Here is a 144,179-nt window from a genome sequence, read left to right on the forward strand (position 1 = left end):
AAAAATGTTCCTTAAATTTGGTTGCCAAAGAGGTTCCAGGCTTAGCACTTCTTTCTAAAATTTCACAGACATTTCCTGATTCACCTGCAGAGGTGGAAGAAAAACCTTCTTCTTTCCCTTCTTCATTTTGCTTGAATCTCTTATTTTCATGATGATCTTCAGCTGGGGATGCATTATCTCTTTTTCTTTTCATCTCATTTTCATTTTTATTTTTGAGTTCTTTTAGAAAATCTCTTAAATAGAGATAGATTTCTTTGGGATTACTTTCGATCTTTGCACGAGTAATTTGTAGACTGTTATAAAATTCTGAGGACTGTAAGTATTTTGCACTGCATTTACGATGTCTTTTCTCGATTAATTTGATGAGGGATGGCTCTTTCTTTATGTAACTTTTGCATGTCTTCAGAAACTGAAAAGAAAGTAGTAATTATATAATAATAATAATAATAACTAGAGCAAAGCTCGTTGCAAAGCAACGAGTAGGTCTTCCGTCCTGTTTTGACCGGAAGTGACGTCAACAAAAAGAAAGCAATGAGCTAAGTTGTCTCCAGTGACTTTATAATTTCAATTTTGAGTCAAAACCTTCAAAATAAGCTTTTTTGGCTACTTCTGGTTTGACAAAAAGTGATGTGAATTGACAAACAAGAGGCCCAGGGGCCACAGCGCTCACCTAAGCACATCGGGCTTGAATTTACTCCCCCCTTCCAGGCGTTCATCATTTGAACAAACTAGAATCTACACCACCTGAGGATGATTCCATATAAATACCCCGGGTATCACTAATCATAGCTTTGAAGTACTTGAAAAGAAGATTTTTAAAGGTTTCCCTATATATCCCTATGTAAAACTTGGGTCGGCCATTTTGGCCCCACCCTATCCATAGGGCCGGGGGTCATGATTTGAAAAACTTGAATCTACAATACCTGAGGATGATTCCACATGAGTTTCATCTTTCCTGGCCCAGTGGTTCTGGAGAAGAAGATTTTTAAAGATTTGAAGGAGAAGATTTTTAAAGATTTTTCCTATATATTCCTATGTAAAACTTGGGTCGGCCATTTTGGCCCCACCCTTGCCCCGGGGGTCATGATTTGAACAAACTTGAATCTACACTACCTGAGGATGATTCCTTATGAGTTTCATCTTTCCTGGCCTAGTGGTTCTGGAGGAGAAGATTTTTAAAGATTTTTCCTATATATTCCTATGTAAAACTTGGGTCGGCCATTTTGGCCCCATCCTTGCCCCGGGGGTCATGATTTGAACAAACTTGAATCTACACTACCTGAGGATGATTCAACATGAGTTTCATCTTTCCTGGCCTAGTGGTTCTGGAGAAGAAGATGTTTAAAAGATATTTCCTATATATTCCTATGTAAAAATTGGGTCGGCCATTTTGGCCCCACCCTTGCCCCGGGGGTCATGATTTGAACAAACTTGAATCTACACTACCTGAGGATGATTCCACATGAGTTTCATCTTTCCTGGCCCAGTGGTTCTTGAGAAGAAGATTTTTAAAAAATGCCATTTATTTTTAATAAATTCATGATTATCTCCCCTTGGAAAAGGACTTGGCCCTTTATTTGAACAAATTTAAATCCCCTTCACCCAAGGATACTCTGTACAAAGTTTGGTTGAAATTGGCCCAGTGGTTCTTGAGAAGAAGATGAAAATGTGAAAAGTTTACAACGACGACGACGACGACAACGACGACAACGACGACTACAACGACAGACAACGGACAAATTGTGATCAGAAAAGCTCACTTGAGCCTTTGGCTCAGGTGAGCTAAAAAGGGTACGCTGCATTTTCAATGCTTATACGATGTATATATCTTTCCAAAATAAGTGGGGGGCTTAGCCCCCCATCCCCTCCCCTGGCCCTTCACCCAGTCTCGGTGTCTATGCTATACTCAAAGCATTCATATAATAATGTATTTACCTTACTGGTAGACGTTGAAAACTTTCAATAATAAATGAGTTTATTAAAACAGATGAAAACTATAAATTTTTAAGTACAGTAAAACATATGAGAGAGTAAGAATTTTCATAGTTTTGAACAATCAAATTGGTCCCTTTTTATTATGATAAATGCTAAGTTGCTTGAAGCTGTCCTCTGTTAGTGCCCCCTATACACCTTTACATCTACTTATCAAAGACTAGAGTTAAAAAAAAATTCTTTTCTCTTTATATTAACATTTTTTGTTTCACCATCTGATTTGTTTCAGTGACCTTTAAACATGTATTTTAAATTCAAGCAGTAACCTATAGTAATTTTGTTTTATTTTTATTTTACCTTTGAATCTGAATTTCCTCTCCACTAGTCGTCCTGTGTCGGTGCTACTCTCATTGATCTCACAGAGTTTGTTCCACACCTTGACAAACTTTATGTGGTATTTTCTCGTCATAATGTATGCTGAATTTTCATCATCTAGATCAACCTCCAGTTCCTTATAGTACTCAATCTTGTCGTGGATGACCTGTAATAGTTTAACAATATCATCCTGTCCTAGTGTGCAAATTTCAAACATTGTTTACATAAATCAATGTGCAATCTATAAAAGTATTTTTAACTACAATGTAACTCATACTGGTAAATTAAAAGTGTGACACACTGAGAAGATTTATATATATCTGTATATTTGTTCTTACATTCAAAAAACTAATCTTTTTAAATCAGTCAAAAGATTACCTTCAGCAGTTTTTCTAGTCTTTCTATCTGCCTCTTTGAACCCTTTTTCTCCTTTTTAGCCCCTACTTTTACACTAGTTGATGGTTCATCATCAGTACTTTTTATGTCTGGTTTTGTTCTTTCTTCCTTAGTTTCCTCACTGGAATTGGATTTCTCTGATTTCTTCTGAGAAATGTTTTTTTCTCTATATATTTCATATAATCGATTTTGCTTTCCTCCTGTGTGACATCATCTTTTTCATTCTTTTTCTCTTTCCCTTGCAATGGATGTATATTCTCTTCAACATCCATTGCTTCCGTATTTTGAGATTCCACAGCGCTACCACCTTCCACCTTTGAGCTACTGTCAGGTGAGTAAACTGCATGCTTTGGTGACTTTAGAAAACTTTCCATCTTGTTGACAGTAGTTTTCAGCTTTTGGAAAACAACTTTATATTGACTTGGCATTATCATGGTTATTGGAACTTTACTTTGATTTTTTTCTGTTGGTTCTGTGGTAGTGGAATCAGGATATTTATCCATTGCTGATTCAGACTTGTCATCTTCTTCTTTATCAATAGAAGATGACTCATTTGACTTTTTAGACACCTTCTCATCTCCCCAATTTGAACTTTCCTCAGAAACTTTCTCTAGGTTAAAGTGTCTTTTATTTGCCAAAGTGCGTTCACTGTTTTCAACATATACTTTTTTTACATTGTCTAATATAATGTCAGGTTCATCCAAAACAATGGAATCACAAGCAGAGTCTTTATTGGTCCCTGAGATATTGTAATTGACCAATGAGCTTCCTGTACTGCTATTTGAGTAATCCTCATTTAGCACCACCTCAAAATCTTCCACCTGTTCTAGTAACACAGTGTGTTTATTGTGAATCTTATCCTCAGCATTTTCCTTATCTTGTGACACCCTCTCCTTGTTAGAAATCTCATCCTCAACATCTTCTTCTTCTTCATTAGGCACCTTTTTGAGATGTTTTTTTTCAACAGCTCCTTTCGTATCTTTCGACACTGTCACAATTTTTGGATCTTCTTCACTGAAACTTTCCAGGGATTCTATTTGAATTTCAGAGTCAGACTCACAAGTTTCTCCTCCCTCAATACCTGTGTTACCTTGATATCTATCACATTTATAAAAATGTTCCTTAAATTTGGTTGCCAAAGAGGTTCCAGGCTTAGCACTTCTTTCTGAAACTTCACAGACATTTCCTGATTCACCTGCAGAGGTGGAAGAAAAACCTTCTTCTTTCCCTTCTTCATTTTGCTTGAATCTCTTATTTTCATGATGATCTTCAGCTGGGGATGCATTATCTCTTTTTCTTTTCATCTCATTTTCATTTTTATTTTTGAGTTCTTTTAGAAAATCTCTTAAATAGAGATAGATTTCTTTGGGATTACTTTCGATCTTTGCACGAGTAATTTGTAGACTGTTATAAAATTCTGAGGACTGTAAGTATTTTGCACTGCATTTACGATGTCTTTTCTCGATTAATTTGATGAGGGATGGCTCTTTCTTTATGTAACTTTTGCATGTCTTCAGAAACTGAAAAGAAAGTAGTAATTATATAATAATAATAATAATAACTAGAGCAAAGCTCGTTGCAAAGCAACGAGTAGGTCTTCCGTCCTGTTTTGACCGGAAGTGACGTCAACAAAAAGAAAGCAATGAGCTAAGTTGTCTCCAGTGACTTTATAATTTCAATTTTGAGTCAAAACCTTCAAAATAAGCTTTTTTGGCTACTTCTGGTTTGACAAAAAGTGATGTGAATTGACAAACAAGAGGCCCAGGGGCCACAGCGCTCACCTAAGCACATCGGGCTTGAATTTACTCCCCCCTTCCAGGCGTTCATCATTTGAACAAACTAGAATCTACACCACCTGAGGATGATTCCATATAAATACCCCGGGTATCACTAATCATAGCTTTGAAGTACTTGAAAAGAAGATTTTTAAAGGTTTCCCTATATATCCCTATGTAAAACTTGGGTCGGCCATTTTGGCCCCACCCTATCCATAGGGCCGGGGGTCATGATTTGAAAAACTTGAATCTACAATACCTGAGGATGATTCCACATGAGTTTCATCTTTCCTGGCCCAGTGGTTCTGGAGAAGAAGATTTTTAAAGATTTTTCCTATGTATTCCTATGTAAAACTTGGGTCGGCCATTTTGGCCCCATCCTTGCCCCGGGGGTCATGATTTGAAGAAACTTGAATCTACACTACCTGAGGATGATTCCACATAAGTTTCATCTTTCCTGGCCCAGTGGTTCTGGAGAAGAAGATTTTTAAAGAATTTTCCTATATATTCCTATGTAAAACTTGGGTCGGCCATTTTGGCCCCACCCTTGCCCCGGGGGTAATGATTTGAAGAAACTTGAATCTACACTACCTGAGGATGATTCCACATGAATTTCATCTATCAATGAAAGTTTCATTTATATGATTTTGACATGTTTCTTCATTAATTAAAACATTTTTTGCTTGCTTAAAACAAAATGCGACCAGGCAATGCACATTCAACCGGCAAGGTATGAAATGGCGACATCGCATTTTACACGATTCCGGGCTTCCTTTTGTGTAAATACTCGAAGAAAAAATATCAAAAAATATAACAGATTATGTTTTTTTGTGTGGCAAAATATGTTAACATAAAGGGTCCAGGAATAATTTTAATATCAGTAACCATAGCTTTGAAATGTATTGGCGACATCGCGTTTTTTCAATTGTACGAATTATACGGGAATGACTGATTATTGTCTTTCATAATAAAGTAATGTGGTACTTTCTCTATGCAAATAAAAATATAACTATACAAAAGATTCATACCTCTGCTTCAAATTCAAACAAGAGGCCCAGGGGCCATATCGCTCACCTGAGTGTAAGACCTTTACTTGCAAGAATTATGCATGTAGATGTTGAGTATGAATTTCTTTTTATTCATTTTCTGTAATTGGGCTTGATCTGAGCATAAAATTGTTTAGAATGGCTTTCTTTTCAACCAGTGCTTAATTAATGCTTACAGTGTACCTCATTATCAATTTAGTCATAAAGAGGTCAATCTCAGTATTTCTGCGGAATATAGCACTTGTACTGTCAACTCTGAAGTGTACTATGCTTTTATTGAACAATAACATTTCTCTCCTTTTTGGGGGGTGTAACATTAGCTATGATAGTTACTGTGGAATCACAAATTTTCATGGGGGGTTAATTTTCGTTGTTTTCGTGGTATGACAAGACCCACGAATTCATGTCTACAACGAAATGTAAAATTTCACACACATAAGTACTTATTGATTCTTGATCCACGAAATCAAATCCCCACGAACCAAGAAATTTTCCTCAAACCACGAAAATTTGACCCCACGAAAATATGTGATTTTACAGTATAATAAAAACAGAAAATGCGAATAAGATTTTACTTTTATTTCTTTACAAAATTCAACAGATTTGGTGAAAATTTATCATACAATTAGTAGAGAATATAATGAAAACTAAGAAGCGTTAATAACAATCAACTATCTAAATTTCATATGATTTCAACAGACATATATAATCACAGTATCAAATATGCAATATTGCAACAATTTTGTGACAGAAATGCAAAACTTCCTGACAATAACATTACATGTAAACATAGATGCTTTTTAAACAGTTCAAAATTTGTTTAGAGGAAAGTTAAATACATCAAGGTAATCGTTTGAAAGATACAAAATATACTGTATTTATTTTTAAGTTCACTTAATAGTAAATCTTTCCTATACATAACGAAAGCGAAAATTGGAAAGATTCCAACTGAAAGTGAATAATTATATGAATAATTATATGACACTGACTTTGAACATCAACTATTATTTTTAAAGAATTTTTAATAAGTAACATTTACCGGTAATTGGAGTACCTGCAGGAATCAGATAACCTAAACTTGATGGTAATATTCCAAAATGGAGTGATTAAGATTTTTGCAATCAATAATTTTGATTTTAAAGCCCAGTCATGAGAAATTATAGTGATCCACCTTTTTTTCCGTCTTTTAAAGGAAAAATTGTAATGTTATAAAGAGGTAGGTTTACCTCCCTTTACGGGCTGGCCATTGACCCCCTCTTTTCATACTTACCTGGGTATAAGTCGATTCTCATGAAATTATAATATAATGGTGGTCACATATTAAATATCTCAATGCTGGAGAAAATTAAATATCAATTAGTATGGAGTTAACTGAAATCAGCAATATACTAGTAGCTTAGAATGAGTTGTCAGTTTCTGTCTGATTATGCAGGTTGCTTTCCTATTCTACACAGGTATAAGCTAAAGCTAGTAAAAGTAAATGTTTAAAGCTGAATGACTTGAAATACAAAAATACAATAAACTTAACATTTTAAGACAAAAAAAATCCAAAAAGATAAAAATTCAAGACAAATTATTTCAACACAAAGTTTCATATATACAATGAACATACATGTAAATGATGTTAAAAGAAAATATTTGCTCTGGGAAAAATATTAATTCATATACACTGTAAAAATTTATACTCTCATGTACTCCAGTATTGTTCAGCAGGGACTAAATGACACAAGACATAGTAACATTTTTAAACTTACAATATTTCTATACAGCAAAATTTTATATGAACAGATGCCGGTAATATTCGATGAATTTACTTCATAAAATTATAGAATACAGTGTTGAACATATATCAAAGATACCAATTACTTGATGCAAGTGCAACTCTAATCATTATTAAGCAGAACTCATTATTTTCTTTAAAGTAAACTTTGTAAACAATTCATGTAATCTCAAAATATTTCATGTATACCGGTATTCAAAATACAAGTTCATGATATTCATATGTATAATCATTAAAGAAAAGAATCTAAACAGTAAGGGTAAAACTATTATCTCACAAACATCAATACAGTATATTCATAATTTCTAAATATTAATTAACACATAATATATACAATGATCATCATTTTTTTTTTACATGAATGATTGTTATTGATGGTACATAAATTTCCCTTAACATGCAACATTCAATTATTTGTACATTTATTGTCTGTTAAAAATTAACCCACAATAAAAATTCATAATGAAGGATTCCTGTTTAGTACAATCATTTTAGTACAGTTATTTGCAAATTTTTAAGGCTATTCAATGCATACATATAAAAAATAGTTTAAAGTTACTAAAAACAAACAAGATTTTACATCAAGTAATTGGTGTCTATAAGATACTGTATACAGGGAAATATTCGCCCCATTTCATTTTTCCCACTGTCATCCATCTGAGGTAAGACAAATTTAAAACAGGGTAAATTAAAAGAACACGTAGTATGATTTCTTCAATAATACTGTGAGTGGGGATAATTTAAACGCTGAAAAAATTGTGTGAAAGGCTGAAAATAACACAGCCAGGGCGAATATAACCCTGTATACAGCAATCAATGTACCAAATGTCACTAAGTGACACTGGCACATCGATAGGTGGGAGAGGGGACAAGATGACGTATCTCCCCCAAATAAATACTCTTGCGTCCCTTATATCAGATTTATAAAGAATATGTACAGTAAATCATTTTATGGTCCGACCAATATGCCTCAATCACATCAGTTTCACAATGAGGGAAGTTTGTGAAAATCAAATCAAGTTGTGAACCTGAATCATGAGTTACCTTTTTGATCAATTGTGTGCATTTTAAATTCAACTTCATAAAGTTCAGAAATTCTTTGTGACCTGTAAACAAATCAAAATTGAAATCTCCAAGAATTATCAATTTTTTCTCTGTGTCTACAAAAGGTTTCAAGTGCAACATAACTTCACGTTCAAATTCTTTAAAAGAACATGCTGGGAACTTGTATAAAACAACTATCTGCACTTCTCCAAGGTCTCTGAAATTTATTAAAGCTATGATGAATTCAAGCAAAGTGTTACTGAATTTTGAGATACATGTCATCAAATGGTCTTGTTTAACATATAATGCTGTTCCATGATGAGGCCGATTGCTGTCACTTCTCTTTTCATGATTAAACAAAGTCAAGTAACCTTCCATCATAAAATTCTGTTCATCATTGATGGTTAGTCTTGTTTCTGAAAAACCAATAACATCTGATGCTACAACATTGGGTTCATTTTTAATTTCATCAAAATGTTTGTGAAGAGATCTTGCATTATTAAACATAATTTTTAGTTTGTTCTGCTCTGTTTTGTACGATGGAAGATAACACAGCTTTAGAGGTGCTTCCTTCCTCATTCTTTCCATTTCTTCTACAACTTTATCATCAACAGTTAATGCTTGCTCATTGAAATTCAGAATATGCAATTTGTCAACAGATCTAACTCTACTAAGAGCTACATAATGAATGTGGGGTGTTTTCCTTATCCTTGACTGAGATAAATCTACTACAATTTCATCAACAGTGCAGCCCTGAGCCTTATGAATTGTCTTACCTGCAGCTGGTCTTAAAGGAAACTGTATTCTTTGATATGTAGTTGAATTGAAAACAAAAGATCGCTGACAGTCAAATATCGGTGTCCAATCATCCATAACACCATCATGGAAAAGATGTCTGTATTTCTGTCGAGCAATTCTCCCTACTGCAGAATCCAAAAACTTCACCCATACTATACTTGGCCTTGATACACCAGGTAATCTGTTTTCAACAAGAAATACAGTACATGATGAACCATTTGTCAAGCCATCAGTAACATCAATATTAACTGTAATGTCATATATCATTCCAATGGCTAGAGTTAGTTTTGTCATGAGATTTGCAGTTTTGCTAACATCATCTTGATTTTGCAATGATCTGAGTAGTCGGTCTTTCACAGACTTACTGTGGTCTTGGAGGACACTGTCAACAGCTTTTACAATAACTTTTTCACCAGGAAGTTGCTCTATAAGTTTATTGTTATATTCATCTACTTTTGCATTCATTGTGAAAAGATGGGGAGCATTGTGTGGATAATTTGGACTATTTTCAGCAATGATGCACCTGTGAATTATATCCAAGTCCTCAGAAGTCATCTCATTGTGACGAAGACGGTTCAAAAGCTGTGCAAATTCTAAATCATCCTTTTGTCGCATTACTTCATCTAACTCGAATAAGGTGAAGTTTTCTTTCCAAAGATTACATGCAAGTGCTTGGGCATTTTGTTTTAAATCTTGAAAAATCCAGCCATCCATAATTGGTTTCAGTTGAAAGAAATCTCCAACAGCAATAATACTGATGCCTCCAAACGGCCTCTTCAAACCAGTAAGAAGCTGAAGTCTGCCATTGATAAATTCCAACTTTGCATTGCCAACCATTGAAATTTCATCTATGATGACAACTGACAAATTTCTGTATTTAGTTCTAAATGTGTTGAGTTCATCACAATGCATATTTTGCTGCCTTTGGTTAATTTTCTGGTGAAATGCAGAAGCAATTGTCTGACCACCAATGTTAAACGCAGCTTTACCAGTGTATGCACAAAGAAGAATTCGTATATCGTCTGGATTTTCACCCTCCTTAGCACATAAATACCGATGTAAAGCTTGATAAAGCGCTTTAATTAACACTGACTTCCCAACTCCTGCACCTCCTGAAAGATATGCATGAATAGGTTCCTGTTTAGACTTGATCCATTGCATAACATGATTGAAGAATTCGCGTTGCTTCAAATTTAAACTGGCTACAAGCTTTAAATACTCATCATCAGGTAATCTAACAGAACTCTGTTCATTTAATTGTCTTGTTGATGGAATTCCAACTTCATTTCCTATATCATACTCTCTCTGTTCAATTGGCCTTTCTGGATTAAAGTGAACGAATGTTTCAGAATCAACATTTCCTTCATATTCATCATCTGCGTCAGTTTGTTGAGCACCAGGAGCTAATTCATCATATGCTTCTGTCAAATCATCCTGCGCCATCTGTTCTGCCTGCTCAAGCACATCAGCATTGTGTTCATACTGTTTGATTTTCTGAGCCAAGAAAAATTTTTTCTGGTTAAATGACTGCTCAAAGCTCTGCTGTCCACACAGAAGATCAGAACATTCATTTCGCCATGGAGTGAACAGCATTAGTTTTTCTCTATAGTAATTTTCTGGGTTTGTCTTTAAGCTATAACGCACATATCTTATAACTCTTGGTGTTTTTCTGCGCTTGATTTTAATTCCATTTCTCAACACAACTAATGTGCTGTCTTCTTTAAATTCACCCTCAGTATCACTTCCACTATCTTCATTTTCTGACTGGTGCGTCTCATCATCATTTGTTTCCATTTCAGACAGCTCACTTATACTTTCCTTTGGGAAAACTACATCTAACTGTGACACATAGTCAGCTAAACACCAGTTTTCAAGTTGTTTTGGACGTTTTGCATATCTTTTGACTATGTTACTGCATTCTATGTCTGTGGAATTAGCATTCAACTTTTCAAGTTCTGAATCAGGTTTGACAAGTATTACACGGTCATCAACTGGAGATGTGTTTATGAACATTACATCTCTTGATGCTTTTGTAAGGGGCATTTGCAAAACTAGATATGCAGCTTCTTGTGCTCCAACTTCAACACTGTTAAGAAATTGATTTCCAATGTGTCTAACTTGTCTCTTAATGTCAAGATTGCCCTCTCTTGCTTCCTTAGCAGCTCTACTCAGCAGCTCACTCATTCCTCTTTGGGATTTACTTATGTATGAGACAATGTACATTGCACAAGCATATGGATCCAAAACATACTGAATATCAATGTTTGCTGCCCAAGCATGAAGAAGAGTACTGTTGTAAGCATTCACTCTCAAGTCACAGGGTTTACGTTTTAAAAATACCTTGGGTGTTCTCAAAGAACTTCTGATGCATTTTATATAATCATCTTCAGAAAGTTGTAGTACATTCTGCAAAAAGTCTTGGAAAGTGCAGCTTATGTCACATCCATTTTTAAAGTCATTCACTTTGTCTTGCATAGTCTTGTGCATTTTCTTGTATTTATCAATGTCACTGTCCAAAGGTTCTAATATCATAGTAGCTTGGAGTGGTGGAAGTGGAAATCCAAATCTACAAACAGCCTTTCCTTTTTTCTTGCATGTTTGTGAGTGTTTATGAACCTGCAATTCTGTCAAATTGTCTTCTGTATTCCTTTCACACTTCAAGTAGCTGTCAACAAATGCAGCAATTTCCTTGTTATCATTTTCTAAGTATTTTGGAGCATTTTCAATCCAAACAATCATGTGAACATGTGGTGATCCCCTCTGTTGAAATTCAACTCTATAGAAAAAGTCCTGTATCTTACCAATAGGATGATGATCACTCTTAAGCACAGTATTCAAAAAAGTCCGAAAACGATGATCAAAATACCTTGTGCATGTAATCGGATCTTTCTGAATTAACTTTGACTTTTCAGTCCATGTCATGCTCTCAATTTCAGAATCTGTGTACTGTTTGTCATCGTTTAAAACTCCTAATGCTCTGATCAGATCATTCCAACGTGTATCTGCAGCAGAAAAGGACATAAACCAAGTTGGTAGACCAAGCTGTCGTATCATTGCAAAAACGTCTTTCTTTCTTGTTTCAAGATAAGGAGGAGAATTTCTCAACTGTTTGAAAACATAAAATCCCTCATTGTGTCTAACAATGTCATTGATTTGATCAGGATTTCTTATTTCATTTGCAGTAAAGGTTTTCCCCTTTGTTTTGCACTTTCTAAGGGCTAAATTGCATTTGTCTGTTACCTGTTTTAGTTGAATCTTTTTCAATTTGAAAAACAAATTTGGTACCGACTGTGCAGCACGTCTATCAACACTTCGTAATTCCCACTTGGCAATATCAGCATATGAAACAGGTATTTGACGCTGATCGTTTTCTACCCTTCCTTTGCCACAAAATATTGTAGGAAATGACAAATACTCAGCCATTTGATCTTGATACAAACTAATTGGTCGCTGTCCCTCTCCTGGAGCAAATGTGAAGATCTGATTCATGTCATACGAGTCACTGTCTAGTAAAGTATCACGATTTCCATCCTTACCACTATCAACTTCACAGAATTCATCAGAGTCTGATTCATCTGATTGGTCATGCATTGCTGAATCTTGATTGGTGTGACCCTCTATAAACTCTCTCATTAATTCGCTTGCGGAATTGGTGACCTCAAGGAACCAGTTGTCATCTATGTTTATGTTTGAATTCTGATAATATTCACTGTTTTTCATTAACCAATGTAAAGCAATCAGAACCTTTGTAGGTCGGATATTTTCATGACAATAAGAGTGCTGAAAAGATAGTTTCCTTTTTAACTTCACAGGTATTGTAATATTTTCATCAAGTCTCCTGGGAAGACTGTTGATTGTTGGTTGAATGTCAACTGGCACGTTTACAACATTTCCTTTTACTGAATACTGCCCTCCTCTTGGTAATTCTCTTATCTGCATGAAGGGAATTCTTAAGGATACGAGTCTTTCTTCCAATGGTAACAGATTTAATTCACTTGGTTTTTGAAGCCATGTCATTCCATTTGCAATAGAGAGTTTTGGCGTTCGACTTTCTTTTAAACTTGAATTGCATGTGTTGCATATCCATTCCTGCCCATTTACAGACTTTGTATTAGTAAAATACTTCCTTTTGATTTCAGCATGCAACAAAACATTATCTACATTTGAAACACTTTCGTGAAACCATGTCTGTTGGCAACATGTGCATACAAACACAGGACCCAATCTTACATTGTTGTGAAAATTGTCAACACACTCAATTGCATCAACTCCAAATTTACTTTTTCTGTATCTTTGTTTTTCAGTTTCAATATAGTCCGAATTCCCCCGTGAGTGTGCTTTTGATTGTTTTGCAGCAATATTTTCTGATGATCTATACTCTTCATTTTTTCTCTTTTCTTTCATCTTCAATCTTTCTTTTTCTAACTGGTTAGAATTTTGTCTCATTTCTTTTTTCTTCTTTAAATCTCTTGTTTGCTCATCATGCCTATACTCTGCATCTTGTCTCTTGTTTCTTTTACTGTCCCTTTCCCTGTCTTTAAACTCTGGATCTTTTCTCTTGTTTTTCTTACTGTCCCTTTCCCTGTCTTTAAACTCTGGATCCTGTCTCTTGTTTCTCTTACTGTCCCTTTCCCTGTCTTTAAACTCTGGATCTTTTCTCTTGTTTTTCTTACTGTCCCTTTCCCAGTCTTTAAACTCTGGATCTTGTCTTTTGTTCCTCATACTGTCCCTTTCCTTTTCTTTGAACTCTGGTTCCTGTCTCTTGTTCCTCATACTGTCCCTTTCCTTCTCTTTAAACTCTGGATCCTGTCTCTTGTTTCTCTTACTGTTCCTTTCCCTGTCTTTAAACTCTGGATCTTGTCTCTTGTTTCTCATACTGTCCCTTTCCTTTTCTATGAACTCTGGTTCCTGTCTCTTGTTTCTCATACTGTCCCTTTCCTTCTCTTTAAACTCTGGATCCTGTCTCTTGTTTCTCTTACTGTTCCTTTCCCTGTCTTTAAACTCTGGATCTTGTCTCTTGTTTCTCATACTGTCCCTTTCCTTTTCTATGAACTCTGGATCTTGTCTCTTGTTTCTCATACTGTCCCTTTCCTTTTCTATGAACTCTGGATCCTGTCTTTTGTTTCTCATACTGTCCCTTTCCTTCTCTTTAAACTCTGGATCTTGTCTCTTGTTTCTCTTACTGTCCCTCTCTTTTCCTTTAAACTCTGCATCTTGTCGTTTGTTTCTTTTACGGTCTCTTTCATTGTCTTTAAACTCTGGATCCTGTCTCTTGTTTCTCTTTCTGTCCCTTTCCCTTTCTTTAAACTCTGGATCTTGTCTTTTGTTTCTTTTACTGTCCCTTTCCTTTTGTTTGAACTCTGATTCCTGTCTCTTGTTTCTCATATATTCTCTCATGTAATCCTTTTTATCTTTCTTTATCGCTGTTGTTTTTAAGTGACCAGTATTGGTACCAGCAGATTGTTTGTTTGTGAGAGCAGTTGTTGTTAACTGATCTAATCTACAATATTGATGTGTACTTTGATTATTACTAGGGAAGCTATGAATAAGTGTGCGAAAGGCAACAGGCATCACTTCAAACTCAGTTGCAAATTCAATGTGCATACTTTCATACATTGCATACAGAAATCCTAACAAATCATCTAAGCAGCAACTGTGTCTCATCAGAGACTTTCCATCACATTCAGACAAACCATTTTCCCCATGAGAATGCGAGTCAAAAAAATAAAAATCATTGTCTGAAGCTTTGTACAGTGCTGAACATATCGAGCCAATCATTATTAATACATATCTAGATAACCCCAATGCTTGTTGCAGACATTCATGTAGAGTTTGAATTTGATTTCTCTTATCATCTGTAACTAATAAACCAAACAATGTATCAAACTTGTCAACAATGTGATGATTTTCACCAGAATCAATATGAAGTGGTAGTTCATCAAACATCAGTAACCTACTTTTAAAATTTCCAGCACTCTGGAGATTCTTCACAGCTGTGTTGTACAAATTATCTCCCTTGAGCAGAGTCTGATCTAAAAAGGAACTAGTAAATGAAAAATTTTCATATGAATTTGACAACATCATAAGTGAATTGCATGTACACTGATTACCTCTTGAAAATGATGAAAACCTCATGCTTCCCTGATGGAAGGATCCAAACACGAGATTATCTGAATTCTGATGCATACAATTACCTTGCAGTGCATGTGTTGTTTCATTTGGCATATTGTTCATTGTAAACGGAGTAATATTCTGAGTTGTAATCTGAGATATATTCTGAGTAAGCAACTGAGAGGAATTCAGAGTAATCATTTGAGGCAACTTTTGAGGCAACATTTGAGCCAGAGGCAACATTTGAGGCATAGTTTGAGCCAGAGGCAACATTTGAGGTATAGTTTGAGCCAGAGGCAACACTTGAGGCATAGTTTCAGTCAAAGTGGTCTCAGGGAGAGCCGCAGAGACCACTGTCACAGGGGTGGTAGAGATCACCCCTGCCGGTACAGATGTCATAGGTGTTAGGACGTGGCCTACACCCAGAGGCACAGATGGTTGGACGTGGCCAACATCTGTGGGGTACTTGTCACCCACATCTGCCTTACAAGATTTCGTCTTCTTCACAGCAGCTTTCTTCCAGCTCTTCTTCCTAGGCATTCTGTGATCTACAAAAAACATAACAATGTTATAATCTATAGTATATAATAAGGATCAGCATAGCCTACACATGATACTAACACACATTCTCGAATTCATAATGCTGCCATCACTGACACTTTCAGATTTGAGAGCAGTTGTTCGAAACTACATTGCAGATACTTTTAAAAATATATACTTACCGGGGGTACTTTAAGTTTGTAGCACAAATCAAATTAAAGAAAGCAGAAAGTTGAAAAAATTTAAAACCTGAAAGTTAAATTCAAAATCACATGCAAAACATATGACAACATTCATTTAAAGAGGTCACTTGTGTTGCACAGTGGTTAAAGGCACACACTAAGGAGTTTATCCTTAGTTCGCTGGTTCGAATCCCACTGTGGGATGTGGAGACTGATCGCTTGGACGAGACCCTTTAAACAGAGCTCCTGTGTCTCTGTAGGTGCTGGAATGAAAAAGATCCCTCACTGCTCAATTGCCCTGAGTGCCAAGTATTGGACAAAAATTTGTAGATCTCCACTTGCAAGTGGTGGCATCTCATACGAATGAAAAATTCAGAGGGTTGTTAAATAACATACAATCAATCATTTTATGAGAAACGCAAGTTATATGCAATTTGTAAACCATTTTCACACAAGACTTACCTTGAACATGTGACACACATTTAAGAAATTATATGTACCATATAAATGTATACAAAATATACTGGCATAGCTTTTGTGCAATAAGTCCAAATTACATACCGTGTAGCGGGTTATTTTAGTGGGGTGCTAATTTTAGCTTATTTTGGCATTTTGATGGTAGTCCACTAAAATTTTAATCGCTAAAAACAAAATATACTGGCATAGCTTTTGTGCAATAAGTCCAAATTACATACCGTGTAGCGGGTTATTTTAGTGGGGTGCTAATTTTAGCTTATTTTGGCATTTTGATGGTAGTCCGCTAAAATTTTAATCGCTAAAAATAGTCAATACTCATCTTAGTGTTAATCTGCAAACCGCTGAAACTCTGTCAGCTAAAATAAATTACACCAATTTATTGGCATACCTTTGAGCATGCATAACACCAAATTTTACACCCGCCAAAAAAACTTGCTATATGGTACCTAACCATTGTGGTATTCCATAAAAATTTTCTTTTATCGTGTTTATCGAGAACTGTGTGTACATTGGTATTGTATTTAACCTGCAGTCAAAATTATAAAAGCAACCCTTTAAGCCATTTCATTTTTTTCTCCCTTATGCCACTACATGTATCTTTATTTTTTCATAACTCGTATCTAAAATTACAGTCTGGATTCTTAAAATTTCCTATTTTGGTCAAAACCTTTTATTCTGCCATTTCCTCTAAATATTCCTATAACATGTTTTATAATTTGCTAGCATTTAATACCTTGAAATTTCTTTTGAAAAAGATTGATTAAAATCAATTCCTTTGAATTACATCATTTTTATCATCATAAAGTCTGCAAGTTTTGGAAGTATATATAGTTTTCTTGTCCACAAAAACTTTAACCTTGCTTATAACCTTTGATTGGCTCCTCATCCACTATGGCTTTCACATTTCACAGGTGTATTTCTTGTGATAAGACTTTCCAACTTTCAATTATTAAAAGAAAAATTAATAAACGTTTATCATTATGAATAAGTTTAACTTTCCAGTGTTTATGTTATTTGAATTAAAAATTTCAATTATAATTCATTATTTATCAATTATGCCCAGCTAATTATTACCGATAATTGATTCTAATTATTTCCGATTTCCCATCACTAGAACTTGAATCAGACTGCTAATTAAATAAACCACATTATTATTATTCTACTTTTATATAGCACCTTATGTAAATATGTTATTACCCTGAAGCACCTTACATGTATAAAACAAGTACCAGGGGCGGATACAGGATTTGTGGTTAAGGGGGGGGACGTGGATAATTCTGTTGAGGCAAGAGGTCTGGGGGCCGCCTTAAGGCCCTTAGTAGGTCCAGGGCGAAGCCCTGGTGGAGGCCCAGGGGGCAAAGCCCCCGGAAGCTCTTGGGTTTTCATGTATTTTAAAGTAAAATCAGGCACATTAATAGTGCATATTTTTCAATTATTTTTGTTAAAAGTATATAGCATATAGGTGGGGGCCCAGCTCCCGGAAGCTCCTGGGTTTTATTGTATTTTAGAGTAAAACCAGGCACATATTAACCAGTGCATATTTTTCAATTTATTTTTGTTAAAAGTATATAGCATATAGGTGGGGGTCCAGGGGGCGAAGCCCCCTGAAGCTCCTCGGTTTTCGTGTATTTTAGAGTAAAACCAGTGCCGCACAATAATAGTGCATATTTTTCAATTATTTTTGGTATAAGTAAATAGCATGTAGGTCCAGATGTTTGAAAAATAAATGTTTTGAATATTTCACATTTCTCATTGTATTGTAACACATGTCACTATATAATAAACGATTTACTTACTCATAATGGTATTGGTTAGTGATGTATCAAAGTACGACGTGTTTAATACTTGTCATGTCATACTTTGAGTAGTAGGGGCGCAGCCCCCGGAAGCTCCTGGATTTTTGTGTATTTTAAGAATAAAACCAGGCAGAATAACACTTATTTGATTAGTTTTGTATCAAAATGTGGCATTATAAGTATTAGTCACATCATACTTTGAAAATTTTAGGGGGGGCGTGCGCCCCCCACGCCCCCCTTAAATCCGCCAGTGAGTACAATATAAAACAAAGAACAAGTGCAATATAAAAGGCAGAATTGTAAAATCATGAAAATGACACCTTTCTCCTATTAATTTTTTTTTAAATAAAAAATACCCAAAAACAATAATGAACTGCAAGTAGATCTATAGTCTTTTTATTGTACTGTTGTCTTTTTTAAGCATTTTACGCACACTACTAATAATGTCTATGCTTTTTTTTAGCCAATTGTCAGGAACCTGTGTAGGCGATATTCTTCATCTCTGCGATTGACACAAAATCACAATTTATGTAGGAGTTTCCTTTCTGCAAACTTCGACAAATACTTCGTACTGCTGCTAAAGTACTTTCATTAATAATAAGTTATCCTTTATAAATATGTCCTGATGACAGGTGTACCTATATGCGAGAGTTGTCACTGTAGACGACTCACATTTACAAAAGTTTTTCCCCTTTGTGGGAACTATCCGGGGTCAACCAGCGTAAGGCACTGTTTTCCCTCTATAACCTTACCAACTTTATAGATCAGTATCTTACTTCTACTCTTAGTAATTAAATCTGCATGAATATGATCATAATTTACCTTACCCCATACTCTGGCAATACAGGTACAGATCCAAATTGTTCGATAACGTTTGAAAATTAAAAATATTAACAAGTAACTTAAAAAGGACAAAGACAGTGGGAAAACGAGCGTTACGCCGACAACGGGACATAATTCTTAGAAATGTAAAAAAAATCGTCTATTTATATTAATTATGCAATGACAAACTATTAGTCTATTACGCTTCCTTCTACTAAGTAAATCTAAAAAAAAAAAAATCTTCTCAATCTTTTTTAACACTAGTAAAATGTAGCAGTGCCTAAATGGACTTGTTTTTCTCCATGTGACTTTCTCCGAAGGAGACTTCAACTGCGCAATACGATCGCTGTGCCTAAACACTGCATATATGCTGCATGAACAAATATACGCAAGGTAGTAATTATTCAGCTAAATCCTTTACTCTTCAAACCTTACAGAATGAAAACAACAATCAGCAATGAACACTTTTGTTTCAGATCAAAATTCGGTTACTTCTTTACCGTCCACATCAAAAATGGCTGAAGGAGTGAGCCTCGTTTTCATTTATTATGTACACCGCGCCCGATCGAAAAAAAAAATAAACAAAGGTAAACCTAATCCGTTATCATTTCGTACGGGCACAAACTAGACAAAATTGAATGCGCACTAAATAAGGTTGCTTGCATATTAATGTAACTAATCATGGCTCTGTTGCTTATGAGATCTAGAGAAGAAGATTTTTAAATTTTAAAGGTTTTCTGATGTATTCTTATTTAAAATTTACTCATCCATTACGGACCAACCCTTACCCCAGGGGTCATGATTTGAACAAACTTGAATCTACACCACCTGAGGATACTTCACTATGAGTCTAATCTTTCCTGGCCCAGTGGTTCTTGAGAAGAAGATTTTTAAAATACATCATTACTTTTTCACAAATTCCTAATTATCTCCCCTTGAAAGGGAGCATGGCCCCTCATTTGAACAAACCTGAATCCCCTTCACCTAAGGATGCTTTATTGCAAGTTTGGTTGAAATTGGCCCAGTGGTTCTTGAGAAGAAGATGAAAATGTGAAAAGTTTACGACGACGACGACAACAACAACGACAACAACGACAACAACGACGACGACGACAGACAACGGACAGATTGTGATCAGAAAAGCTCACTTGAGCCTTTGGCTCAGGTGAGCTAAAAACAACATTATACTGCATTTTTTATATCTTGTAATCTGAAACAATATAAATCTGAGCACTGAACTCACAAAATATAATCATCCCTCCAATATGTGTATAATGGCAAAGTCTAGCTTCATATAAAGATATACAAACATATATGAAATTTTTCTTTGCCAAATGATAGTTGAGAACTCAAGGTATCATATTAAAAATTTAAATTATATCTGATGGTTAATTTGTCGACCCCAACGTCCCCCCCTCCCCCCACCTCCTTAAAGGTCTGTGAAAGTCTCATAGAATTTTATGTAATGGTACAGGGTAATAGTACAGGCGGTATATAACAGGAAGAAGGTCAATCACCAAGTTTTGCCATTGGAAACCATTAGGTTCCCCAAAAATACCAAAATAAAATACGTGTATTGATATTTTTACCAGCAATCTTTACAGTGATTTTAAAACAAGAATCATAAATTTTCCTAAAAATATGCTGGAAGAACATACAATCACTTTTTTCATTTGCTTCATTTTAATAATATAAAGCATACATTTAATTGGATGCTAGAATGCCGTTCTTCCACTAGTTTTCAACATTTAAAAAAAATTCTGTAATTTTTATTTTAAATACTGAATAAATTCATGAATAATTCCTGTAATTATTTATCTAAGGCCATAATAAAAACAATCATTAGATTTTCATCTAAATTAATTAATCATTCCTGTAATTATGTATCTAAGGCCATAATAAAAACAATCATTAAATTCTCATCTAAATTAATGAATAATTCCTGTAATTATGTATCTAAGGCCATAATTAAATAAGAATCATTAGATTCTCATCCAAATTAATGAACAATTCCTGTAATATACATCTAAGGCCATAATGAAACAAAATCATTAGATTCTCATCCAAATTGTTTGAAAACTGGAGGGAGGCTAGTGGATTTTATTTTATTTTTTTTTTTTCATTTTGCAAGTTTTTCATTGACCTGTTAATGCCCAAATAAAAGTTAAAGTAGAGATCCATTTAAACATGCATATCTCTTTTAAAATATACATAATCACCAGTCTTTCACTACGAATGATCCTTGTTTAATATGTATTAAAATAAATACGTTCTTCATGATCTTGTCAGCTGTCAAAATCATGCGGACATTCGCAGGATTTAAGACAAAAGTTGAATGGTATAGTTGATTACCAATCCTGATTAGAATCAAGACAAAAAAAAAATCAAGAAGTCTGTGAGCAAATGCTCCCTAGTAATACCCCCGCTCTGCATTTGAATTAACACTCTTATGTAAATATACACATATATAAATGAATCACAAGATACGTTTAGCCTAGAGAAAAGGTACGCAAAATTTTTTACTGCAAAGGAAATTTGGTACGGATAAATACACAGTTTAACAGGAAGTTGACATCAGATATGTATAGAAGTGAATCCTACAATATGACATGTCTAGACAAACAATGTGGTAAAATTTCAAGCATCATCTAATTATCGAGAAAATTCCAACTAAAATTTGGTACGGACAAATGCATGGATTAACAGGAAATGGACATCGGATTTGTACAAAAATCAATCCCACCATATGGCATGCCTTGACAAAGATTTTGCTAAAATTTCAAACATCAGCGATGATTATTTGCTGATAAAACTACAACGATTTTTTTTATGAATAGACATACACAAACTAGATACACAAGGGTAAAACAGTATTCCATCTCCTCTCCGGAGCAAAGGTATAAAATATCGAGGTGGGGTTAAAACATGCTGGGCGGGGATCAGAATCTAGGAATCTTTTATTATGGCCTAAATACATGTACCAGTATTTTAGTCTCTATATCATGATACGTATCACGCAATCAAAACCATGATACATCGATGAGATCGCACATGTCCAGGAAACGCCCAATATATGTTCAATCTAAATAATCTCTATAACATAGAATATGTAAAATGGCACTCATTAATAACACAGTCACTGTGTAAAAAAGATTCTGTGAAAGTCTCATTGAATTGCATTAAGTGGTGTAAGAGGAGTTACAGATAAGGCATGCCTATCCCCAAGAGAGACGGATTATGTACTGAAACCTCCATTATAATAATTATACTCCTACTTTTCAAGTGGGAGGTATAACAAACCTAATAAATCACTCACTTCTTCAGGCCATTGAGAATAATGAATGACTTTAATACCACTAGTACTAATCCCATGTTATGAATTACTCACTTCTTCTCATGATTTCTAGTCCATTTTTCTTCTTCAAACCTCGCTAACGGAGGTTTTAATTCTGTGTGACCTACAAAACCAATTTTTATAATGTTTAGGTACAATATGATGTCTTTCCTGATGATACAGTCACACATCTTTATCTTTAACGTGTTGGAATCAAGAGAAAACCTCAATATATCTGAGGATTAAAGATATTGAGCATAAAAAGTACTTAAAGAATAAGTGTTTGATATTTTTAAATATCTTCAATATATTCAAGGTATTTTAGATAACAGTTTAAGAGACACCCCAGTTTCTCTTTACTTAAGAATAATATAACAAGGCGAAGGCCTTCTCAGAAGATTTTATCACATACCGACCCATTTCAATTCCCATTGAAGTTTATAAACTTGTTATTAATTACTTATATGAGTTATCGCCCTTCAACGCAGAGGCGCTTACTGTTAAACCTTATATCTTTAAAAGTGTAAGTCGTAGAGACATGGAGTCAATTGCAATATGACCCTTGACCTTGAAAAATTTTTCAAGATTAAAGGTCAAGTTCATTCCAAAATTGAGAATTTAAGCTCCTTTTATATCTTTTTTGTCTTTTAACGTATACAATCTGTCTTTGTATCATTAATATGTACTCGTAAAAACTATTTCAGAGATTTCATTATTGCGAAAAAGTCGTGGAAGCATGAAATTAATTGCAATGTGACCCTTTACCTTTGATCTTTGATCTTGAAAATATATTCAAGGTCAAAGGTCAATGTCATTTAAAGATTTCAAAAATTTCCATTTTTTCTATCCTTTAAGCCACTTTTGGAATCTTCTTTATGGTATTTAAGGAGTTAAACAAAACAAAATTGAAATTCAGAGAAAGTGAACAATAAGTCTCCTAGTTTTTTTTTTTATTATTTTTCCGCCGAATGTTTTTTGTTTCAAAAGTTGTCGAAAAGATTTATAGTTCATATAAGAATGTGCTCCTTAAATGATTTTTTTCATTTGACCCTGCGTTTATGAACTTCGACCACTTTCGGAGTTATCGACCCTTTTGCAAAAATACTTGTTATCGCTACTTCTCCGAAACTGTAAATCGTAGAGGAATGAAACCTTCAGCAATGTCTTTGACTAATTTAGGAGACCTTAATTCCTTCTTTGCAAAAGTATTCATGATCTCTTCAATAAGTTAATGCCCCTGAATGTTCTTAAATTTTACAATTAATTAAAAATTTCCAAAACTTGAGGTCGTAGAGACAAGGAACCAACTGCATAAGATTCATTGATCTTTGAATTTAAAATTAATGTAAGGGTCAAAGGTCAAGGTCATTCCAAAATGATGAATTAAGTTCTTTTTATATTTTTTTGTCTTTTAACCTATACAATCTGTTTTTGCATCATTAATATGAACTCTTAGAACTATTTCAAAGATTTCATTCTTGTCCCTTTAGATTGACCCTATTAAAAGTTATCGCCCCTTGTGCGAAAAAACCTTGTTATTGCTCCTGCTCCGAAACTGTAAACCGCAAAGACATAAAACTTTTACGTATATCTTAAGGGACTTTAGGCACAACTTTTATGTTCAAATGCGAAAGGATCTGGTGACTCTTTGAATGAGTTACTCCCCTTTAATGCTTTTGTGCTTACCATTAAACCTTATTAATTTAAAACTATAAGTCATAGTGACATGGGGTTAATAATAATGTGACACATGACCTTTGACTTTGAAAATAATTTGAAGGTCAAAGATCAAATCACCTCCAAATTTTCAAATTTTTCTTTTTTCTTCTTTTAAGCCATTCCTAGTTTCGTTTTAATGAAATTTAATTTTAAAGAGATAGATATTAAATGAAAGTGAAATTAAAAAAATGTGGAAAGACCTCTTATTGTTTTGTGAACAATAAGTCTCCTATTTTCAATAGTGGTCGTTATTTCAAAAGTGGTAACAACAGAACAGTTTTAGTATTTAACAAAATACGAGTGTGTATGACGTCATTTTGAATCGCCATTTTGAGCTAATTTTAAACAGATTTCGATTTTAAACGACTAAATTTTCCGAAATAAAGTGTTCTGTTTGTAGTTTAACATAATTGTTTTCTGCTCATTTAGATTTTCACAAATCCTTTCTCTTATTTAAAGACATTGAAAAGTAATTTTAAAAAAAATGAATATCCACCATTTTAAAACGCCATTTGGACTTTTAACGTACAGCTGCACCATCAGTCAACCGTAGAAAAGTGAGATGAAGAAGAAAAATACAAATCTGCTGTGTATGGATGTTTGCAAATGTAAAATCCCAAGCAAAGCAAAATATAGAAGCAAAGGACAAATAAATCAGAGAAAATTCGAATTAAATCATCTAGAAACGAAACTTTTCCGCGTTAAAACTAAAAATATTAGAATTCTATATTCATTTTTAGCCGGGCTTATTGCTTAAAGGGCAATTGCCGGCTTATGTCATCCTGTTCAAGGCAGGAAGTCAACCCCATATTCGCCATTTTAAACTTACGTGCAAAAATACAGTTCTTTCTCTCAACCGCTTTTGAGATAATACAAACGCTAAATAAAGCAACAAAAATAAAAAGTTTTATCTATATAAATAAATATGAGTAGTAATGACTTTGAAAACTTCAGTCCTATGTCAAAGAACATAGTACATTAGCGTAAGGATTTTTGATAATCAGTGTTATTGTAGTTCTCTACACATACGAGGTAAAGCAGGAGAGGGAACCAGACTGACCAGCTGTTTGTTTACATTCAGCTGCGATACCAGATTAATTCTGATTCTGACAAATTCGGACCTTGGTATTAGGATTGAAAAACTCACTGTCAGTGTCTTATCATTTATATTGATAGTTTAAAATGATTTTTTTCATCAGAATATAAACGTGATTCATGTAAGAAATTCATTCTACTCAGTTTGTAAATGAGCCCGGCTATCTGTTCTTCTGAGTACTTTGATTATACTTGTATTATTCTCACGCAGCACAATTAAGGTTACAAATGGAAATATCGATAAGATATTTATAAGATAAAAAAAATATTCTTTACATGTATAAGGATGGACAATTGTTTTTAGGACTTCACTGATATAAAAAAATATGAAAAAAACCATGTCTTTATATGGATTTGTACACCTCTTCTAAAACAATTTTTGATGGAAAAAACATCTAGAATTTATGTTTTATAATTTTTATACATTTTTATTTGAATTATGCAAAAAATTTTAAAATTCAATATCTTTTCAAAACCTAACGCATGCTGATTTTTTGTCTAATGACATGATATAATATTATAAGTTTTAATTTAGAATATCTTGGAAAATTATCAATAGGTAAGGTAGGTTGCGTATGTCCTTAAATTGATATAATATAGTATGCTAGAAAAATTTCATTTTATTTCTTTTTTTCAAGTTCAAATTTAACTTATACATCTGATATTTTTTTTTGCCATAATAATGTTTCTCTCTAGCTTACACCTAGTATAATTATTGCAAAATACTAACTGGCTAAGCACTTCTCCAGGGATTTTGTCACCTCTGTAATGTTTTGTAGTAGTCTATTCTCGTCATTTCTGGATCAATCTGCGTGGCGAAGGCATTGACAATTTCCCGAAACCAGTTCAAAGCATAAAACAGAGCAGTACATACGATATCCTTTTCCTTGGTAGCGAGTGTTTCCATTATATCAACCACTTCTGACTTTGGTACAAATATTGGACATCCTGGGAAAAAAATTAAAGGAAGAGTATTTAAAAGAACTATCTTTCTAGGTAGTTTAACTATAACTACCAATCCAGTTATCTGTCTTATTACTTGCAACACAAGAGAAGTTTTCGGTAAATCCAAAAAGATACATACATGTAATGCCTATAATAACTAGTGTTAATTGTAACAGGGACCGTTACAGATGTTCCCCAAACGTTCCCCATATCCCTTTTTGTGCCTTATCCCTGTAATACGTTTTTCTATTGCTCAGTATTGAAGGATTTCATTTCAAAATATAAAAGTTACAATACTTCTATACTTCAGTAGTGTAGTAATTATGTCTTTAGTTGTTTGATACACACCCTGTGTTGTATGTAACATGTTCTATACTTCAGTGGTGTGGCATTTCTTTAGTTGTTTGATACACACCCTGTGTTGTATGTAACATGTTCTATACTTCAGTGGTGTGGCATTTCTTTAGTTGTTTGATACACACCCTGTGTTGTATTTAACATGTTCTATACTTCAGTGTTGTAGCAGTGTTCTTACATCGATTCCAACACTCACCAACATTCAAGTCCCTGAGGGGACTTCTTGTAGCCCATCTCCCCTTTGGCTTATACGAGGATTTGGGTGTTTTTGGTGTTATAATTCCATACTGAAATTAAAACAGCCAAATGATTAACATTGCTCTGATTTCTTACATCTTATTGATAAAAGTCAATTTAAGTCATGCTTAAAATCATATTGTAAGCAGAGGTCAAATAACAATTTCTTTGTCTTAATAGCTAACCCTTTCTAAGTTTATCCACAGTCACCTTAAGTCCAACTTACTCAGCATTTGACTATTCAAAATATTCATGCGCTGATTGACCTAATTAGCCTACTTTATTTTCATACACTCACCTTAAACACAAATAACATTACCGGTAAGCCTTGGTCAATATAATATATTCATTTTCGGTTTGACCTTATTAGCCTAATTTAAGTTTAAACACTTACCTTGACAACAAATGACCCAATCAGCCTAATCATTAAGCCTTGCTCAATTAATATAATTCATTTTCACCTTGACCTCATTAGCCTAACTTATTTTTAAACACTCACCTTGACCACAATTGACCCAATAATCCTACTCAATTAACATTAGACATTAAGCCTTATCTATTTACAACCCCTCTCATTCTGGCCCAGTCAACCTACTCACTTAGCCTTGGTCTTTTTTTTATCCACTAACCTGAAGCTTTGCCCAGTGCGGTAATGAACCGTCTCGTTCCGTCTCTTTACTGCTAAAAATTGAAAAAAAAGTTGGATATATATATAATTGAAAAGTTTATTCTTTCTGTTAGACTCTTTTGTATTTTAAATAATTCAAATAAAACAATATATTATTTTTATGTGAACAAAAGTTTGACTGAGCCAATTGAAAACAGGGTGAATATAAATAAGGATATAATTTCTTCCACAGAACTGTCATTGGGCAAAGGATGATGTGACATAACTGCTATCTGGGGCCCTTTTTTCACGACGAATTAAATTTAATCTACAGCGATGTTGGTAGTTTTCAAACATGAGTGAATAAAAACGACGCCTTTTGAAGTTTCAATAGTTCAGACACATTTTAATTATAAGGAATACTGCATTATCTTTGATTTTTTAGACCCTATCACAGTTAAATTCGGCCAGGTTTGTGTGAATATTTTCTTTTATGGCAAGAGAATGGGCGGGTCTTAAAACAATAGAGGGATATGCGTGTCTCAGAAGACCTTATATGGCTTTTGTTATTATTTCGCACTTGGTCATTGTCCAATCCGATGACAGAATAACAAAACATGCTTGTTTAGTACGTTTACATTTTATCACAGACACGTGGTTTAGGTCAATTAACCTGTTATCCTTTTTCTATATTTCAAACTTTTATAATGGTCAGCCAATGTTGTTTATACTCAAATAATACGCATGGATTTGCAGCATTTATGGTTTTTAGGACAAGAAATGCACATGAAACTTGTATTCACCGATACTCGGGAATACATGTAGACCTAGCGAATTGCTCACCAAACACACTACAAAACTTTAAACTAATGTATATCATGTATATTCTATCAATTGTTTGTAACTGTATTTAGATTTAACTGTGGTCTCGGGAATGGTACATATGTAGATCCGTGTCTAATCTGTAACTCAAATGCATAAAAAAATATCGGAAAGCAGTAAAATTTCAAGCATGTTTCCATTGTATTTTTGTGGTACTCACTCGTAACGAATTTCATTTAGCTGATTGGTCAGTTAGAAAGTATCGCCTGTGCCTCGATTAGCATATGAATTCATTCTAACGTCAGAAAATCTAGTTCCGTCAATCTGTTTATAATGGGAAAGGTCAATTAGATTTTACAATTTTTTTAAAAATAACATGTGAGCACAGTTAGGTACAATTTTTTCCTTTCACATATAGGTAGAATACAATGAAATACAGTGACCAACCAAAGGAGAAAATTGTACTTATCTGCGCTCGTATATTTTAAGGGTTTCAAAGAGTGGGGCGGGGTTAAAATGCAATGGGAATTGAATGTAAACAAGGTACCCCTATCCCAATTAAAGATCTATATCCTTCAACATTTTCAAATCACGTTTCTATTTTTGTAAAAAATAGTATTCTATGATGGTACACATATCAGTGATTAGTTACATAGTTTACACAAATATGAGTAAAATTTAGACATTTATTTTTTTTGTCAATATACCAGGGGCCGCAAGTCACTTATCCTTTATAATGGGGCAATTTTTCTTGCAAGTGTCAAAGGGCAAAAATAACACAGGATGAAAGTAGCCCTGTATACAGTGTTCTTACATCGATTCCAACACTCATCAACATCCAACACCCTGATAGGGCTTCTGGTTGCCCGTTTCCCCTTTGGGCCTAAATGGTGTTTTCGGGGTTTAAGGAGTTCTTATACCCAACTGAAATTAAAAGAGCCAAATGAATAACATTGCTCTGATTTCTAACATCTTATTGATAAAAGTCATTTTAAGTCTTGCAAGTGTAAAAGGGCAAAAATAACACCTGGTGAAAGTAGCCCTGTATACAGTGTTCTAACATCGATTCCAACACTCACCAACATCCAAGACCCTGGGGGAATTTCTTGAAGTAAAATTGGGTGATACACATTAGGTATATAATGAAGATATGGACTGGACACGAATTATGAAATTTTTCTTCCAGTGACCTTTAACTTCCCAAATGACCTTGGGTCAAGGTCATGACACACCCTTAGGTCATGGGCAATCTAAGTGTGAAGTAGTAAAACAATCATTACAAGAGTCAATTTTCTACCATACCAGTTTTTTTTTCTATATAATTAAAACAAGAGGCCCAGGGCCACTTCGCTCACTTGAGCACATCGGCTAGGAAAAAGCACAGATCAGATAAGAACTGAAAAGTTTACTTAAAAGGGAGGGGGCTACCCTCCATATCCCATAGGTTATTATTTGAACAAATTTAAATCTTCAATATATGAGGATGCTAACATGTCAATTTGACTTAACATACATGTAGCTTTTCTATTCTTGAGATTTTTCCTATATTTTTCTATGTATAAATTTGATCGGCCTTTGTGGCCCCATCCTATCCCTAGGGGTTATGATTTGAACCAATTAAAATCTACACTACCTGAGGATGATTCCACATGACTTTCATCTTTCCTGGCCCAGTGGTTCTTGAAATGAAAAATACAGTGAAACCTGACTAATCCGACATGCATTGGGAGAAGAATTTTGTGTCAGAATAGACAGGGTGTCGGATTGGACAGTGTTTAAAACATAGAAAATAGTAAAATGGGAGAGAAATTTCAAGTCGGAATTCACAGTGTGTCAGATTACTCAGGTGTCGGATTAGACAGTTTTCACTGTAATACCCGATGAAAGTAGCCCTGTATACAGTGTTCTTACATGGCACCTGATCCCACCTCTGATGTTTCGGAGGTCCGTGTTTGCTCTGCTTTTATTTTGTATATTTGTTTAATGGACGTTGAGATTGAATACTGTTCGTTATTTCCATATCCTTTTTTTATCGATTCCAACACTCACCATATAATAGAATAGAATTTAATATATTCATTTTCGGCTTGACCTAGTTAGCCTAATTTAATTTTAAACACTAACCTTGACAACAAATGACCTAATTAGCCTAATCATTTAGCTTTGATCTATTTAATTTATTCATTTTCACCTTGACCTCATTAGCCTAATTTATTTTTAAACACTCACCTTGACCACAATTGACCCAGTAATCCTACTCAAGACATTAAGCCGTATCTATTTACAACCCCTCTCATCCTGGCCCAGTCAGCCTACTCACTAAGCCTTGTTCTTTTTTATCCACTCACTTTAGCTTTGTACAGTGCGGTAATGAACCGTCTCGTTACTGCTAAAACAAATTGAAAAAAGTTGGATAAAACCTTAGTGTTCATGAACATTACCTTACACATGTTTCACAGCTTCTTACCCTGATACACATCTAGCAGACAAAAGTGCTATTTAAAATAATTACGACCCTTTCCAAAAAATTTTCTAAATCTTCTCATTCCTTTCCATGACATGGCCATTGAACCACTTCGGAGTAATGTAAAATGTAAAATCACATATTTTCGTGGGGTCACATTTTCGTGGTTTGAGTATAAATTCTTGGTTTGTTGGGATAAGAATTCGTGGATGAAGAATCGTTGAGTCTATATTTTGTGGTGGACATGAATTCATTGGTCTCTTAATACCTCGAAAACAACGAAAATTAAACCCCAACAAAAATTTGTGATTTCACAGTATTAATGAAGAATTAAAAGGGACCAAATTGTAGTACAAAATACTAAAATAGAAAATAAATGATTGCATAGGTTCATGTTTGCTTTTTATTCTTCACCTATCACAAGTACAAATTATTTTGCTTGAGTTAATACCCTCCCACTTCCCCTGAGATACAGTTGAGCTCAAAATAACTTTGCCTCTGTTTAGTTTGCCCCATTTTATATACTCCCACTGGTGACAAGGGAAGGAGTTTTCAAGAAAACAAGCGATGTTTGTAAAACATTTAAGCCTCCTTCCCCAAACTGGAATTTTTCAAAATCCATGAGACATAACTCTATAAACAAGAGGCCCATGGGCCACATCGCTCACCTGAAAAGCTTTAAACATGTTGTTCTTTAACAGATTTTCCCCTTGTAATACACATTGTGACCTCACCCTACCCCTCATAATTTGAAAAAATTGGAATCTACACTTTTCAAGGATGTTTCCACATAGGTTTCAGCTTTTCTGGCTCAGTGGTTCTAGAAAGGACAATTTTCAAAGATGTTTTCTATATATTTCTATGTAAAACTTTGATTCCCCATTATGGGCCCAACCTAGCCCGGAGGTCATGATTTGAACAATTTATAATCTACTCTACCCCTACTCTACTCTACCCAATGATGCTTCCACATAAGATTAAGTTTTTCTGGCCCAGAAAATTTTCTAAATTATATCCTATATATTTCTATGTAAAACTTTGATTCCCCATTGTGGCCCCGCCCCACCCCTAGGGATGATGATTTGAACAATTTAGAATCTAGACTACCCAAGTATGCTTCTACATTTAAGTTTCAGCTTTTCTGGCCTAGTGGTTCTTGAGAAGATTAGTTAATGCCCCGACAGGGAGTACGCACCCGCAGTATATATATTTCCACGGAAAACGCCAAATTTGGTCAGATTAGTTTTGACAATTTAACGGCGTAGACGTAATGGAATGATAGTCATTATAGGATAAATTAGAGGATTTAAGCGTCATTGTTGTGATCTATTGTAGATGAAGATTTATCATAATTCATTTCAGGAGTCTTAAAATACCGGTTTAACAAGATTAACAAAAACAGGATTTACAGAAAATTCTTCGATGGACTTTGATGTGACAGATTTTTATTTTCTCTGTAAATTGCGACATTTTAAACAAAGTTAAAGAGACCCGTGGCTATTGTTAGGATTTTAAACAAGAGGCCCATGGGCCACATCGCTCACCTGAGTTCTTGAGAAGATGAAAATGTGAAAAGTTTACAGACAGACGGACGCCAGACAAAATGTGATCAGAAAAGCTCACTTGGACTTTCAGCTCAGGTGAGCTAAAAATAAAAATGCGGAAAGAATGGACTTGAATGATATTTCACAAGGAGAGTGGATGTTTTCATTACTGCGATTTTTCCGTTTCATTTGGATCGAAATTACATTTAGAGGACGTTTTCCGTTATCGCAAATTTTCCTTTTACATTGTATTGAAATCACATGTAGATTCTGTGTGGAATAAGTTTTAAAAAAGTGATTCAGAAAATTTGAAATTTTATATTCTCAGGAAAATACTGGATTTTTCTTCAAAATTTATAATAGGAAAACATCAGCACTTACTATTTGTACGAGTTTTTTTCTAAATTGAATAAGATTTTTTTTAAGACCGTGCTGTACTTTACAGAATAGTTGGCAAATACAATACTGTATACAGGGCTAAAACAATTTTACAGAAAGTACTGTATAAGTAGAAATTTGAGCGAGGATTTAATTTTGGCATTATTAGCGAGGGTCCTGCTATCGATAAAAATAAATATCGCAAAAAATTAATCACATTATATTTGTTATAGCTTCTTTAGCAAGCATTTTAAAATCGCTAAAATTACCTCTCGCTAAAAATAAATGACCATTTTTTAAGGATAAATCGCTAAATTTGCGTATCGCTAAAATTCCCACTTATATGGTAGTTTCGTCCATCACAGTCCTTTCTGTATTGCTAATACAGAACAATAAACTTCAAAGAAAAACACCTCTACCGTGTCACAATGTGACTGAATTTTACAATGATTTTGATAGTTTTTTTTTCTTTAAGAAGCGTACATTTCAAAACACTTTCAAAAATGTATATTTCCTGCATTCCATTATATTTTGAAGTTTCAAATGCATTCACACACACTTGAAGTAAAATATGAATGTGATCACACTCTATGTTATAAAATGTCATAATTCTTAAAAATAACTGGTTAAATGAATAATAATAAATTTCAAAAGATGAGTTATCGATCATAACATCGAACACTAGCGGCATTTGAAAGGTCTACAGTTAAAACAGGAGCCACGTCATCTGTCTGATTATGAAAGATTGTTTCCTCTACATTTTAGATAAGATTCGATCCATGCAGTAGTTTTATTTTCATCCTTAGGGAAAACAGGGCGGAGGAACCAAAAACGACGTTTTCTGCATTGAAATCCTGGATCCCAGAACTCTCCTCACAGTACACAGTACGTGTAACCAAATAATCTTTTAAGAATATGATTGATGTACAGAAAATGCTGAAACAGCTTAGGAATTTTCTTTCCTAACCCAGGATACTATTGCTTTTAATTTATTACATTACCTTAATCTGATTCGGAGTCGCTTGGCTCAAAAACACCGTCCAGTACTTTCATATACTTTTTCTTCATCTTGATTCTTTTCATTTTCTCTTTTTCGAATTTCTTGTGGAGTTTAGTATTCTGTCAAAACCAGTGATATAATGCAGATTTGTATTAATTAAACTGTTTAAGTAGATCCCCTGTAGTTTAGTGAGGAGTCAATTTTGACATTTTAAGCAAGGAATTAGGATCACTAAAGTTTAATCTACACTTTCTGGCGATGCTTCCATATAAATATAACCCATCATGGCTTTGTTATTCTAGAGAAGATTTTAAGAGTATTTTCCGAAATATTTTTTATGTAAAACTTTTGTCGGCCATTGTGGCCCCGCCCTATCCCCAGGGGACATGATTTGAACAAACTCGAATCAACACTACATGAGGATGCGTCCATATAAATATGACCAATCATGCCTTGTTGTTCTAAGAAGAAGTTTTTAAAAGAATTTCCTTTATATTTCTATGTAAAATTTTGGTCGGCTATGATTCAACATGAGTTTTATCTTTCCTTGGCCAGTGGTTCTGAGAAGATTTGTTAAAAATGCAATTAATTTTTTTACTAATTCATTATTATCTCTCCATGGTAGAAGACGTGGCCCTTCATTTGCACAAACTTGAATCCCCTTTACCCAAGGATACTTTGTGGCGAGTTTGGTTGAAATTGACCCGGTAGTTCTTTAGAAGAAGATAAAAATGTGAAACGTTTACAGACGGACAGACGGACGCCGGACAAAATGTGATCACAGCTATCGTGTCACAATGTTAAGTGATTGAATTGTGCAGTGATTTTTAATATTTTTTTTTGAAGAAGCATACATTTCAAAACACTTTCAAAAATGTATGTTTCCTGCATTCCATTATTCTTTGAAGTTTCAAATGTAAACAATGCATGCGATCATCCTCTATGTTATAAAATATCAAAATTCTTAAAAATAACTGGTTAAATGAATAATAATAAATTTCAAAAGATGAGTTATCGATCATAACATCGTACACTAGCGGCAATTGAAAGGTCTACAGTTAAAACAGGAGCCACGTCATCTGTCTGTTTATGAAAGATTGTTTCCTCTACATTTTAGATAAGATTTGTTCCTGTAGTTTTATTTTCATCCTTAGGGAAAACACGATGTTTTCTGCATTGAAATCCTGGATCCCAGAACTCTCCTCACAGTACACAGTACGTGTAACCAAATAATCTTTTAAGAACATGATTGATGTACAGAAAATGCTGAAACAGCTTAGGGAATTTTCGTTTCTAACCCAGGATACCAATTCCTTTTAATTTATTACATTACCTTAATCAGACTCGCTTGGCTCAATAGCCGCTTTTAAAAGTTTTATTGTTCTTTTTTCCATTTCTTTTCTTCTCTTTTCCTCTTTTCTTAAGCTCTTCTTTAGTTTTTCATTCTGTCAAAACCAGTGATAAAATGCAGATTTGTATTAATTAAACTGTTTAAGTAGATCCCCTGTAGTATAGTGAGGAATGAATTTTGATATTTTAAGCGAGGAATTAGGATTACTATAGTATAATATAATTTACAACTCATTCCATCATTAGATGTTATGGTATCATTTAAGCACATAAACAACGCTAAAATTACTTCTCATTAAAAGTTAATATCTATTTTGAAGGACAAGTAGCTAAATTTTTGATTTGCTCAAAAATTTTTACTGATACGATAGATAAGAAGACATTAAAAATATCACATTTCATTTTTATTATCTTCTTTTATTATGCTCGACGCGTGGCGTAGTGGTTAGAACGTCTGAGCTAGAGTGGCGAAGTAAGGAGTTTATTTTTTCGTCGCGGGTTCAAATCCTACTGTGATACGTGGAGACCGGTGTTTTGGATGAAACTGTATAAACCGAGGTCCAGTGTTGCAGTAAGTGCTGGCATCCCTCCCTGCACTATGGCCCTGAGTGCCGAGTACAGGACAACTTTTGTAGCTTCCACCGGCAATTGGTGGCATCTCCATATGAGTAAATAGTTTTCGAGAGGGAAGTTTAATAATATATTTGTCAATTACACCATCTTATTTCATTCACTATAAAAAAAATCGGAGCAAAATCTTTTGACTAAAAAATAAATACAGTTAAGCATTGTTATCTCAAACTCAACTGCAGCGAGTGAATAAAAGTGTTATATTCAGAGAGAATTAGTAGGAGGGACTGGAACATATCCATGGTGTTCGAGACAAATGTAATAGTATTTCAGAAACCGAGGTTTTATTTAAAAAAAAAATAATCCCCTACTTGATTTCATCCTTTTTGATGCAGACTACAAGTGGCTGATTTTGTGTTTTTATGTGAAAATGTATTGTTAGAGATTTTACCCCCTGTTGAAGTTTTTCATTCTCCTCCTGCAATTTCTCTTTTTCTTTCTCTAGTGGCTGTAATCTCTCAATTTCTCCTGATTTTATTAAAAAAAAAAGAAAGAACTTTATCAAAGGCTTTATATACAGGTCTGGTCTTGTTTCACCTGATAATGTAAATCATAAAAAGAAGATGGGCGCATTTGGCGTGTGATCTGCAGGAATCATATGTACGAAGCATTTATGGTTTAAATGTCCATGATTTGGTTGGCTGGTCAGATTTTACAAATATGTCCATAGGTTTTTTTTTTATTTAGTTTGAAAGACCTTGTGAGATTGTAACATTTATGTCCTTTTTTCCTAGGGGGTACTATAACATAGTAATGTTTCATAAAAAGTAAATACCTAAAAAAATTAAAGCATAGATGCATGATGCGTGCACTGTACATGTACATTACAGAATAGAAGATTTGAATTTATTTCGCTCGAGAACCAAACTGAATCAAATTTTAATTCAAAATTTTAATACATCAGTACATAAAACGAAACTGACAAAATAAATGGTTGTTTGCATGAAAAAAAAATTTAACGCCCCATGCAAGGCTCGAACCAAAAACTTTTCACTTCAAGTGCACTGATCAGGTAGCCTAACTTACTGAGCTATCAACGCCACATAGATTTAATTGGTTTTAAAAGGACAAAGATGCAACAGTGACCACATTCGCACTTTGGATTTTTTGGGGGAAAGTTCATTTTTCGTGGTCTCTGGGTCTTCTCTCCATTTTTTTAAATTTGTATTCTCGTTTCTTTGAATTAAAATACACCCGAATAACGTTTCAAAGTCATAGAGAAGACCCAGAGATAGAAAAATTTTAGAAAAACGTGTTTAAAAATGTACCATTTTATACCAAATGTCTGATCTGGCCAATTTTCAAGTTATTTTTTAGCTAATCAAAGCTCAATTTAGGGAAAATATTTTCCTTTCCTGTAGCACACGAATCCGATAAATTCAAAAAATGTTAAAATTTCATGAGACATAAGGATAAAATTTTCACTTTTCAATTACTCCCAGATTCCTGCCGAATGGCAATCAAAAGCGCCCTCGTTCTTTATACAGAAAAATTAATGCCATTGGATTAAGAAATACATACTGGTTTAAATCTTACTTGTCAAATGAAAAGCAATTTGTATAATGACATGTATAATTATATGTACTTGTTTTATGTATAATGACATGTATAATTATGTGTAATTGTTTTATGTATAATGACATGTATAGTTATGTGTCTTTGTGTTATGTATAATGACATATATAATTTTGTGTATTTCTTTTATGTATAATGACATGTATAATTATGTGTATTTGTTTTATGTATAATGACATGTATAATTTTGCGTATTTGTTTTATGTATAATGACATGTATCATTATGTGTATTTGTTTTGTGCGTCATGACATGATACCAAATAAAAACTTCTTCTACTACTCACGTTTTAGAACTTCTATTTCTTTAGATGCTTGCAGGTACTTTGCTTTGAATTGTTTTTTCTTTGGTGCTGTCTTCTAGTGAATGAAGAAAAAAACTGTTTGATGCATACCTTCAGCTTCCGTAGAAAAAAAAATCTTTTAAATGATACGTGTTTACTGCACTATTTTCATCTTCTTTAGATGTAATACTAATACGTTTTTACAAAAAAATGTTTTCAATTCTAAATTCATACCGAATAGAAAAAAACTTTTGGAAGAATGCTTTTCAATAGTTGTGATAAAAAAATAATTTTAAAGTGTATTTTCTTTATTGTATCAAAAACTCAATCTTTAAATTATGTTGCTAAGGGCAATAACTCCTCATGAATCTTCATTCAATTTTTCTCTTTTTTTTGTACTTGTATGAACAATAGTCTACCTGACATTCTTAATGTAAAACTAGAACTGACCAAAAGGGACAAATTATCCCTGTTGTTTTTTTTCAGTTAAGGTGCCAAATCAAGAATATGGATCTTTGAAATGTTCAAAACTTGTTGAAACATTGACCGAACACAAATTAACTTTTTTATTTTAGTGAACTTGACCTTGCATAAACGACCTTGGGTCAAGGCTATGACACATCTTCGGGTCATAAACAATGTTGAGAGCTTAAGAATATTTAAAAAGATTTTTGCCGCTCAAAACCCATGCAGCATGGATGTAGGAAATTTCAACTGTTGCTCATGATAGAACAATGTATGTAGAGTTAAATTGTGCATATAATTGCCAAATAAAATTTATGATTTTAAAAACACAAAAATCGCTCAAATCTCCGAACCGGATGTGACTACATCTAGTAAAATAAAAATGTATCAACATTATTGACGTTCTATTAGACCCTTGAATTTCATGAAAATCTATCAAGTCTTTTGCAAAATTGGTAAGGAAAAATAATACGAAGAAAACTAGAGCAAAGCTCGTTCCAAAGCAACGAGGTCTTCCAACCTGTTTGACTGGAAGTAACTTTTATTTAATTAACTTAATTAATTAAAATTATTTGATCTGCACATACGTTTTCACGCAGCTTCATTTCAGGCACGTCACAGTACCTTTGACTGTCGTCACAATTAAATACAATAACGTCACAATGAAAATGACGTCAAATTCTGCTAAAATGCTTCGGAAATCTTGGTAGCTTTATAGACTGTGCATGTAGAAAGCTCGCTCATTCTGGCATTTCCATTTTTTCACATGTTTTGAAAAATAAATGCTTTGATTAATAAATAACTTTTGAACATAATTTACCTCAGGTATAAATTTCTAGGTACAGATCTATAAATTTTATCTTGTATTTCAATTTGTGAGTTAGAAAAAATAAACACTGCAACCAACGTAAACGATTTTAGTCTTTCTCTTTGAACATGTTGATATGTTTATACACACCCTTTTTTATTGAGGACTTGAAAATGCAAGGATTATCTTGGGTTTAAAGAAATAAGTCTATAAATCATTTAATTGTAACTCCCCAAATATTTTATTTTTGTAAATGATATTTTTAAAAATTAGTAATTTTGTTGCCTTTAACCCACCTTTCCCCCTTTTCTCCACGTAAAACAACGTTGTGTGTTAGAAAAAATTAAACATGGAGAGAAAAGTACCTAATAATGTAAGAATTATTTAATATTTAGAAACTATTGAAGTATTACCATTGGTTTTTGATGTTATGTACACTTATTGCGATTTATAAAATATCTAGTTGGATTAAATAAGTTCTATTTTGGGTTTTGATATGCCCCCTTTTAACTTTATGTTTTAAACAAGAGGCCCATGGGCCACATCGCTCAACTGAGCACTAAGGGTAGGAAAAAGTAGAAAATGGCTTTTTATTGTAAAGTTTAAATCCAAAAGTAGTCCAATGACCAATCATGAATTTGATATTTTTTAGAAAATGATTTTTAAAGAATTTTCCTATATATATCTTTAAATTCTTTAGTCGGCCATTTTGGCCCTACCCTACCCCCGGGGATCATGATTTGAAAAAACTTAAATCTACACTACCTGAGCATGCTTCCATATAAATATGGTGAATTATGGCTTTGTCATTCTTGAGAAGGAGATTTTTAAAGAATTTTCCTTTATATTACTATATAAAACTTTGGTCGGCCATTTTGGCCCCGCCCTACCCCCGGGGGTCCTGATTTGAACAAACTTAAATCTACACTACCTGAGCATTCTTCCATATAAATATGATGAAATATGGCTTTGTCATTCTTGAGAAGATTTTAAAAGAATTTTCATATATATTTCTATGTAAAACTTTGGTCGGCCATTTTGGCTCCACCCTACCCATGGGGGTCATGATTTGAACAAACTTGAATCTACACTACCTGAGCATCAACTTTTCTAAACTTGTGACATGATATTTAATCTTTCTCAAAAGAAAAAATTTGTTTGTATCATCTGTCCTTAACTAGATTAACAAACACAGGATTTACAGAAAATTCTTCGATGGACTTTTATGTCACGGATTTTTATTTCCTAAATGAATCGCGACATTAAAAACAAAGTGAAAGAGACCCGTGGCTATCGTCAGCAAAAAGGGCTTTAAACAAGAGACCCATGGGATACATCGCTCACCTGAGCACTGTGGCTAGGAAAATGTAGAAATTGGTTTATTATTGAAAAGTTTAAATTCAAAAGAAATCCCATGGCCGATCATGGATTTCTTATTGCTGGGAAGATGATTTTTAAATTTTCCTATTTATCAATCTATGTAAACTTGGTTGGCCATTGTGGCACCGCCCTACCCCCAGTGTCAAACTTGAATCTAAAGTACCTGAGGATGCTTCAATATAAATATGATCAATTATGGTTCTGTCATTCTTTTGAAGATGATTTTTAACGATTTTCCTAAATATTTCTATGTAAAACTTTGGTCGACCATTGTGGCCCTGCCTTACATCTGGGAGTCATGATTTTTTTTTTTTACAAACTTGAATCTACACTTTCTGGCGATGCTTTCATATAAATATAACCCATCATGGCTTTGTTATCTAGAGAAGATTTTTAGAGTATTTTCCGAAATATTTTTTATGTAAAACTTTTGTCGGCCATTGTGGCCCCGCCCTACCCCCAGGGAACATGATTTGAACAAACTCGAATGAACAATACATGAGGATGCGTCCATATAAATATGACCAATCATGCCTTGTTGTTCTAAGAAGAAGTTTTTAAAAGAATCTCCTTTATATTTCTATGTAAAACTTTGGTCGGCTATGATTCAACATGAGTTTTATCTTTCCTTGGCCAGTGGTTTTGAGAAGATTTGTTAAAAATGCTATTAATTTTTTTACTAATTCATTATTATCTCTCCATGGTAGAAGACGTGGCCCTTCATTTGCACAAACTTTAATGCCCTTTACCCAAGGATACTTTGTGGCAAGTTTGGTTGAAATTGACCCGGTAGTTCTTTAAAAGAAGATAAAAATGTGAAACGTTTACAGACGGACAGACGGACGCCGGACAAAACGTGATCACAGCTATCGTGTCACAATGTTAAGTGATTGAATTGTGCAGTGATTTTTAATATTTTTTTTTTGAAGAAGCGTACATTTCAAAACACTTTCAAAAATGTATGTTTCCTGCATTCCATTATTTTTTGAAGTTTCAAATGTAAACAATGCATGCGATAATCCTCTATGTTATGAAATATCAAAATTCTTAAAAATAATTGGTTAAATGAATAACACAAAATTTCAAAAGATGAGTTATCGGTCATAACATCGAACACTAGCGGCAATTGAAAGATCTACAGTTAAAACAGGAGCCACGTCATCTGTCTGTTTATGAAAGATTGTTTCCTCTTCATTTTAGTTAAGATTTGTTCCTGTAGTTTTATTTTCATCCTTAGGGAAAACACGACGTTTTCTGCATTGAAATCCTGGATCCCAGAACTCTCCTCACAGTACACAGTACGTGTAACCAAATAATCTTTTAAGAATATGATTGATGTACAGAAAATGCTGAAACAGCTTAGGGAATTTTCTTTTCTAACCCAGGATATCAATTGCTTTTAATTTATGACATTACCTCATTCTGTGTCGCTCAACACAATTACTGCTTCTAACGCCTTTTCGTATCTTTTTCTTTCTCTTCTTCTTCCTCTTTGCTCTCTTTCGAGTTGTTTTCTCAGTTTAGCATTCTGTCAAAACCAGTGATAAAATGCAGATTTGTATTAATTAAACTGTTTAAGTAGATCCCCTGTAGTATAGTGAGGAGTGAATTTTGACATTTTAAGCGAGGAATTAGGATCACTATAGTATAATATAATTTACAACTCATTCCATCATTAGATGAAGGATATGGAAATGAAATGTTATGGTATCATTTAAGGTCACACGACACGTTCCTCAAAAATATATAATTTTTCCTAAGAAATTGTCATTGAAATATATGTACTTAAAGAAGTTTCCTCACCAGGCATTTGGCCAAAATACCATAGAGTCATATTTCTTATATATCAGTTATGGGTTATCTTCTAAATGGTCAATAACAATTTTTGGTGAACTTAAACTTAAAACATTTTGAAAACAATGTAGAAATCAGAAGAGAATGATAAATATGATTTTTTTTATAAAGTACCTAAAGATGCAAAATATATATTTAAGGAACATGTCATCTGACCTTAAGCACATAAACAACGCTAAAATTACTTCTCATTACAAGATAATATCTATTTTAAGGAAAAATAGCTAAATTTTTGATTTGCTCAAAAGTTTTACTGATACGATAGATCACATAGGAATACATTAAAAAAATCATATTTCATTTTTATTATCTTCTTTTATTATGCTCGACGCGTGGCGTAGTGGTTAGAACGTCTGAGCTAGAGTGGCGAAGTAAGGAGTTTATCTTTTCGTTACGGGTTCAAATCCCACTGTGATACGTGGAGACCGGTGTTATGGATGAAACCGTATAAACTGAGGTCCCGTGTTGCAGTAAGTGCTGGCATCCCTCCCTGCGCTATGGCCGTAAGTGCCGACTACAGGACAACTTTTGTAGCTTCCACCGGCAATTGGTGGCGTCTCCATATGAGTAAATAGTTTTCGAGATGGAAGTTTAATAATATACTTGTCAATTACACCATCTTATTTCATTCACTTTTAAAAAAATCAGAGCAAAATCTTTTGACTACAAAATAAATACAGTTAAGCATTGTTATCTCAAACTCAATTGCAGCGAGAGGATAAAAGTCTTCTACGCGGACTGAGATATTTAAAGAGGGCTAATATATTCAGAGAGAAGTAGTAGCAGAGACTTTAACATATCCATGGTGTTCGAGACACATGTATTAGTATTTCAGATACACAAGTTATACTTAAAAAATAATCTCATTCTTCATTTCATCATTTTTGATGAAGACTGCAAGTGGCTGATTTTGTGTTTTCATGTGAAAATGTACTGTTAGATACTTTACCTCCTCTTGAAGATTTTTCTTTTCCTCCTGCAATCGCTCAACCTCTCCTACGATTATATTAAAGAATAGAAATATCAAAGGGTTTATAAACAGGTCTGGTCTTGTTTCAACTGATAATTTAAATCGTGAAAATGTATACAGAAAACTTAATGCCATTGGATTAAGAAATACAGACTGATTTAGATCTTATTTGTCAAATGGAAAGCAATTTGTATGATGACATCACAGGCACTTGTTTCTGTAATAAATTTTTGACCCATAGTATAATAATAACACAGGGTATCTAACTTCAATTTACACCGAGTACCCCCTCCATTTGAATCGCTATCATTTACACTTCCAGAGAAAAGGCAGTGGCAAACTGTTTATGCCTATGTCATCTACTATAATTTATCTACAAAACCATATATATGGCTTGCTTGTCTTTGTTTTCTTTAATCTCCGTAAACAGCATCAAAAGTTTACTCGCTAAGTAGAAAAGTCCAACTATACCATAGAACGGTATGTGCTAATCTCGGACAAAGAGAAAAATTAAAGAATGTGTGGGCTTTTGTAGATCACGAAATTTTATGCAGAAAACTTGCCATTTGTTTTAGAAATGAAGCTTGGTTTATATCATTCTTGTCAAATCAAAATCAAATTGTACAATGAAAGAAAAAGTGAGCTAACTCACATACCCCACGATCCCCCAAAATTTGACCGTGAAACACAATGAAAGGCACAGTGTACTTTAAATACATAGTATAAATCAAAAAGGGCAATGATTGCAAAAAATCTTCACACAAAAATGTCTTGCATATGAGGACATTTAAATGGGGGGGATTTTTCTTGAATAATAGGCAAAAGTCTTTTTGATAAAATAATGAAATATGTCCTAAATATCTGCAAATGCTTGATAAGATTGATTGTCACATTGGGATGAAAGGTCATTAAAAACCACCACCGCTTTAACTTCTATCCTGCCAACCGAAATAAACTCTGAAAGGTGTTTCTAGATACATGTACTTCATATTTCTTTTTACCCTTGGGTCAAGGAGAAAGGTTAAGGTCGATTTCAAGTTCATAGGTCAAAGTGATTTTGGTAAATAGCTAATATCAACATTTTATTCGGGTTACGTGACCTTGACCTACCTTTCAAATTAAAGGGTCAAAAGATCTCCATGCTTCAGTATGTTAAATGTCTTGACATTTAGAAGTTTTTAATTCTGCACGAACATAAAAACTCAAGTATACTGACGTTTAATGCATTGTGTGCGACCGCATGTGCATGCACGTCCTTGCATTTACATTTGATAGTAGCATAAAGTATTCATTCATTATATCTATTCAATTTCGAAATTTCACCCAGTATTATTGAGAAGATTGCAGCACACGTGCATGTACGTGCGATCATGATTATTCTTAAATATTATGCTGTAGATCTTCATAATGTATGACTATGTTCAAAATTCAAAGGATTTTGTCAGTAAACAAAAAAGCTATTTTGACTTTTAGTTTCAGCCAATCGGAGCGAAGCGCACGTGCATGCGCGTGAGATCTTGCTATTTTGACCATATCATCATGTATTTACTACTGATAAATCCTTATATTATGAGTTTCAAAGCATTTCATCAAAAAATTAAAAAAGTTACAGCTTCATCTATTATATTTGCCATGTCACGTGTTACACGTGGCCTTCGTTCCGCCCATCTACATTACATACCTAGTGACCCTTAAAAGGTTTACGAGGACACTGGCTGAAAAAAGTACCGGAGAAAAAAAATCAGAAAAAGTAAAAACAATATGTTCCCAAACTTCGTTTCCTGCACGTTTATCAAAAAGGCTTCTTGTAAGAAGAGATCCCCTGTGATGGCCCCTTGATGTGAAATTTTTTTTTGATTCTCTCAACGAGTTTCTTACAAACGATGGAATAAAACATCATCAAGATGTTTTTTTTTGTACTCTGATGATTCTGATTCAAGATAAATAATTATATGAGTGGTAGAATATTAAGTAGCATCATTTGTATATACACATAATTATACATTTTAATTTTATAGAAAGAAAAATGTAATTCACATTATATGATTAAATTTAATATGTTGATTTACATAATCAAGAATACCATCTGTGAAATCTAACGAGTATTATCTATCTTCCAATTTATTTTGAACAGATATCCATCTATTCTGATAGTGTTTGAGTTATATAGGGGATATAACATTATTAGGTCTTTCCACCTTTCTGTGGAAAGACCTATTGATTTTCTTCTGTTTATTATTATTCTTCTCTATTCTTATTTTTCTTCCGCTGATTTTTTGTTTCAACATTTATCGAAAAGACTTTTTGTTCATCGTAAAGGTCATTAAAAGTTAGGAACAAATTTGACCCAACGCATATGAACTATGACCGCTTTCGAAGTTATTGCCCCTTTCGTAAGAAATGCTTGTTATCGCTACTCCTCCGAAACCGTAAACCATAGAGGAATGAAACCTTCACCAATGTCTTCGACTACTTGAGGGGACTCTGGAATCTATTCATTGCGAAAGTATTTGGTGACCCCTTCAATGAGTTATAGCCCCTGAAAGTTTTTGAATTTTAAAAATAATTAAATATTTTCAAAACAAGAAGTCCTAGCAACATGGGACTAACTGCATAAGATTCATTGATATTTGATCTTTAAATTTATGTAAAGGTCAAAGGTCAAGGTCATTCAAAAATTGAGAAATTAAGCTCTTTTTATATCTTTTTTCGTCTTTTAACATATACAAACTGTCTTAGCATCATTATTATGCACTTTTAAAACTATTTTAAAGATTTAAATGGTATCCCTTAAAATTGACCCTATTAAAAGTTATTGCCCTTTGTGCGAAAAACCTTGTTATTGCTACTACTTCGAAACCGTAAACCGCAGAGACATGAAACCTTCACTAATGTTTTCAACTCCTTGAGGAGACTCTGGAATTTATTATTGCGAAAATATTCGGTGACCCCTTCAATGAGTTATTGCCCCTGAAATTCTTTGAATTGTACAAATAATTAAAAATTTTCAAAATGAGAAGTCGTTAAGACATGGGATTAACTGCATAAGATTTATTGACCTCTGTTAATAAAATTCATGTAAAGGTCAAAGGTCAAGGTCATTCAAAAATTGAGAAATAAAGCTCTTTTATATCTTTTTTGTCTTTTAACATATACTTAATGTCTTTGCAACATTAATATGTACTTTTAAACCTATTTCAAAGATTTCATTCTTGTCCCTTAAGACTGACCCTATTAAAAGTTATTGCCCCTTTTGCGAAAAACATTGTAATTGCTATTGCTCCGAAAAAGTAAATCGTAAAGACATGAAACCTTCACTTATGACTTAAGGGACTAAGGGCACAACTTTTATGTTCAAGTGCAAAAGGATCTGGTGACTCCTTGAATGAGTTACTGCCCTTTAATTCTTTTGTGCTTACCATTAAACCTTATAACTTTAAAAATATACGTCATAGAGACGTGGGGTTAATTACAATGTGACCCTTGACCTTTGATCTTGAATATACCTTGAAGGTCAAAGGTCAAGGTCACCTCCAAATTTTGACATTTTTTCATTTTTTTTCTTTTAAGCCATTCCTGGTTTCCTTTTGATGAAATTTAATTTTAAAGAGATAAATATAACATGAAATTGAAATTCAAAGAAGGTGGAAAGACCTCTTATTGTTCTGTGAACAATAAGTCTCCTAGTTTTTTATACCAGTTTGTAAGTAGATCTGTTGTTAAGGTACATAAACCCTCTGCTCACTCATATAAAACATTTCTGTAACTCTGATGATTTTCCAAAAGAAAACTTTTTGTTAAATAATTCTCAGTTTCTCATGTATATCATATTCTAATTAATTAATATACATATAAACAGGTTAGAGTATTTGATATAGATAAAAAGGTTAAAATATAAGTACTTGCATGTCTTTATCTGTACGTCAGAAGAAGATGTCAGGTTTGTACGCAAAGACTTGAATCTGAGTGATAATCACTGTGGAAAATGTGAAGCCTCTTAACCAATAGAACGCAAGTGTACAAACAATGAATGAATGTCTTTGTGAAATGTGGGTGTGGATCTTAAGGGATGATTGGTACATGTAACTCTAGTCTTAAAACCCCATAAGTAAAAGAAACACTTTAGATTTTAATTTATTTAACTATTTTAAATTTATTTTTTGATAAAATGATAAAATATAAAGCCAAAAATTACAAACCTATATAGGTGCTGTAGTTCCCTGTATCGGTCGAGTTTTGCCCCAGTCTTCGTTCCCTTAGGCCGGGGTTTCCCTCTAGCCCTGCTTCCTCCCTTTTCACCTTTTCCACTCTTCATCTTCTTACCAACAGATTAAGAGCACATACACACTACTTTGTCAAGGTGGGACGAGAGAGCCTCATCACTTTCATCCCCTTCTACTAATCTCAGGACTACTTCGGCAGCCTCACCGACCAGTTTGCCCCCAGTATTCAATCTCAACGTCCATTAATGGCCAATAACAATTTTTGGTGAACTTAAACTTAAAACATTTTGAAAACAATGTAGAAATCAGAAGAGAATGATAAATATGATTGTTTTATATAGTACCTAAAGATGCAAAATATATATTTAAGGAACATGTCATCTGACCTTAAGCACATAAACAACGCTAAAATTACTTCTCATTACAAGTTAATATCTATTTTAAGGAAAAATAGCTAAATTTTGATTTGCTCAAAAATTTTACTGATACGATAGGAATACATTAAAAAAATCATATTTCATTTTTATCATCTTTTTTCATTATGCTCGACGCGTGGCGTGGTAGTAAGAACGTCTGAGCTAGAGTGGCGAAGTAAGGAGTTTATCTTTTCGTCACGGGTTCAAATCCCACTGTGATACGTGGAGACCGTTGTTTTGGATGAAACCGTATAAACCGAGGTCCCATGTTGCACTTAGTGCTGGCAACCCTCCCTGCGCTATGGCCGTAAGTGCCGACTACAGGACAACTTTTATAGCTTCCATCGGTAATTGGTGGCGTCTCCATATGAATAAATAGTTTTCGAAAGGGAAGCTTAATAATATACTTGTCAATTACACCATCTTATTTCATTCACTTTAAAAAAAATCAGAGCAAAATCTTTTGACTACAAAATAAATACAGTTAAGCATTGTTATCTCAAACTCAACTGCAGCGAGTGAATAAAAGTGTTATACGAGGACTGATATATTAGTGTTATACAAGGACTAAAATATTACAGAGAGAATAAAAGTGTTATACGAGGACTGATATATTCAGAGAGAATAAAAGTGTTATACGAGGACTGATATATTCAGAGAGAATAAAAGTGTTATACGAGGACTGATATATTCAGAGAGAATAAAAGTGTTATACAAGGACTGATATATTACAGAGAGAACAAGAGGCCCAGGGGCCACATCGCTCACCTGAGCAATTTGCTAGGAAAAAGCACATATCAGATCAGTACTGAAAGTTTACCGAGTTTGGGGGGGGGGGGGGGAGGGGCTTGAATTTTAATCTCCTAAGGGTCATGGTTTGAACAAACTAGAATCTACACTACCTGAGGGTGATTCCGTAATCACTAAGCATGGATTTGAAGTACTTGAAAAGAAGATTTTAAAAGGTTTCCCTATATATTCCTTTGTAAAACTTTTATCTGCCATTTTGGCCCCACCCTACCCCCAGGGGTCATGATTTGAACAAACTTGAATCTACATTACCTGGTGATGATTCCACACAAGTTTCATCTTTCCTGGCCCAGTGGTTCTTGAGAAGAAGATTTTTAAAGATTTTTCCTATATATTCCTATGTAAAACTTTGATCGGCCATTTTGGCCCCACCCTACCCCCGGGGGTCGTGATTTGAACAAACTTGAATCTACACTACCTGGTGATGGTTCCACATGAGTTTCATCTTTCCTGGCCTAGTGGTTCTTGAGAAGAAGATTTTTAAAGATTTTTCCTATATATTCCTATGTAAAACTGTGATCGGCCATTTTGGCCCCACCCTACCCCCGGGGGTCATGATTTGAACAAATTTGAATCTACACTACCTGGTGATGATTTAACATGAGTTTCATCTTTCCTGGCCCAGTGGTTCTTGAGAAGAAGATTTTAAAGATTTCTCCTATATATATTCCTATGCAAAACTTTGATCGGCCATTTTGGCCCCACCCTACCCCCGGGGGTCATGATTTGAACAAACTTGAATCTACACTACCTGGTGATGATTGCACATGAGTTTCATCTTTCCTGGCCCAGTGGTTCTTGAGAAGAAGATTTTTAAAGATTTTTCTTTTATATTCATATGTAAAACTTTGATCGGCCATTTTGGCACACCCTACCCCCGGGGGTCATGATTTGAACAAACTTGAATCTACACTACCTGGTGATGATTCCACCTGAGTTTCATCTTTCCTGGCCCAGTGGTTCTTGAGAAGAAGATTTTTTAAAAATGTCATTAATTTTTCTCTAATTCATAATTATCTCCCCTTTGAAAAGGGCATTGCCCTTTATTTGAACAAACTTGAATCCCCTTTACCCAAGGATACTTTGTAGCAAGTTTGGTTGAAATTGGCCCAGTGGTTCTTGAGAAGAAGTCGAAAATGTGAAAAGTTTACAACGACAACGACGACAACAACAACGACGACGACAGACAACGGACAAATTGTGATCAGAAAAGCTCACTTGAGCCTTTGGCTCAGGTGAGCTAATAAAAGTGTTATACGAGGACTGATATATTACAGAGAGAATAAAAATGTTATACGAGGACTGATATATTACAGAGAGAATAAAAGTGTTATACGAGGACTGATATATTACAGAGAGAATAAAAGTGTTATACGAGGACTGATATATTACAGAGAGAATAAAAGTGTTATACAAGGACTTATATATTACAGAGAGAATAAAAGTGTTATACGAGGACTGATGTATTCAGAGAGATATAGTAACAGGGACTGGAACATATCCATGGTGTTCGAGACACATGTATTAGTATTTCAGATACCGAAATTTTATTTAAAAAAAATAATCTCCTACTTGATTTCATTCTTTTTGATGCAGACTACAAGTGGCTGATTTTGTGTTTTCATGTGAAAATGAACTGTTCGATACTTTACCTCCTCCTTAAGTTGATCTATTTTTTCCTGTTGACGTTTTTTTTTCTCTTCTTCCTTTAATCTTTCAATTTCTCCTATGATTTTATAAAATAAAAAAAACTCATCAAGGTGATTATATACAGGTCTACTCTTGTTTTTACCTGATAATTTAAATCATGAAAATTTATACAGAAATGCCATTGGATTAAGAAATACAGACTGGTTTAGATCTTACTTGTCAAATGGAAAGCAATTTGTATAATAACATGTATAATTATATGTACTTGTTTTATGTATATTGACATGTATAATTATGTGTTTTTGTTTTATGTATAATGACATGTATAATTAAGAAATGAATTTAATTTCTGAAGATTCGTGAGGTTATGAACTACGACGCTTCACGCCCGCGTATTTCATGAAGCGTGTTAGTGCTTCATGATAAATATGCCAGCGTGAAGCGTTGTAGTTCATATACCTCATGAATTTTCTTCAAAAAAATGAAATTCATTTATTTTATTTACATCTTTTTTCTGATGACTTGCCGTGAATTTACACCGTTTAACTGTCATTTTTTAAACAAAACAGTATGCACTATATTTTATGACTTTTTGATATCAAGAGCGTTATTATTACGTAACAATGGAGATATACATTTTATTCGTGATACATACCTAATGTAGTGTGTAAGAAAATATACTGCATTTTACTTTGTAAAGAATCATAGGGAAATTTATTCAAAATATAAATATTTATGTGTATTTGTTTTATGCATGATGACATGTATAATAATGTGTATTTGTTTTATGTATAATGACATGTATAATTATGTGTATTTATTTTATGTATAATGACATGTATAATTATGTGTATTTGTTTTATGCATAATGCCATGTATAATTACTGTATTTGTTTTATGTATAATCATGACATAAATAATTATGTGTTTTTGTTTTATGTATAATGACATAAATAATTATGTGTATTTGTTTTATGTATAATGACATGTATAATTATGTGTATGTTTTATGCATAATGACATGTATGATTTAGTGTTATTATGTGTATTTGTTTTATATATAATGACATGTATAATTATGTGTGTTTATTTTATGTATAATGACATGTATAGTTATGTGTGTTTATTTTATGCATAATGACATGTATAATTATGTGTATTTGTTTTGTGCGTCATGACATGATACCAAATAAAAAATTCTTCTACTACTCACTTCTATAGTCACCTTTTAGATCTTCTTCTACTACTCACTTCTATAGTCACGTTTTAGATCTTCTACTACTCACTTCTATAGTCACGTTTTAGATCTTCTTCTACTACTGACTTTTATAGTCACGTTTTAGATCTTCTTCTACTACTCACTTCTATAGTCACGTTTTAGATCTTCTTCTACTACTCACTTCTATAGTCACGTTTTAGATCTTCTTCTACTACTCACTTCTATGGTCACGTTTTAGATCTTGCATTTCTTCTACTACTCACTTTTATAGTCACGTTTTAGATCTTCTTCTACTACTCACTTCTATAGTCACGTTTTAGATCTTCTTCTACTACTCACTTCTATAGTCACGTTTTAGATCTTGTATTTCTTCTACTACTTACTTCTATAGTCACGCTTTAGGTCTTCTTCTACTACTCACTTCTATAGTCACGTTTTAGATCTTCTTCTACTCCTCACTTCTATAGTCACCTTTTAGATCTTGTATTTCTTCTACTTCTCACTTCTATAGTCACGTTTTAGATCTTCTTCTACTACTCACTTCTATAGTCACGTTTTAGATCTTGTGTTTCTTCTACTACTTACTTCTATAGTCACGCTTTAGTTCTTCTTCTACTACTCACTTCTATAGTCACGTTTTAGATCTTCTTCTACTACTCACTTCTATAGTCACGTTTTAGATCTTCTTCTACTACTCACTTCTATAGTCACGTTTTAGATCTTCTATTTCTTCTACTACTTACTTCTATAGTCACGCTTTAGTTCTTCTTCTACTACTTACTTCTATAGTCACGCTTTAGTTCTTCTTCTACTACTCACTTCTATAGTCACGTTTTAGATCTTCTTCTACTACTTACTTCTATAGTCACGTTTTAGATCTTCTTCTACTTCTCACTTCTATAGTCACGTTTTAGATCTTGTATTTCTTCTACTACTTACTTCTATAGTCACGCTTTAGGTCTTCTTCTACTACTCACTTCTATAGTCACGTTTTAGATCTTCTTCTACACCTCACTTCTATAGTCACCTTTTAGATCTTGTATTTCTTCTACTTCTCACTTCTATAGTCACGTTTTAGATCTTCTTCTACTACTCACTTCTATAGTCACGTTTTAGATCTTGTATTTCTTCTACTACTTACTTCTATAGTCACGCTTTAGTTCTTCTTCTACTACTCACTTCTATAGTCACATTTTAGATCTTCTTCTACTACTCACTTCTATAGTCACGTTTTAGATCTTCTTCTACTACTCACTTCTATAGTCACGTTTTAGATCTTCTTCTACTACTCACTTCTATAGTCACGTTTTAGATCTTCTATTTCTTCTACTTCTTACTTCTATAGTCACGCTTTAGTTCTTCTTCTACTACTTACTTCTATAGTCACGCTTTAGTTCTTCTTCTACTACTCACTTCTATAGTCACGTTTTAGATCTTCTTCTACTACTTACTTCTATAGTCACGTTTTAGATCTTCTTCTACTACTCACTTCTATAGTCACGTTTTAGATCTTCTTCTACTACTCACTTCTATAGTCACGTTTTAGATCTTCTTCTACTACTCACTTCTATAGTCACGTTTTAGATCTTCTTCTACTACTCACTTCTATAGTCACGCTTTAGTTCTTCTATTTCTTTCCTTGCCTGGATGTACAGTCCTTTAATTTTTTTTTCTGTGGTGTTGTCTTCTAGTGAATAAAGAAAAAACCTGGTTGATGCATACTTCAGCTTCCGTAGAAAAAGAGGTTTTTTAAATGATACGTGTTTACTGCACTATTTTCATCTTCTTTAGATGTAATACTAATACGTTTTTACAAACCAGAAGTCTCTGTCGAGAATGTAGCTCTACTGGTTTGTACTTATCAAAAACCATTTCAGCATTTTATGTATCTTTGTGTAGTCTACTTGTGTGCCAACTTATTTCGAAATCAAACTAAAACTGAAGAAGGATTAACGTTTTAAAGGAATTTCACAGATAATTCTATTTTTAGTAACCATGGCAACACCGTTCATCGAAATCAAAAACAGATGCACTTTTCTATGTATCTTAGTGTAGTCTACTTGTGTGCCAAGTTATACTGAAATCTGACCAAAACTGTAGAAGGAGTAGCGTTTAAAAGAAATTTCACAGAAAATTCTATTTTTATTAACCATGGCAACACTGTTCATTGAAATCAAAAACTGGTCACTTTTCTTTGTCTCTTAGTGTAGTCTACTTGTGTGCCAAGTTATACTGAAATCAGACCAAAACTGTAGAAGGAGTTCTTTTTAAAGAAATTTTAGTAACCATGGCAACACCATTCATTGAAATTAAAAACCAATGCACTATTCTATGTATCTTAGTGTAGTCTACTTGTGTGCCAAGTTGTACTAAAATCAGACCAGAACTATAGAAGTAGCGTTTTAAAGGAATTTCACAGAAAATTCTATTTTTAGTAACCATGGCAACACCGTTCATCGAAATTAAAAACTGATGCACTATTTTATGTATCTTAGTGTAGTCTACTTGTGTGCCAAGTTATATTGAAATCAGACCAAAACTGTAGATGGGGTAGCATTTTAAAGGTACTTGGACACAGATTTGATTGATTGATTGTATATTGTTTAACGTCCCTCTCGAGAATTTTTCACTCATATGGAGACGTCACCGTATGCCGGTGAAGGGCTTCAAATTTTGACCTTTACTCGGCACTCAGGGCCATTGAGCAGTGAGGGATATTTATCGTGCCAACGCCTGCCGCTGACACGGGGCCTCGGTTTTTAAGGTCTCATCCGAAGGACCTGCAACTTTCACTTCAAAGTGCCAAGCGCAATGCCGAAGGAACAGTTGCTACCAATTTTAACGACTAGGTCAGTCTCGGCCGAGATACGAACTCACGACCTCCCGATCACAGAGCGAGCGCTTTACCGACTGAGCTACCGTGAACGGTGACACAGATTTGAAGTTCATATTTTCTTTATAATATTTTAATAGCATTTCACACAAAAATTAACTAAAAATCTTACTTCATTCAAAAGTTATTAAAACTTTAAATTTTTTAGCGGGTTTGATTGACACATCCTTTCACTTTCGCAAATTTAAACTTTATTCATAATCTTTAGGAGAAGTGGAAATCTTGATGTGTATTAATGAGAAATATTAAAACTTAAACATGTTAAATCCAGAAAAATAACTTTATGCAGAGTAGAAATGTTAGAAAGCAAAACTCCTTTACAAGTATCGTCATTCCGAGCCAAGAGTTGCGTACAGAGTTTAGCAAATCGAGCACACTTGTGTTATGTACACAGTTTTTGTAAACAGGGCAAGAGCCTTGTTTTTGTTTTGTATTTACGATTCACCGGGTGCGTTAAATCGCCAAAGTCTGTTCACCACAACCGCACGGACTGACAATAAATTGTGTGTTTGTTTTGCTTTCGAACATGTCTACTCTGGATTTTCTGGATTATAGTATTAACATTTTTTATTAATATACAAAAACATTGCCACTTTTCCTAATGATTAAGAATAAAGTTAAAATATGTGAAAGTACAAGGATGTGTCAATCAAACCCGCCAAAAAAATTAAAGTTTTCATAACTGTTAAATGAAATAAGATTTTTAATTAATTTTTGTGTGAAATGCTATTAAAATATATAAGTCGTAATATTAAAGAGAAAAATAGAGAAAATATGAACTTCAAATCTGTGTCTGAGTACCTTTAAAGGAATTTCACAGAAAATTCTATTTTTAGTAACAATGGCAACACCGTTCATCGAAATTAAAAACCGATGTACTATTTTATGCATCTTTGTGCAGTCTACTTGTGTGCCAATTATATTGAAATCAGACCAAAACTATGGAAGGAATAGCATTTCAAAGGAATTTTACAGAAAATTCTATTTTTAGTAACAATGGCAACACCGTTCATCGAAATTAAAAACCGATGCACTGTTCTTTGCATCTTAGTGTAGTCTACTTGTGTGCCAAGTTATACTGAAATCAGACCAAAACTGTAGGAGGATTAGCGTTTTGAAAAATTGTTTACAGACAGAGAGACAGACGGACGGACGCCGGACGCATTACTATCGCTTAAGCTCTTCTGGTCTCTGACCAATAGAGCTAAAAATGTTGTCAATTCTAAATTCATACGGAATAGAAAATTTTTTTTGGGAAGAATGCTTTTCAATAGTTGTTATAAAAATAATTTTCAAGTGCATTTTCTTTACCGAATCAAAAACTCAATCTTTAAATATGTTTCTGAGGGCAATAACCCCTCATGAATCTTAATTCATTTTTTCTCTTCTTTTTGTACTTGTATGGACAATAGTCTACCTGACATTCTTAATGTAAAACTAGAACTGACCAAAAGGGACAAATAACCCCTGTTGTTTTTTTCAGTTAAGGTGCCAAATCAAGAATATGGATCTTAGAATTGTTCAAAACTTGTTGAAACATTGACCGAACAAAAATTAACGTTTTTCTTTTAGTGAACTTGATCTTGCATAAACGACCTTGGGTCAAGGCTATGACACATCCTCGGGTCATAAACAATGTTGAGAGCTTAAGATTATTTTAAAAGATTTTTGCCGCTCAAAACCCATGGAGCATGGAAGTATGAAATTTCAACTGTTGCTCATGATAGAACAATGTATGTAGAGTTAATTTGTGCATATAATTGCCAAATAAAAATGATTTTAAAAACACAAAAATCGCTCAAATCTCCTAACCGGATGTGACTGCATTTAAATAAAATAAAAATGTATCTACATTTTTGATGTTCTATTAGACCCTTGAATTTCATGAAAATCTATCAAGCCTTTTGCAAAATTGGTAAGGAAAAATAATACGAAGAAAACTAGAGCAAAGCTCGTTCCAAAGCAACGAGGTCTTCCAACCTGTTTGACTGGAAGTAACTTTTATTTAATTAGCTTAATTAATTAAAATTATTTGATCTTCACATACGTTTTCAAGCAGCTTCATTTCAGGCACGTCACACTACACAGTGCCCTTGACTGCCATCACAATTAAATACAATAACGTCACAATGAAAATGACGTCAAATTCTGCTAAAATGCTTCGGAAATCTTTGTAACTTTATAGACTGTGCATGTAGAAAGCTCGCCCATTCTGGCATTTCCATTTTTCACATCTTTTGAAAAATAAATGCTTTGATTAATAAATAACTTTTGAACATAATTTACTTCAGGTATAAATTTCTAGGTACAGATCTATAAATTTTATCTTGTATTTCAATTTATGAGTTTAAAAAAAAAACACTGCAACCAACTTTAATGATTTTAGTCTTTCTTTATGAACATGTTGATATGTTTATACACACCCATTTTTATTGAGGACTTGAAAATGCAAGGATTATCTTGGGTTTAAAGAAATAAGTCTATGAATCATTTAATTGTAACTCCCCAAATATTTTATTTTTGTTAATGATATTTTTAAAAATTAGTAATTTTATTGCCTTTAACACACCTTTCCCCCTTTTTTCCACGTAAAACAATGTTATGTGTTAGAAAAAATTAAACATGGAGAGAAAAGTACCTAATAATGTAAGAATTTTTTAATATTTAGAAACTAATGCAGTATTACCATTGTTTCTTGATGTTATGTACACTTATTGCGATTTATAAAATATCGAGTTGGATAAAATAAGTCCTATTTTGGGTTTTGATATGCCCTCTTTTAACTTCATGTTTTAAAAAAGGAACAAAAATTGTATGAATTATATCAAATCAAAACATTTCCTTTATTTTTTTATTTTGTAAACTCCTTTGTATATTGGGGAGTTTTAATACGTATAACTATGTAAAAAAGATGTGTTTGTGAAACACTAATGCCCTCGTATGGCAACATATCTAAGATTAAACTTTTCTCAAATGCAAATTTAATTAATTGGTACCATAAGTAGGGTATTCTCACTGGAAAACAAGTGTGAAATTTGGGAGTAAGCCAATGTTCAAATTTTTTTTTTTTCAATAAGTACAAAAATCTCCAAGGTTAAGGTCAAAAGGTCAATGTAATTTGATATCAAATGAAAAGTCTTGCAACATAGAATACTTATCTAGAGCGTGAAAGCCCTAGCCCCAAATACCTGAAGTTATCATCAAGGTTCCATTTTTTACAAAGTAGGTCAAAATCCAAGGTCAAAAGGTCAAAGTTCTTGTTATGAAATGAAAGGTCTTGTCACAAGGATTAAATATGTAAAGTATAAAAGCACTAGCCCTAAACCTTTAAAAGTTATAGCCAAAGTTTGCTTTTTTAAAGTAGGTCAATCTTAAAGGTCAAGGTCAATGGGTCTCAAAGTTCCTGTTATCATATGAAGAGTCTTTTCACAAGAATTACATACATAAAGTATGCAAACCCTATCCCTTACAGTTCAAAAGTTATGGCCAAGGTTAGAGTTTTTTCATAAGTACAGAAATCTACAAGGTCAAAAGGTCAAGGTTGTTGGTATTAAATGAAAGGTCTTTCAACAAAGATTACATTTTTGAAGTATAATTGTACTTGTATCTACTGTTCAAAAGTTATGGCCAAAGTAAATTTTCATGTAAAAGTGGCTCAAACTCCAAGGTCAAGGTCAAATTTGGTGGTACTGATTATGAGTCTTTTGTTTAATGCTTATGAGTTCTGTGTCTTCTGGTTATGAGTTCTGTGTCTACTGGTTATGAGTTCTGTGTCTACTGGTTATGAGTTATGTGTCTACTGTTAATGAGTTCTGTGTCTACTGGTTATGAGTCCTTTATCTACTGATTATGAGTCCTGTGTCTACTGGTAATGAGTTCTGTGTCTACTGGATATAAGTTCTGTGTCTACTGGTTATGAGTTCTGTGTCACCTGGTTATGAGTTCTGTGTCTACTGGTTATGAGTCCTGTATCTACTGGTTACTAGTACTGTGTCTACTGGTTATGAGTTTTGTGTCTTCTGAATATGAGTTCCCTGTCTACTAGTAATGAGTTCTCACTCTACTGGTTATGAGTTCCCTGTCTACTGGTTATGAGTCCTGTGTCTACTGGTTATGAGTTTTGTGTTTTTTGGTTATGAGTCCTGTGTCTACTGGTAAGGAGTTCTGTGTCTACTGGTTATGTATGGGTCCTGAGTCTACTGGTTATGAGTTCCCTGTCTACTAGTTATGAGTCCTGTGTCTACTGGTTATGAGCTCTGTCTACTGGTTATGAGTTCTGTGTCTACTTGTTATGAGCTTTGTGTCTTCTGGTTATGAGTCCTATGTCTACTGGTTATGTGTTCGGTGTCTAATAGTTATTAGTTCCCTGTTTACTGGTAATGAGTCCTGTGTCTACTGGTTATGAGTTCTGTGTCTACTGGTTATGAGTTCTGTGTCTTCTGGTTATGAGTCCTATGTCTACTGGTTATGTGTTCGGTGTCTAATAGTTATGAGCTCCCTGTCTACTGGTTATGAGTCCTATGTCTACTGGTTATGAGTCCTATGTCTACTGGTTATGAGTTCCCTGTCTACTGGTTATGAGTTCTGTGTCTACTGGTTATGAGTTCTGTGTTTACTGGTTATGAGTCCTGTGTCTACTGGTTATGAGTTCTGTGTTTACTAGTTATGAGTCCTGTGTCTACTGGTAATGAGTTCTGTGTCTACTGGTTATGACTTCCCTGTCTACTGGTTATGAGTTCTCTGTCTACTGGTTATGAGTTCTGTGTCTACCGGTTATGAGTCCTGTGTCTACTGGTTATGAGTTCTGTGTCTACTGGTTATGAGTTATTTATCTACTGGTCATGAGAGCTGTGTCTACTGGTTATGAGTTATTTATCTACTTGTTATGAGTTCTTTATCTACTTATCTAGAGCGTGAAAGCCCTAGCCCCAAATACCTGAAGTTATCATCAAGGTTCCATTTTTACTGGTTATGAGTCCTGTGTCTACTGGTTATGAGTTCTGTGTTTACTAGTTATGAGTCCTGTGTCTAGTAATGAGTTCTGTGTCTACTGGTTATGACTTCCCTGTCTACTGGTTATGAGTTCTCTGTCTACTGGTTATGAGTTCTGTGTCTACCGGTTATGAGTTCTGTGTCTACTGGTTATGAGTTCTGTGTCTACTGTTTATTGGGTTCTGTGTCTACTGGTTATGAGTTCTGTGTCTACTGGTTATGTGTTCTGTGTCTACTGGTTATGAGCTCTGTGTCTACTGGTTATGAGTCCTTTGTCTACTGGTTATGAGTCCTGTGTCTACTGGTTATGAGTTTTGTGTCTACTGGTTATGAGTCCTGTGTCTACTGGTTATGAGTTCTGTGTCTACTGGTTACGAGTTATTTATCTACTGGTTATTGGAGCTGTGTCTACTGGTTATGAGTTATTTATCTACTTGTTATGAGTTCTTTATCTACTGGTTATGAGTTCTGTGTCGACTGGTTATGATTCCTGTGTCTACTGGTTATGAGTTCTGTGTCTTCTGTTTATGAGTTCTATGTCTACTGGTTATGAGTCCTTTGTCTACTGGTTATGAGTTCTGTGTCGACTGGTTATGAGTTCTGTGTTTACTAGTTATGAGTCCTGTGTCAACTGGTTATGAGTCCTGTGTCTACTAGTTATGAGTCATATGTCTACTGGTTATGAGTTCTCTGTCTACTGGTTATGAGTCCTGTGTCTACTGGTTATGAGTTCTGTGTCTACTGTTCATGAGTTCTATGTCTACTGGTTATGAGTCCTTTGTCTACTGATTATGAGTAATGTGTCTACTGGATATGAGTTCTGTGTCTACTGTTTAAGAGTTCTATGTCTACTGATTATGAGTCCTGTGTCTACTGTTTATGAGCTCTGTGTCTACTGGTTATGAGTCCTGTGTCTACTGGTTATGAGTTCTGTGTATACTGGTAAGGAGTTCTGTGTCTACTGGTTATGGGTCCTGAGTTTACTGGTTATGAGTTCCCTGTCTACTAGTTATGAGTTCTCACTCTACTGGTTATGAGTTCCCTGTCTACTGGTTATGAGTCCTGTGTCTACTGGTTATGAGTTTTGTTTTTTGGTTATGAGTCCTGTGTCTACTGGTAATGAGTCCTGTGTCTACTGGTTATTAGTTCTGTGTTTACTGGTTATGAGTCCTATGTCTACTGGTTATGAGTCCTTTGTCTACTGGTTATGAGTTCTGTGTCTACTGGTTATGAGTTCTGTGTCTACTGGATGTGAATTTCTTTGTTTACTGTTATGAGTTCTGTGCTTACTTTTCATGGTTTGCATGTCTATTGAATCTTTTGTCTACAGTTTCTAAAATACATAAAACTTGTGTCTAATTTTAAGAATCCTATATATATGTCTTCTAGTCAAGAGCCACATCACAAAACATATTTCTAAAAGAGACTTTTCACATGAATTAAAATGTTGAAATAAAATTTCGACCTGCTTACAATATATGTCGAAGGCAACAAATCCGTTCTCGCACAGGGAGGCAGCAGGTTCTGGTGAGCTAAGCAGGACTTCAGCCAGGAGTAGGATGGCAGGGAAGTCTCTCATCACCTGGTAATTAACAAGTCAAGAGGATTCAACATAAGTTAAACAAATGTCTATAATTAGTTGAAGTACCTACACTAAGAGAAAACATTGATTTTAGCGATTGAAACATCAGATGTGAAAAAGCCAACAATAGAGATTGTTCTATCTGACGTATCTGTATACGTATACGTATCCATATCGAGATATGAAAGGCATCTCGATCCCCATGTCTCAACCATTTAATACAGTTTGTGGTTAAATTAGTCTCGTTCAACCAGACCCTCAGCTGTCTCCGTAAATCTCCAACCACCCACAGTTCCCAGGTCGGAGTTCACGGAGACAGCCGAGCGTCTGGTTGAACGAGATTATGGTTAAATAAGCCACAGTCATGCATTGGAAAATAGCGAAATGACAGTTTTTCTATTAAAAATACTAAACAGCTGTAAACCTTTATCATTTCGTAGAAAAATATTTATTAAAAAAAAAATGAATTAATAAAGTATAAAATATTTCATTTTAATTTTTTTTTTTAAAGGTACTTGGACACAGATTTGAAGTTAATATTTTTTGTATAATATCACGAATTATATATTTTAATAGCATTTCACACAAAAATTAATTAAGAATCTTACTTTATTCAAAAGTTATTAAAACTTTAAATTTTCTGGCGGGTTTGATTGACACATCCGTGCACTTTCACAAATTTTAACTTTATTCTTAATCCTTAGGAAAAGTGGCAATCTTGTTGTGTATTAATGAGAAATATTAAAACTTATATTATGATAAATAATTTTATTCAGAGTAGAGACGTTAGAAAGCAAAACTCGTATACAAGTATCGTCATTCCGAACTAAAAGTTGCGTACAGAGTTTAACAAATCGAGCACACTCGTGTTATGTATACAGATTTTATAAACAAGGCAAGAGCTCTGTTTTTGTTTTGTGTTTACGATTCACCGGGTGCTTTGAATCGCCAAAGCCTGTTCACCACAAACTGCACGGACTGACAATAAATTGTGTGTTTGTTTTGCTTTCGAACACGTCTACTCTGAATTTTCTGGATTATTATAAGTATTGACATTTTTCATTAATACACAACAAGATTGCTAATTTTCATAAGGATTAAGAATAAAGTTAAAATTTGTGAAAGTGCAAAGATGCATCAATCAAACCCGCCAAAAGATTTAAAGTTTTAATAACTGTTAAATGAAATAAGATTTTTAATTAATTTTTGTGTGAAATGCTATTAAATTAGATAAGTCGTAATATTATAGAGAAAATACTTCAAAATATGAACTTCAAATCTGTGTCTAAGTACCTTTAAATTACATTCATTTTGTTTCAAAATATTTGTAGGATATCTCCTTTCTCTTTTTCCTCTCGCTTAATATCAAAATATTTTATTGATATATTCTGAATTATTTGTCATATACCTTTACACGGTATAACGGTATACCCCTAACCCCCACCCTAACACACACTGATATACAAAATACGTTATCATCAACGCGATTGATAAAACACTGTAGCCGTTTTTAAAGAGACTATTCAAACCGATTTCATAATTCGCTTCAGGACCGTTATAAGTATTGAGTATATGCATTGAAAAGCCTGTTCAACTCCCTCCTTTCCCCTCCCCTCACATTGGCGTCAGAGGCAAATTGCAATGTGCACACACGACATTTGATAACATCTTTTGACTATCACTCATTAACATCATTTGTGGTTTGATATAAAAACTATTTCAGAATATGGTATACAAAACATATAATCTCAAATCTCTTTTCAAGATCAAAACAAAATTTTCAAAATCATACATTTTATTTTGCTAAGTCTACTTGTGCTAATTTTCTTCTCTTTTTTATCAGATTTTCTTTTTTATTCATATATACAATTTGGCTGAGATCGAGATCTTGTGCACTGAGTGAAGAGAAGGAACTGCTTCAATGAAGCCAAGAAAAAAAAAACATGCATTAAAACAAAAATTACACTGATGGAATACATGTATCAAAGTTTTTCAGAGCTTGCTTTGTTCACTATAAACTCGATCATGTATCTTTCATAAAAAGAAGTTAATATGCAAATAGAATAGTTTAAGAAAGGAAGATAGATCGTAACCTAACATTTACTCCCCCCCCTTTATCGACAAATGTTAAATCAATCGAGTACTACATATACTGCGTTTAATCGCAACCTTGTCGTAAATTGTACATAATCAATTCTCAAGCTCCTTGAAACCCTGGTTACGCATAGGCGTCAGAACCAGGGGGCCTTAAGTCTCCCCCCTCACCCCCACTTTCTTGCAAAGATAGACATTAGACATAATATAGGCATTTGAAAGTGGGGTTTACCTTTTTTGTTGGTTTAGCGGCCCCTTTGAATTAACGCCCCTACTATTTGCCTGCGCCGCCCATCGACCCACAATTTAGAGAGTGTGTTTAAACCGCCCTAGAATTACAAACTATCCATTTTTTTTTTCTGGAGAACTATGACCATCAAATACGATTAATGGCAAAACATGATGCATAAGGCGTGTACAGCAACTGATATGTTTTTTATTAAAAAATCACGCTACATATCATTTTTTAGTGAATGAGGTTAAAAATCAAACATGAAACGATTGAAATGCAACCAGATTGTTTATAGACATCGGGATTGAGATGCCTTTCACAGATATTGATTTAAAAAAGAGGCCATGAACATGCTAATAACCATTTTCTGAGAGACTGTAGGCAATCTGTATACATTTCCTTTGTTGAATACGAAGAAAAACTCCTATGATCATGACTGGTTTTCTTAATTTTTCATTGAAAATAACAGTTTAAAATACAGTTTTTCATCTTGTTTACCTACAAATTATGCCCCGAAACACCTTATTTGACCAAGCTAAAGTTGTAAAGCACCTGTCCAATAAAGGAATGTATTACTCAAATTTGATAAATCTGTAGGCACCTTTCATTTACTAGATCTTGAACTTAAATAATAACTAGCATCTATACTTACTAAAACTCGGTAATTGTCTTTTGATCATTGGCCTCCGCCTCATAATTTCTGAGATACTCTGCCTGCAATGAACAATGAGCAATTTGAGACAGTGGTACTTATGTCTGTTCACGTTCTTATAAAGTCACAGGGATACAGGGGCTGAACATGATCAGAACTGAAAACAGACAGTCTGGCGAGACAATATCACGAGAAAGAACGAGAGAACTTGATGCCTTATATTGGATCTTTTTTGAGACTGCTTCACTATGCTGTACATACATGAAGTAAATCCAAAATATGTTACACCAAATAGCTAGAGCTATGTACACATGGTTATAGAACATTTGTGCAAAATGCTATGCAGTGTTTTCTTGAATCAAAATTGAAGCAACAATACATAACAGTCACCGTCTTGAAATAGACATGTACCAGGAGTGGTTATGTCACATAATCAATATAAATTGGAAGCTGGACTCTCCAGAAGCATCAATATAGACATCTTTCGGTAAGAAAGGAAATTTAGTTACTGTGCATCAAAATCAGTATTCAGAATTACTCAACGGTTACCGTAAAATTTATGACGTCACGTAGGGAAAACGCTAAAAAACCCAAAACACGTACAATTTGATAACGACGAGTTTGTAGACAAATCTTGTTGCATTATTTGATGCACATGAGGTATGCACATCGTTTTTCAATATTAAGAGACATTATGAATTTATAGCAATAGAAAATCCATGCAAAGGAGAAATAAGACTCTGACAAATGCACGAGATAGACATTGAGGATAATGAGAGTTTTCGATTTTCACTTTTGGGGGGTATCGTCATTTGACCTTCAATAACTTATGAATAATTAGACAAAATCATATGAGAATTTGGTTATATCTTTTTGAAAGATGATTTTAAAAGGTAGATAGGAAAACTAAAAAGTATTTTCAGAAAAAACTAATTTAATTCACCGCAAAAGTTTACCCTGCGTTTTTTTTTCCTTTCAGTATATATTGAATTTGTTAATATGAATACACTCGCAGGTGAACATCACATTATATATAGTAGTATTCACCAGGTCAGAAGGCCTCAGACTCACCTCTTCTTTATACGGTAGGGAGCGGAAGGCCTTACACTCACCTCTTCTTTGTATGGTAGGAGCGTTAGGCCTCGGACTCACCTTGTCTTGTATGGTAGAGAGCGTAAGGCGGCAGACTCACCTTTTGTATATGGCAATGTGCGGAATGCCTCTTGTCGTCTTCGTCACTCTCTTTATACAGTAGGGAGCGGAAGGCCTTACACTCAACTGGTCTTTGTACGGTAAGAAGCGTAAGGCCGCAGACTCACCTGTTCTGTAAATAGCAATGTACGGAAGGCTTCAGACAGTCTTATCACTCTCTGGATTTTCTTTCAATGCCTCCTTAAGGAACTGTATCTCGGCCTTCTTTAGTTCTCTCTCTTTAGTTCTCTTTCTTTAGTTCTCTCTCTTTAGTTCTCTCTCTTTATTTCTCTCTCTTTCAGTTTTGAAGGTTTTGGTGCAGCCTTGGTCTTGATCTTGGGAATCTTAGATTTCTGGCTTTCACCAACTCTTTTGATGTCGTTCTATTTATGATAAAAAGGTGTAGAAGACATCAGATTTCTGAATAGGACGAATCAGTAACACACTTAGCCTCTTGACAAATGTACATGTAGGTAAGATTAATATGATCATTTAGATCAAGCAACTTATAATTCATTGAATCTGTTTTCTATTTTTTTAATCTATCACAATGAATATGAATTGGTACATGTACAGACATTGCAACCTTTATCGAAAATTCACAGGGCCAAAAATGGACCAATGTGACTTTTCTTCTTTGCATCTCGCTAAATTTTTTACTTATACAATAACACTGATCTCGGCTAAAGAATCAAAGAAGTTTTCCTAAATACATATTCGGAAACAATGACCAAAATATACAATCCTTGCACATTGAATTCTGCACAGTCGCCCTCATGGTGCAGTGGTTAGAGCTTCTGCTCTAGATTCGCAAAGTAAGGAGTAAATCCTTACGTCCCGGGTTCGAATCCCACTGTGGGACGTGGCAACCGGTCCTTCGGATGGGACCATATAAACCGAGGTCCCGTGTTGCAGTAGGTGCTGGCACGAAAAAGATCCCTCACTGCTCAAAGGCCCTGAGTGCCGAGCATATGACAAAATAGCATTATTTATCAGGTCAATTACAGCCGGTGAGTGCCTATGAAATTAATGTAAAAAATAAATTGGAAATATTTCTAATATTATCTCTTCTACAAATCAAAATCTATTAAACATATCTGAATATCATTCTAAAATGTTGATTTAATGGGGGCCAAAATCGGCTCTTACCATATTTACTATTAAAATCTTTTAAGGATATGATTGATGTACAGAAGATGCCCAAACAGCCAAGGGAATTTTCTTTTCTGACCCAGGATGCCAATTGTTTTTAATTTAATACATTACCTCAATCTGAGTTGGAGTCGCTATTCAGCATATCTGGTATCATCTCTACTCGATGGAATCATCACCAACCTGAATCTGGATCTTAGTTATCTTCTCTTCTTCTTCTCATCTTTTAATTGTTCCTTGAGTTCATTTATCTGTCAAAATCAGTGTTATAATGCAGATTCGTATTAATTCAACTGTTTAAACAGATACACAATATATATTTGATCCAGTAGTTTTAATTTCATCCTTTGGGAAAACTGGGCGGAGGAAGCAAAAACGACTTTTTCTGCATTGAAATCCTGGATCACAGAAATCTCCTCACAGTACACAGTACGCGTAACAGAATAACTTTTTAAGAATGTGATTGATGTGCAGAAGATGCTAAAAAACTTAGGGATTTTTCTTTTCTAGCCTAGGATGTCAATTGCTTTTAAAGTAATATGAGCTGTATCTTTGAGAATTTTGTTTTGCTAGTAAAATGTGCTATTATGATTTATTTGTATGTAATTAAAGCCCTTATGACCAATAAGCCCAAAAATAATGTTTAAAATGTATGAGAATAAAATATTTAAGTATAACGGAATACAGTTTTATATAGGAAATAATTATTGTACACGACAACAATAATTCAATTTTGCTTCAATCAAAGCTAATAAAAAAAATTCCATTGCAAATATGAACAACAGAAGTTTATAAATGATTCATTTTTCTGTCATTAAATTTGTTAATTACAAATTTGCAATGAAATTTTCCGATGTCAAACATGCAGCTCATATTGCTTTAATCCATTATAACATTACCTCAATCGAATTCACTACTAATCATGCTCGGTATCATTGACTTCATCAGAATAAAGGATCTAAATCTGTCTTTAAGGGGATAATGGAACTTTAGCTGAAAATTAGTGAGGAATCAATTTTGACATTTTCTTTTCTTACCCAGGACGCCAATTGCTTTTAATTTATTACATCACCTTATTCTGAATCGGTGTCGCTTGACTCCAATACTGCTTTCATTACTTTCATATATCTTCTCTCCATCTTCATTCTTTTCCTTTTTTCTTTTTTAAGTTTGTTCTTGAGATTTTCATTCTGTCAAAACCAGTGATAAAATGCAGATTCGTATTAATTAAGCTGTTTAAGTAGATCCCCTGTATTTTAATGAGGATTCAATTTCGACATCTTAAACGAGGAATTAGGATCACTAAAGTATAATATACTGTAGAAGCACAAATATTCGAGGGGGATTTAATTTCGTTTATTTCATTGTTATCAATTTTCAACAAAATTATATCCAACACAAAACTTTTTATGACTATATATTGAATAGGGTTACTCTCAAAACAACGAAATTAAATGCCCATGAAACTATTTTTTGCGACATATAAACAAAATTTTATCCCAACAAAAATTTGTGCTTCTACAGTAACTAACAAGTCATTCCATCATTAGATGTTATGGTTTTCATTTAATCACACAAATGTTGTATACAAGGATTGAGATATTCAGAGAGAATCAAAGTGTGATACGAGGATTGAGATATTCAAACAGAATAAAAGTGTTATATAAGGATTGAGATATTCAGACAGAATAAAAGTGTTATACGAGGATTGAGATATTACAGAGAAAATAGAAGTGTTATACAAGGATTGAAATATTCAGAGAGAATAAAAGTGTTATACGAGGACTGAGATATTCAGAGAATAAAAGTGTTATATAAGGATTGAGATATTCAGACAGAATAAAAGTGTTATACGAGGATTGAGATATATAGAGAAAATAAAAGTGTTATACAAGGATTGAGATATTCAGAGCGAATAAAAGTGTTATACAAGGATTGAGATATTTAGAGATTTGAACATAATATCCATGATGTTCGAGATACATGTATAAGTATTACAGATACTTATTACACATACATGTGTAAGATATCAAAGAAGTATTTTAAAAAAAATATGATAATTAAGTTCTATGGATGGCAATGGAATACAGAAATACTAATCGGTTAATCGCAAGATGTTCCAACCGATTAACTGGTTAGTCGTATCAAAATATGCATTTTCTGGATGTATATAACTAGCTGTTTTTTCCTAACTAGATCTATTCATAAATATACACAAGAAGACTGATCAAGTCTGGAAGTTATTTGTCTTGATTTTTGCTTTTTAAAAAACTCAAGGTTATATATTTCATTTTAAGTTTTAACAAAAGGCCCACGGGCCTTATAGGTCACCTGAGCATTATGCAACAATGTTCCAGTTATTGAATTTGATTCATGTTTTAAAGCTGAACACGACTCGTAAATAGGCATACGCCATTTTTGATAGCATTATCTATGATACATCAATACTAGGGTATACTCGTCGCTTTTGTTACACCTGACTGCTTTATTCAGTTATTGTCACAGGTATCGGCGTGGAATGGCGACCCGTGTTCATGCTGGTTATCTTGCATTACCTTTGTGTATATATTTTATTGCAGTTACGTTTATCTATGTTGTTTGTATACTGCTCTGACTTATACAGCTATAATTGTAAATTTCTTTGGTATCTTACTTTCCTGCATTAGACGAAGTATTACGATATTATTCTCGCTACCAAGTCCTGTATAGCATCCGTCCGACTGATTAAACTGAACAGCCTCTAATTCTTGCCCTATTTATATGGGTCTGCAGGGTAGCGAGTCTCGGGAACTAAAATGGCGGATACATGTCTTTTAAGAATCGTGTTCAGCTTTAAGCCAGATGCTTTATGGCATTCACAATTTTGAAAGAGGCACCATTGATCAATATAACACTACACTTAGCACTTGCTTAGCTTGGTTACTGAATACCCATACGCAGGGTACGTGAACAATATTGCATTTCAACTTATCAGTAATATTCAGCAATAATCAGTAGTGCCCCTAACACTGTGACATAAACCCCTGACCCTAGGTCCACACATTGCACAAAATTTTAAAGGCACCCTTAAAATTGCCTTTCCAAAAAAAACTAAATGTTATATGAATATGAAGGAGCAGATTTCAAACAATTAATTCATTTTCAGTATATAAGTAGAGCCACCCCCACCCCTGACCCTGGGGCCTTGAATTCACAATTCTGCAAGATTAGGACCCTTGCTCATCATAACTATAAAAGTAGCTCATCTTCTTTATACCCAGAGACAGAGAAGAAAATTTTCAAAGATTTAATGTATTTTCACTATATAATCAATAGAGCCTCACCCTAACACCAGAGCCCCTAGCCCTGGGGCCATAAAATTCATAATTTTAGAAGAGGCATTCTTGCTCATCATAACTATGTACTTAGTTAGTTTATTTAATACCCAGGAGCAGAAAAGAAGATTTTCAAAAAAATCATGCTTTTCACTATATACTTATTTAGCCCCACCCTAGCACTACAACCCCTGACCCCAGGGCCATGAATTTCACAGTTTTAATAGAGGACTCAATGCTGATTACAATCATGCAAACAGTTTGACTGCTTGATGTCCAGGAGTAAAGAAGAGGATTTTTAAAGATTGCATTATTTTTAGTGGTTTTGGCCCCACCCCCCAGGCCCCAGGGGGGCAGGGATCATGAAATTCACAATATTTGTTCCTAGTGCTGTGCGATATTACCGGTTAACCGGTGTATCCCGATTTTGTTCTTCACAATACGTATCGCGGTATTATTTTGTGAATACCGGTTCGGGTTCGGTATCCTATAAATTGTTACAAAAAGAGTTATTTGCCCCTTTCAAGGTAAAATATGGCGGCAAGCAACGTGAAGTTTGATCGGAAACCAGAGACATGTATATCAGAGACGAAAAGACGACAACTGTTACATGAAAGCCCTTCATGTTAAAGCAGAATCTGAATATTACATTTTGATTCTTAAAGTTGTGCCAGAAAGACTTAGCTTGCCACTTGCGTACACACAACGCGATCAGGCAGTTGTAATATCAACTCGAGAATAGACATGGAATTTGAGTTTTTGTTTTCTTTTAACATTGATGAAAAGCAAAATTTATTAGAAATTTTATATTGTGATATATTGCAATACAAAATATAATATTGCAATATATTGCGAAACGATTTTTCAGCCGCGATACCCAGCTCTATTTGTTCCCCTTCACCCATAGATGCTTTGTGCCAAATTTACTTGAAATTGGTTCAGTGGTTGCAGAGAAGCTGAAAATGTTCAAATGTTAACGCACGACGAAGGACGAAAACGGATAGCAATAGGTCACCTGAGTTTACTCAGGTGACCTAATTAAGACTGTGAACAAACCACGAATCATATCTGAGAAATCATTGAAAGTTTTCAAATTAGGGAATAACTATCTTCTAATTTGGTATTTGCGACCGTTAATGCTGATTTAACGGTCGCAAACTAGTTTTACCGGCGACGCGTAAGCGGAGCCGGTAAAACGGATGTTTGCGACCGTTAAATCAGCATTAACGGTCGCAAATACCAAATTAGAAGATTAGTTATTCCCATTCTAATGCAATCCATGCATTTTGTTTGTTGTTTACGTCTTATTTTGATGAATTTTGTTACATGAAATACGTCACGGAGCATTGTGTTTTTGCGTCGCTCTATTATGACGTCACAATGAAAAAGCTTTCACGCTCGTTAATGCTCGTTTTACTGCTTCAAACATCAATGAAATAGCCAATCAAAAAATGTTTTACAAAACTATTGCATTAGAATGTAGATTTCACATACATTCATTCTGCGTCGTCGCCATGATTAAAACTAAGTCTGAAATACGTCACTTAATTTATAAAGTTTGTTTTAAATATCATAGTAATTTATTAGACAGAATCACTGCAAAAAATTAAAACATTCTTAACAGTGATGTAATTATAATTAAAGAAAATACGGGACAGTCAGGGTAACTACTTGGTGTTTTAACAATAATTAACAAGACAAATTACCCTTCAATCTTGATCCAGAGATTCATAATTACACCCAACTAAGCCTGGATATGTGAAAACACTGAATATCAAAGTTAATGCAAAGATTCATTTTTTTCAGAAATGAATTTTCTAACAAAATTGGGTTGAAATGTCTATAAATTTTATTTTTCCCACTAACCGATTACACATTTTCTAACCGATTACCATCTTTCTGACTGAGTAGTCGATTAACCGGTTACAAATCCCATCCCTATTAATTTCCTTCATACTCAATATTGTTCACCCTATTTGATGAAGACTACAAATGTCTTACTTTGTCTATACGTTTGATCAAGACTACAAATGTCTGACTTTGACTTTACGTTTGAACAAGACTACAAATGGCTGACTTTGACTTTAGGTTTGATGAAAACTACAAATGGCTGAGTTTGACTTTAGGTTTGATCAAGACTACAAATGGCTGACTTTGTCTGTACATTTGATTAAGACTACAAATGGCTGACTTTGACTTAAGGTTTGATCAAGACTACAAATGTCTGACTTTGTCTCTACTTTTGAACATGTTTTGTAAGATATACTTTACCCTCTTTAAGATTTCTGAATTTTCTCTGCTGTTTTTCAAAATCTTCATGACTCTGTTTAATTCACCTATGAATTTAAAAAAAGAAAATACATCAAAGGGTTATATACAGGTATGATCTTGTTGGACCTTCTAAAGGCTTTTAATACTGTGGATCATGAATACTGGTTTAGATCTTATTTGTCAAATATAGAAAGCAATTCACACACTTAGAAAATGTGACATCTGACACTTGTATAGTAAAATGTGACGTCTGACCCTGGTAATGTAAAATGTGACGTCTGACCCTGGTATAGTAAAATGTGACGTCTGACCCTGGTATAGTAAAATGTGACATCTGACCCTTGTATAGTAAAATGTGACGTCTGACCCTGGTATAGTAAAATGTGACGTCTGACCCTGGTATAGTAAAATGTGACGTCTGACCCTGGTATAGTAAAATGTGACGTCTGACCCTGGTATAGTAAAATGTGACGTCTGACCCTGGTATAGTAAAATGTGAAGTCTGACCCTGGTAAAGTAAAATGTTAAGTCTGACACTGGTAAAGAAAAATGTGACGTCTGACCCTGGTATAGTAAAATGTGAAGTCTGACACTGGTATAGTTAAATGTGACGTCTGACACTGGTATAGTTAAATGTGACGTCTGACCCTGGTATAGTAAAATGTGAAGTCTGACCCTGGTAAAGTAAAATGTGAAGTCTGATCCTGTTATAGTAAAACGTGAAGTCTGACCCTGGTATAGTAAAATGTGACATCTGACCCTGGTATAGTAAAACGTGAAGTCTGACCTTGGTAAAGTAAAATGTGAAATCTGACCCTGGTATAGTAAAATGTGACATCTGACCCTGGTAAAGTAAAATGTGACGTCTGACCCTGCTATAGTAAAATGCGACGTCTGACCCTGCTATAGTAAAATGCGGAGTAACTAAGAGCAGTATTTTAGGCTCTCTACTTTTTATTTTTAATTCATCTCAATGATATTGCTTCCAATATTGATCCTGAATGCAAACTTATTTATATGGAGATGATAGAGCAATTTTATTTTCACATAAAAATGTAGATAATATTTCAGAAAAAATTTGGCACTACTTTAAAACAATGTTCAAATTGGAAAGTATAGATATTAATAATTAAGTTATCATAATTACACCTGTGAAAAAAAAAATTGATTGTTTTATTTGGATCAAGAAAGAAACTTACAAATGTTCAAGATTTTCAATTGCTGTCAAACAATATTTCATTCTATAGAAAAAGTTAAATAGTTATGAATTTTTATTGACCAATTTCTGCATTCTTGCATTTTCACACTGAGAAGCTCGTTTTTAGATACAAGAAGTATATGCTATTATGCTCTGCTCTTGTACAATGCTATTTACAGTATGACAGCTGTCGCACTGACACACAACACACGGTCACACTAACGCATAACACACCATGTCACTGATTCACAACACACAGTCACACTAACACACAACACACCGTGGCACTAACACACAACACATCATGGCACTGACTCACTTTTGCTTCATGGAACAAAATGTACTAGTACCTATTAAACAAATCTGGAATACTATAAGCTGCATATCTTTCTTTGTATGTCAATACAAAAATGTATATTGATTTCTATTTTAAAAGAGTCTAAAACAATACTTTGTTTACTTTAAATAATATATGGAAACAGTTGAATTTTTTTTTAATTCAATTCAATGGATGTGTTACTGATATTAGCCCCACCATTCATTAATTGCATTATTCATTCTTGGGATTTCACATTTTTGAAGTTGTTTTTATTTAAAAATGAGACTTGTATGACAGGTCTTATTTAAATGTTTACACACTGTCTAGATAAGAAATATTTTCCTTTGTATAGTAAAACCTCGCAATATTGTGCGTTTCCTTTTATTAGTCTGACCCCAAATTTAATCATAGCAGTCGATATATCAACAAAGCATGACATCCTTCGTTGTTTTCAAATTTTAAAAATTACTTTTGTGCTCTTTCCACTTGGATTTGGTGATTAAATATTAATTTAATTTAATATGTTGTGACCTTTTCAAACCTATCAATTTACTAGGATCCTGACAGCAAACATCGTCTCAAACCACGGTCCGGAGTCAGCTTATATACATGTAGCTCTCTCCTACCCGTGGCTGTTTGATGACAAAAAGTGTCGTAATCTTGAATATTCACGCTTCTGTATTGTGACTTCATATTTAGTCAGTGGAAAGTTTTGTTTCAATCGCAATCGAAATCAACAACTGACGTCAACAGTATACAAGAAATATTTGCTTTACTGCGATTGGATATTGAAAGGTCTCGATAAAGTTCATCATCCGACTATGCTTTACTCGCATTGGTCAATATGTTAATGAGCTACGAAGAATTCTTTCCTCGTTGAACCACGGCCAGAATGGGAGAGGAGCGTACATGTTGGCCGTGGTTTGCGACGATGGACAGCAAAGGGCAAATAAACTTATCAGGTAAAAATAATCCATATGATATATAACTTGAGTTGAATACAAGGTTTTGAAAAATATTTTAGATCAAATTCTCTTAGAAATTACTTCACTGTTTTATAAAAATCAGGTCTTCTTGATGTATATTCAGAAATTCAATTTTTTCTCTCAAAAGAAATATTTCATTTTTATTTTTTTTCCAATAAAAATGATGCAGTTAATTGATTTTTATTAATATACACTTGCAGTTATACTTCAAGAAGGTTTCTGAAAAAAAAAATAAGACTGTACACGTCATCGTCTCACTGTATCAGTCCGTAATACACTACCAACCTTTTGTTTATTTTTTACACCATTTTTTGACAACAAAATTTTAGCAAATTTTAGAGTTACTGCCCTTCGCTTATCCATTGCTACAAAATCGAGGCGGGCGGGAGGTTTGTATTTCCCCCCATCCAATTCGCAGGATTTTAATTGACCGTTTCAGTCGGTGAATATTCTATAATGTCCGGATAAAATTCACAGTAGAGGTCCATAATAAATATTACGGCAATAATTAGTTTAATTACCATTTTTCAGCTGGCGCTGGACTGTCAAATTCATGCCGACATCTGCAAAATATTTTAAAACGAAAGTCGCGTGGTTTTTGAATACCGATCCCGACTAGAATTAAGACGATGTGACCTTCAGTTTTACATAAAGCACCCCCTATCACAGGGACTTGAGATAATCTAAGTTTTATATTATATACATGTACCCGATTTTCCTAAGATTGTTTCAAGTCCCTGTGGCATTATATTAATATTTTAAACTTCTATAAAATTAATTCAATTAAACATTATTTATAAAATGAATTTTTCAATTTTAATTTTGTATAAATTTGTTTATTCGATTCATTTTTTTTATTTACGTATATTTTAATACAATATATTTGAAATATGAGGCCAAATATTAAAGATATGGACAGAGTGACAAATTTGAATTTTGGATCAATCTCAGGCGGGAATCCAGGAATTGAAGTTAGAGGGGGCGCCAATACATGTAGTAGGCAAGGGGTCTGGGGGCAGCCTTGAGGTCCCCGGAAGCTCCTGGATTCTAGAGATTTTGTAGGGTAAAAATGAGGTCTACCAAGTTTACATATTTACATTCTTCTAGACGAAACTATGATTTACGTTAAACTTGACAATTTTAGGGGGCGCCCCCCTTAAATCCGCCACTGAATCTTCGTACGTATTTGACAGAGGTGATTTTTTTTTTTCGCATGATTCTGATGAAATCAAATCAATCAATTCATCACTTTTTAACTTAATAAACGTTTATCCTTGAGTAACAATTCTTAAGACCATAATAAAAAATAATCCTTGATTTTTATCCTCGCTCGTCCCAATTTTTTTTTTACTTTGTCTCGATTTTTTTTCTGTTTTTACGCATTAAAGTATATGAATTGTTAGAATGAAAAAAAGGCAAGCACATTAAATCCATCTAAAAAAGCATCTAATCGCTCAATATTTTAAAAAACAATATTAACGAAATTTTCTTGTCTTTAAATAGTTGAAAATGGGTGCCAATAATTCCAAAGTGAAATAATGTGAATGTGTTCTTGAATCTCACATACATGTACAGTGAAGTGAAGGGGATTTGTTGTTTTTATTTTGAATTTTTTGATTTGTGAATACTGTTTTTCTGGGGGGGGGGGGGGGGGGGGGTGTTTGGGTGGGGGATATGTTTTTCAAGAAAAAAAAAATCATTAAACTCGTGCTGTCAAAGGGAGATAAGCACAATATCGTTTACAGTACGTTTTGTACAGCTCCATGAAATCTACATGTGGTTAAAAAAGGGGAAGGAGAGAAAACATCTGCCGGTGAAAAGTAAATAAGCAGCTGATAAGGAACAAAATTTAGACACAGCTACACCGCTTTGTGATGTACTTTTCTCTTAATTCTTTTTTCATCACTAATAACTTCATGAATATTCCTTTTACATGGCTATGAGATGTATACTTTTCTCTACTTTTTATGTCTTTTAACCAGCAGCGCACCCTACTGACAATACTCAATACTATGAGGGATATAGAGAGAAATGTCGGAATCTGAATCGCTTATTGACCTTTCATCGTTCCCTTCTGTGTACGTAATAACTATGATAGCAGCTAGAACGGGAAATTATTCCAATACAGGCAGGTAGCATCGTTTTTGAAAGTAGGGGGGCAGCCAGAGAAAACAAATTTTTACTTACATGTACCCCTGAAAAACTTGACAAAAAGGAAAAGTTGCCCAATCCTATTACGTGGGGGGGGGGGGGGGGCTGTAGAGGCCAACTTAATCATTTTCTCTGTGTCAACTTCTTTCATTACCGATTTCCATGCTAGTACATTTTCCGTACATCACAATTAAATTACAATGTAGTAGGGGGGGGGCAGACTTTCTAAATAACATTTTAAAATAGTTAAGTAAGGTTGGGGGAAAAAGTGGGGGGCGGGGGCAGGCCCCCCTGCCCCCCGGCCCCCCTCCCCTCCCCCCCCCCCCCCGGTTGCTACGTGCCTGCAATGTATTTATTTACATTTGCATAGACCTGTTCGTATACTTACATGTACATTCCGCAATGACATCAATTAAATTTGTAGAAGTTATTCTTTACTTCATACGTGTACATATCTTATTTACTAACCCTTGAATCATCCTGCTTTATAAATAGCGAGTGGAAGAATGACTCGTCACAAGAAACTACTACTAGTACTACATGTAGGATTGTTTTAACGTTGAACTCCGCCTAAATTGTGCTAGCCTATCAATTAATGTCTTAATCAATGGATAACATGTATGTTTGCATATATTTTCTATTTACACTTATGCTGAAAACTGATATAATTTCAAGAATTTGAGCGGAGTCCAGTTTGGATCGACTTACCGGTGAGCCCTCGTGCTGCACGCTTCGACTATATTTAGATTACATGACCACGTGACAACCCTCAAATCGAATACTCTACAAACAATAATACCACCTCAATTTCTATATAAAACCTAATAAAATGCAATCAATGCAAAAATATTAAAAATATTTAAATGTATGAAGCCTTAAATAATATATATATGAGCGTGTATTTTGAATTTAAACAAAATAATTAAAGTGTAAACTCAGTTGCAAAAATGTTAAAAACGTATATACGGATCAATACGGATCCGTTACAGAAAGAGATTGTGTTACGGGTGCAGATCCAAAATAAAGGGGGTCACTGACTTAAACAAATTAAAAAGGAGAGGACCATTTGTTAAATAAATTGGTCGTTATCAAGCATACAATTCATAGGAGGATTTAGGGAGGTAGAGAGGGCTTGAGGAAGGATGCCCTTTGACGTGTATATCAACATGAACCTGACGAATGAAAGGGTGTATATGGAACACCCTCCAACCTCATAAAAAATGTCCTTAGTAGTGAAGTGACAAAAGTTTCTCTCTACTTTTTTTGAATTTTGAATTTTATGTATCATCCTACCCCACGGCTGATTTTTACTTTTTTGTACAGATATATTTTCAAGCAATACGTTTTGTCCGGTCGTAGATAATTCTATGGTCAAATTTTAAAATAATAGGAGATTAAAGATCAATGGAGGCAATCTGACCGTAACATTGAATTTCACAGAATCTTTATGAATAATCTGATGAACTTTTTACTGAGCGTTTACTCATAAAGTCAGCGGATTACAATGTACGGAATTAAGAGTTTTCATAGAAAGATTTTTAACAAGTATTGATGATTGTTGCAATTCTTGGAAAGTGGTGAACAGATCAATTAAAGGCGTAACACATTTGCTAGAACTGTAGTTTCTATATATTCATTGAATTACATGTATATATTTGTTCTTAACTCATTTGAAAAACTATACGGTAGAAACTTTGCAAATGAGCTAAGGGTAATGATAGCCGATCTTTCAAAAAGATATACTTTACATGTAGGTGGGTGGATAATGATTAGAACATTGCAAAATGTTTATCTCGTCGAAATATCCACATTAAATGTATGTCGTTAATGGATTTTGTATCTGCTAACTGAAAACTTCATATCTTTTTTTTAAAGCCTGACATTTATCAGATGTCCTGAAATAAATGTTATTCAATTTTGGCAGTATGTAAATGATGAAATGCGTAAACAAATTGTGTATCCCTTAGTTTTAATAATGACAAAGCCCATGTGTATGCTATAGAATACACTGAATACTAGTATATTTCCGAAGGAAACATGAAATAATTTCTGTAAAGTGAAGGAAAGTCTTGCAGGTGAAAGATTAAAATCGTTCTTCTTTTCTCTTTATGTTTCATACAAATACGTTCTGCGTTAATCTGTATCTTATGATGCAGAAAGTCAATATCCAATCTTGCAGGATATCTTATAAATTCAAACAGGAAATTCAATGTAATCGAAAAGTGACATGCTTGTCCTTTTACGTATTTTCTTATTTGAAAAAAAAAAACACTGTCAAAGCTTTCAAATGCTCAGAAATTTAAATTCAAACTGAATATTAGCTTTTTTTTATTAAAAGTGCAAGCTAATTTAATGTATTTAAAAATATTCTGATTACTATGACAGGTATGATATGTTTCTATTTATCCGTTTCCGTTACACAAATATATCAGGTCAATCAGAACAATAACACAATATACAATAAACAATAAACGAACAATGAATTTTATTGGTGTGGCCAAATGGAAAACTTAAAATGTACCTATTCTATCTTTTCCCACTTAATTCATTTCAAGACATTTTCTTTGGTTGTGCCCCCAAAACTGAAATTGCGACCCCTCCCCCCTAAAAAATGTTTCTTAAAGCCGTGTATGTACATGTATGTAAGATCCAGACATAATATCTATGACCAAACATTGTTAACTTATACATTTTTTTAGAATGGCTAACGTAACACGAAATATAAATAGTTTATTTATTTTTGGTAGAGTAAATATATTTGAATGAATAAAAATACGAAATATATGCATTTTCATGGATTGGGGAAGTCCATTAAGGTAAAAAAAAATCTTACTTTTGTGTAGCTTCTTTGAATTTTATTTAATTTTGCTACATTGTGGTGATTTTTTTTTGAATTTGAAATTTACATTTCACTAAATCGTGCAAAATTAGATAAAAATCAAATGATTTCAATTCTTGAGGAATCCCTCATTAATCCACCGAAATGTGTATAAAAATTTGATATGCTGTAACATTTGATGTTGTTTGTAGTACTACATACTTTGTTAAAGCTTTCTTAATAGTATTAAAACTGTAATTTTTTATCGGAAATTGTTCTTTGAATTCATTTCTCTTCATCTGTAGCATTGTGTTTGTTTGTTTTTTTTTTTTGTATAATGATTGTCTCAAGATGGGGCTCACCATACATCGAAAGAAAAAAAATAAACACCGTGGATTTAACGCTCAATTAAATGTTTAGTTGCATAAGAGGAGAAATGTCGTTTATTTCTCTTCTGACCCCTTGGTTGACCCCACAAAATGCGATGTGTGGTGTGGACTATTGAGAGAATACCTTAAATTAGAAATACACATGTAATGCAGGTTTTAATTACTTGTGATATACCGCATCCTAGGTCCACATGTTTAAATCATAAAGTCTTTCAAATTATTGTATTCATCTCAGGAACCAAAAAGATACTTGAATAACAAGAGACCCATGGGTCACATCGCTATTCTGAGCACTGTGGCTAGGAAAAAAAGCAGAAATCAGTTTTCAACCGACATGTTTAAACCAAAAACTGGTCTCAGCCAATCCTTAGTTAAAGGGGAGAGGGTATGACTGGAACAAGCTAAAAAGGGGGAGGGTATGATTGGAACAACCTTAAATGGAAGAGGGTATGACTGGAACAACCTTAAATCTACACTTACTCTGGATACATATTACTTTGACTGTCTGTGGCTTTATTGCCCTTTGCATTTAATTTTACATTATGCCCCCCCCCCCCCCCCCTCCAGCTAAAATATGACAAATCATGGCTTTGCTGTCTTCCTAAAAAAGACACAGTGGCTCTTGAGAAGTTTTTCAAAATATGCCACTAAATTTTTACTTTTTCTTTTATATTAATTGAAAGAGGGTGTGGCCCTTCATTTAAAAAAACTGGAATCCCCTTCACTTAAGGATGCTTTGTGGCAAGTTTGGTTAAATTTGATCCGGTGGTTCTTGAGAAGAAGTCGAAAATGTGAAAAAGTTTACAAACGGACGGACAGACAGACAGCTAGGCAGACAGAAAGATGGACTACAGACAAAATGTGATCAGAAAAACTTACTTGAGTTTTCAGCTGAGGTGAGCATATAATCTTAGCTCAATTCTCAGCCTCAAACATCAAGATTTCTGCCTCAGATGGGATTTTCCTAAAACGCCTTGCCACCAACATTCCCTAAAATTACCTTGTAAGCTGAGATTTTTTAAAAATATTTAGACTTATTCTCGTTGTTATATGCGGCCTTTTTTCGAATAATGCACGAATTTGTTGAAACAATGATTGAATTTACATTTTATTCAGTTGTTCCCGCACTTACTCATGTTAATTCAACTTTTATTATTATAAGTCCCCTACCGGTGAAACCGGAGGGGACTATAGGTTTCCTCTGCGTCCGTCCGTCCGTCTGTCTGTCTGTCCGTCCGTCTGTCTGTCCCCGTCAGTCTGTCCCACTTGGTTTTCCGCACTTTTTTTCTAAACGCTTGCAGATATTGAGCTGAATTTTAATATGTGAGTGTATCTTACTGAGTTACAGATCAAGTTTGAATTTCGTTTTGCTACATTAATTTTTGACAGAGTTATGGCATTTTGAATATTTTTCATAATCGCTAAATTAAGATCAGGTTCGAACTGCGCTAACTTCCGACTGTCGACAAAAATATGAAGCGAGGAAAAGACGATGGATAAATGAGTTGAATTGTCGTCTTAATGTTGATTATTTTATTAGTTTTAAGGCATTTACAACTTGAAAATGTTTCAGTTTAACCGTGGACATGACTTTTGCACATTAAAAAAATGACATTTGACGATTTTAAAATGAATGCATGGAAATCTTTGTTATCTGTAGAATATGGAGATTAACTTTTATTTAATGTAATAATTTTACCTATAATATACTACAGAAAGGACTTCTAACTCCGTCTATTCTACATTTGAAGAAATAGGATGTTTAAATTTTTAACGCCCGGTGCTGTTAATACTTTCAAGGTTGTTTTTCCGACCTCTGACGGAAATACTCCAGATGGTTTTCTGTCGACAAAAGGCCATTCAAAATTTTTTTTAATGTTAATCGACCGTGTGCGCCTTGGATTTTGACACCCCGCATGAGAAAAAAGAACCCAAACAAATAAATAAAATTAATCGGAAGTCTTGAAATTGATTACATGTATTTTGGTCAAAATATTTCACTTAGGCTTGTCTAATTGTCTAGGTATTTGTGTTCACTGTATCATATTTACAACCGGTCACGTGATGGGACATGGTGTGTAGAATTATCTAAAGGATAAATGTTGTTGTAATATATCCTTTTGCATCTTCGCTAGCCAGGGGTTTCCGATCGGCACTCTACTCTGCAACCCTTGGCAATTTAGAACTTGCGCAAACGAATTTGATTGGCTACGAAGTCCGAGTCTTTGCAAGTTTTTACTAATCGACGATTTTCAGCTGAATTAATGTCTGTTCGTGTTTTATACAAAAAACGAATACTATTTACATGGGATGAAAGTTTGGATGTGATCTATGCTAAAAAACAAGAGAGTGATTAATTTGATTTTTTTTCTTTTGAATATATCAGGAACATAGCTATATACTAGCATGTTGGTAAAGCGCTGGTACACAGAATCATTTTCTTTTGTATACATTATGCATGTGTATACCATATAACCGCCCCCTTTCAAAAAAATAATTTTTACAAAAATGTAACTTTTCTTAACAGGTTTTTCTACGTTATAAATATAGTTACTATCAGTCTCGCATGTTCTGAAATCATTGTGTGGGAAAAGGTTTCCGGAAGAAGTACTTTAATTTGCTTATTAAACTACTCTAGACATCAGTCTTCGAAATGAGATCTATTTGTCACTTTCACATTTTTTAGACCTACAACATTTCAGAACTGCTCCACGCTACGATCAATGGTGCTGATTTCATTCAATCAGCGGCATCAACCTTTATCACAGCCCTCAAGCCACAACTTGGGACTCTAATAGCTGAATCATTTCAGCCACTCACTTCAAAACTTGACGCATTTTATTCAAGATCTAACGTCAATAAAATCAGATCTATGTCAGAAAATTCTCAAAATGTTATAATCCAAGAACTTAGCTCAAAAAATCAAACTTTAAGAGCTTAGGTTGACAATCTATCTCAAAAGGTCAACGGATTAGAATTAGGCCTGGAAGAACTTGAACAGTATGAGAGAAGAAGCTCAATAAGGTTCCATGGGGTTCCAATGACTCAATCTCAAATCAACAAGACCGATCAAATTGTCCTTCAATGAGAGAGTAACCCAGTTGATTTAACTAGTGTGCATAGTAAAGCGTTCTTCGTGATTAGTTATCAATCTGTTTACTAGCTAAAACAGTGAAAAGTGGAGTAGTGGTCGTAAAGATACTTACTAAGTAAATACCTAGTGAAAGTTACTTATGTATTCTTAGATTTACTAACGTTATCTAGTAAATCTACCAAATACCCAGTAAAACTACTTTTGAGGTAGTGATTGTATGGACAGTAAATTTACAAGTCTTCCCAGTGACTTTCACTAGTTTTTTTGTCCCTTGCTTGAAAAGTGGGGGATATTAATTTTGGTTTGTCCGTCCGTCTTTCTGTCTGTTTGTAACGCTTTGTTTCCACACGATATCTCGAGAGCCCTTTGAGCTTTTACAATGAAATTTAGCATAGCAACTCCCTATGGACTAAAACAGAACCCTATTGATTTTGAGGTCAAAAGGTCAAAGGTCAAGATCATAAATAAGCAAATTCTGTCTGTTATAAGACTTTCGTTTCCACATGATATCTCTAGAACCATTTAAGCTATTGCAATGAAATTTTACATTACACCTCCCTGTGGTCTTAGAAAGACCCCTATTGATTTTGAGATTAAAAGGTAAAAGTTCAAGGTCGTTTTACATTCTGTCTGTGTATTACACTATCATTTCCGGGCAATATTTCAAGGAGATTTTGAGCTTATGCAATGTAATGTTATACCAAAACTTTCTAAGACCTCTCTCACCCCTCTCGAAGTGCCCCGCCCCTTTTGTTTTATTACAAAAGTATATGTACAACTGTAGTATTTATAGTATTACGTGTCGCTATGAGGGGCATGAGGAGAGTAATTGCGTATAAAACAGGTTCGCGGTGGACTTAATGTTCTTAATAGACATTTCCAGCTAAGTGCGCCACGAGCTCGGACTCGTACTCTGGCCTTCGATATATAAGGGGCCGTATGAAAATTTTAAAAAGGGTCATAAAGCTATATACCAAGTATGGCGTATCTGAACTAAAAAGTAAAACATGAGATTAAACAAAGATTAAGATAATATTTGCTATCAAATTGAAAATGAAATCGCCGATTTTGAGCCCAAATATCGTCCCCATATTTCTATAAATGTAGGTTAAATTTACTTGAAACTGTGTTTGATATAATATTTTTATCCCGAATCGGAAATAAATCGGTTATTGTTTTATTAATCTTGTGTTTTTATGTAATGCGATTAAATTGTGTTATATTTACAGGATTTACAGGAAAGTCCCATCTTTATATAAAATAAAAAAGCAAAGAGGAAGATCATTTTAATTTTAGTTAGTCTGAACTTATGAAAAATACACCAAATTATGACTTTAAATGCTACATACTACGTTGCTTTATCTAGGAAACAGTACTTTTGTTGTTTGTAAATAAATCAAATTTTGACAGGGCCCCTAAAAATTGTGAACCAACTGTCAGAGTCAGTGCACGAGTACGATCTCGAGATCGCGAAATCTGGAAATGTCTATTAAATATATTAGAACTGTTTAACAAACACCATGGATTGTGTAAAATTTTGACAAAACCGAACATGAATATACACATGTATGTGACTTCACTTCTGCCTACATGTATATATATATTTGACTCTACGTAAAGCGATTCTGTGGTCCAGTGGTATGTCTCTCGCTTCACATGTGAACGATCTTGGGAGTGAATCTCGGACGATCCTTTTTTTTCTTTTTTAAAAAATACTTTTCTTTCTTTTATTTTTTTTAATAAATAATAGTTTTCAGCATGTGAAATGAAAAATATATGAGGTTATAAAATCATCATTACAGTGTGATTAATATTCCATATAAAAAGAATCTTCTATACACATTAAAAAGCATAAGCAATTAAATCTTTATATCCAAAATGGCATATTTTATTTGCTTCAATATACATGCATGTATACATTTATTAATTCTACAAATTCAGTGATGGGAATCCTACTCTTTTCACCCTCGCCCCGAAATGCGCATGTTTTACTTTTTCCATAAGCGGGGGACAGAAATTCTCTGAATTAGCTTGTTTTTTCAGTGTTGGAATCTGCAATGAAAAATTGAGGTTATCTCCCCCTATCAGTCCGAATGATATAAACAGGTCTCACATAATTCGAACAATACAAAGCGGAAAAAACCTCAAATTATTTGTAAATTAATCAACGGGAAAATCAAAAGTAGGGTCTACCGGGCAAAATCCGAGTTAAAAGATCAACAATCAAGGCAGCGAAAGTAGAATCTTTATTTCTGAGGACCTTACACGCTCTCGACAACAAGTCATTCAAGCTCTGTCCGCGTTACTACAAAAAAATTGACTCACATTGGACCAATGATGGAAGAATATTTGTAAAGGAGAATGATTGATTGAGTTATACTGTTTTACGTCCTGCTCCATAATATTTCACTGATAATGAGACGTCACCATTGCCGGTGAAGGGCTGCAAATTTAGGCCTATGCTCGGCTCTCTGGGCCTTTGAGCAGGGAGGGATCTTTATCGTGCCACACCTGCTGTGACACGGGGCCTCGTTTTATACGGTCTCATCCGAAGGACCGCCCCATTTAGTCGCCTTTTACGACAAGTAAGGAGGTACTGAAGACCTATTCTAACCCGGATCTCCACGGGGTGTAAAGGAGAATGACGACTCACCCAAAATCTTGATAAATCACCTCAGTGACATTGCCTGCTTCCTACCAGAAGTTGACCACGTCAGTGATGATGAGGCTTAAGATTATGCACATATATGTACTGGTAATATCCCCAAACTACTATTTAAAACAAACTTTTATAGGAGATTATAAACAAGTAAAACAACCATCGATATTTCTTTTCGAACATTTGCAAAGCTAAATTTGTATGATTGTATATATTACACGTGAACACACATTTTTATACTGCTTTAGACACTTTGGCATTATCATCCGGGTGCCTTAATGGGATGAAGGACCTTTAGCTGAAAAAATACCTGTCATTTAATTTTTGTCATATTTTGTATATATCTTATTTAGTATGTCTTACATACTATAAAGCAGACATATTAATAGGTTTCTATACTTATTTCTGAGATATTAAGTGACAAATACCATACCCCAAAGTGTATGAGCGGAGTTTTTATTCTCCCTGTTTCTTGGTCCATTACACGGTCGATAATTGAAATTTTTCACCTTAGATAAAAAATAAACCAGCGGAAATGTGTCTTTTAAAATATTTCAGAGTATGAATAGGGTTAAAAATTCGAAAAAGCAAGATTCTTTTGTAACACCACATCTGGAGACGGAAATTTTCGACTTTTTTAGGACAACTTAAACCATAAAAAATAAGTTTGAGAAAAATCCTATCATTAATTATTTGAAAATTTACGTCAAAGTTCAAAGTTGTCATTGTATTGATTAACTGTAAAAATATCGATTGGTGAAGCTGAGCTCAATATTGCACGGGGCAAAGTTAAACGAGTCATGATCATGAGAAAAACGTGTCATGTTTACATTTCTCGAGTACGGGAAAACCCAACTAAGACGACACACATTCCTGAAATAAGCGAAATAAGATAAACCCACAGAACTTTTCCGTCATCAACTACGTAAAAATATTTTTTGCGTTCTGAAATTTACAAAATACCCTACCATGTACATTTAATGGCCCGTTTTAATGATTTTATACTACCCGTTTTTACCGTGTATGATCTTACTGAACTAAGAGATCCACTATGACGTCAAAGTCGCACTAGACGCGCAGAGTAGGGAAACGGCAGAGTGGATCAATCTATTCCGTAATTTGATAATTGCAAGAAATTTTAAATGTTGTCAGATATTTTTTATACTAGATGGTGAACGCAAACAAACAGTCAAAAAAATTATACAAGTACTGTGGTTTAAATCTCATTTTGTACATATTTTGTCAGAAATTATGACGTAAATCAACTGCGTCACATGACCATACATCCTTCACCCCCTTAAGGCAACACAGTACATTATATAAAATCTAATAATTTGTTAATTTATCCATAGATCTATTTGAAGTTTGCTATGTTTTTTGATGAATAATGTACATAAAAGTAGTGAAATTTTAGATCACAGTGCGAATTCTTAAAACTTTACTTTTTAGCACAAAAATATAAAATTTAATTTATAAATAAAAATACATGACTGTACATCTTTTGTAAAAAATGACGTAAACTTTTATAATTTCTATATCATTTTACAAATTCTTAAAACATTTTATCTAATTTAATGCCAGTCACCATTTGACGTAGCGGGTTTGATCTGAAGTCACAGACCTGAAGGAGTCCATCCTTACGTCGCGGAATCGACTTCCACTGCGGGACATCCCTTTATTCAGATTGATATCCCGTGTCGCTGTAATTTCTAGCAAGAAAACATCCCTTGCTGTTCAGAAGTTATACTGAAAGGGACGTTAAACAAACAAAATGATTCATGCCCCCGCCTTTCAGTACTCACAGTACTTTGATTTTTCATATAAAAACCAAAAGGTACAAAACATTTCTCTTATTAACAGCTACTACATGTTTGCTTTCAGTGCCACAATGACAGTCGTCTATCATTTCCCATACTTTACCATTCAAACCCAATTCTCGTAATTTTACCTTCATACCTTTTCTCCAAACTGTATCGTATGCTTTTTTACAATCTAAAAATGCAGTGTATACTCTGCTGCCATGATCATTGAAATGTCTAATTGTTTCTTGTAGGATAAAATCTGTCGTAATGCAACTCAGACCCTTCTGAAACCCTTGTTGTTGGTAGTTTGGAAATTTGATTTTACTGAGACTAATTTCTGATATTCTATTGTGTAATATCTTTTCAAATACTTTTAACAAACACGATAGTATCTAGAGTGACCGCTCGGTAGCTATACGGAGAGTTTTTTGTCTTGTTGTTTCCCTTGTAAATAGGTACTATGCCTCTTTTTCATTCCTTAGGAATCTGTCCAACGTTCATGATACCATTAAATAGCCTGCAGAGTTGATGCGTAACTGCAGCACCGCCGTATTTTAAGTGTTCTGCCTGAATTCCGTCAGCTCCCGGTGCTTTGCGCAATGTGATGGTATGGGTAGCTTGAGATACTTCCGATTCAGATATTTCAAAATCAAGACGTGCATCTTTTTCATTAGAACATTTGATGATTTCATATTCTCTTTCTACATGTTTTTTGTGTTCATCTTCGTATTGGCTATCACAAGTCGGAGTGTAAATGTCACGGTAATACTCTGCAAAAACATCAGCTACCGATTCTGGGGTACTTGCAGTTATTCCTTTGTATGTTATATCTGGATATATCTTTTCTTGCCGAGGCTTTTGTTTGCCAATACGAAAAATCGTAATATTACTACAACTCGTAATAACGGTCACACAATATCTCAATCGCAGACTAATGTTACCGTTAGGGAGAGCACAATTAAATTATCTCAGTGTAAAAAACACAAATTAGACAAGATAACTAATTACATTGAATTGAACGACATTTTGTGTTCTACCTAGAATCATTTCAGGCACGTAGCATCGTTTTTGAAAGTGTGGGGGGGGGGGGGCAACCTGAGAAAACGTTTTGTTTACTCACTTGAAAAGTTGACAAGCAAAAAGAAAACGAAAATTAAAAGTAGCCCGAAATCGAAAATCCTTTTTTTTCTTGGGGGGTGGGGGGGGGGGGGGGGAGTAGTGGCCAACTTTTTAATAACCAACTTACTATCACTTCCAATTTTTTTCCTTACAATCCTTCCTATCACTATGCTATGGTTATAAGGTGGGGGGCCAACCATCCTATCAATGTACATTTACTATAGTAAAGGTTATGTTGGGGGAAAAGGTGCCCCCCGGATACTACGTCCCTGCATTTGAATTATCAAGTAAACACAGACTGAGTATTTAACAATTGAACGGTATAACCCCCATTCAAATTAGATAGAACTAGTCATGGCGGTGGATTTCTTGTTTATATAAGAGAAGGATTAGAAGCCCTAAGACGCAGAGACCTCGAAAATGCGCTTGATGAAACGATCTGGGTAGAAATCAAGCCAAAATCAAAAAGCATTTATCTATGCACTATTTATATACCTGAATCATCGAAAGTTGAATTTTGGGAGAGTTTAGACAATTCTTTTGGAAGGAATTTCGATGAATCAAATAATATAGTATTAAATGGGGATTGTAATATAGATTTTAAAAAAAGCTTCCAATATATGTGTAAGTGAAATAATCTCGACATATAACCTTACAAACTATATTACTGAGCCAACAAGAGTGACAAATTTGACATCGACTTGTATTGACCCCATACTTATTTCAGATACCCTTGATTGTATCGAATCAGGAATGATCGATATAGAAAATCTGTAAGTGATCACAAAGCAACCTATGAAATACTCAACCTTGATATAGAGATCCAAAATACGTATGTCGTAAGATTTTCCTGTACAAAAGAGCAAAATTTGACCAATTAAGAAATATAATGAGTGAAACAAATTGGGGTGAAATATTAAATAGCAAAGATGTCGATGTCGATGTAGTAAAGTTTAACGAAAAACTTTCGGATATTGTTAATGAACACATACAACATAAAGATGTAGTAGTAAGACCGGACGTCAAACCTTGGTTTAATTCTTGAATTCGTAAAGAAACAAACTTGCGCGAAAAATAGTTCGATTTAATTTTACATGCTATATAAAAAAGATTCGCCAGTAGATAAGTGTAATAAGATGAACAGCGAACATATCCAGGAGCAGGAATCATACGCATACTTCGATTATTTCAGACCCCCCCCCCTCCCTTACCAAAGGAAGAAAATCAGGCTGAAATTATAAATTAGGGCATGGAATGTATCATCACTTGTCAAACAAGCATTTGCAGTGGACAGTATATAGGGAACTTATACTGCCTCGCCAGTGAGCTAGCTTTACTGGTGATGCGGTAGTCTCTCTCTCTTTCAGGCAAGTTAAGCAACGGCAAGCCTGTTTAACCCTTGGATGGGTGACCGCTTCACGTTACCAATTGGGTGGCAGCATAGTGACTCTGGGTGTCTGGTGTCCTGCTTCAGGAAGTCTTAGAGTTTGGACTTAAGTGTCCATATACAGACTTCGTGTCTGTGAACGGCAGGGGTTGCCGTATCTGAAGTCAGGTTCCAACCTACTTCAGGAAGCTCCAAGACTAGGTCTTTGTGTCCAGGTACGGACTTCGTGTGCGGGAACTGCATTGGTTGCCGTAGCTATAGAGGCCCAGGTACTCAGAGAGAACTCATGCCTAGCTTCGGGTCGAAGCTTCCCTGAGCGGGGGAAAGTGTAGCGGACAGTATATAGGGAACTTATACTGCCTCGCCAGTGAGCTAGCTTTTCTGGTGATGCAGTAGAGTCTCCCTCTATTTCAGGCAAGTTAAGCAACGGCGAGCCTGTTTAACCCTTGGATTGGTGACCGCTTCACACTACACATTCTGAGAGTTTTGTATTAGCAATACTTGTTCCTTACCACTGTGAACCTGTAATGATTTCGGGATTTTCAGGTTTGACCAAGCGGAGTTTTCAGTTAGTCTCTGTTCATGTCACGTGACTTTTATTGTATATAAATACCTAGACTCCGCAGTGATCAGGAGAGTTCGTCGGATGCAGCCAAGGTTAGAAGACGAGTAACGTGAACAATGTATTCGTGTGTTATATCCCTCGCCTGTTTTACAGTTAGAGAGTGGATTTGGAAGGCCATCCCAGTTAAGGCCTGGCACAAACTTGGTAGACCTCCAACATAGAGGCTAGCCATAGTTTGTTGTGTCTCGTCTGCATTGGCTGACCAGTCCGTCCAGGCTGCTATACTCATTGTCCGTCCTGAATAAGGCATCTTACAATGGGTGTAGTGGTTGAAGGGCTATCACATATACCGTCCGTCCTGAATAAGGCATCCTACAGTATATGCGGTAGTCCGAGGGCGACTGGGCAACCTATATAAATTTTAGATCAGGACTCCCCATTTGATTTTCTTGATTGCCTCCAATTGTTACATTGATTCACCATTTGATTTTAATTTACCTAGATAAGGTTAGGACATATTTGTATAATTCGGCAGTCCACTAAGATCATACCAATCAATTTTAAATCAGTTTATGTTATACACCCCAAACCCTGGAAAAGACCAGGTACGATCCCTAATGATTAATTGTAAATACGTTACAAAATTTGGTGACAGCGTCGGGATTTGGGGTTGCATTCAATCATTAAATTCATATTTATTTATTTTTGTCTTGGTTGACCTTAGTTGAATTTGTTTATTGTAAATTATTCAGTAATATGTTTGAGAGTGACATTGTGGATGCGGAGATGACGTTCTTAGAGCCCTAGCTAAGCAAGCCTCAGGCCTGTATAAATAAAGAACAAGCAAAGACGACCGCCAGAGATTCTGGATTACCTGAAAGTAGGCGGGCTACCATCGATTATCTGAGCGAGGGCGCAAAACCTAAAACTAATAGGAAGACCACCTTACCCAGCGCATATATACTAGGCCTGACAACCCTAGCAAAGTGATAAGAGCTGATGATGGGGAGCCAGATAGGTTTTCCGATAGGAGCACGCCATACCATGCTAACACATCCACAGATGATTTCCCTCGTTAAATCAGACTGACATGTCAAATAACTTTGGTTCTACCAAGTTGTACATAGTTTAGTATATAATGGTTAAAAAAAGAGAAAGAAAAAAGAAATCTATTAAACTTATCTTTCAATTTGTTATCTGTTTGTTAAGAATCATTTAGTTTTTAAGTTGTACATGCGTGGCGCATGTCATCAGAGGCATGGGTAGTGTAATGATTTCGGGATTTTCAGGTTTGACCAAGCGGAGTTTTCAATTAGTCTCTGTTCATGTCACGTGACTTTAATTGTATATGAATAATCGAGACTCCGCAGTGATCAGGAGAGTTCGTCGGATGCAGCCAAGGTTAGAAGACGAGTGACGTGAACAATGTATTCGTGTGTTATATCCCTCGCCTGTTTTACAGTTAGAGAGTGGATTTGGAAGGCCATCCCAGTTAAGGCCTGCCACAAACTTGGTAGAACTCCAACATAGAGGATAGCCATAGTTTGTTGTGTCTCGTCTGCATTGGCTGACCAGTCCGTCCAGGCTGCTATACTCATTGTCCGTCTTGAATAAGGCATCTTACAATGGGTGTAGTGGTTGAAGGGCTATCACATATACTGTCCGTCCTGAATAAGGCATCCTACAGTATATGCGGTAGTCCGAGGGCGACTGGGCATCCTATATAAATTTTAGATCAGGACTCCCCATTTGATTTTCTTGATTGCCTCCGATTGTTACATTGATTCACCATTTGATTTTAATTTACCTAGATAAGGTTAGGACATATTTGTATAATTCGGCAGACCAATAAGATCATACCAATTATTTTCAATCATTTAATGTTGAACCCCCAAACCCTGGAAATGAACAGGTACGATCCCCAGTGATTCATTGTAAATACGTTACAAAACTCGTACAAATTGTACGACTCACTTCTACTCGTAATCTCCTTATCTCTTTAAGATGTCATTTTATAGTAATCTGTATATGAAAAAGTGTCCACAAAATTTGAGTATCTCGATAAGTACTTGTTTTATGAATGAAATATCATGGAATTAAGTCGATCTGCTTCACAAAGAAATCCGTGTTTGAATACAATAAGACATACATATATGCTTTGAAATTGATCCGAAGAGCTAATTTTACTTAAAAACAATCTTTTTATAAAAATGAAACTGATCTATGGTTTGTCACCTTCCCCGGTATATTAATCTGTGTCTCGGGTCAAGCCCTCCCTACAGTTAAAACGCCTCCATTCACTAGCAAAGTAGTAATGTATAGCAAAAAAAAAAATACGAAGAATCGCCCAAAAACGATCATAAGGACCATGTAATGTGACAAATTCAGTTATGTTAGTATGCAGTGATCAAGGCGAATAACTCTTGATTTAATTTTTAGCTCAAGTGAGCTTTTCTGATCACATTTTGTCCGTCGTCCTAACGTCTGTAAACTTTTCACATTTTCGACTTTTTCTAAAAAACCACTCGGCCAATTTGACCAATCGATCTTGGTACTAAGCATCCTTGGGTAAAGGGGAATTAAAATTGTTAAAATGAAGAGCCAAGTCCCCTTGTAAGGGGATATAAACAAGCAAAGACAAAAATAGGGTAGGGTCATAAAAAAATCATCTTCTCAAGAACCACTGGGCCGAAAAGCTGAAACTAATGTGGAAGTATCTTTGGGTAGTGAAGATTCTAAATTGTTTTAAATCCTGACCCCAAGGAGTAGGGCGAGGCCACAATGGGTAATCAAAGTTTCAGATAGAAATATATAGGAAAAATCTTTGAAAATCTTCTTCTCAAGAACCACTGGGCTAGAAAAGGTGAAACTTATGTGGACGTATCCTAGGGTAGTGTAGATTCTAAATTGTTCAAATCATGACCCCCAGAAGTAGGGCGGGCCACACTGTGGAATCAAAATTTTACATAGAAATATATCAGAAAATTTTTGAAAATCTTCTCAAGAACCCCTGGCCCAGAAAAGCTGAAACCTATGTGGAAGCTTCCAGGGATAGTGTTGATTTCAAATTGTCCAAATTATGATCAGTGATAGGGTGGGGTCTTAATATGTAACAGCATGATAAAAGCTTCTGAAGTGAGCGATGTGTCTCATTGGCCTCTTCTTATTATACCCCTGCTTGAAAAGTGGGAGGGTATATAGTTATCGTTTATTCCGTCCGTCTGTTATACTCTAGGGTACCCATCTATTATCCGCTACTCCTCTCATACCACTGAATGAAATTTGATGAAACTTCAACAGAAACTTTATTACATATTGCAATTTTGCACCTCCTATTTAAGTTTTTTATTCGACACATATTTTGGGTTTCACAGCCACAGCAAAATATAACAATTATAACTACACCTGTATATGGAGGCGGGGGTATCATTTAGTGAGCTCATCACTCACAGTACCTCTAGTTTATGTCATTAAACTACTATATTATGCTTAAATGCAATGTTCATAAATGTTCTGAATCCCAATTGTAATACTGTCATTGCATAAATTATACGATATCCAAAATAAACATACATTTATTATACTTGTATTATACATGTCCTGATTAGAATCAAATCCTACTTTGTTGCTGCTGATTTTCATTCGCCCGGATCGCGTCGTGAATGAGATATATAAACAATTCTCTTTATACTCTTTGCTGATTGTTGTTATAAGTTTCAGTTTATTCACTTAGAAAAAGTTATTGCATTGACTGCTCCGAAGGTTGGTGTGCATAGGATATAGAAGCAACAAGAGATGTTTGTAAAACATTTATGCCCCCCTTCTAAAAAATTTGGAATTTTTATAAGTCCAAAAGGGCATAACTCTGTAATGAATGGCGTGATCGTACATCGAACTTGACCTAGATAGTCATCTAATATATCTGTATACCAAATTTCATTTCAGTGTGTACAAGGTTGTGAAGAAAATGAATGGACACTAATTGGAAAGATAGACAGCAGCAAAGCAATATTCCCTTCCTTCTTCAAAGGAGGCATAAAATGTATTGATTTTCTGGATAAAAATTACGATGCCTAGAGTAACTTATATATTTTACAAGTTTTTAAAAAAAAGTTAATTTTGATTTGAATTAAAGAATCCTGTTATGCATAAATTAATCCATGTTTCCCACTATCGTTGATGTCCCTGGCATACTATACTAACTAAACAGTGATTCCTTTTATTCCCATGTTTACCGCTATCGTTGATGTCCCTGGCATAATATACTAACTAGACAGTGATTCCTTATATTCCCCATGTTTCCCACTATAATTGATGTCCCTGGCATACTATACTAACTAACAGGGATTCCTTATATTCCCCATGTTTACCGCTATCATTGATGTCCCTGGCATATTATACTAACTAGACAGTGATTCCTTATATTCCCCATGTTTCCCACTATAATTGATGTCCCTGGTATACTATACTATCTAGACAGTGATTCGTTATATTCCCCATGTTTACCACTATCGTTGATGTCCCTGGCATACTATACTAACTAGACAGTGATTCCTTATATTCCCCATGTTTCCCACTATAATTGATGTCCCTGGCATACTATACTAACTAGACAGTGATTCCTTATATTCCCCATGTTTACCACTATCGTTGATGTCCCTGGCATACTATACTAACTAGACAGTGATTCCTTATATTCCCCATGTTTCCCACTATAATTGATGTCCCTGGCATACTATACTAACTAGACAGTGATTCCTTATATTCCCGATGTTTCCCACTATAATTGATGTCCCTGGCATACTATATTAACTAGGCAGTGATTCCTAATATTCACCATGTTTCCCACTATAATTGAAGTCCCTGGCATACTATACTTACTAGACAGTGATTCCTTATATTCCCCATGTTTCCGACTATCATTGATGTCCCTGGCATATTATACTTACTAGACAGTGATTCCTTATATTCCCCATGTTTCCGACTATCGTTGATGTCCCTGGCATACTATACTAATTAGACAGTGATTCCTTATATTCCCATGTTTCCCACTATCGTTGATGTCCCTGGCATACTATACTAACTAGACAGTGATTCCTTTTATTCCCATGTTTACCGCTATCGTTGATGTCCCTGGCATAATATACAAACTAGACAGTGATTCCTTATATTCCCCATGTTTCCAACTATCGTTGATGTCCCTGGCATACTATACTAACTAGACAGTGATTCCTTATATTCCCCATGTTTACCACTATCGTTGATGTCCCTGGCATAATATACTAACTAGACAGTGATTCCTTATATTCCCGATGTTTACCACTATAATTGATGTCCCTGGCATACTATACTAACTAGACAGTGATTCCTTATATTCCCCATGTTTCCCACTATAATTGATGTCCCTGGCATACAATACTAACTAGGCAGTGATGCCTTATATTCCCCAAATTTCCCACTATAATTATAGTCCCTGGCATACTATACTAACTAGACAGTGATTCCTTATATTCCCAATGTTTCCGACTATCGTTGATGTCCCTAGCATACTATACTAACTAGACAGTGATTCCTTATATTCTCATGTTTCCGACTATCGTTGATGTCCCTGGCATACTATACTAATTAGACAGTGATTCCTTATATTCCCATGTTTCCCACTATCGTTGATGTCCCTGGCATACTATACTAACTAGACAGTGATTCCTTTTATTCCAATGTTTACCGCTATCGTTGATGTCCCTGGCATAATATACAAACTTAACAGTGATTTCTTATATTCCCCATGTTTCCCACTATCGTTGATGTCCCTGGCATACTATACTAACTAGACAGTAATTCCTTATATTCCCCATGTTTACCACTATTGTTGATGTCCCTGGCATAATATACTAACTAGACAGTGATTCCTTATATTCCCCATGTTTCGGACTATCGTTGATGTCCCTGGCATACTATACTAACTAGACAGTGATTCCTTATATTCCCCATGTTTCCCACTATCGTTGATGTCCCTGGCATACTATACTAATTAGACAGTGATTCCTTATATTCCCATGTTTCCCACTATCGTTGATGTCCCTGGCATACTATACTAACTAGACAGTGATTCCTTATATTCCCCATGTTTACCACTATCGTTGATGTCCCTGGTATACTATACTAACTAGACAGTGATTCCTTATATTCCCCATGTTTCCCACTATAATTGATGTCCCTGGCATACTATACTAACTAGACAGTGATTCCTTATATCCCCGATGTTTCCCACTATAATTGATGTCCCTGGCATACTATATTAACTAGGCAGTGATTCCTTATATTCCCCATGTTTCCCACTATAATTGAAGTCCCTGGCATACTATACTAACTAGACAGTGATTCCTTATATTCCCCATGTTTCCGACTATCATTGATGTCCCTGGCATTTTATACTAACTAGACAGTGATTCCTTATATTCCCCATGTTTCCGACTATCGTTGATGTCCCTTGCATACTATACTTATTAGACAGTGATTCCTTATATTCTCATGTTTCCCACTATCGTTGATGTCCCTGGCATACTATACTAACTAGACAGTGATTTCTTATATTCCCATTTTCCCACTATCGTTGATGTCCCTGGCATACTATACTAACTAGACAGTGATTCCTTTTATTCTCATGTTTACCGCTATCGTTGATGTCCCTGGCATAATATACTAACTAGACAGTGATTCCTTTTATTCCCATGTTTACCGCTATCGTTGATGTCCCTGGCATACTATACTAACTAGACAGTGATTTCTTTTATTCCCATGTTTACCGCTATCGTTGATGTCCCTGGCATAATATACAAACTAGACAGTGATTTCTTATATTCCCCATGCTTCCCACTATCGTTGATGTCCCTGGCATACTATACTAACTAGACAGTTATTCCTTATATTCCCCATGTTTACCACTATCGTTGATGTCCCTGGCATAATATACTAACTAGACAGTGATTCCTTATATTCCCGATGTTTACCACTATAATTGATGTCCCTGGCATACTATACTAACTAGACAGTGATTCCTTATATTCCCCATGTTTCCCACTATAATTGATGTCCCTGGCATACAATACTAACTAGAGGTACTGTGAGCAATGAGCTCACTAAATGATACCCCCGCCTCCCATATGAATAAAATGGCAGTCTCCATGTTTTGCTCTGGAAAATCCAAAATATATGTCAGATCAAAATGTAAAATAGGAGGTGCACAATGGCAATATGTAATAAAGATTCTGTGAAAGTTTCATCAAATTTCATTCAGTGGTATGAGAGGAGTTGCGGATAAGAGATGGGTACCCCAAAGCGTAACAGACGGACGGACGGACAGACAGACGGACGGACGGACAGACGTACAGACGGACGGAATTAACGATTACTATATACCCTCCCGCTTTTCAAGCGGGGGGTATAACTAGGCAGTGATTCCTTATATTCCCCATGTTTCCCACTATAATTGAAGTCCCTGGCATACTATACTAACTAGACAGTGATTCCTTATATTCCCCATGTTTCCCACTATCGTTGATGTCCCTGGCATACTATACTAACTAGACAGTGATTCCTTATGTTCCCCATGTTTCCGACTATCGTTGATGTCCCTGGCATACTATACTAATTAGACAGTGATTCCTTATATTCCCATGTTTCCCATTATCGTTGATGTCCCTGGCATACTATACTAACTAGACAGTGATTTCTTATATTCCCATTTTCCCACTATCGTTGATGTCCCTGGCATACTATACTAACTAGACAGTGATTCCTTATTTTTCCATTTCATTGAGAAAAATAAGTTGTTGATTTACATTTTAGAAAAGTAGACATAGATTAAAATTATACGAGGACTCTCATGCCAATTTTAATAATTAATTCCTCGCCCGCTGACGTCAAACACAAAGGCAGCCGCATGAGATGTACATGGTATCGTAATTTTTGTTTTTGTTGTTGAATTTTTCCTTTCAATTTATTTTTGCAAAAATTCCATAAAATGCTAAAAGGCTTAATTGGGGATACATCGACATTTGCATAGATGTACACCCCTCAAGTATTGTACGCATGTTGTCGCTTCTAAAGTTAAAATGAAAATTCCGTATTTGTCCACATTAACTTCAAAATATCAAACATTAAACTCTTCATCTAGGCCTATTTCAATCTATATCAAATCGCACATTGATATTTTAAAAAATCTTCTAGGCTTCGTTTTGTTTTGATTCGAGGAAATGCGAACCGACATTGTCAAACGATCTGCTGCAATAGGATATTCATAAATGCAGACAATTTCAGTATTATATAGTGAACAATTATTTTCAATTTTATACTTACATTGTGTATATGAGGTCTATAGTATTCAATTCTCGGATTTATCAGGTCTTGTTGTAGATCTAAATGTATCTGATTCTGAGGAAACCCGTGAATAAAGGGAGGAAAATAAACATCTCCTACATTTTCAGAGTTGTTCCTCTTTGATCAGTAAGGGTTTGAGAACAACATCGATTTTACATTGTAAAAAGTTTTTTGTTTATTCATTGTTGTTTTATTTAATTAAAGAAGAAAAGAATATTCATATCGTAAATGCAAGACCATTAATTAAGACCATTAATCAGACCATTAATCGGAATGTTATATAGCCAATTGTACATAATAAGAATTTCGGCAATGTAAATTAAATTTTTCAGAATAAAAAAAAATATATACTGTGCTTTGACCAAAAATATAATTTATTGTATATGAAATGAAATAAACATTAAGGGATGGTATTTTATGTCTTTCTTTTTACAGAGTTTATTAGGGTTAATTAAAAAAACATTATTGATTGAGTATGGTACGCACAATCACAGCACAGGAGTCTGAAGTTTTTATCGTAAAAAAAATCCTTTTTGACGATAAAAACTTCAGACTCCTGTGATCACAGCCAAGTCCCAATTTTCTTTCATGATTGATATACATTGGGATCGTTTTACTCGTCGTTTTGACGCTTTAAATTGACGTTCAATTTGACGTCACGTCAAACGTTCAATTGAAATCGCCAGAGTTATCTCCCCCAATGTGTTGTACGTCCTTAAATGAAATGTGTTTGCAGCCGATTAAACTTGTTAAGGATTTTTGTACCAGCTCCATGTCCTACAAATGGTCTTGACATATGACCTCTTATGACATATGACCTCTCATGATCTGAAAGTTTTAAAAGTTTGTGCAATCAGGAGTTGGAAGGCGAAACGCAGGCTTTCACCCGGTTCCTTATTAAAATTACGGTAAATGTCCGGTGTAGAATAAATCTTTTTTTTTTAAAATTAATAACGCATTATTAACCGTGCTAAAGAAGAAAAGCAAAAGTATAACATAAAGAAGAAGAGTGAGGGCCCCAAACCAATGCAGCGAGCCTGACCAAATTGATGAATATTTAGCTAGCCCGGTCAAAATTGGGATTTGGTTTAAATACCCTGGGGGGGGGGGGGGTAGTTAACATCCTGGATCTCATATTTAAACTTTCATATTTTTTACAGGGGAGGGGTATGGGAAAGAAAGAATCTGGGGGGATTAGGCGAGTCATATGCCCACACGGATTTTGTCGCTCTTTGGGCTTATCGGAAATTTCATAGTCGTACGATTTACCCAAACATTTAAACCTTGTACAGCACTGTCCAAATGACACTATCAATATTTTTAAACCTAGCATTTATCGTTAGAGTATCTTTTAACATGTGATGCTTTTCATACTGAGTGTTACTAGTTATTGTTACAGATATGTTTATAGTTAATTATTATCATGGAAAATATGCCAGCAGAGCAGTTGCTATTCATAATGCCATGTTCACTGAATAATCGTTGTTTATTACTTATATTTGCATTCTTTGATTTTTTAAAAGAATATCAGAGGAAATCCTGACTTACATGAGGACGCGGTCACTTGTCTTCAGTAATGAAAAACATACAGCTTTAAAATCATTACACTTGATCAATGATCCTTTTCTCTAATGAATCACAAACAATTTATAAAGTATTGCCCTCTCAAACAGTTATCTGGATACAAGCAGGGCCGTCATCACATTCTCTTAATTTTTGTTTTGATGCAGTTGTGACGTCATCGATCAACGTTATTGAAACCCTCTGACAAAAATCAATAATTTAACATTATGATGAAAGATGAAGATGCTTTTATAATGATTATTATTCAAGAATGCTTCTCTATGATTTTTTTTTTAGCTTTTCATATTTATTTTTAATAGCTGAAATCATTGATATACTAGTTAAAGAAATTTCCTCTTTCTGAGTGTTATTACCCGAGTGTGAAGAGTTATCTTTCTTTGTACAAATATATATGATATGAAAAAATAAAAATATGGCAGTTATCTACAACTTTAAAAAGTTTTATTTTATAATTAAATACACTGACCAAAATTAAACTTTTAAAGATATAAATCAGCAATTTTTAATTGTCTGAATTTCTATTTTTCCAAAAAATATTATTATAAACTTATTTTTAGTGCTTTTACGAAACACTTCATATATATACTTCTCAACAGTATACATTTGTGTAAATGAACTTGTTCTAGACGAGTGAGCTATAGAGCAATTGCACTCATAGCAGAAGCAGTTGCGTCTATAGTCCTATGAACGCAGTTGCTGGCTGCAGCTACACAGTGGGAGAGAGCAATGGATATGCAAATATAACTGAATGTTGTCTCTTATATTTTGTAACGTCAACATTTACATTTTGATTTCATTGTTTCCAAGTTAAATGCTTTCTACAGCATTTGCATCCAACTGGTATAAGTACTGTAGATCACTTAATTTTCGCGACACCTTATTTTCGCGAGATATCCATTAATTCTTGATAAGCGAGACAAAAATTTCACGAATTGTGGTTATTGCTCTATATAATCTTAAGGAATACTATTATACGCGAGAACTAAAATTTTTGCGAGCACACTGTCTCGCGTCATTACGCGAAAATAAAGTTCTCGCGAATAAAAAGTAATTTACAGTAGTTGGAAATGTATACGAAAGCATCTGTCCTTGCCTCACTCGGTACTACCACAATACCCTTTCTTTCATTACAAAATACGCATCTGTTATGCGATTTTCCTGCTGACACAAAAGGAAATGATATATTAGATCTACTTGTAGAGTTATCTTTAGACGCACACTGTACTGTAGACTTTACATTTACTCTGCATTTGGTACATTTTTGACTGTTTTCATCTAGCTGATATCCGTGTTCTGTCAAAAATGTTCTCAGGGATTGGGTGATGGGTCGCTTTACCTTTCCTTTTAATTGTCTTTTGCAAACAGAACAGCCATATCGTGCTGGTCTACCCATGATTGTTTACATATCATTCGTGTATTGTACTTTCGTACTGAATGCATTAAAATGTTATATATCTTGAAAACTTGTTTATTTTATGAAACATATATTTATTGATTGTTAATAAATTCATTATTTTATTTAATTGTTTTTATTTAGTGAAAAAAAATATTTTTATCTTAATTACAACCTGAACTTTAAAAAATATTATAGCGTGATTCGAACACTCGCGACAAAACCTCTATGCTTTATAACCGCCGCTTTGACGACTGATCCACTCCGTCACACATACATATTCCTTTAAATAACAAACGGTTCTATATGTATAGCAAACACTCAATTGGACTTAGATTTTTAAGCATAGGTTCCGAAATTTAAGTAGGTAAATTAACTTTTTTATATAGAGTGGGCCTTCGTACCAATTTTTTGAAAATGGTGAGAGATATATCCTCCCATACCCTTTCAATATTTGTTTACAAAAAAAAAAATGGTACGAAGACCCACTCTATATAAAAAAACACAGTTTTAACATTCAATTTTTATCATTTTTACGGTTTTTAAATCGTGTTACCATTTTGATGGATTAATTACAAACAATTTCTAAGTCATTTGATACAGGTTTTATCTTTATTGTATGTATATGGTTATAAATAACACCCATATTTAACAAAAAGTAGAATTTGTTAGAATTTTTTAATTGATATTTTACCTACCCTTACATAGGCACATGACTCGCCTACCCCCCCCCCCCCCCCCCCGATTCTTTCAACTGTCAAAAGGAATTTTTAATACAAGACCGGACACCTATTTAGCTAGCCCGGTAAAAATTGAAAAAAACGTATAATTCTATTATAAGAGAATATTGACCGGGGGGAGGGGGGGCTGGCTTACATTCTGGATCCCATATCTAGAACTTCATATTTTCACAGGAGAGGGGTATGGGAGGGACCCTTCGACTGTCAAAAAAAAATTATGTTACAAGACCGGGAACATATTTAGCTAGCCCGGATAAAATTGGAAAAAACCGTATAATCCAATTATAAGTCGAGTGCATTGCCCAGGGGGCTGGCTAAAATCCTGGATCCCATATTTAGACCTTCATCTTTTTACAGGAGTATCGGAGGGACCCTTCCATTGTCAAAAGGAATTTTTATTACAAGACTTGGAACATAATTAACTAGCCCAGTCAAAATTCGAAAAAAGCCGTATAATGCTATTATGATAGAGTACATTGCTCGGGGGGCTGGCTAACATCCTGGATCCAATATTTTCACCTTCATATTTTTACAGGGGAGGGGTATGGGAGGGACCCATCGACTGTAAATAGGAATTCATGTTACAAGACTTATACTTACTTTTATAAATATGAATGTTAAGAAACATGTCCGAAGTTTGATAATAAAAAGTTGCAGGATTTTCGGTCGCCGGAAAGAACCCTTAAGGGATGGATGGATCAGATGGATTGAGACACTTGTCCGAGCCAGTTAATTTGCAATTTGACCAAAAAGATTCTACGATTTCAGTAATATGGTAAAACACTGATAAACACGGAGAAACTGGCGACAGCTTTACATTGAACTACGAAAACATGGAAAACGCCGAGGTGTTTGGCATCTGTTCATGGCATGGATGCAATGATATGTTCCAACAAATTAACAAATTTATCGTGAGTATAATTTAGAGATCAAATAATAGTTTATCATGAAAATTTAACCAAAGGTCTATCCCCAGAAATAAGGATGAATGTTAGAGACTGCAGGTGACAAAAGTGAAGGAAAATGTAAACAAACACTAGCCTAGTTTATGAACACGGGTTTAATTGATAGCCAAAAAACTGTATGAAATACTTGTTTTCATTGTAAATAAAAAAACATGTAATTATCATTTTACTTGGTTATTTTGTTCATTTTTATACAAGAAAAGCAAGTAGAGCAGATCATTCTATAATTTATGTATTGGTAGGTATTATTGCGCCGTGTGATTAGGTCACGTATTGACCTCTGACAAACTTCATATAGAATTGAAGATTTCTTTTTCTCTATATGTTTATAAAATGGAGAGATACCACAAATGTATACATTTACAAATAAAGCACATTTATTTTTAACAATGTTGAATTTTAGCGATCTTAGCACCCTCGTTAATAGTGCAAAAATTGAATCTCCGCTAAAAAATTCTGTCCATATGGTATGTTAGATAAACTTAAGTGCTTTATTTATTAAATATATAAAATTAAATTGTACCAATAAAATATGTGGCCCTTCGGGTGTTCGATCCAGGGACCTTTGGGTTGACGAGCGGGCGCTTATCCACTAGACCAGTGACTCCTTACATTAAATATCAGTTTAACATGTTATATAATACTTCAATGGAATGTTAGTAAATTTTATTGAGTAATTTATTAAATGATAATAATTAAAAAATAGCTTTAAAATAGTTAAATAAATTAAAATCTAAAGTGTTTCTTTTACTGATGGGGTTTTAAGACTAGCGTTACATGTACCACCCGTCCCTTTAGATCCACCCACACATTTCACAAAGACACTCATTCATTGGTTGTACACTTCAATTCTATTGGCTAAGAGGCTTCACATTGTCCAAAGTGATTAATACTCAGCTGCAGGTTTGACACTTTCCTTCCTGACTTGACTTAGAGAGACGTAAGTAAATTCTCTTACCTTTTAATCTATATTAATTAATTAGAAGATAATATACATGAGAAACTGATAATTAGATACTTGGTAAAAATCACGTGTATAGAATATTTTACACAGTTATAGTAGTGTTTCCATTACAATCCTTCCTCAGATAAGTCATAAATATACAGAGGTAAATCAAGGTTGTCAAAGTATAATAAATTACCGGAATATCACACCTTTATAATTCAGTGATACTTGTTTTTATTGAAACCATTACACTTGAAAGATAGAAAATATCAAAGGCAGACCCAGGGCCGGGCAGGCATGCCCCCCCCCCCCCGGTTAGAGATTTTTCTATATATAATTTATAACTCCATTATCCCCAAATCAAGGAAAACATCTGTTATTTGTAAGAACTTGTCAGCTTTCGGAGACTTCGCCTCCGAACTAACAAAAAGACTTTGCCTTAGTACAGACACCAGACCCCCTCTGCCTTCTACTGCAACTTTACGAAATTCCTGGATCCGCCACGGAATATGATGTCATTATTGATGACAGGTTGATGTTAACCATCATGTCTCTCACTGGTTCAATTTCAACACCTCCTGTTTAAATCCTTGCCTAGGAACGATATCATTAAATAAGGTTATAAATAGAGAGAGAGAGAGAGAGAGAGAGAGGGAGGGAGAGAAAGAGAGAGAGAAAAGCTGTTCACTGAGTCGCGAGAAACTCTTTGTCTGCGGTACTCCCTGTACTATCTATATGTATGCCTATTATACTTTAAGATCAGTTTCGCAGTATGTTTTTTTATGCGCCCGGATCGATAGATCCGAGGCGTATATTGTTTTTGTCCTGTCTGTCTGTTTGTTTGTTTGTTTGTTTGTCCCCAAACTTTAACCTTCGCCATAACTTTTGAACCATGAAAGGTAGAAACTTCATATTTGGTATGCATACTTCACTAATGAGGTACTTTCAATTGACACTAATATAAATGACCTTGTTACCTTGAATGTGACCTTTATGCTAAAAATAGCTTTTCTGTCTGCAAACATTAACCTTTGCCATAACTTTTGAATCATGAAAGATATAGACTTCATATTTAGTATACATACTACACTAATAGAGTTCTTTCAAATGACACCAAGGTTAATGACCTGGTGACCTTGACTGTGACCTATATGCTAAAAATAGCCTTTTTGTAACTTTCACCATAACGTTTGAACCAGAAAAGATAGAGACTTCATATTTGGTGTGCATACTCCACTAATTAAGTTCTTTCCAATGACTTCAAGTTCATTGACCTGGTGACCTTGACTGTGACCTATGCAAATATGCTAAAAATAGCTTTTTAGATTTTTGTTGCCGCCGGGCGCATTGTGTTTCAGAAATACATCTTGTTTTTATATAGAACTGCAAACAACTCCTGTCAACATGCGATAGGGTAAAGCGTTCGTGGAATCTATGAAGTCTCACCATTTTCATTTTAAATGTAGACCGGTAAATTCTCCAGTCATGAACAATCGTAATATTAATCTATTATATACATGAGCTTTAAGTCATTCTAATATTAAATCGCTATGTCAAATTGTTACACTTTGCTAAATGTACGCGTATTCGATACCAAGTGAAATTTTTTTTAATTACACACTATAGGATATTTTTTTTCACCGGGGGAGAGATATGTAGTCGTCTGAATTTCATTACGTCTTTTGTAAAATACTTCACATTATGTGCATATCTGCTCCAGGGATTTTTTTTTGACACACGCTTCAATGAGAGATTAACATAACTCAGAAATTGGATTTAATGATTTATTTATGATATGAACCATAATGTTTTTTCATAGATAAAGTATCATTGCGCGAATCTAGGGGGGGGGGGCGGGGTCAGGAACCCCATTGAATTTGCAACGTTATTAAATTTATATTGTAAAGCAAGTTACTTTGGACCTCCCTCGGAATATGCGCCCTCCCCCTGGTAAACACGCGAATTTGTGTTAAATTGGTATGAAAAGTCAAAGGTTTGAAGCATAAGAAGTCACCGTCTACACCCCTGCCCTCCCACGAAATAGGTTTTCAATTAGAGAAAATTTCTAGGTTTAGTAAATATTCATGTAGGTTCGTTTACATTTCTACAATGACCTGCTTTCTTTGACTGATAGTCATTTCATAGGAAAATGGTTCAATTTTATTTCTTAATAGCCTATCATTTTGTCATTTAAAAAAACTATTTTTATACATGTTACCTATACAGGCTAGGATTTGACATTTGTTCTAAATGTTTACGGAAGAAATCTGTCACTGAAGAGTAGATCTGATGATACACGTGTAAGCTCTATACTACGCAAATTTTATTCTCGGTGCCCCCCCCCCCCAACCAATGGAAAACCTTTGCTACAGGCCTTTATCAAGCTCTATTTGGATTGGTGTATATCGAGTTATTTTGCCATCCTTGATGCTCAAAACTAAAGCCTGTGAAAACATATTCTATCTTTCTGAATCAAGTGAAAAACTAATCGTTGAATGATTCTCATTACTCTACGGGCAAGTTGTCTAAGGGGCGAACTCTCTAGCATTATCGTACATTTGCATTACATCCGGCTTAACCTTGCTTATATATTTTTCTGCGTGGACCCTGTATATGTAATTATAACATAAATTCAAATTATTGTTATATGTACTACATGTATATCATCATTTTTCAATGAGCTTAAATAAAGAATTGTACATGTGTACCAAACTTTATTAACAATAATAAAAAAAAAATGTAATATGGTAAGCGATTTGAAAATTGCTTACGACAATCAGACAGCTTTAATGTCACAAGGCATTGGGGCTGACGGACATATGTAATTGTATAAACTCTATCAAAAAAGAACTGACGATATGCTTTGTTTTCACTGTATGACTAAATCCACTGTTATGGAAGTTTTATTTGTAAAGTTTACTTAAATATAACTTTTTACTGCTTCTTCTGCTGCTCTTTCATTTTGTGGTGTCGTCCGTAAGGCAGCTATGACAGTTTTAATTTATACCTTTACTTAGAACATGGTCTACTTCAAAGCAAAATCATGCAAGGAAAGAGGGTGTATAAGGCGTGGACACTCCCCCTCTCTGAGACAAAATATTACACAGTTTTCAAAATTCACAGAAAAGTTATATTTTTCTAAAATCATGTTCTCAGTAATGTCATCTTCAAAACATGTTATCATTTTGTTTTACTGAAGGACTTATTTTTTGATAATCTTTTTTTCAAAGTTGAAAGTTAGGCATATTTACTGGAAAATGGGTTTACGAGAGCTAAAAAATATGAATTTTGAACATGAATGGGTCAGGTCTCCATTCTTCGTTAACACCAAAACGTCAAAATGATGGAAATGTAAATACAAATCTATTTCATTCGTCCGAAAAATTAATTGGAACCCGTTCAATATGAAAGTCGAACTTTTCTGAAAAAATGTACGCTTCAACAAACCAACTTAAAGACATTAATAATGCATATTCTTCGTAGCGTAGTGTTTAAAGCAGTTGGTCTTAATTGGACCATACCCTGCGCGATGGAGTGGGCCCAAATTATACGAGAAACCTTTTCTTTTTTCGCATACCTTAAAAAAGTGAGTGAAAAATAAATTATTTATAAAATATTTAAACAATGAAATACAGAAAGGAATGTGTAAAAGATGATATAAACAATATAATTGAAAAATGTTTTTTCCAAAGCGGGGGATTGTCCTTGCCTTATACTTCTTCATTCTTTATCAGTTCGATCATTATAAAGAATATTATAGCATATGTCTAGTATGACTGAGGGCCAGTTTCATTTGTCCCTGATCGGCGTACGCCGAATTGCGCCGGTCATATGACCGGCGTAAAACGGCTAAGTCGCAACTGAAGTAAACCGGCGAAAACATTTTTTTAAAAATGAATAATTACGCTTAATGATAGTCAATTAATTAAGTTTTATCATTTTTTACATTATGTCTTAGTTCGAATTATTCGAAATTCAATTTAAAATTAAACCATGAACCTCATAAAAAATTTATTTTTCAGAAAATAAAAACATATTTTAATTATATGAATACAGATTTGCTCAAAATATACAATCAAATAAAGAATATGACGATCTGGTTAAAAATATCTGCATCTGCACAGTTGTTTACTCTTCCCGCCATATTTCTAAGACCGGCGATCTCCTCGCCGGTCATTTCAGACCGGCGCATTCGGCGTACGCCGGCGAACCTTCCCCGGTCAAATGAAGTAACAAGCCGGGTTACGAAAGGTCAAGCGGCGCATTCGGCGTACGCCGGTATGACAAATGAAATCCTACCTGAGTATGCAGTCCTCTTATTCGTATTTTGCATATATGTAGAAATTGACCAGCTATACATGAATGTTTAGTTATTCAGTATATACATACATTTTATAAACATTTGGACTTTTCCTTGTAAACATTTAAATTTTTTTATGAAAAGACAGTAAAAATTGAAATATGTCTGTGTATATTTGACGAGAGTGAAAAATGGTGTGTCTTGGTAAATTCATTGGGAAATATTGAACATGCATGGGAGAAAATGTAAGGTACTTATATTTCATTTTTTTATTTATAACGAAAGGTTAAGTTTTGTTCAGCGAGTAAATCATCTGTATAATATTTTGAACTTTTTTTTATAGAATGGCTGAAAACGTAGAGCAAGAAGACTTGAAGGCCAAGCTAGAGGTACATAATTCTATGGAAGGGAATTACCGCCAAAAGTCTATGTATCTTGCTTTTATTCTTATTCTGCCTACTTCTTTATGCTTTGTTATTATTGTAATTATATGTCACTTTATTGTTTTCATATTCGTCTTCATTGCTTTTCACTTTGACTTTTATCCTTCTTCATTTTGCCCTTACTTCTATGTTGCTTTATTCTTGTTAATTCATTTTACTTTCTTTTAAATTGATACAGTTTCTTAAATGATTATCTCAATTACGAACGTGAATTCAATCACGCAAAGAATGAAGCATATTCAATGAAGACGAATACAAGTTGTCAAAATTTAGTGCCGCATTATAACGCTAGGTGGCGGGGGTGTTCGCTACGAGTGATGGTAAAACTAGGTAAGCAAACCCGGGCCGCGGTTATTAAAGATTTTTCAATTTTCTACCTTAATACTTTATCAATCGAACATCTGAAGGCCGAATCCGATCACCCCATCCAATGATGGAAACTCCATATTTATTTCCTCTGGGCACACAGGAATAGCGGCCTCTTTTTTTAAACATAACTTTATATACCGGTACTTTACTGAATATGCTCATTGAAAGGCCGACCCACTTTTTGTAAGGGTAAGGGTCAAATAAGGTTAATGTAGTATAGTAGGGATAACATTTAAATTTGATACTATAGAAGAAGTTGAATCTAACCCAAAACCCACCCGCCCCTTAATATGATTTCATTGGCATCGGAAGCAAAGTGAAAGTTGGGGCGGGGGGGGGGGAAGCGTAAGAAATATTTTTTAGACCTTCAAAAAAAAACTTGACAAGCAAAAAAAAAAAAAAGAGAAATGTCCACTGTCCAAACACAAAAATCCTATATCGTGTGTGTGTGGTGGTGGTGGTGGTTCAAATTTCAGTGCCAATTTCTTTTTTTTTCAAAACACCACCACTTTCCACATTTAAAACCTATGCTGCATCGAGTCCATGGAAAGTGGGGGGGGGGGGGGGGGGGGGGGGGGGGGGGGGCTAAACCTACGCAGTAATGTTCAATGTCTATACTAAGTCTAACTTTGGGAAAAAGTGGGGGCTAAGCCCCCCTCTCTCTGCGGTTCCGATCGACGCCTATATATTTTCAAGTTTGGACAATTTCCTTGGTTTTTTGTTTTTTGTTTTTTTTGTTTTGTTTTTTTTTTTTTGCTTGTCAAGTTGTTTTCAGCGGATAGCTTGAATTTTCAAAAACGATGCTACGTCACTGTTCTCTCGCCTGAAAAAATATCACTCTACTAAAGTTATTTGTTGGATAATTGAATTCCCGTATAACAGTTTAATTGACATAAAATGTTAAATATTTTGATACTAGATGCCCCTTTATAAATTTATAAATTGAGTTGTTTTTCAGGACATTCCCAGGCGTGGATCTAGGAATTGAAGTTAGAGGGGCGCCTAAAGAAGGCAAGGGGTCTGGAGGCCGCCTTCAGGCTCCCAGTAGGTCAAGGGCAAAGCCCTGGTGGGGGCTCAGGGGGCGAACCCCCGGAAGCTCCTGGGTTCTAGAGATTTTGTAGGGTAAAAATGAGGTCTACCAAGTAGGCATATTTACATTTTCTAGACGAAACTGTGATTTATGTTAACTTTGACAATTTTAGGGGGGTGGGGGCGCCGGATGCGCCCCCTTCTTAAATCCGTCACTGGTTCCACTGAACTGAACTTTATTTCACGACAGATAGTAATTGCTCATGCGCGTGATTCTAGGGACGGGGCTTTGCAAAGGAGTGAGGAGTTTTATGGGTAGGCAAAGTTGGAACCAGGCAACACCTTAGGCATACTAGAAACTCCCCAGTCTTTTTTCATGCATTAATATTTTATATTGAAATTGCACTTTTTAATAAAGAAAAGAAATATCTTTTAGTACGCACCGTATTATACATCAGCCAGGACTCAGGAGAGTTAAAAAAATCTTAAAACTTTAATATATGAATTGACTACATTGTATTAGCATGTGATTAGTACTGCAACAAAAAGTGTAAGGGATGGGGGCAACAAGCCTTTCGCTGAACTTTTCCAGTAGTAAAAAGTATGTTTAGGAAAATGTTTCGTGGCATCCTCCCCTCTACCGGTGAAACTTACCCCATCGGAGGTCGTACAGACGGAAGTCAGTATATATATATATATTGAGACTTGGGGGTATGATTGTATAACGTCCCTTTAAATTGGAGAATTTTTAACTCAAATGGAGAAGCCACCTCTTGCCGGTGGATAGCTGCAAATTTGTCCTATATACTCGGCACTTATAGCCATTGGGCAGTGGGGGATCTTTTATCGGGCCAGCACCTACTGCGATACGGGACCTCGGATAATACGCTCTAGATCTCATCCGAAGGACCGAACTCCACGTCCCATAGTGGGATTCGAACCCACGACGTATTGTTTGACTCCTTACTACTGTGTTTCGTGACCCTAGAGCAGACGCCGTAACCCCAGTGCCACGCGGGCGATTGCACCCGAGTGGAGGGGCATCCGGGGGTGGGGGGGGGCGGAATTCATTATCCATTTGTACTCGTGAAGATTATCTATGTTAAACTAAATGGTTAAAGTGATTTAATTATTAACCACTATTAAAATGATTTCATTTAAACATTTATTCATGTAGGACGTATAACTTTTCTTAAAAAACTGAAAACGTTAGCATATAAAATTTTTTGACGATTTAAAAAAATATTCGGGGGAGGGGTTGCTATGAAGGGGGACGAATTGCTATATACAGCTAGATTTCCCACGGAAGACTAGCTATATATTGAAACTTCCCCGGGGGAAGTCTCACTGAATAGTCTTCCGAAGGAAGCATCACTATGTAGTCAGTCTTCCAGGGGAAATCTTACCATCTTCCGAGGGAATGGCATTATCGGGTACATACCTGAACTTATAACAAACATCATTTGAAAATTTAAGTTCGATTGATAAAGTATTAAGGCAGAAAATTGAAAAATCTTTAATAACCCCGGTCCGGGTTTGCTTACCTATTTTTACCAACACTCGTATAGCGAACACCCTGCCACCTAGCGTTATAATGCGGCACTAAATTCGGACAACTTACATTCGTCTTCATTGAATTTAGTGCCGCATTATAACGCTAGGCGGCATTGTTTACATGATTGAATTTACGTTCGTAATCGAGATAATCAAGATAGTTTATTTAAAAAACAGTATCAAATTAAAAGAAAGTAGAATGTATTCACAAGAATTAAGCAACATAGAAGTAAGGACAATATAAAGAACGATAAAAGCTCAAGTGTAATGTAATAAAGACGAATACGAAAACAATAAAGTGACATATAATTACAATAATAACAAAGCATAAAGAAGTAGGCAGAATAAGAATAAAGGCAAGATACATAGACTTTTGGCGGTAATTCCCTTCCATATAATTCAGCTTTTATAGGCCTAGGCATATTCAATTCATGGAAGGATATGGAGATAACGAACAGTATTCAATCTCAAAGTCCGTTCAACAATTCTTGTGAAAGCGGATAGCTGAAAATGATAAATCATACATTACAACACCAACACATTTACATGACGTCTTTTATGTTAGATATAGGTACAGTATATATACTGAGTATATATCAAGTGTTGATAAGCAGATCAAAAGTTTGATGAATCCTGGTTATTACTCAATATACTTGTACATGTAATTTATACCTATAAAAATCTATGGAAATAATTTTTTATAGCAGACCATCTTGTGCATTAATCTGAAATGTAAGGTTTTCATCAGGGGCGGATACAGGATTTGTGGTTAGGGGGGGCGTGGATAACTTTGTTGGGGCAAGGGGTCTGGGGGCCGCCTTAAGGCCCCCAGTGGGTCCAGGGCGAAGCCCTGGTGGGGGCCCAGGGGGCGAAGCCCCCGGAAGCTCCTGGGTTTTCGTGTATTTTAGAGTAAAACCAGGCACTATAATAGTGCATATTTTTCAATTTTTTTTTTAAAAGTGGCATATAGGTTCGGATGTTTGAATGATAATATTGCATTGAATGTTTCTCAGTTCTCATTATATTTTAGCACATGCCACTATAATAAAGGATTTACCTACTTAGTAATTACTCATAGTGGTATTGGTTAGTGATATACCAAAGTACGCCGTGTTTAATATATTTATATCATACTTTGAATGGGGGGGGACCAGGGGGCGCAGCCCCCGGAAGCTCCTGGATTTTTGTGTATTTTAAGAGTAAAATCAGGCAGAATAACAGTGGTTTGGTTGGTTTTGTACCAAAATGTGGCATTATAAATATTAGTCACATCATACTTTGAAAATTTTAAGGGGGGCGTGCGCCCCCCACGCCCCCCCCTTAAATCCGCCAGTGTTCATGAATACAAAGTGATTTACGGTATTTGTCAAAGCTAAAATGCAGTGTACATGTAACAGTAAATGTAACAGTAAATGAGAAATATACAGACGATGCTGTTTGAAACTAAATAATAAGAATGCACCGTGTACTTTTATATAAGTGTCTTTAGATATTTTAGCTCACCTGAATCGAAGGCTCAAGGGAGTTTTTCTGATCAAAATGTGTCTGTTCTCTGTCATTGTCGTTGTTGTTGTCGTCATCGTCAACGTAAACTTTTCACATTTTAAACAATCTTGCCACAAAGTATCCTTAAGTGAAGGGGATTCAAATTTGTTCAAATGAAGTGTCAAGCTCTCTTCCAAGGGGAAATAATTATGAATTAATAAAAAAATATTGGCATCATTTAAAAATCATCTTCTCCAGAACCACTGGGCCAGGTAAGATGAAAATCACGTGGAAGCATCCTCAGGTAGTGCAATTCAAGTTTGTTCAAATCATGACCCCCGGGGGAAGAGCGGGGACACAATTGTTAATCAAAGTTTTACATAGAAATATATATAGGACAATATTTGAAAATATTCTTCTCAAGAGCCAGTTGGCCAGAAAAGCTGATACTTATGTGAACATGGAAGAATCCTGGGGTAGTTTAGATTTCAAAATGTCTAAATTATGATCAGTTGGGTATGGTAGGGATGCATTATATATTACAGGTAGGAAATCTGGTAAAGAACAGAATGGTCAAAGCTTCTCATGTGAGCGATGAGGCCCATTGGCCTCTTGTTTTATATCATGACCCCCGGGGGTAGGACGAGGCCACATAGGAATATATAGGGAAAATCTTTTTCTCAAGAATAAAACGATAAAATATAATCTGTTCAAATGCAAAAACATTAAATATTTTAAATTTTACAATGATATTAATTTTCCAGTGACAATACTTTAAAATTTTCAGAAATGTTTTATCTTTGCAATGTTGCCATACGGGGGCATCAGTGTTTCACAAACACATTTTGTTTTATTATATAATACTATGTGACCTTAAAATATATATTAACAAATAAGAAATATTTAGGGGATAATTTACAATTTAAACGCTAAAATTTGATATTTTTGTTCAAAACATAATGACAGGACATTACAGTATAGTAAAGAAATATAATGTATAAAACGGCGTTGCTGTCGTTGTTGACGTCCCAGGTTAAGGTTAAGTTTCTTTTTAACTACTTTTATATCCTATATGAATTAGACATGTATGGAAGATATTTTAATTGTGTGTTTCATTCTACCAGTCAAGGTTTCAGATGCTGCAATTTCAGCAAAGGAATTGCCATGTTAATTTTTATGAAGCATGTGAACATTTTTGGTGCAGTTTCTGATCTAGGTCATTCTCAAATAACTACGAGCACTATAATGACCAAACTTGCATGAATGATACATCTAATGATGCATACTACAATACAAACTTGCTTTGGATGCTTGATCTGACTCACATTTTACTGGTGAGTGACCAAGTAAGAGTTTTTGGTGCAGGTTTCATTTCCAAATAACTAAAAGCCCTATGTTGACCAAACTTGCTTGGATGATGCATCTAGGGATGCACACTACCAGGCTTGCATCGGATGCTGAATCTGATCTACATTTTCCGCATGCGTGAACAGGTGAAAGGTTTTGATGCAGGGTCGATTTCCAAGATACTATGAGCCCTATAATGACTTAACTTGATATAAAATTCATATTTGGGCTAAGGTCTATAAAGCTCATTTTATTGCAAATAGAATGTGACCTTAATTTTTTCGAAAAACCATGTTAGCTTAGAAAGTTCGTTAAGCTGTATAGTAAAGTTGTCACATAAAGATACAAAATGATACAAAAAGAAAAAAAAAGTTTTGATCGATTCCTAAGTGTAAAAAACTTTACGGAAGTTGGACTTAAATTTGTATCTAGATTGGAAGCTTTTAAAAGCTTATGTAGTTATTAGTTGTTTTAAAAATCATATTTTTTTAAACTGCCGTCCCTCCATTATTGTCCCCCGCTTTCGCGAAAGCGAGAGGATATTAAATCTCATTAGTCTATCCGTCTGTCTGTCTGTCAGTCTGTCCTTCCGTCACAAAAACTTTAACCTTGCCCATAGCTTTTGATTCAGTGGAGCTATGACTTTTATATTTCATATGTGTATTCCTTGTGACAAGATCTTTCTTTGGGTACCACCAATTTTGACCTTGACCTTGACCTTGGAGTTCGACACACTTTTACACAAAAATTCCAAACTTTTACTTTGCACATAACTTTTAAATGGTAGGTACAAGGACTTTCATATTTCACATATGTATATTTTGAATCAAGACCTTTTATTGGATACCAACAACTTTGACCTTTTTACCTTGATTTTTCAGATTTCCGTACTTATGAAAATACTTTTACCTTGACTATAACTTATGAATGGTAATGGATAGGGCTTTCATACTTCACACATATAACTCTTGAGAGAAGACCTTTCATTGGATACTAAAAACCTTGGCACTTATGACCTTGACATTTGAGTTAGACCTTTTCAAAAACTTTGACCTTGGCCACAACTTTTGAACAGTGGATACCAGGACTTTTATATTTCACACATGAATTCTTTGTGGCAAGACTTTTCATTCGATACCAACAACCTTGACCTTTTGACCTTGAACTTGGAGATTTTTTTGTAATTATGAGAAACCTTTTTGACCATTACTTTAGAATGGTGAGGGCTTAGGCTTTCATACTTCATATATGTTATTCTTTTGAGAAGACTTTTCAATGGATACAAAGAACGTTAACCCTTTGACCTTGACCTTGTAGTTCACAGATAATTTCTAAATAGATGACTTATGATAGGGCGTTTATAGTTAGACACAAAATGTCATCATAAAAAATTACATATCACCCAAAATGACACCGAAAGCGGGGGACCACAATTCCTTTTTTATAATCTAGCTTACATTTGAATTTTTTTCAAGTCTAAGCTTGCGTAAAAATGAAAACTATATTCAATTCATTATTCTAATATAATATTGAGAGGCAGAAAAGAAAATAGGCCATCATATCGCCAAAAATATAGTCCCTGTTAGTTTTCGAACATAGTTTACCTTTTTTGTAGAGCTGTACAATTGTGATGGGGAAATAAGATATGGTCTTTTAAATCTATTTCAACTTAATATAAAAGATATATAAGCAAATATACTTCTAATATTTCATCTGGTTAGATTGCAGAGAAGATTCCTATCTTAACATAGCTTCGGAGGATTCAAATCATTGAAGACATCATTGCACATTCTTTTTTTTAGCGGGGCCCAATCTAGTTTGAAATTACGAAAAGGGAATGGTAAAAAATGTAATTCTTTTAAAATGTGTTTGTTTGTATTATGCTTAGAAAAATTAGAATGAAATGTTGTTACCTTGCCTTTATTGAAGTCAAATATGGGCACTTTCAAGCAAGATATGGACCAATTTTCGAGTGTGTGTTTTTTCTTCCTTCTTTTTTTATATCCCTGTAAACGAAGTTTCGGGGGTATATAGTTTTTGTCGTGTCCGTCTGTCTGTCTCTCTCTGTTTGTCTGTTTGTCCACAAAAACTTTAACCATACCCATATCTGTTGATTTTGTGGAGCTATGACTTTCATATTTCACATGTGTATTCCTTGTGACAAGAACTTTCTTTGGGTACCACCAAATTTGACCTTGGAGTTTGACCCACTTTTACATGAAATTTTACTTTGACCTATATGCTAGAAATAGCTTTTTCCTCTGTTTGCCATAACCTTCTAACCATAGGAGATAGGGACTTCATATTTGGTATGCATACTCCACTTATAAAGTCCTTTAAATGACAACAAGGTAAATGATCTTGTGACCTTGACTGTGACCTACATGTATATGCTAAAAATAGCTTTTTCCACTTTTTGTCATAACTTTTGAACCATAGGAGATAGGGACTTCATATTTGGAATGCATACTCCATAGATTAAGTTCTTTCAAATGACACCATGGTCAATGACCTTGTGACCTTGACTGTGACCATTATGCTAAAAATAGATTTTTTTTAACTTTGTTGCCGCCGGGCGAATAGTGTTTCACAAACACATCTTGTTTAAAAATTGAACCTTGGCGATAACTTCAGAAATGTTGGGGCTATGGCTTTCATGTTCTACATAAGTATTCTATGTGACAAGACCTTTCATTTGATTCCTAATTACATTGACCTATTGACCTTAACCTTGGAGATTTTTGTACTTATTGGAAAAAAAAAACTTGAACATTGGCTTACTCCCAAATTTCACACTTGTTTTCCAGTGAGAATTTCGTACCAATCAATAAAATTTGCATTTTAAAAAAAGTTTAATCTTAGATATGATGCCATATGGGGGCATTAGTGTTTCACAAACATATCTTTTTTTAACACAGTTATACGTACTCAAACTCCCCAATAGACAAAGGAATTTACAAATTAAAAAAATAAATGAAATGTTTTGATTTGATATAATTCATACAATTTTTGTTCCTTTTTTAATACATGAAATTAAAAAGGGGCATATCAAAACCCACAATAGGACTTATTTTATCCAACTAGATATTTTATAAATCGCAATAAGTATACATAACATCAAGAACTGCATTAGTTTCTAAATATTAAATAATTCTCACATTATTAGGTAATTTTCTCTCCATGTTTAATTTTTTCTAACACACAGGGTTAGGGTTAATTACGAATTTTTAAAAATATCATGTACAAAAAAAAAATATTTGGGGAGTTACATTTAAAGGATTTATAGACATTTCTTTAAAACCAAGATAATCCAAGCATTTTCAAGTCCTCGATAAAAAAGGTTGTGTATAAACATATCAACATGTTCAAAGAGAAAGACTAAAATAGTTTACGTTGGTTGCAGTGTTTATTTTTTCTAACTCACAAATTGAAATACAAGATAAAATTTATAGATCTATACCAAGAAATTTATACCTGAAGTAAATTATTTTCAAAAGTTATTTATTAATCAAAACATTTATATTTCAAAACTTGTAAATTGTGGAAATGCCAGAATGAGCCAGCTTTCTACATGCATAATCTATAAAGTTACAAAGATTTCCGAAACATTTTAGCAGAATTTGACGTCATTTTCATTGTGACGTTATTGTAATTAATTGTGACGGCAGTCAAGGGTACTGTGACGTGCCTGAAATGAAGCTGCGTGAAAACGTACATGTGCAGATCAAATAATTTTCATTAATTAAGTTAATTAAATAAAAGTTACTTCCAGTCAAACAGGTTTGAAGTCCTTCTCGTTGCTTTGTTCTAGTCTTCTTATTTTCTCTTACCAATTTTGTACACACAATTTTTTGAAAAAGGCTTGATAGATTTTCATGAAATTCAAGGGTCTAATAGAACATCAAAAATGTAGATACATTTTATATTTTGATGTAGTCACATCTGGTTCGGAGATTTGAGCGATTTTTGTGATTTTTAAAATTATAAATTTTATTTTGGCAATTATATGCACAATTCAACTCTACATACATTGTTCTAGCATGATCAACAGTTCAAAATTCATACCTCCATGCTCCATGGGTTTTGAGCGACAAAAATCTTTTTAAATCATCATAAGCTCTCAACATTGTTTATGACCTGAGGGTGTGTCATAGCCTTGACCCAAGGTCGTTTATGCAAGATCAAATTCACTGAAAGAAAAAAAGTTTATTTGTGTTCTGTCAATGTTTCAACAAGTTTTAAACATTTCTAAGATCAATATTCTTGATTTGGCACCTTAACTGATAAAAAGGGGGTAATTTGTCCCCTTGGTCAGTTCTAGTTATACATTAAGAATATCAGGTAGACTATTGTCAATACAAGTACAAAAAAAAATTAAAGAAAAATTGAATGAAGATTCACGAGGAGTTATTGCCCTTAGCAGCATAATTTAAAGATTGAGTTTTTGATACAATAAAGAAAATACACTTTAAAATTTATTTTTTATCACAACTATTGAAAAGTATTCTTCCAAAAGTTTTTTTTTATTCGGTATGAATTTAGAATTAAAAACATTTTTGTAAAAACGTATAAGTATTACACCTAAAGAAGATGAAAATAGTGCAGTAAACACATATCATTTAAAAAATCAGTTTTTCTACCAAAGCTGAAGGTATGCATCAAACAGTTTTTTTTTTCCTTTATTCTCTAGAGGATGACAACACTGAAAAGAAGATTTAAGACAAGGTTTTTGAATGAAAAAAAAGAAAAGGAAGAACTTAAAAGTAAGTACATGTAGTAGAAGAAGGTTTTATTTGGTATCATGTCATGATGCACAAAACAAATACACATAATTATACATGTCATTATGCATAAAACATATACAAATAATTATACATGCCATTATACATAAAACAAATACACATAATTATACATGTCATGACGCTTAAAACAAATACACATAATTATACCCCCCGCAAACGAAGTTGGGGGGGGTATATAGGAATCACTTTGTCCGTCTGTCCGTCCGTCCGTCTGTCTGTGCATTCGTGTCCGGTCCATATCTTTCTTACAGAGGGACATAAGAATCTTCTACTTTACACAAGGATTGCCCAAGACCTAAGGGTGTGTCTTGACCTTGACCCAAGGTCATTTGGGGAAGTTCAAGGTCACTGGAAGAAAAATTTCATAATTTGTGTCCGGCCCATTTCTTTCTTATGGATAAACTTGGTAGGTTCTCATTTCACACAAAGATTGCCCATGACCCAATGTTGTGTCATGACCTTGATCCAAGGTCATTTGGGAAAGTTCAAGGTCACTTGAAGAAAATTTTCATAAATCATGTTTGATACATATCTTTTATAGATAAACTTGGTAGGTTCTCATTTCACACAAAAAATGCTCCTTACCCAAGGGTGTGTCATGACCTTGACCCAAGGTCATTTGGGAAAGGTCAAGGTCACTGGAAGAAAAAAAAAATTATATTCCCTGTCCGGTCCATATCTTTTTTATGGATAAACTTGGTACGTTCTCATTTCACACAAAGATTGCCCATGACCCAAGGGTGTGTCATGATCTTGACCCAAGGTCATTTTGGGAAGTTCAAGGTCACTGGAAGAAAAACTTCATAATTTGTATCAGGTCCATATCTTTCTTATGGACAAACTTGGTAGGTTCTCATTTCACACAAAGATTGCCCATGATCCAAGGATGTGTCATGACCTTGACCCAAGGTCATTCGGGGAAGTTCAAGGTCACTGGTAGAAAAAATTTCATAATTGGTTTTCAGTCCATATCTTTCTTATGCATAAACTTGGTAGGTTCTCATTTCACTGAAAGATTGCCCATGACCCAAGGGTGTGTCATGACCTTGACCCAAAGTTATTTGGGGAAGTTCAAGGTCACTGGAATAAAAGTTTCATAATTTGTTTTTGATATAAATCCTTATTATGGAAAAACTTACTTCTGAAAAACCCTGCGGGGGGTATTTTGTCCCGTTTGGACAGTTCTAGTTATAATTATTATACATGTCATTATATATAAAACATAAATATAATTATACCTGTCATTATATTTAAAACAAATATCCATAATTAAATATGTCAATATACATAAAACAAATACACATTATACTGTAAATCACTTATTATTCGCGAGAACTTTTTTTTTCGCGTAAATACGCAAGACAATGCGTTCGCGAAAATTAAATTCTCGCGTATTAAAGTATTCCTTACCATTATATAGAGGAATAACAACTATTCATGAAAATTATGTCTCGCTTACAAAGAGTATATGACAATCTCGCGAAAATAAGGTGTCGCGAAAATTAAGTGATCTACAGTACATGACACTGTACATAAAACGAATACACATAATTATGTTCCCCAAACGAAGTTGGGGGAACATATTGTTTTTACTCTGTTTCTTACTATTATTATGTCGCCCCGAACGAAGTCGGGGACGACATATTGATATTGTACGCATGTTTTTTTTATCCAGGCTGTTTCTCGGAGATGGCTGGGACAATCTTCCTGAAATTTTCCCCAAAGGACGATCACTGGTTGTAGTTGTGCAGTGAGGTCGTTCAGTTCCAATATGTCTACCGTTGCCATGGAAACCTGTAAAAAGCGACGAATTTTGTCCGCGAGTGTTCTCTCTGGTCCCTTAAACGTTCGTCATGAAACTCTTTTTATTTTAATGATTAGTATCTGTAGTTGTGCGCTTTGCATTTAAAATTTTCAAATAATCGATTATTGCCATGGAAACCAGGGGAATGTTAAAATTCTTTAATTTCGATTTTCTCAATAACTACTCAAGCAATCGTTTTGAAACTTTCAATGTAAATTCCTTGCAATGTGTCAAAGTGATTTCTACTTTTAAAATAATTGAAATGAGTCGCTCACAGTTGTCATAGAAACGAAACAGAAAAAAAGGTTAAGATGTACACATGTGTTCTCCAAGGTCTAGGTCAAAGGGTCAAAGTTCTTCGTGTCCAATAAAAGTTCATTTCACAAGGATTGCATATTTGAAATACGAAAGCCCTAGCCCTTACCGTTCAAACATTAGGTACTATGTTCAAGACGACCCCCCCCCCCTTTTGAAGCGCACTGCCAGGTAGAATACACAGATATAACATATACACCTTACAAGTAACGTTTTAAAAGTTTCATTCATAAAATTCAGTTCTCCTGATGTAATTTGATAGTTTGCCAACATCCATTCTTCTTCTGTCTTGTCTCTAGATTTTATAATTAGTTTATTTTATCTATATAAAAAATAACGATTGTCAGCTGCATTTATTAGCATTTCGCTTTTTTTTGTACATGCATATCTATTACTTGTATATTATTAATTTCATTAGATAGTGCAAGTATAAAATAGAAAAATTGGTACGTTATTTCCATACTTTTTATTCATTCATAAATCCTTGGATCCACGCCTACAGGTGCGCAAAGCCTTGATCACTACTGTAAACAAAACATTCATATCGCCGAAAATGTTCATGATTCCGCTAAACTGAGAAAGTTTACACATGATTTATCATCTCATAAGAAACATCAGCCCTGTGCAATGCAGAAATGCTGGAATTGAAGGGGAAAATTCAGGAGTTATTGATGGGGAAAATTCGGGAGTTATTATGTCGCCCCGAACGAAGTCGGGGACGACATATTGATATTGTACGCATGTTTTTTTTATCCAGGCTGTTTCTCGGAGATGGCTGGGACAATCTTCCTGAAATTTTCCCCAAAGGACGATCACTGGTTGTAGTTGTGCAGTGAGGTCGTTCAGTTCCAATATGTCTACCGTTGCCATGGAAACCTGTAAAAAGCGACGAATTTTGTCCGCGAGTGTTCTCTCTGGTCCCTTAAACGTTCGTCATGAAACTCTTTTTATTTTAATGATTAGTATCTGTAGTTGTGCGCTTTGCATTTAAAATTTTCAAATAATCGATTATTGCCATGGAAACCAGGGGAATGTTAAAATTCTTTAATTTCGATTTTCTCAATAACTACTCAAGCAATCGTTTTGAAACTTTCAATGTTAATTCCTTGCAATGTGTCAAAGTGATTTCTACTTTTAAAATAATTGAAATGAGTCGCTCACAGTTGTCATAGAAACGAAACAGAAAAAAAGGTTAAGATGTACACATGTGTTCTCCAAGGTCTAGGTCAAAGGGTCAAAGTTCTTCGTGTCCAATAAAAGTTTATTTCACAAGGATTGCATATTTGAAATACGAAAGCCCTAGCCCTTACCGTTCAAACATTAGGTACTATGTTCAAGACGACCCCCCCCCCCTTTTGAAGCGCACTGCCAGGTAGAATACACAGATATAACATATACACCTTACAAGTAACGTTTTAAAAGTTTCATTCATAAAATTCAGTTCTCCAAGTTTGCCAACATCCATTCTTCTTCTGTCTTGTCTCTAGATTTTATAATTAGTTTATTTTATCTATATAAAAAATAACGATTGTCAGCTGCATTTATTAGCATTTCGCTTTTTTTTGTACATGCATATCTATTACTTGTATATTATTAATTTCATTAGATAGTGCAAGTATAAAATAGAAAAATTGGTACGTTATTTCCATACTTTTTATTCATTCATAAATCCTTGGATCCACGCCTACAGGTGCGCAAAGCCTTGATCACTACTGTAAACAAAACATTCATATCGCCGAAAATGTTCATGATTCCGCTAAACTGAGAAAGTTTACACATGATTTATCATCTCATAAGAAACATCAGCCGTGTGCAATGCAGAAATGCTGGAATTGAAGGTGTCAGGTCAGATTCGTTTTCCGACAGAACCTCTAAAAATGAAAGTGAAAGTAAGGAAATTTCAGAGTTCTCACTGGCGCTATTATACACAAAATAATTCGGCTGATCTTCTTAATAAATTACATTTGCCAAGTTTTTTTGGTAGGAAAGATACTGCCAATTAACAAGTACAAGGCTCATTTAAGTACATCAGCTCAATTTCTTTTATGCAAGTCTGCAAATTTAGGAACTTGTAATTTTTTCCTGTACTACTTTCTTCTCCTACCGATTCTAAAAATAATTAGTGGGATGTACCCAATTAAGGTCTTCCGTTTCCAACAAAAAGGACTTATACGACTCGATGGTTGTCCAAGCTTAGCTAATGGACCATTGTTTTAGTGATGATAAAAATGAAAGTTTTGTCCAGTACGGGGCGACATATGCTATTGCTTGCAATAGCAGACTTTCTAGTTATTATTCTTTTTTCTTCTTATTTCTTCTCCGGTACTTTTTTGTCCGGAAGTGTTCTCAGAAACTGTTCGCCAAACTAAGTTAAAACCTTTTTAAGGTTATTAGGCATGTTGTGAAGATGTGCTGAACGAAGGTCATTTTGCGCGCATTTGCATGCACGTGCGGGCGCGTGTAATGAGTAAAATGACCGATATATTTAATATGGTTGTAACTTTTATATTTTATGATAAAATGTTTTGAAACTCATTATATAAAGATATATAAGATGTGTAAATAAGATGACATGGTCAAATTTTCATGAACTCACACGCATGCACGTGCGCTTTGCTCTGATTGGCTGAAACAGAAATCTTAATATCTTTTTTGTTTTGTGATGAAATGCTTTGAAATTTATAACATTGACATGCATTAGGATGTACTACAATATGATATATAAATTTTTTCATCAAATCACGCGCATGCACGTGCGCTGCAATCTGATTGGCTGAAACTTTAAATGACTATAAGTCACTTGGTTTTCAACCAAAAAGCAGGGGATTTAAGAAGATAGATAGACATAAAAGACTCCTACAAGATAATATGGTCACAATTCACATGCATGCACGTGTGCTTTGCTCTGATTGGCTGAAACAAAAATCTCAATATCTTTTCTGTTTTTTTTTTTACAAAATGCTTTGAAATTTAAAACATAGGCATACTTTGAGATGTCCTACAATATGATATATAATAATTGTCATGAAAACACGCTCATGCATGTGCACTGCAATCTGATTGGCTCAAACTTGAAATGGCTATAACTCCCTTGTTTTTCAACCAAACAGGATGGGATTAGGAACATAGAAAGACATAATGAACTCCTACAAGGATGTATGGTCATCATGCAATTGCAAATGAGTAAAATAGTGTAGACAAGATGAAATCCTCATTACGCTCATGCAATCACATGCGCAAGCCTGCATTGCTTTAATTTGAAATACTTGGTATACTTTTTGGAAAACGTTGTTTACGTCTTAAATGCTTAGATGTTGCCTTCTTTAATAAAACTTAAAGGGAAAATGGCACGAGAAGGGAGTTTGGGAGCGTTTGGGGAACATCTGTAACGGTTCCCGTTACAATTAGCACTAGTTATACATGTCATTATACATAAAACAAATACACATAATTAAACGTCATTATACAAATTGCTTTCCATTTGATAAGTAAGATTTAAACCAGTCTGTTTTTCTTATTCCAATGGCATTTATTTTTCTGTATAAAGAATGACTGTACTTAAGCTATGAGAGTTGGATCACAATGATTTGCCCAAAATAAAATTCCAAAATTCATTAAATTTATGTTCTATAGGTATTAAACAATATCTTAAGAGCAGGTTTTGATTTATTATATTACATGAAAGTATTAAATAATGCCGAGCGACACTAGCTTTTGAAACAGGGGTCTAACAGTTTTGTCTCATTTCTATTGTTATTCATATGCAAACCAGCTTTCAACGACATTGTTTACATCGAGCCGCAACTTGACAATTTTTCTTATTTGCAAAGAATGTGTATTTTAACTAAAACTTATACATATCCGAGGGACAATGTTGGTCAAGTTGCGGCTAATATCCAATTAAAAAAATGTACCTTAACTTCGCTCGAGATACCTACTAAATTAGCAGGTTACGAGTTTCAGCCCATGTGACCCTTTTGATATTATAGTCACTTTTCTCACGTGACATTTAAGTGTTCGACTCGCTTTCATTGTGTTGGTCGTTGGAAAACTCTTTCCATATATACATGCACTTCCATCTTCAAAATATTGAAGATCCTTGCGTACATTTTTTTAGCGTTTTAAAGTTTACGTTGATTTCTTTCACTATGGTGTAAGAAAAAGGTATTATTTTGCTAATTTCATGCTGTACATATAGCAATGGCAAATCCAGAAATTTGAAAACGAGTTTTAGGTCAGGGTAGAAGCCAACAGTTACTTTATTTTAATTTTATTTTTACGTTACTAATAAGTCCACAATTATTAATCAATACGATAAAGATAAAGTGAAAATGTCATTTTTAAAATATACTTTAGGTACAAACACTTAATAATTTTAAGATGTACTTAATTCGGTGCTTGACAGCAAATAATACATGAGCAGTGAAATTTTTAGCATTCCAATTTTATAAGAACGTTAGATAGAGAAAATTATGCAGTGCTTGAAAATGTAGAAGCCGAAATTCATTTTTAATGCATTGTCCTTTGTACTCTGAATACCAATCAAAGCATTTTTTTGAAACTTAACTCTGCCAATAATCAAATGGCAATGTCATATATGGATTTACTGTGTGTACTTATTTCAGATTATCCTATACACAAGTTGCAAATTATTTTTCATTTATGTGAAGACAGACCATTATGTTCAGAAAATAAAATGTATTTCAGTATCATTTTCATCTACCAATAATTCTTAAAACAGAAACTACCAACCTAAGCGTACAAAACGCATACATATATTTATCACAATAGTTTATTTTTATGAACTTTTTGTTTTTTCTCATAATATTCTGCTCTTTACTTACTTACGCGGATACAAATTAATGACATTATATGCATGGTTATAAATCATTTATTTTTTGTACAAAATGAACACAAAACCCTCTTCTCCGTCTTTTTTTAATTATATATATTATATAAATCAAATACGGAAAACCATGCGCTTATGATCCATTTCCATGCTATTTAAATGTCTCCGCCCCTTTGCTGCGACCTTAAAATCGGAAGTAGTCCAGTTCAATTTTCCAGAATTTATGGGTTAAACATGTTCTTTTCAATAGCGTTGTATGTATTTATTGAAATATGTATGACGACAAATTATAGAAATAAATGTCAAAAGCACATGCTTGCACATTAATCTTAGAATAATTCATAGATTTATTGCAATTTTAAGCTTCAAATGGGTAGCCGAAAAGGTTCCAAATAACGTCCTTAAGTGCAGTAATTCTTTTTATGATTTACATTATATCAGGTAAAACAAGACCAGACCTGTATGTAAACCCTTTGATGATTTTCTTTTTTTTTTTTATAAAATCATAGGAGAAGTGGAGAGATTAAAAGCAGTTGAGGAGGAAAATAAAAAACTTAAACTGGAGGTAAAGTATCCAACAGTTCATTGTCACATAAAAACACAAAATCAGCCACTTTCAGTCTTCATCAAAAAGGATGAAATGAAGAATGAGACTATTTTTGAAGTACAGCTCGTGTATCTAAAATACTAGTAATACATGTGTCTCGAACGTCATAGTTATCGTCAAGTCCCTTTTACTAATTCTCTGTGTAATATATCAATCCTTGTATAACATTTTAATTCTCTCTGTAATATCTCAATCCTCTTATAACACTTTTATTCTCTCTGTTATATATCAGTCCTCGTCTTTTATTCTCTCTGTAATATATCAGCCCTCGTAGAACATTTTTATTCTCTCTGTAATATCTCAATCTTGTATAAAACTTTTATTTTCTGTAATATCTCAGTCCTCGTATAACACTTTTATTCTCTCTGAATATCCAAATCCTTGTATAACACTTTTATTCTCTCTGTAATATCTCAATCCTCGTATAACACTTTTATTCTCTCTGAAATATCTCAATCCTCGTATAACACTTTTATTCTCTCTGTAATACCTCAATCCTCTTACAACACTTTTATTCTCTCTGTAATATCTCAATCCTCTTACAACACTTTTATTCTCTCTGTAATATCTCAATCCTCGTATAACACTTTTATTCTCTCTGTAATATCTCAATCCTCGTAGAACATTTTTATTCTCTCTGTAATATCTCAATCCTCTTACAACACTTTTATTCTCTCTGTAATATCTCAATCCTCGTATAACACTTTTATTCTCTCTGTAATATCTCAATCCTCTTACAACACTTTTATTCTCTCTGTAATATCTCAATCCTCTTACAACACTTTTATTCTCTCTGTAATATCTCAATCCTCTTACAACACTTTTATTCTCGCTGTAATATCTCAATCCTCGTATAACACTTTAATTCTCTTTGTAATATCTCAATCCTCGTATAACACTTTTATTCTCTCTGAAATATCTCAATCCTCTTACAATACTTTTATTCTCTCTGTAATATTTCAATCCTCGTATAACACTTTTATTCTCGCTGTAATATCTCAATCCTCGTATAACACTTTATTCTCTCTGAAATATCTCAATCCTCGTATAACACTTTTATTCTCTCTGTAATACCTCAATCCTCGTATAACACTTTATTCTCTCTGAAATATCTCAATCCTCGTATAACACTTTTATCCTCTCTGTAATATATCAGACCTCGTGTAAGACTTTTATTCTCTCGCTGCAGTTGAGATTGAGAAGTAAGTAAGTAAGTAAATTTTATCTAAAGACGGCATTGTATACATTACGTAAAAAGAAACATGAGCTCTGTAGAGCTCTTAAACAGTTATCACAGTTAAAATATCACAAGAAAGCATTTACAACATAAATCAATATGCAAAAGCACATGTACACATATACACATACAATATGGCATATAAAACGAATTTTAAGAACTTAACAAATGTTAAGAATTTATAAGAGATAACGATGTTCAACTGTATTTATTTTGTATTCTACAGATTTTGCTCTGATTTTTTTTATAGTCAATGAAATAAGCTGGTGAAATTGACAAGTATATCATTGTACGCCTCTCTCTAAAACTATTTACTCATATGGAGACGCCACCAATTGCCGGTGGAAGCTACAGAAGGTGTCCTGTACTCGGCACTCAGGGCCATAGCGCAGGGAGGGACACCAGCACTTATTTGCAACACGAGGCCTTGGTTTATATATTTTTATCCAAAATACCGGTCTCCGCGTCCCACAGTGGGATTTGAACCCGCAACGTGAGGATTAACTCCTAACCTCGCCACTCTAGATCAGACATTCTTACCACTGCGCCACGCGGCGACCATAATGAAAGAACATAATAAAAATGAAATATGATACTTCTAATATCTTCTTATGTGATCTACCGTATCAGTAATTGTTTTTAGCAAATCAAAAATTTAGCTATTCGCCCTTTAAAATATTGAAGGTATTAACTTTTAATAAGTAATTTTAGCGTTATGTGTGTGCTTAAATGATTCCCATAACATCTAATGATGGAATGAGTTGTTAGTTATATTATACTTTAGTGATCCTAATTCCTCGCTTAAAATGCCAAAATTGACTCCTCACTAAACTACAGGGGATCAACTTAAACAGTTTAATTAATACGAATCTGCATAATATCACTTGTTTTGACAGAAAAAAGAAGTGAAAAAAAGCTAGAAGAAGAGATAAAAGGAAGGAAAAGGGAAAAAAAAAGATTCCAAAAAGCCCTATTGGCAATTGGATCTGATTGTGAATAAGGTAATGTAATAAATTAAAAGCAACTGGCGTCCTGGGTTGGAAAAGAAAATTCTTTGATCTGTTTGGGCATCTTCTGTACATCAATCATATTCTTTAGAAATTTTATTACGCGTACTGTGTTCTGAAAGGAGAGTTCTGGTATCCAGGAGTTCAATGCAGAAAACATCGTTTTTGGTCCCTCCGCCCTGTTTTCCCCAAGGATGAAAATAAAACTACTGCAAGAATCGAATCTTATTAAAAATGTTGAGGAAACAATCCTTCATAATCAGACAGATGACGTGGCTACCGTTTTAACTGTAGACCTTTCAATTGCCGCTAGTGTTCGATGTCATGAACGATAACGCATTTTCTGAAATTTAGTATTATTCATTTAACCAATTATTTTTAAGAATTTTGATATTTCATAACATAGAGTGCGATTGCATGCATTGTTTACTTCAAGTGCGCGTGAATGCATTTGAAACTTCAAAAAATAATAGAATGCAGGAAATATACATTTTGTAAAGTTCTTTGAAATGAACGCTTCTTCAAAAAAAAAAACTATCAAAAATCACTGCAAATTTTAATCACTTTACATTGTGACACGGTAGCGGTGTTTTTCTTTGAAGTTTATTGTTCTGTATTAGCAATTCAGAATGGGACTGTGTTGGGTGGAGCTACTTTCCGTTCTGTATTAGTCCTGTATACAGTATTATATTTGCCAATTATTCTGTATTTAAAAAAACAGCACGATTAAAAAAAATTGATTAAATTTAGCAAAAGCTCGTGCAAATAGTAAATGCTGATGTTTTTCTATGAAAATTTTTGAAGAAAAATCCGGTATTTTCCTGAAAATGTAAAATGTCAAAATTTTTCAATCACTTTTTAAAAACTTATTCCACACAGTATCTATACGCAACTTCGATACAATATATAAGAAAAATTCGCGATAACGGAAAACTCTCCTTCTACAAAATCATTCAAGTTATTTTTTTTCCGCATTTTTATTTAAGCTCACTTGAGCTAAAAGCCTAAGTGAGTTTTTCTGATCATATTTTGTCCGGCATCCGTCTGTCCTTCTGTTTACTTTTCACATTTTTATCTTCTTCTCAAGTACAATCTGGCCAATTTCAACCAAACTTGCCACAATGTATCCTTGGGTAAAGGGGATTCAAGTTTGTGCAAATGAAGGGCCATGCCCTCTTCCACGGAGAGATAAATATGAATTAGTAAAAAATCAATGGCATTTTTAAAAAATCTTCTCAAGAATCACTGGCCAAGGAAAGATGAAACTCATGTTGAATCATCCTCAGGTAGTGTAAATTCAAGTTTTTTAAAAAAAATGGTGACCCTTGGTGGTTGGGCGGGGCAAAAATGGCCGACCAAAATTTTACATAGAAATATAAAGGAAAATTCTTTTAAAATCTTCTTGTACGATAAGGATATGGAAATAACGAACAGTATTCAATCTCAACGTCCATTAAACAAATATACAAAACAAGAGCAGAGCAAACACGGACCTCCGAAACATCAGAGGTGGGATCAGGTGCCATGGAGGAGTGAGCATCCCCTGCTGACCGGTCACACCCGCCGTGTGCTCATTGTCATAATCAGGAAATAACGGAAAAAATCCGTAGTCAATTCAGTGTATAAATAATGGACTAACAATTGGTATGAAAAACGTCAGTCAGCATTTCATTCAATGATAAATTGTATTTGCTGACAAGGTCATTGTATCGACCATAGAATTTACGAAATGATGACTTTAAACGAGACTGTTGATATTCTTGTTTATCAACTTGCTTGTCAATAATTTACCTCGTTTAAGAAATTGTTCATACGTAGAAAATTTTTTTGCGTATCGAATCAACTGAGATATAAATACTCCGTATGCAGGTGATGAAGGTATATTGCTGCAAAAAAAAGGGAAGTTGACGATAGAAAAGTTAAAGTCATCACGTTTATCATATAGCTTGGTTGTTAGATTACCATTTGTGTCTTTTTCAAGTAAAATATCCAAGTATGAAGCAGATGTGTTGGATTTCTGTGGTATCTTTTATCTCAAGCTCACCAGGATATATCGTGTGAAACACGTAGGAATGGAAATTATCATTATTTATTGACAATACGTCGTCGATATATCTAAATGTCGAGTTGAAGGCCACAGCAAGTGTTTTTTTCTTTTCACGCAAAAGATTTTGCATAAATTCTGCTTCCAGCGATGATTGGTCATATTTATATGGACGCATCCTCAGGTAGAGTCGATTCAATCTTGTTAAAGTCATGTCCCCTAGGAGTAGCTAGGGCGGGACCACTATGGCCGACCAAAGTTTTATATAGAAATATATAGGGAAATTCTTTAAAATCTTTTTCTCAAGAATAGCAATGTCATAATTAATTATATTTATATAAAAGCATCCTCGGGTACTGTAGATTCACGTTTGACAATGGGCAAATTTAGGGCGGTGCTACAATGGCCAACTAAGTTTTACATAGATTGATATATAGGAAAATTTAAAAATCATCTTCCCAAGAATAGTAAATCCCTGATCGGCCATGGGATTTCTTTTAAATTTAAACTTTTCAATAATAATCAAATTTCTACTTTTTCCTAGCCACAGTGCTCAGGTGAGTGATGTGGCCCATGGGCCTCTTGTTTAAAATACCTTTCGCTGACGATATCCACGGGTCTCTTTCAGTTTGTTTTTAATGTCGCAATTCATTTAGAAAATAAAAATCCGTGACATCAAAGACCATCGAAGAATTTTCTGTAAATCCTGTTTTTGTTAATCTAGTTAAACCGGGATATTAAGACCCCTGAAATAAATTATAATAAATCTCCACATACAATAGATCACAACAGTGACAGTTTAATCCTCCAATTTATACATTGAGACTATTACTCGATAAAGTCTACCCCGTTAAAGCAATATGAGCTGTATCTTCTAAAAAATTTTTTGCTGGTAAAATATGCTATTATGATTAAATTGTTTGTAATTTAAACCCTTATGATCAATAAACCCAAAAAAAAGTTTTAAAATGTTTTAGAAGAAATATTTCTGTACAACCGAACATACAGTTTTATATAAGTAAATATTATTGTACAGGACGACAATAATTCAATTTTGCTTCAATCAAAGCTAATTAAAAAAAATTCCATCGCAAATATGCACAACAGAAGTTTATAAATGATTTTTTTTGTCATTAAATTAGTTAATCACAAATTTGCAATAAAATCTTCCGATGTGAAACATGCAGCTCATATTGCTTTAAATTGTCAAAACTAATCTTACTGAATTTGACGTTTTCCGTGGAAATATATATACTGCAGGTGCGTACTCCCTGTCGGGGCATTAACTACAGAACTCTGACGGAAGTTTAGATGCTGCAAAGCTATGGAGTGGGCGGAGCTATTCTTGATTGTTCGTGTCACAAATCATTTAGAGAACAAGACAGGTTCTGTATTTCCGTATCCTTATTTCAAATTTGGCGGTGGAGACATTATTGTGCTGCAAAAAACTGTCCATCCCCTAAATTTGTATCTAGATACAAGAACCTGGCTCGTTTTCATCAAATAATACTTACATACAAATGAATGCTGAAGTTACAAAGCAGCTTAACTTTGATTAACCTTATTTCATACATTATTGAGACACTGTGTTGTTTTAATTTAAAAAATTTCATAAGATCTTGAGTCAAGTTTATACTGTATACAGGGAAATTTTCGCCACCGTTTTATTTTCACCCATTTCTCCTTACTCTCATATGGGCGAATTTAAAACGGGGAAAATTCAAAGAATACAGTATAATTTCTTAAACAAAACTATGATTAGGTGAATTTAAAAACCGGGCAAAACTGTTTGCAAGTGTGAAAGGGCGAAATTATTTTACACGGGGTAAAATAACCCTGTATACAGTATATTTTCCAAATTGTCTTTTCTTAGGGCAAAAATGTCAATAGGAATAAAAGTCTACTGCGCTAATCATTTTAATCAACTCTTTTCCAGATTGCTGCAAAAAGAAGAGAGGTTGTTTTGTTGTGTATTTCTTTGTTATTAATTTATTTGTTTGTTTTTGTTTTTTAATTGTTAATAAACGGTAATATGTAGCAATATACTTTTTATCACTTGCATACGGAGTTTATATTTCTCAGTTGATTCGAGACGCAAGAGCATTCTCTACATATAAAGAGTTTCTAAAACGAGATAAATTATTGACAAGCAAGTTAATGAAACAGGAATTTCAGCTGTCTCGTTTAAAGTCTTCATTTCGTAAGTTCTATGGTCGATACAATGACACTGTCAGCAAGTACATGTTCATGTTTTTATTATTGAGTCAAATGCTGACTGACGTTGTTCATACCATTTAACATTGTTTGTCCATTATTTATACACTGAGTTGACAACAGATTTTCCGGATATTTCCTGATCATGACAAGGAGCACACACCGGGTGCAACCTGTCTGCAGGGGATGCTGACTCCTCCATGACACTTATTCTCACCTCTGATCTTTTGGAATTTCATGTTTGCTTTCAACTCTTGACAGAAGGAACATTATTCAGTGTTATCAAAAAAATGTGAAATTCATATCCATATTACATTTTTTTGTAATCATTTTATGTTACATTGACAATGCTAAGAGATGCCTTTCACAAGTTTTCATCAAATTTGTTTTCAAAAACGTATTTCCAAAAATTATATAAATTTATATAAAAAACAAAACAAAGAAGCATTGTTTTGGAAATACATTTTTGGACTGCAAAAGTGTGTTGAAATTATTAAGTCATCTCTTCAAATATATGCATTGTTACGACGCCAAATGTAATACTGAATACAGGGAAATTTTCGCCTCATTTTTATTTCGCCCCTTTCGCAATACCCTCATTTGGGCGAACTTAAAACGGTGCGAAATAAAGTAATACAGTATATTTTTTAAAAAAAAAAATAATAATAATACTATGAGTGGGCGAATTTAAAACGGGGCAAAATTGTTTGCAAGTGAGAAAGGGCGAAAAATAAACGGGGCGAAAATTCCCTTGCAGTATACAGTAAAAAGCGGGGTTTTTGCATTTTGCATTATAACATTTTGCATCGAAATCAAACGCAGAATGTAATCACGCAAAATGTAACAGAACACGATTTTGGATGACTGCAGTTTTATGTCCTAGCTGTTCACACGGAGAATTTAATTCGAATTTAAACCTCTAAGTTACTTCGAATAAGCCTCTCTTAGTGACCACACGGAGAATTTAATGCAACTTAGTTTAATTCGAATTAATTTACTGCGCATTAAATAACGGGTCGCATTAGCTCCGTGTAATCACTAAGCGAAGCTAATTCGAATTAAATTTTGACACATGCGTTATATAGGCCAGGATTAAGTCATTGGACACGTAGTGATGGTTATACATAAGTATTTGTGCTATATTTGGTTCAATTGTGGGAAAGTATGTTAAAGCTGAACACGATTCGTAAAAGAAAAGTATCGGCCATTTTAGTTCCCGAGACTCGATACCCTGCAGACCCATATAAATAGGGCAAGAATTAGAGACTGTTCAGTTTAATTAGTGGGCATCGGTGTAGACGGACGTATGCTATACAGGACTTGGTCACGGGAATAATAACGTAATACTTCATCTAATGCATGAAAGTAAGATACCAAATACATTTACAATTATAGGTACATAAGTCAGTGCAGTATACAAACAACATAAATAAACGTAACTACAATAAAATATAAACAAAGGTAATGCAAAATAACCAGCACGAACACGGATCGCCATTCCACACCGATACCTGTGACAATAAAGCAGTCAGGTGTAACGAAAGCGACGAGTATACCCTAGTATTGATGTATCGTAGATAATGCTATCAAAAATGGCGTATGCCTATTTACGAGTCGTGTTCAGCTTTAATCACTAAAATTAATGAACACCTGTATCTACTACATGAATTATCAAAGGATGGCTCTGCATACACGACGTTAGTTACAAATGACGTCAAAATAGCGAGCGCAGCGATCTCAATAGACTAGTGTGTAAGAACAAAGGAAATTCGGATTCAAATCTAAATACCTCAGCCAAATTTCGCTGTGAAATATTCCCAGAATTCCTGCACTACCCAATGTCCTTTTCCCAAATAAATAATAATAACGTTAAGCATAAAAGGCTATATCGGTTTGTAGAAATCTTTCAAAGAAACAAAAAATAACTTTACAATGTTTTTCAACCAAACTTGCACTAGGTCTATAGTTTTAAACAGACGCTCGGCTGTCTCTGTAAGCTCCGACGAGCTCCATGACGTGTGACGTCAAAGCTAGTCGAGATGTCTCGTGCGGCTTGAGGTCAATTTTTAGAATGTTTTTGATGCTACAAATAAAACATATTAGACATACTGACGCCTGACTGTAGAAGAAAAAACATTAATTCGTATTAGTTTACTTCGCATTACCTGTCGTGTGAACGTTATTTAATTCGCATTAATTTGATTCGCATTAGTTTACTTTGCATTAATTTACTGCGCATTAAACTCGTCGTGTGAACAGGGCAGTACTTTGCATTAATTTACTGCGCATTAAACTCGTCGTGTGAACATGGCATTAGTGCCGTTTAAACCTACACTTTTATACATGTACCCGAATTTCCTAAAATTGTTTCAAGTCCCGGTGCCCCCTATGCTTATTATTTTAAACTTCTTAAATCTATAGTTAAATAAATTTATCAATTTTAATTTTGATTAAATTTATTCATTTGATAAATTTATTTAATTTATGTATCTTCAAATACATAATAAATGTATTTGAAATATGACGCCAAATATTAAAGATATGGACACAGAGACAAAGGACAAGATATTTGATATAAAAATCAGAACAATGGTAGAATTGTGATAGTTTGTAGTTTAGAAGTTAGAATGATCCTCACTTAAATACAAGCACTAATTTTGATTCAAAGCTTACATGAAAGCCACTAGAGGGCGCAAAAATAGGGCATTTTCTAGATTTTCCTTAATTCTGGTGGAATTTCATCATATTTGGGATACATTTCTCTTCGGAAAACATTGAGCACAAGCTTGCCTATCTGAGATTTTAACATATCTGCATCTGATATTAGTGTATAAAATATATAAATTTGGTAGATAGGCAAGCGTGTGCTCTATGTTTTCCGAAAGAAAATGTGATGTAAAATTTATGAAAATTTGCATAAAAATGAGAAATGACGGAAATTGACCTATTTCCTGACCTCACTGTTGCCCCTGTTTATTCTAAATCTTAAAACCAATACTCATTTTGTGGCAAGGATGACAACTGGTTTTTATGGATAAACTTTTGGATCATTCTTAAAGACAGCCAAACTTGGGGGCCAAATACTGCTCTTACCCCATCTTGTCCTTCAACTTTTGGATCAACCCTCGTAGGTATTTGACAGAGGTGATTTCTTTTTTCTCGCATGATTCTGATGAAATCAAATCAAACAATTCATCACTTTTTAACTTAATAAACGTTTATCCGTGTTTTGTTGCAATTGTAACAATTTTTAAGACCATTATAACTAGAACTGTCCAAACGGGACAAAATACCCCCCGCTGGGGTTTTCAGAAGTAAGTTTTTCCATACTAAAGATACATTGTATGTATCAAACACGAAGTATAAAATTTTTATTCCAGTGACCTTGAACTTCCCCAAATAACATTGGGTCAAGGTCATGACACATCCTTGGGTCATGGGCAATCTTTTAGTGAAATGAGAACCCTACCAAGTTTATCCACAAGAAAGATATGGACCTGACTTGAATTATGAAATTTTTCTTCCAATGACCTTGAACTTCCCCCAAAAGACCTGAGGTTAAGGTCATGACACACCCTTGGGTCATGGGCAATCTTTGTGTGAAATGAGAACCTACCAAGTTTATCCATAAGAAAGATATTGACCCGACACGAATTATGAATTTTTTCTACCAGTGACCTTGAACTTCGCCAAATGACCTTGGGTCAAGTTCAAGACACAACTTTGGGTCATGGGCAATTTGTTTGTGAAATAAGAACCTATCAAGTTTATCCGTAAGAAAGATATGGACCGGACACGAATTATAATATTTTTCTTCCAGTGACCTTGAACTTCCCCAAATAACCTTGGGTCAAGGTCTTGACACACCCTTGGGTCATGTGCAATCTCTGTGTGAAATAAAAACCTACCAAGTTTATCCATAAGAATGATATAGACCGGACACGAATAATGAAACTTTTCTTTCAGCAACCTCGAACTTTTCCAAATGACCGTGGGTCAAGGTCATGACACACCCTTAGGTCATAAGCTATCTCTGGGTGAAATAAGAACCTACCAAGTTTATCTTTAAAAGATATGTATTAAACATGATTTATGAAATTTTCTTCCAGTGACCTTGAACTTCCCCGAATGACCTTGGGTCAAGGTCATGACACATCCTAAGGTCATGGGCAATCTTTGTGTGGAATGAGAACCTACCAAGTTTATCCATAAGAAAGATATGGACCAAACACGAATTATGAAATTTTTCTTCCAGTGACCTTGAACTTCCCCAAATGACCTTGGGTCAAGGTCATGACACATCCTAAGGTCATGGGCAATCTTAATGTGGAGTAGTAGATTCTAATGTCCCTCTGTAAGAAAGATATGGACCGGACACGATTGCACAGACAGATGGACAGACGGACAGACGGGCAGACAGACAGACAGACAGACAGACGGAAAGACGGACAGACGGACAAGGTGATTCCTATATACCCCCCCCAAAAAAAAAATTCGTTTGCGGGGGGTATAAAAAAGATATGGACCGGACACGATTGCACAGACAGACGGACGGACAGACAGACAGACAGACAGACAAACGGACAAGGTGATTCCTATATCCCCCCCCCCCAAATTTCGTTTGCGGGGGGTATAAAAATATTCATTGAATATTATCCCCTCCTAATCTACTAGAAATTAAAATTAGAAGTTAGATCCGCTCGCATACTCGCTACACTGACTCGTTAGATTGATCCCCGCCCGTTCCAATTTTATTTTACCATTCTTCGATTTTTCTAATGTCTGTTTTTATGTTTTTTAAGTATATGAATTATAAGAAAGAAAAAAAAGGCAAGCACATTATTTTAAAACCATCTAAAGAAGCATCTAATCGCTCAATATTGTAAAATAACAAAACAAGTTGCTGACCTTTGAAAAATGACTGCAACACGTGGACCATATGCATGTGCTTCTTACAGAAATTCAATTTACGGAAATTTTTAGGTGTAGTAAATGTTAATGAAGGTTTGATCACATTTTCTACAATGATCTTCCTACTAATGACTGACTGTAGTCTCAAAGCGAAATTGTGAAAATTTTATCTCCGACTAGACTTTACTCTTGTCAGGTTAAAAAATATGGCTAATTTGATACACGTAACCCATAATGGCTGGGACTTGACACCTTCATGTATTCTTGATTTATACGAAAGAAATCTTTCCTGATAAAGGTACATGTGAAGCACAGCTCTGTATTATGAGTTTTTATTCGCATTCCCCCCCCCCTTTTCCCACATTAAAAATCGTTGCTACAGAACTCTATCAAACAGTACATGTATTTGGATAACTGAAATATCAAATTATTTTGCGAGTCTTGATCACTGTATACAAAGTGCTAATCGAAAATCTACTTGATTTGGATCACTAGCTACACATGTGTATTGATTTGGGTACTCTGATGCATTATGGGTAAAAAAGAAAATTCTGCAGGCAAAATATGGGTAAATATACATTTAAGAAATTAAAAAAAGTTATTAAGGAGGCTCAATACACCACTTTTTGATGACGTACTACACAAAAAATTAAACCTCCATTGTGTCGACCGAATTGCTCAGGGGACAATTTGTCTAGACACCTCTATAATATGACCCTGACCTTTAAAACGCTTTAAAAATAGATGGAACATGCGGTGTTGTAAACAATGAAAACAAAGTAACGTATTCATTACGCATAGACCAAGAAGAATTGCTTTTAGGCAGAAACAGAAGAAACAACAGTCAAATCTTCGCCAAACAAGTAATGTCAATTTCATAGCCATGCATGAAGTGAACTTTATCAATCACTAACATGTATGTACGGAGGAAATTCGAATTAAAATCTACAACCTTGTTGAAATTAAAATTTAACTTTATTGCGCTATTTACTGTGTTGGTGTTAATTAATATATTTATTTTATTGATTTAAATGTATACTCTGACAATTTAAAGCTTTATTCTGAATTTTAGATGTAATGTCAAACGTTCCATAGTGTTTTGAGTCTTGGCTAATTAGGAAAGATAACTCTTGAAAGTGGACTTTTTATACCAAATATTTTTTAAATTGGATTTCTCATTTCCATTAAACTTTCTTCATTCAATTTGACACATGTAATTCATTAAAATACATTCCTTGTCTCTTCAGAACACATTTTTTAAATGTTTTATGCATATATTAAAAAGATAATGACATTTAATGTTTTCTAGGAGAAAATTATTTTTTCTAATAAAATTATTATTAGGTATTATGAGGTATTTTCACTGTGTGTACTTGTTTTAAGAAGATGCCCATCATTTGACACTGAAAGTTCTGAAATTATGTGAATAATAAACCTGAAATAAAACATTTCACTAAATTAAAACAAAAACTAAAAAAATCTTTAAAAAATATTTATGATATCAATACCCCCATCTGGATATTTGACATCTACATTATAAGTGGTGCTGTATTGAAATCTAAAATAAACTGTGGATGTAATGAGCCACCTTAAACCTTTATAAAATCAATGTAAATTTAATTGAGAAAATTTTTAATTTGAAACAAGTTAGAAATTCGATACCATTCTCATTTACTAAGTTAAAATGGGATTTTCGCTCATTTTGCATTATTTCAATTGTTCTTAATTTTTTAAAACTATATTCTGTTGTAAAAGTTATTATAACTTAGTTTTCGCTTCAATTCATCCACCAAACATCATCTGATTTCTATAAATTAAGCTTTATAGAGAAATTGGACTATTCTTGGTTTGAATGAATGCTATACTATGTTTGCAACATATTTTTGCGATGGCTATACTTTTTTCGGATCCTTTTTGTGATTTGCATGAAATTAAGATTTATTGTTTTTTGTTAAAATTATCGCGATTTGAACAATTTTGAAAAAGGTATTGGCATTTATTATCACAAGAGAAACATTTATCAGTCGAAAGAAGTGAAACAGAAATAAATAAATATAGAATTTGATGAAATGTGCTATCAGTGCTACTGTTTGTGCGATACTTGATTTGTGTTTTGTCAAGATTGATACAGAAATGCTATGTTTGATTTGAGTAAAATACTTCTTGAAGAATAAAGCCGTATATAGGGGGACTATAATCAAAAGACACTGTCTCAAATTTATTTCATTAAATAACTTATTGATAAATACACGTAATATATTTTTACTTATGTTTTAAAGGTATGTAAAAAGACAAAAAAGGCTTCACAAACTAATCGAATTTTTTCCAGAGCTCATGATAGGCGTAAGACTGAATGTGTTAACCACAATATGCTAGGGTGTCTTCTTCTTGTTTGTGTGTCAGTTTGCTTAAAAAAGAAACTAAGAACCACGAACGATAGTATTGTTCTCCCGCCTAGCTCTAAGTCAATTTTCAAAAGTTAACATATTTAAATGATTTTCAGAATTTTATAGATATTTATATGAATTTTCATAAAACATTACTTTTTGGGGATACAAAAGAAAGATAACTCTATAATTATGGTAAAACTTGAGTAGTTTACTATAGAAATCAATGGAAAACGGAAAATATTTTTAAAACATCTTTCCCCCCCATGAAACAAAAATTCCTTTTTACGGGTAATATATACTGTTATTTTACAAATTTTTGCCAAAGCTTTTTGTGTTTCACGGGGGGGGAACTTATGTTTATAGACAAAAAACGAAAAAATATTGATTTTTCACCAATTCTAAAGCTATTTACAACTAAATAATTGTATTTTAATAATTTATTTATGTTTTATTTATTTGTGTACATCATAAGAAAAGATATGAAATGCATTTAATCATATTTAAGACTATTTCAAAATAAAGTGATTCTTGGAAGTTCGATTTCACTAGAAAATATCGTCTACCCCCCTTTTTGGAGAGCTGAACATTTACTATCTAGAGCTGGAATTAAAATGATTAATCAATTACCATAGAACTGTTCTTTGTACTAAACCAAGATTTAATGGCCAAATTGCCATTAAAATTGAATTTAAAGGGTGCAAAATGTAGGCGGGAATCAAGAGTTAGAGTACGTGGTTCTTTGTTGAGATAGATAAGGTTGAAATAAAAAGAAACTAATTTGATGAGACAAATAAGGTTTTTCAACCTATCATTTAATTTGTCTTGGTTTGTTTGTTGGTTTTTTTTTTGGCTTACTTCTCTCGCCAAACTGTAAGACCCTTGTTATTATACTTAATTTGATTACGAAATGTATTAAATTTATTTTATTAAAAGAACAATAAGTAACGTCAGGTGTGTGTGTTTGTACTCTCCTAAGTAACTTACTAAAAGGCCACACTAATTTTTCTATAATTTATATAAATACATATTTATCACACTCACCGATTGAACATAAAATGCTCAAGGTGAGCATATGACACATGGGCCTGTATTCCTACGGACAGGGCTATTGTTTAAATGTAAGAGGAGTCTGGGGAAGAAAATATTGTACAGTGCTGCTGTAAGCACAACGTAACGTCAATAAATTATTTTACTAATCGCACCAGGCCTAAATGCTATATGTATACTCGAAAAAAGTATAGCTGTCATGACAACAAAGATAGCTTTCTGGATATTTTCTACGCAAACATAATATAGCTCTGGAAAAGTTGGGTAGGTGCATATTTGATGTAATTGCAAGATTATTAAGAAGACCTTGTGGTCGAATTTGATAGCTTACGTTTGATAATGATTCATATTAAACATTACAATAAATGTTTATTGAAATAATGTCAACAGTCCATTCCAGAGGATGATTAGTCGAAAAATGATCATTAGATGCGTGAAAAACGCGTGCTACCGATGTTTATGGAGGGGTAGATGAAACAAAAATATGATTATCTTTAAATATACCAAAAAGAAGTCTCATATTGTTTGAAGTAGTTTTATTATCAGTAAGAAAACGAATATAAAAGCACATTTTTTGTCTAAATGTGCAGACAGAAACTTCGAATGACCCAAACAAATATAGCTAGTGATCCAAATCAAGTAGATTTTCGATTAGCACTTTGTATACAGTGTTGATGTACAAAACAAATGTCGATGAAAACTTGTTCAGAGATCTGTCTTTTATTAGCTAGAATTATTCGTTGAAGGATGTTTTTTTTTTAATTTAAATTGTTTAGTTATATGTATCTTTATACTCATTATACTGTGATCCAAATACTGTTTGATAGATTCTGTAGCAACGATTTTTAATATGGGGAAAAGCGGGCTCCAAAAAAAACATTCGTAATACAGAGATGTGCTTCATATGTACGTTTTTCAGGAAAGATTTCTTTCGTATAAATCAAGAATACATGAAGGTGTCAAGTCCCAGCGCCATTACGGTATGCAGATTTTTTTCCTTGTCAACTTTCCAGGCTATTGAATTTTTTTTTATCTCTGGCTGCCCCCCCCCCCCATGAAAAACGATGCTACGTGGCTGTTACAGATTTTATCTATGACGTTGCAGCCAATGAAAGGCATATTCTAATTCAAACAGGGCGAATTATTCTACGGGCAAGTTTACTATGGGGCAAACTCACGTGCATGCGTAGCCTGTCGTTAAGCCATGGCATCCGGTTTAACCGCGCTTATATATTTACTGCATGGACCTCAGGGTCCACGGGTCCACGCAGTTAACGAAATTTTCTTGTCTTTAGTTGAAAATAAAATGACTTCAATAAATGAATTAAACTTTGTTGTTTTAATCATATATGCATTGATCAAAGGAAATGCCGAAAAGTGAAGAATTCTAAATAAAGTGAGTGTACAATGGGTGCCAATAATTCTTACACAAAATGAAATATTGTGAATGTGTTCTTGAATCTCAAATATTTAAGACATGAAGCTTATTTCAATCTTTATTAAATTGCTCCCAATTGTGTTACATGTAGGTAACAATTACACAGTTTACATGTTCTTATAAACAAATATGTTTTTCCAGGGGAAAAAAATCATGAAACTCATGCGGTCAAAGGGAGATAAGCACAACATCATTTACAGCACATTTTATTACTTTTGTACAGCTCCATGAAATCTAGATGAGGTAAAAAGGGGGGAGGGCATCTCCCGATGAAAAGTAAATAAAGAACAAAATTTAGACACAACCGAGTATTATTAATAAATAATTAATTACATTGTAACAAAATAAATCAATTATTTGCTTGCATGCAAATCAACTTTTATCTTCACTAATAACTTCATGACTATTTCCTTTTTCCCTGCTTTGAGATGTACTTTTTTCTCCTTTTTTGCCTTTTAACTAGCTGCGCACCCTACTGTCAATACTATGAGGGACAAAAAGAGATATGTCGGAATCTGAATTGCTTATTATTATTATTATTTTTATTATTTTATTATTATGCACAATTTATAAAGCGCTAAATATAATATAAAATTACTCTAAAGCGCTGTACATTAAAATATTAGCATAAGTATATAAGCATAAAACATAAAAATTACAAGCACCCTGGGACTAAAAATACATATCAAAAGCCATAAGAATATACATGAATAAACTCTTAAAAGACTACAAATTAAAGCCATAAGAATATACATAATTAGACTTTTAAAAAGACAAGACATATATATACATGTAAATTGCTGTGATGTCCCTTGTATAAGATAATTTAAATTTAAAAAAATTAAAAACAATTAAAGTAGCTTCCTAAGAATAATCTGGGTATGCAGTAGTAAATAAATAAGTTTTTAATAA

At 34.3% G+C, this 144,179-nt stretch overlaps 2 protein-coding genes and 1 long non-coding RNA gene across 3 annotated transcripts; all 3 read right to left on the bottom strand.

Moving 5' to 3' along the window:
• Positions 1-3,003: 3,003 nt before the first annotated feature.
• Positions 3,004-60,677, bottom strand: LOC134271050 (uncharacterized). Its single transcript, XM_062753311.1, has 7 exons — positions 60,559-60,677; positions 27,391-27,439; positions 26,721-26,811; positions 25,953-26,170; positions 22,463-22,532; positions 3,052-4,223; positions 3,004-3,010 (listed from the first exon to the last, which is right to left on the bottom strand). Exons 6-7 carry the CDS (start codon positions 4,005-4,007, stop codon positions 3,004-3,006), a joined length of 963 nt encoding a protein of 320 aa, XP_062609295.1. The 5' UTR covers positions 4,008-4,223; positions 22,463-22,532; positions 25,953-26,170; positions 26,721-26,811; positions 27,391-27,439; positions 60,559-60,677.
• Positions 4,150-15,797, bottom strand: LOC134271051 (uncharacterized). Its single transcript, XM_062753312.1, has 4 exons — positions 14,126-15,797; positions 13,871-14,038; positions 8,720-13,303; positions 4,150-4,223 (listed from the first exon to the last, which is right to left on the bottom strand). The coding sequence occupies exons 1-4, from the start codon at positions 15,795-15,797 to the stop codon at positions 4,150-4,152; spliced, it is 6,498 nt and encodes a 2,165-aa protein (XP_062609296.1).
• A 4,344-nt stretch (positions 60,678-65,021) lies between the features above and the next one.
• Positions 65,022-74,661, bottom strand: LOC134271048 (uncharacterized). Its single transcript, XR_009992942.1, has 4 exons — positions 74,606-74,661; positions 67,034-67,186; positions 66,111-66,247; positions 65,022-65,264 (listed from the first exon to the last, which is right to left on the bottom strand). It is a non-coding gene; the product is annotated as an uncharacterized LOC134271048 (long non-coding RNA).
• Between the last annotated feature and the right edge of the window lie 69,518 nt (positions 74,662-144,179).

This window comes from Saccostrea cucullata, unplaced genomic scaffold (genome assembly GCF_032062105.1).
Source record: "Saccostrea cucullata isolate Sc308-1 unplaced genomic scaffold, CSIRO_AGI_Scuc_v1 ctg1857, whole genome shotgun sequence".
Lineage (NCBI taxonomy): Eukaryota > Metazoa > Mollusca > Bivalvia > Ostreida > Ostreidae > Saccostrea > Saccostrea cuccullata.

What these genes read in the sequence shown, in the direction of transcription:
- LOC134271050 (XM_062753311.1), bottom strand. Translation starts at nt 4,007, where the DNA reads ATGAAAAGAAAAAGAGATAATGCATCCCCAGCTGAAGATCATCATGAA.
- LOC134271051 (XM_062753312.1), bottom strand. Translation starts at nt 15,797, where the DNA reads ATGCCTAGGAAGAAGAGCTGGAAGAAAGCTGCTGTGAAGAAGACGAAA. An exon ending in TAAAGACAGGGAAAGGAACA is followed by an intron (nt 14,039 to 14,125) that starts GTAAGAGAAACA and finishes CAGAGTTCATAG; the next exon opens with AAAAGGAAAGGGACAGTATG. An exon ending in CAAAGAAAAGGAAAGGGACA is followed by an intron (nt 13,304 to 13,870) that starts GTATGAGGAACA and finishes TTTCAAATGTAG; the next exon opens with ATAATGTTTTGTTGCATGCT.